Source organism: Telopea speciosissima, chromosome 9 (assembly GCF_018873765.1).
Source record: "Telopea speciosissima isolate NSW1024214 ecotype Mountain lineage chromosome 9, Tspe_v1, whole genome shotgun sequence".
Classification (NCBI taxonomy): domain Eukaryota; kingdom Viridiplantae; phylum Streptophyta; class Magnoliopsida; order Proteales; family Proteaceae; genus Telopea; species Telopea speciosissima.
This window is the reverse complement of record NC_057924.1, coordinates 59,452,612-59,596,790: the sequence shown is the minus strand read 5'-3', so window position 1 is coordinate 59,596,790 and position 144,179 is coordinate 59,452,612. Positions and strand designations below refer to the sequence as shown.

The window sequence follows — 144,179 nt, the reverse complement described above, 5'->3', positions numbered from 1 at the left end:
GCTAGATTTCTTGGAGGTCTTGTAACCTTCATGATTATGTAATTATTCTTTCAAAAGTTAATCATAGAAAGGAATAATTCTCTACAACATCTTTGAGGCCATTGAAATGTGTGGTTCTTCTCTTCTTTATAGTGGTGAGAATCCATTTCCTTGTCTTTGGTTGTTTGATGCTACTTAACAACTAACCTTATATCTGACAAGTTTGAGAGACCATCAATAAGTTCCCATTGAATCTAACTGCAACTTTATTCTTAATTTGTGGCCTTTCTACTGCCTTGCAGTTAGAAGTATAGTTAGAATTAGAAGCATAAAATTTTAAATTTGGAAATTTTCAATATTGGTCAAAAAAATGTTTTGTACAGAATACATTTTATAGTAACACCTACTGCATCTTTGTGCAACCAACACATTTTTAAACTCATTCTTTAAATAATAAAATAAATCTTATTTGCTCAATACTAAAAAAAATACATAAATTGCTTACTAATTTATGTTAGTCAAGATATAAACTATGAATAATAATTTTAGGGAAAAAGAACACTAACCGGTCGTGTGGTTAGCATGGTTTCTGTGCCTAGACATAAATCAATGACTTTGTGTGTAAAAAGACCATTTGATCCCCAGTGAAATCGAAAATCGCATACAAACCAATGCCTCTCTATGCACTTTCATTGATTGTCGCATTGATGCAAGGGCTATACAATTGGTTAACGTTCTCTTGCCCATAATTTTATTATACAATTAGTTATGGCACCTAACCCTAATCTAACCCGAGTTACTTGATTCTCTCTCCTCTCTCACTGTGGCACAAGCCGTGCAACTCGAGGGGGTGAATGTTCACGTACATAAGCGTACGTGAACGACTCACAGCCGTTCAGATGGAACATTCCTATAGAATAAATTCCATCTGAATGGCTATGAGTTGTTCACGTACGTGAGCGTACGTGAACATTCCCTACACTCGTTCATCTCTCTCTCTCTCTCTCTCTCTCTCTCTCCAACCATCCTCTGCAACATCCATCTTCAAACTACAACCCTACCTCCAACCGTATCTTTATCTGCTCCATTTTTCCAAGTCCCTTTAATAGGGGAATGACCACCCTACCCCCTATCCGAATATACTGCCCGGGTGGGGTCCACCCCCACTATTAGAGGGACTTGGAAAAATTGACTGGGCAGAAAATGGAGCAGATAATTTTCCCCTCCAACCTTGCAACACCCATCCTCAACAATCGATTATTTGAAACGGCAACTCTCTGGCGTGGCCGCGGCAACCTCTCTGCTGGCTGATAAAAATCCCTCCCGTTGAACCTCCTTTCTCATAATCGAAAGTGAGTCATGTTGCATCACCAGGGTAGTGAAACGAATCTTCTTCATAGCTCAAGCACCTGTGCTCCTTGGTTGTACATGGGACCCATAGCTTCTTAATCCTTCAAGAACTACAGCTACGTACCTCTTTCATGGCTGGCCTTCTCTTTCCATTCATTTTCAGACTTTTCTTTGCATTTCTACGAAGTTCAAATTTGAGAAACACAAACAATAAATGCAGTGTTTGTGAATAAAACAAAGGAGGATGGAGAAGAGAAGGAAAATTGAAGAGTCAATGATTGGAAATTATTGAGAAATTATCACATGGATTATTTTTTGGTTGTTCAAACCCCAGCCTCTATCGTAGGACCAACACCATTCTCAAGTTGCCTTCTACCGTTTTTTTTTAGGTGATTATTAAGCTTCCATCTTAAAATCAATTGGTTAAAAGTGGGGTGACCTATTGTAGCTCTTATTATTTGATAGTCGAAGCACCAACAACCGATGTGGGTTATTACCTCAATACTCCCCCTTACATGCATGCTTCTTTTGGGCTCTATTTTCGTGGGTGGAGCAGAGCCCATCATCAACAGAGGCCCAATGTACTCGCTCTGATATTATATAAAGTTTTCCATCTTAAAACCAATTGGTTTAAAGTGGGGTGGCCTCTTGTGGCTCTTATACTTGATAGTCGGAGCACCCACAACCGATGTGGGATTATTACCTCAATAGTGATGATGAAATAAAACTATAAATTCATCATCTTCAACAAGTTGATTTAGCTGATCTATCATGGCCCTAACTGTTAACTTACTTGCTACTGAAACTATATAGTTATCCTTATAGAAAATACAAATCTTAATATAGGTCATAAGAAAAGATATAACTTACAAAAGGTTAAACAAATCTATGGGCCAACCAGCATGAGTGCCTTGCATTAACCTTTTGTATATTTGGGGACTTTTTACCCACACCTCTACTACCTTAAATCCTTTTGTCATGACTTGTTGCAATCCTTGCAAGATCCCTCTGGCCTTTGTTGCCAACATCAATATCTGTTTATAATGCTAGAATTTGAAGTAGCATAGTGAAAGATGGACTACAAAAGTTCACCCACTACAACAAGTAACCTCCTCAAAAGAGCCATCACATATAAGAACTAACTGATCCTCTATCAACAAGGCTCTAAGTATCTTAAAAAACACATCTGTTACATTGTAACCAAATAGCATAAATAGTAATAGCAAAATTATATAGTAGACGATGTCAATCAAAGGTAGAACAAGTAGACGAATGAATCAGTAATTCAAATAAAGCAAAAATGGACAGTGCTTGGAAGAACTCCGTATGCCCTCCCAACGGCCCAGCCACCGAAATATTCTTGAAAAAAAAAAAGGGTCATGGTGATTCAGATGTAGATTTATATAGAGGGCATAAAGTATCAACAAGAAGAAACTTTGCAAGTTTGTTACGCATAGCAATAGAAATTCTTTAAATTTAAGATAGATACTCAATTTCCATAAGATGCACCATACGTGTTTTTTATAGGAATAGAAGTTATCCCTAACTCAATTTTAAGAAGTGTAAATTGGTATTGGGCTTGGGCCCAATAAGGACCGCCCACTAGGGGCAGGTCGCGATTCGCGTGATGGAGGGGGCGGTCACTTAAGTGACCAACCCCTTTCCCTGTTGATCTCTATGACTCCTAGTGGGAGTCGACATAGGGTGGGTCGTTGTTTGGCTATAAATAAGTCTTTATAGCGCAAACCCTAAGACATACGATATAACATCGTTCCGGATTTTCTCTCCTCCTCTTCAACTTCTGTGTTTCCTAAGGTTTCCATCGTTGCCTAGGGTTTTGTGGTGTGGAGTTCTCTCGTAGAGAGAAGCCTGCAGAGATCGTAAAGTGCTTGTAACTACAAGCCGTGTTCGATCATCCCTTCCGCTACGATTCCACTCCATTCAGGTAAGATCTAAACCTCTGTGTTTAATGGATTGGAATGCTAATTTGCTAACAGTGGTATCAGAGCCGATTAGGGCTTGTTGTTCGCATTTTTTTTTTGGAGAGAAATATGTATTTGGTTTTGTGGAAGAGGCATGGCCATTGCCTGTAGGCGCGTGCATGCCCCTCTCTCTCTCTCTCTCTCTCTCTCTCTCCCTTTTTTCTTTTCTTCTTCCTCTCCCCCTTGATAGCCCCCTTGGCCGCGTGGCCTTGGCGTATGGCGCTGCAGCAGCGAGCGCCTGCTGCTGTTGCCATGTGCAAGGTGCGCAGCAGCCAAGGGCCAGCCTCGTGCAGCAACTGCAACAGCCGGCCTCGGCCAGCAGCGGTCGCAACCGCGCACAGCCGGCCGTGGCCGTGGCCTTCGTGGGTTTTTTTTTTATACCTGGCAGCGGATGTGTTTTTTTTATAAAAAAAAAAAAAGGAGGAAAGGGACAGCAGCTATGCTCGGTAGTGGCCAAGCACGGCTGCTGCAGTTTCTTTTTATAGAAGAAAGAAGAAGAAAGGAAAAGAATGATTAAACAAAAAAAGGTTAATGGATGATGTGACAGTGAGAGGTGTGAATGTGTGATTATGATTTTTTTTTTTTAAAAGTAATTATGATATGATTTTATTTTAAAAAAAAAAAATCATTCTTGATTTTACCTCTTCTCACCCTTTGCCCTCCATGACCAGCCAGATTAAAAAAAAGGGTGGATAGATTTGTTTCTGTTTTTTGGGGTTTTGGGAAGGAGATGGGTGAAGTGTGAATCCCTTCACCCATCCCCTTTCTTTTTCCCTAATTGGGCTTATATTTATGGTTGTGGGCCAGTTTTATTTTTTTTGGGTTTTAATTGTTTCTTTTATATTTAATTTTTCTATTATGTGTTTGCAAATTTAAATTAGCAATTATAAACCCCCCCCATTACGGTCCAGACCGATTTGACGCTACCATTGGGGTAATGCTGTCAAACACTTCATCCCATGCACACCATGTGTTTTTTGATTATTTTTTTATTTTCATGGGATGGATTTGGTACCTGTTAAGATATATGTTTTTTGAGATGTATGTGCGTTAGAGTTGGTACTTGGAAGTAATGCAAAGTGCAGTGCTCGTCGATAGTTTGTAGTAGGATTCTTGAATCTAAAGAGTTGGTTGTAATTTTTAATATTTTATTTTGAGACGCCATGTAATGGGAGCTACTGCACTGCGTATCACAACCCCGTACCGACTCGACATATCACTTCAAGTACCAATTTGGGTCTCTTTTGTGAGTCCCTTACGCACCCAATGTATGGCGCATTAAATTGTGGTTAGGAGATGTTTTTTTCCTTCTATATTTGTTCGAAATCAATTAAAATTATACTTCTCAGACCCACACAACGTGAGATTTGATTACCAGCTTAGCGAAGTTTTTGGTCTCACCGTGTGGGAAAAAGAACCATTGATTTTAATTAGGGTTTCTTGAACAAATTTGGTTTATGGATGTATACTACATGTCCTCCCTTGCACATTGTAGTGATGGCCTCTAAAAGTGTAGTTACTGACCTTAATCAAGACAACAAGTTGGATGGCACCAACTATGACATGTGGCACCGAAAGACCAAGTTCTTGCTTAATGAGCAAGATTACCTTGAACTCCTGACCACTGAAATGGCCCCACCCGAAGTGGGTACTACCGCCCGTCTTCGTCAAGAAAAAGAGGCTTACGACAATTAGGGATGTAAATGGATAGCCGAATCCAATCCAAGTTCGAATCCGTTTAAGAGGTTCCGAATCCGAAAGTTTGGTTTTCGAAAAATATCCGAATCCGTCCAAAAGCTAATCGGATTCGGAGTCGGATAATAATCGCATAATTTAGTATCCGATTGTAAGTTATGGTTTTTTTATATTTTTTATAAAAATATATCAATATTACTGTATTACCCTTATTATTTGTATTTTATAAGGTTATTTTCATAATATCACTCTAACTCTTAAGTCTTAACCTAATACCAGGGCGTCCTATTCTCTTCAATCTCTTCATCCCTCTTTCACTCATTCTCAAGTCTGAGTTTCAACTTTCAAGCTCTCAACGGCGCCGGAGTCTGCACTCAACCCTCAAGCTTCAAGGTCACTGGTCACTCACTCTTGATTTTCGACTCTTAGCAGCAACAGCAACGGCAACGGCACTTGCACAACCTCCTCAACTCTCGCTTTGGACCAATTAGGTATACGATTCTTCTTCTTCTTTCGTATCTCTCTCTTGGTTCTGTCTCTCGCTCTCTTCTCTTTGCTCTTTTTTCTATTTTTTTCTTTACACTGGTCGAACTGTAGAATGGCCGAATGGGTTGATCGAAGTAGTTTTGATGGGTCTTCTTCCCCCCACCCGGGCGGTGGGAAACCCCCAAATTTACCCTTTCAAATCACTGATTATTGAGCTTGAGAAGCAGAGTGTGGTGTGTGTCTTTCTATTTTAGGGCTCTTCTCGCTTTTTTTGTTTGAAGGTTTTTCGTTGTACGTAATCCCTTCCGCCAAAGCCCTAGGCTCTTTTATTTTTCAAATTTACTCCCTTTTAGAGGGTTCTAGGGTTTATGTTGCAGTATTGGTTTTTGATCTTGTTTTCGTCCTTCAGATGTAAAAGGGTTTAGGTCTGTACTTACTACTTAGAGCTTGAGTTGCTGTATATTGAGAGGCAGGTTGATGATGGCATCATTTACTTATTTTCCTGGTTGAAATGCAATTTCCCTATCACGCGGCTGATTTCTTGGGGTTCTTGAGATGGACGGAAGGCGGATTTCAGTCAGCCCTCACCCTTGCTGTGGTCGCCGGATTTTGGCTAAGAAACGCCCACTAGTTGATGGATTTGTCAACAGTGTGAAGAAGTTGCAGAGATGAGAGATATGCTCAAAGAGAGACCGTGCTTTTAGTATGAGCAATGCCCAAGAATGTTTTAGGAATATACGTTTGCAGGTAAGACATTTTGTTTCCATTGTCTGGATACTTGTTCGACCTTGTTTCTGAAGCATAGAGTTGTTGTTATGCGTTATGCCTGATAATTATTTAGTCAAGTTTATAGTAATCTCAAATTTGCAGTTTTCTGTGAATAGGCAGCAGTTTAATAAAATAGGTAATAGGAGTCGGAAATTGGTAATCGGAGTCGAAAATCAGTAATCGGAGTCGAAAATCCATAAGTGTAATTGTTCATGAATCGGATAGTTTATCGGGTCAGATAGTATCCGGATATCCGATAAACTCTCGGATTTGGATACGGTAATACCATTTAAATATCCGTCGGATATTGGATCGAATTCGGATAGTACATTTGTTAAACGGATTCGGATTCGGATAGTAGTGAATCCGAGTTGAATCCAAGCCGTTTACAGCCCTAATGACAATTGGTTTAAGAGAGATCGTAGTGCACGTTTTTTTATGTTAAGCACGATGTACGATGATCTCATCGGCTAGTATGAGAAGTGCGAGACTGCCAAGTCCATGTGGGATCAGATAAAGCTCGACTGTGGCGGTACATCCACTACCAGGCTTAGGTCTATGACCTTGAAGTTTGAGATGTACTGTAAAGATCCCAAGCACACTATAGTTGAACACCTCAGGGACGTGAAAGACATGATCCAAAAATTGGATGATGCTGGGGTACTCCTTACCGATGAGCAGCAAGTACAAGCCGTCATCAGGACGTTGCCTGATTCCTGGGGGCAAATGAAGATAGTTCTAACACATAACGACACTGTCAAGACATTTAATGACATTGCCGCTCATGTGGAACTAGAGACGGAGCGCCCAAAGGTGATCCAATCACATGCCCTTGTCGCCCAAGCGGGGCAGCGCAAGAATGGGTCTAAGTGCAAGAGACAAAGGATCATTGGGAATTAGGACCAAGCTCAAAACGCTGCCCCAACTGGGCGTAAGACCACCAAGTGTCGACGTGGCAATTGAGGTAAAAAGAAAGATATCACCAAGGTCAAGTGCTATAACTGTCAGAAGATGGGGGACTTCACTCGTGACTGCACTGAAACGAAGCAGGTACCATTTTTGTCCCTCTCTCCTTGTACTTTTGTATGTACACACGTTTTGGTTGCCCAAATCCAATCTGATTAGACTGTGGATACAGGTGCAACAAAACACATAGCGCGAGATTGAGGACGGTACGTAGATTATAGAAAGATTCTGGATGGCGCCCAAAGTATCTATATGGGGAATAACACAAGTGAAATAACACAGTTATTTTTTGAGACAAATAACTTTCTAGATTTAGACTGAGAGAAATATCATTTGGTTAGTGTGAGATTGTTGAAAATAAATGTTTTACATATAGATCTAGCAACAGTGTTAGTGTTAGCTTTCTATTTTTTTAAACTTAGCTTTAATATTGTAAATAGAAAAGCAAAATTCAAATACTTTAATTACAAAAAGAAAACTATTTAGTTAATTTATTGAAATATGGGTGACCTTGACAACATTTTATGTACAGTGCCCAAGCAATTTGCAGAACTTTTTTTTTTTTTTTTAAAAATAGAAAACTTCCTCATCCCAAGTCCAGAGATAATTCAGGTAACTTTTTGACTGTAAGAAACTAATTGTAATGTATCAAGGTGTATCTCTGTATGCTAGTAATCATGCATGATAGGAAAAGAATTTACTAGTCATTAAAAGTATCACATATTGGTTATCATTGGGAAGAAAAAAGAAAATGAGTTTTCAAGAGGTTCTGCTTCTTTTGGAAATGCTATCCTCGTGAAACACATGGCTTATGGGCATCTCAATCACTATATAATTGTTAAAAATGCTTCTATTCTATGTGTTCCTTTTTCCGTAGTGTAAAGAAAAATTTCTTTTACAAATTCTTTATAATTGCGAGTAGAGAATATATACATAATAAATTATAATATCCCGTCCCCAAAGAAGTATTTAATATTGGTTTTGTCTGATGGTCAGACGTAGACAGGTTCGTTTAGATAGAATCCAATTTGAGCCAGCCCAACAAGGAGATTACGATAGGAAAAGTAAATATGAATTTTCATTATTTATGAGCATTAAGTAAGTTAGAATAAACTTATGTATAGTGTACGTGGACCCTACCGGTGTTCCACAATAAAGAGAAAAGAATGGAAATTGTATAGTTTTTTAGATGAAGTGTAGTATTGATTTCACATGAATTTTAGAGGACCTTAGAGTCAGAATTTGGGAAATTCCAAAACATAAAAACATAGGTAATCAAGTTAAATCATTGTGGAAAAAAAAAAATCAGATCAAACAGACTTACAACAAAGGAGATATGTTCGTTTGAAGGAGCGGAGGTCGGGTTGCAGAGCCACAGCCGGCTAACCGAGAAATTCATCCAGTGACTTGAATCAGCCAACCGTCGCCCTCCGGTTGTCACTGGAACTTTAGTCTTCACCTCCAGGGGCAACCAGAGGCCTCCAGAATTATAATTACATTTATAATTCTACAAATGGCGTTTGCTTAAAATCTAATAGAGTTGATTCAACAAAATTTCATGCGTCTATGCCATAGTTATTTCATACTTTTATTTTTGTCTGAAGTCTTCCTTCCTTGATTGTCAAACATGTAATTCCCAATGTATTTTGTTTCTCTATGTTTGCTTCAAGGGTATCTTTGTTCATCCAGAAAAAAAGTTACGTAGTAGTACTGAGTGTATTGTTTTTTCAGTAACAGTTACGCAAAGATACAAAGAACAATATCATCCACAAAGCTCATATCGTTGAGGTAAGAGAGAGAAAATAAATAAAAAAACTCATATAAGAGGGTGATAGAACCCTAGCATCTTGGGAAACTTCCCTTTGTTTTTTTAGGCAACTTAAACAAATTTTATGTTGTTTATATGAAATGGATTATAAGCTTTTTGAAGACTGAAAGATAATATAACACGGAACTAGTTACCATTACCCTAGTAATTAAATATGTCATAAATGCTAGCATCAAATCACCCCATCATGTTTCATTTATTAGATGAAATAATTAGGGTTTTACAAGCATGAACCTACATCATTTATATAAATCTCTCACTTATTGGAGATGGAAAGAAACAGAGACAGAGAGAGCAAGAAAAGGCCGCATTGAGATGTGGATCATAAATCTCAAGAGGAGTTATTTTATGGTATTATTATTATTATCACAAGGATATGTTATTTTCTAAAGGTCACAAGGCATCTATTTTGTCACGTGAACAAATGATGTATCCATTCTCATCATTGGATAGAAAGGACATGGTCTAGAATAGTCAAGTCTAAATTTTTTCAATCTAATTCAATCAAATACTTCATTGTATTGGCATACATCGAATTTATGTTCATGCATGTGTACCTGTACTCTAGATATTATTATGCATTCCCTCAACTTGAGCAAGAAGTGACGATTTAAATTAAAAGAAATGTAAAAAGAATGACTCAAATTTGTCTTTTAATTTCCAAAAACGTTACATCCCTTTGTTAAATGGTTAACTATCCCTTTATTTATTGAGAGTTCATGAAAATTTTACACAAAATAAGAGATTCACAATATCATTTTTCATAAATAAATCTATACTTAAGTCATAAATCATAGACTTTAGAGAGTAAGAATGGTGTTGCTAAAGCATCACTTTCAAAATTAAACTCCAAAACGAAAGGGGCCACAAGAAACATATGAGTGGGATTAAAATCCTTTGCAGTGCGGGCATTTGGTGGTGCACTGTAGTGCAGCCCTGAGAGCTTTTTGTTTTTTTTTTTTTTTTTCTTTTCTTTCTTGTCGAACTCGGCACCGTTGGATATCGCATCTTCCACGTGCCGAGCTCTCAAGCCCGCACTGTAGTGCACCACCAGATTAGGGCCCTGTAGAGGATTTTTTTTTTTTTTTTTTTGTCCATATGGGAGTACTCATTTGTGTCCAAATTAATGTGAATCATACATACAACCCCATGAGCCGACGTTTTAGATGGTTGTTAGCAAGATGATCAATACTTTTCTAGCTTTTGAGGTAAGATCTTCAATTGCACTACATAATGACGTATATGTTTCTTCAAATCTGTAACTCAATTGGTAAGCCATCTCATCAGTTCTTGATCAATCAATTCATGGGCTATTTCTTTGATTAATCGCATCAAATTTTTTTTTATTAGATGAACCTAACACAAAATTATCGCAATCTGTTGAAACTTAAAAGAAAAAATATGGAAGATACCCATCATACAAATAAGGTAGGGAAGTTTGATTATCCATGTGTAAATTGTCCATATTAGGTGGTGATGTGGGTTATTGTTAGGTTGAAAGTACTCCAATTCAGATCTTTGGAGATTTTAATTTCCTAGTGATGCCCTAAGCAACAGTGTAGCCTTGACAATCCAACATCAACATCATGCCACTTGTCCACCATGATCTATCAGTGTAGGTCCAAATTAGTCATTCTCAATTACATGATATTTCATTGTTGGGGTATGAACCTTTAGAAAGGAAAAGAAACAAGAAGGAAAAAGGAAAAAAAAAAAAAAAAAATAGAAGAAAGGCCATCAATTCCCTCCAAGCAAGTCTTGATAGGGATTATTGCCATTAAATTACAAAGATCTAATCTTAGAATAGGCTTAGTCCAAACAAGTTTCCACAATTTCTATTTTTATCATGTGTGTCCAATAAAGCCTTGTAATGAGTGGAAGGGAAGAAGGCTTTACATATAGGAGAGTTATGCTTTGTCTACTAGTGTACTATTACTTCCTTGTAGCCTAGAGATCACCATTGAAAAAGGTAACTAATAAAAACCATTCATGTTGGGTAGTTGAGTTATATGGTATTATGAGGGTTTTGAGGTTTTTAATTAACTCCAAATGCAAGACACAATCATAAAACCCAAAATGGAGGAGTTGGGTATGCAATCACTAGCTAGCTGTGATTTTGCTATCTCCAACAACCTAAAAATGAGAAATTAAAGGAGAGTTGAGTTTTCCATTCATGGGTTAGAACATGGAATTTGGAGAGTGATAGTGGGAGGAGGGGGGGGGGGGGGAGCTGATGTTTTACGCCACTCTGTCAAGAACCCTTATTTATGGGTAAATTACACATCATCCTTTGGTTTTCAAACGAAACTCAGATCACTCCCTGATTTTTTTAAAAACTCAAATCACCTCCTGGTTTAGACCCCAATATGACAAATTAGTCCTTACCGTTAGTTTTATGTTGTCAAGTGATGATGTCAGCCAATTAAATAAATTTAAATCTCTAAATTACCCTTGATCAATGTTGAAAATGAAACAAGGGTAGTATTATTTAATTCTAATGTTTTAGTATAAGGGTAAAATAGTCCTTTCACACCAATAACTAACACTAGACTAACACCGTTACTGTAGAGGGAGTGATTTGAGTTTTTTCAAGAACTAGGATTGATCTGAGTTTTGCTTGAAAACCAAGGGATGACATGTAATTTACCCCTTATTTATTGTATAGTTGAATCTAAACCAATAAAGATAAAGGATTGAAAGGAAGAGATAGACAGACAGACAGATAGATAGATAGATACTTGACAATAAACAAAAAGGAAAGTGAGATTAATGGGGAACCAGCCTAACTATTCTCAATATCTTTGCTTTAGCCCTAGTCTACCATCCCACCAAATCCATTCATGTAAAAAAGGTCATGGCAGGGTCATTGAAATTCCCACATAAAGAAATGCAGATATGATTTTCTAATGTGAATGGTTTATGCTTTCCCCACCCCCACCCCCTCCTTTTAGAGTTGGGGAGGTTGTGGATTCTTATCTTGACTCTCTGAACCATTCCAAAAGACAAATACCTTCACACATATAAGAGAGAGATGGATAAGTAAGTTGTCAAAAGAGTGTGGGTTAGGGTCCACTTGTAGCTGCATGCCCCCTCTTTCAAAAAGGTGAGTGAAGGAGATTTCATATTTATAGACCCATAATTCTTCATTTAATCCATATTCCATGATTTGCCTTGTCCATCACCTCCCCCCACCCCCCAAGTGCATGGAATATATTGATAATTTCCAAAGTGGACAATTTATGTGACACACCTTTCCAGTCCCTTTACAATGGTCCAGGCCCACCAGACAAATAAAAGCATAGGGTTGGGCTTAGATATATATTTGGCCTTCCCCTTTCGGACCCACACATGGGCCCCACAAAAAAGCCTTGTCAGGTCATTGGTTGTTGCCCACCTTGTCAATTTATGTGGCTTGTTTGTGCGCTCATGATATGAAGTTGTTGTCAGTGATTGCTACACTCTTATCTTACTTTGTTTTCTATTTATAGGAGAGGTTATAGTAATATAAAGTAGAGAGGAAGGACCCACATAATCTTTTTATTATTATTTTTTTATAGATAAGTCCCAAAGAGATTTGAACTCATGACCTCTCTTAATTATGAGGTGTTAGTTTTTGCCAACTGTATTACCCTTTTTTTTTATAGATAGGTCCCACATGACATTGATATGTGATTCTATTACGAAGAGAAAAAAAAGCTAAAGAACAAGTTATCTTTTATGCTAAAAAAAAAAATTATCTTTTAGGGAGAATGTTCTCTGGGCCGCAGCGCAGGCTGTGCCCAGGCACATAGGCCTGTGACTCAGGAGGACAGGGTGGTCATTGCGCCCAACCCCATGTGCCTGAACGCAGCCTGAGCTGCGGCACAGAGAACAACGCCCCTATCTTTTATGCCAAAAACTAAAGTTGGTGTTAGTTTTTTCACACTCCTATTCCTAGACATGAGTGGTGGGTGTTTGTTGAGTTTTCACTTTTAGTTTTCAAAAATTATGTTTTTTTTTTTTTGACGAAAAATTTTTACCCACCACACATGAGTGGACGGGATTTCTGCCTTTCATTGGGGTGGGGCAGTCATTTCGTCCCATCATGTGTCTAACGCAAGAGCCATGCTCCCAGAGAATCATTTTTCCCTTGTTTTTTATAAGGTAAAAAATCTATGCCAAACTATGTGTAGCCTGCACCTAGACACAAGACCACGTGAAATGATCAATCCATCCCAAATTGGTTCATTTTGAGCAATAAAAATGACTAATTAACCATCTTCTACCTAGTCAAGATGATTAATAACCGTAGGACCCACGAAAAAAATCAACTAATTGATTAGATTAGAGCCATTGAACCTATCTAATTAGATCAAATTTCAAGTAAAGGTGACTCATTTCATGTAGGTGCATGTGGTCCAATCAACACAACGTCCCCAAACGCACATTCACGTGTACAAAAGTGGCTTATTTATAAACCATTATTTTTTTTTTTTAAGTAAATTACTCCCCCCTCCCCTAGATTATACTCTAATGACAAACCCCTCCCTCGGTTTTGCGTATTGACTCTTCCCTCGCATTCCCAAGATTCTATAGTCGTATCCATTCCGTTGTTAAGTGATGACATCACCTTAATTATATTCGTTTAAATTCTAAATTGTCCTTATATTTGTAATATTCCAATAATATCTCCTAACCATATCAAAACCCTAAAAACTTAAGCCACCCCGTCACCACTTCTGTAGCCACGGTCACCACCATGGCTGTATCCACCACCGCCGCCCTCGCGAGGTCCAAAATGAGACTGACGCCATTGCTGGTGATGATGAGAAAGCAATGGGGATGCACAAAGGAAAGACTATAGAAGATCCACATTACACAGTTCAATATAGATGCAAGGAACGGATCAGGTTCGAAAGCCTCCACTGCCTTCATCTTCCATATCTTGTATATGTTAAAACACAGAGAGAGAGAGAGAGAGAGAGTGAAGAAGAGAGAGAGGAAATTCCAATTGAATGTAATAGTGGAAAATCGAAGCTTCGGCTTCGATCAGAGGTAAAATGCGACCCTAGAGTGACGGTAATGGCGGAGGCAAACAGGACGATCAAGTTACAATTTTAGAAGTAGAAGCTGCTTTTGCTGAGACAGCCAGAGAGTGAGATAGGGTTTCAAAAATTCTGTCTCTTTTGAGGTTTTGTTTGACGAAGAGGGAACAGATAGGACCTTTGTCTATATCTTCTTCAGATTAGGTGCGATTTCAGCATTAGAAACAAAATTGTCTTCCTATGTTGAGGGGTAAGCGATAACACATCGTCGATTTCAGACGAGATCTGTAACCTTTACTCAACATGGGATTCATCCAAAACCATACCGCTCTAGACAGCGAAGAAGCTGAAGCGTAGAGGCTAACATTCGGGTCGCTCAATGAAGAAGGCTCTCCCAATTGTTCATCTGTTTCCAACTCAGAAATTCGTTTCTCCTGTCATCGTAATCCCTGTTGATCCTCTAATGGCGACGAGGAGAAGAAAAACAGATACAGGGATATTAACAATAATCAAACTTCTGAATATTTCCTGTGTGTCTCCGTTATTCAATGAATAGAATATGTATATAGGTTACAGGGTTCAATCCTATTAATGTTGGGATGAGAATAAAGAAAGCTCCACTTACATAAAGGAGTGGAAAGAAACATAAAATAACAGATCCATTTACATAAGAAAGTGGAAAGAAAGATATAAAAACAGATCCACTTACATAAAGAATAGAAAGGAATATATGTGAGACGTGTGCTCCTTGTGTACCACGCGTTGAGAACGATAATAACAATGAAGAGCACATCGTCCGTTCTTAACTCTGGTTCCTGTTTCCATTGAACAGAGCTCAGGCGAATGATAGCTGAAACAGAGAACAAGCAAACAACGGCGAAATTCGTGACCCAGTAAACTCGAAGCATCATTGGTTGAGAAGCGGCCTGGAATCTCTTCTTGTGAAGGATTAAAATCGCAATAGCTAGATGCGTTGCAGTTTTCACTAGCGTATTCAATTCAATTCTATATGATTTGGAGTTGCAGGAGGAGGAGGAAGAATAAGAAGTGGGTAAGAGGGCAATATAGTCTTTTTCAACACTTAACAGCCCTTTTTAATGGATGGGTACGATTGATAATCTTGAGAATGCAAGGGAGGGGAGAATCATTACTCAAAATCTAGGGGAGGGGTTTGTCATTAGAGTATAATCGAGGGGAGGGGGGAGTAAGTTTTTTGGTAAGAGTTTATAAACCATTATTATAGACTATAATATGATAGATAAAAAGATGATTAACATCAAATCTCAAATAGAATGGAAAATAAAACATAATACATAAATTAAGGCAAGCGATCGTTGTCCGGTCGTGTGGCGCCTGTATCAGTACAAGGGCCAATGAGAGTGTATCTAGGAGGGGTATCATCGTAGATGCGTTTTTTATTTCAAGGAGAGGGGCGATATATACTTTTGCATGTTCTTGTATCTGGCACAGGAGCCATGCGATCAAATAGTGTTATTTTTCCTTATAAACTATTGGGAGCATGGTTTGGAAAATCAGTATCGGATCGTTCGAATTGACCACTTTATATTGGAATTGGTAGATGGCGATACCGACTCTAGGGTGATCCTATATCAGTAGATCTGTACAAGTCAAATGTAAAAAAAAAATTCAATTCTTTTTAAAAAAAAATAAGGGTAAATCCATCTAATCTGTCCAATTCAGATCAATCTGAATCCGTATCGGCCAAGACCGATACCAATTACTAAGAACGGATTAGAGAGAGAGAGAGAGATTGGGTTTGAAGGATCAAACGAAGGTGGGTTATCATGTTCAGAATGTACAGGTTTAATTAGATTAAACAGGTTCTCTTGGGGTTTAAACAATGAAAAACCCTATCTTGAATGTCCATATGATTTCTATAATACAAACATTTAATGGAAATAGAAGGAGAGGGGTTGTAGTGTACCTTGCACCTCGTTTAGTGATGAAGAGCAATTATAATGCAATCCTCTAACAATCTCCTTGCGCAATCTTGGACGAATCAAGTTTTGAAGGGATCTTCTGCAATCTCCCGTTCTTCATCCATATGATAATCTTTCTTCTGTCAAAAAAGAGAAAGTGAATGATCTTGACTACAGGGACCCTCTTTATTACTACTTATAGTATTATCCCAAAACCCAAACTCACTTTCACAATGATTTGGGTTAACCCATCTCTATAAACCGGGTGACACACTTGAACCAACCCATGTATTAAGATCCCCATCTAAAGACTGAGCCCAGTAATTAATTAAGCCCCTAAAATGACCTTGGAAATTTCTTACACAGAACCCTTTCCCTTTCTCCTTCATCTTTTCATTCTCATTCATTATTCCACTCCACCTCTGGAAGAACTCTACCTGAATCAGAGTTAAGGCATTAATGGAAAAAGCTTATCTTCATCAAGAAACTTGGGATTCTTCTCTAGCTATCACTTCCCATGAAGAAAAGCTAGATATTGTTGCTGCCCGCGATGGGAACTCAGATTTTAGTGGGTCTCAAAAGGAGCCAAGATATCTAGGGATGGTAATTTTTCTAGTCCTTCTGTTTTTCTGATTAATTTTCCTGCTGGTTTCAGACCCAATACAAAACATTTTGAAGTTTCCAGGTAATAGAGCAAGAAAAGATGAGCTTCAAAAGAAACTTCTATGAATAACTAATTAAGGTGTTGATTGCTTAATTCAGATTGCTTAATTCAGACCAGTGCAATAATTGGTTCTCTATACTTATAGTAATTGAAGTAGACATATTGCTCTAGAAAATAGAGGCCGGGCTGTTGTTGGTGAAGCCTGATTTGGCCCAGAAAGTGCGGTTGAGACCTTCGGAGGGCCGTTTTGGTCTCGAAACAATTTCGGAATGAAGAAAAATGGCGGGGCTCCACGCCGCGAGTTGTGTCAGGCTCGTCGAGATATTCGAAATGAGTACTTTTGAGCCATGTGTTTTGTTTTGGTCCGGCCCAGGTTTTTTTGGCGTTTTTTGGGCTAGGGACATTTGTGTACTTTTTGGGGTTAGGGTTTTCCTATATATTGTTCTTATCTCTTTGAGATAGGATTATGAGGGTTTTGTAACATTTCAGAGAAATAGTGAAACCTGTTCTACTGGTCGGCCATGGACGTAGCTTCCATTTTTTGAGGTGAACAACGTAAATCTCTATGTTGTGCGTTGTGTGCTCTCTCTCCATTTTCGTTTTTTTCTATAAATCGCCATTCTGAGCGTTGTTTTCGTAACAACTGAGATCAGAGTTTCGGTTTAGGAAGCAGATCGAAGGTTTTTCGTGTTTAGCTTGAGTAGGAGCGATGGCAGATGATGGAAAGACGAGGATTGAGAAGTTCAACGGTCAGAACTTTTAGTGGTGGAAGATGCAGATGGAAGATCTTCTTTTTCAGAAGGATTTGTATCAACCATTGGAAGGAATGAAACCAAAGGCAATGAAGGAAGATGAGTGGAAGATCCTTGATCGAAAGGCGTTGGCTACGGTAAGGTTGTCGCTCACGTCTCAGGTGGCCTTCAACATCACGAAGGAGACAACTACCGCTGGAGTGATGAGTGCCCTAGCTAAGTTATATGAAAAACCCTCTACTTCTAACAAAATATTTCTTATGAAGAAATTGTTTAATATGATTATGTCTGATTCTAGATTTGTTGTTGACCATTTAAATGAGTTTAATATGGTCACTAGTCAATTGCAATCTGTAGATATTACTTTTGATGATGAGCTTAGGGCTTTGCTATTCCTGTGTTCTCTGCTAGAGAGTTGGAACAATCTGGTTATGGCAGTGAGCAATACTATCACTGGAAAATTAGTTTTCAATGATTTTGTCAGTTGCATACTGAGTGATGAGATGTACAGAAAGAGCTCTAAGGCGACCTCATCTGCTACTGCCCTATTAGTAGAAACAAGAGAAAGACAGCAAGAAAAAGGAAGTGGCTCGAGTGGGAGAAAGTCCCAATCCAGAGGAAGATCACAGTTGAAAGGAAGAGAAAAAGGGAAAAATGATGGGAAGTTTGGAAAATGCTGGACCTGCGGCAAATCGGGTCATTTGAAGAGAGATTGCTGGAAAGGGAAGAACAAGGATGAAAAGGGCAAGCAGTCAAATGAAGAAGAAGCAAACTTGATGTCTACAAATGATCAGGTATACAATGATTTATGCTTATCTGCATCAGTAGATGTAAAATCTAAAGTTTGGTTTATTGACTCCGGAGCGTCATTTCATTGTACTTTACATAAGCAATATTTTTGTGATTATGTTCATGGTGATTATGGACATGTCACTGTGGGAAATGGACAAGTATGTAAGATTGCAAAAAAAGGGACAATTTTTCTAAAATTGTCAAATGGTGGACACTTGAAACTGAAAGAGGCACGACATGTCCCTGATTTGAAGAAGAACCTCATCTCGACAAGCAAGTTGGACAGTGAAGGGTAAAGTGTTGGCTTTGGCAGCCAATGAAAAATTACAAAGGGGTCTCTGATTGTGGCCAAGGGTAATTTGCATGGTACCTTGTATATGTTTACTGGTACTAATGATAATACTATTTCAGTAGCTTCTGCAGATGTGAATACCACACTCTGGCATCACAGACTTGGACACTTGAGTGAGACAGGCATGAAGAAGCTTCACTCAAGGAACCTATTACCTAACCTGAAGAATGTTGACTTTGAGTTCTGTGAGGACTGTGTGTATGGGAAACATAAGAGAGTCAGTTTCCACAGAGGAAGAGAAAGGAAACTGGAGAAGTTAGAACTAATTCATTCAAAAATTTGGGGAGCAGCTCAGGTAAAATCTTTTGGTGGTAAATCTTACTTTGTTTCGTTTATAGATGATGCAACCAGAAAAACATGGGTTTTTGCTGATTGACCCACTTCAGATCTGTTAATTTTGTTTGTTTCTGAGTATTTGCTTAACCAGTGGAATGATGAAACATGGATGAATATAGAATACTTATCTGTGTTATAAGCTTTTTCATCCATTTGAAGTTGAGGATCTTTAGATCCTAGTTATTAATGATTCCATGCCTTCTTGAAGAAGAGAGAGGGGAGGGGGGGGGGGAGAGAATAAAATTTCTTTCAAATCCTTGTTTCTTCCAGAGATTTTGCAACTTTTGGGCTAAGGAGGAAGGTCTTTTGATGTTGAACAAGCTTCTCAGAACAACAAATAAAGTTTAACCATTTGGTATTCTCATGTGCATCCTAAAAAATATATGTCAAAACCAATAAGACAAATCATGTGTTGATTTAAACTTCTACGGAGTTCAAATTCGAAGAACTCGAACAAAGAAATATTGTTTGTGAAAAAAAAAAAGGAGGATAGAGAAGAACATGATACACAAAGAACTTATTAGTACATATGGTAGTAATCATGATAGACAAAGAACTTATTAGTACATTCTCTTTCATACATACCCACAATTAGATAAAGATATTGTGGGGGACTCTAATAGGTCCTTGTTTACTGGAAGTAGAAGGTTAGAATGGGGAAATGAGGTGATCCAGACTTATTGTTGCTCCCCAAAAAAGGGCCCGATTTGTTTATTCCCTAATTCTTTTTTGTTTTTTTTCATCAGCGATTTTGAATCTGAATCATTTACCATCCATATGATTACTATTAATCTTAATGAAACTTACAAAGTCTTCTTTTTGAAGATCCAAGATATCTAGGGCCTGGGTAAGACTTTGTAATGTTTTTTTAGTCCTTTAATTGAAATTGAAAGGATCTAATTTGAACAAGTTTCAACAAATCCAAAAGGAAAATTTGTTAGAATTGATAAAAGCTTTTCGACCAAAAATGTAATAATAAACGGCTCAGTCTCGCCGTGACCTTTTCTTGGATTCTCAAAATTTCTTTCGCTCCATCCACGTAGGGGCAGAGAACCCATCGCTGTCTCGGCTTTGCTACCGGAGGCTGTAGGGAATTCGGAATAGGAAAGCACTCATCTTGGGGTGGGCTTACTACTTAGATGCTTTCAGCAGTTATCCGTTCCGCACTTGCCATCCGAACTGACTCCATTCGACTCTATCTTGGGGGTGTGACTGAGTAACTTGAACTGTCATATCCAATTGACCTTTGATGCTTTCCGCTTAGGCCCGTTCGTCCCTTCCACATACCAACGGGACAAGACAAGGTTGGTGATGATCATTTGGAAGGTAAAAAGGAAATGGGCTTTCAAAAGATTCCGTTTCTTTTGGAAATGCTATTCTTATGAGGCAGAAATGGCTTATGGGCTTCTCAATAACTGTACAATTGTTAAAAATACTTCTATCCCATGTGTGTGTGTGTGTTGTACTTGAAAATTTTCATTCTCTCTGGTTTTTGCTTGGGAAAAAAAAGACAGAGCATGAAGGAAAACATCTAGATTGGAATGGCCCTTGTTTCAGCCCTCCATTAGTAGTCAATGCTAATAAAAGCTTCATCTGTCGGGTTGCCACAATTCCGTTATAAATTTGAGAACACAATGTGTGAAAGTTTAGAGCAATGGCTACCTTTGGTGATTCATACTCAGCCAAGTACGTTCACTTTACATTCCTATGGAGCATGTGGGCATAAACCATTTGAGAAAGGGTATTTCCTTGGCTGGTCATGGGTTAGATTTGGTAGCTGAATTCAACCATATGAATGTTTTTGTCTCCATGAGTAGCCTTTAAACATCTTGCAAGTAATTAGTTTTTGCCAACGAGGGTATTCAAGCTTTCAGTCTGAGTTGCTTGACTATTCTCACGAGTCCATGCGAGCCCTACAGTCATAGGACTGGATCATTCAAGGATTTAAGAGGAAAGTCAATTAAATCCAAGGTGAGTGGCCCCAAGCAGATAAAAAGAATCGAACACAGGTTGCTTGTCGATTTAGATCAGTGTCCATGCTAACTCCGCTACCCCCTTGGGTTTTCTTGCATGTATCAGTTCGTAACAACTTTTTATTCTTTATTTAACCATGTGAATAAACTTTGTATAGGTTGAAATTCTGTTATGTGTGTTCCATGTAAACTTTGTATCCTTTATTATTTATTCTTAACATAGTCTTTGGTGTAGAAGAAAAAGATTGAGTCCCCATCCCCTAGAAGGTGTGTTCATGTATAATTTAGTGTCACAAAGTAAAGAAAAAACATTATGTAGCACGGTTTTAGTTAATCAATACCGATACTTGACCGATTCTGTATTGATGGTATCAGAACAAAAGAGAGCAAATAGTTCAAAGAACCCCGTATTTGTATTTTAAAGGGGGGGGGGGAGAAGGGGAAGTGGTCCGATCCGATCTGATATGACCGATCCGTATCGATATAGGTATTGGCGGATACCATGCACTGACCACGTTATAGAGGCGTTTTGGACATTTTTTTTTTCTATTTGTCACTCTCATCAAGTGATAGTGGTTGGTTTACTACGTTAAATTATCAATTCATTGAATTCCAATAGACTATACTGTCAAACAAGAACAAAAAATGATCTTGTCAAGCACTCTATTGTCCTCAATAGTGGTCCCTCCTGCAATAATGCATTTTGGGTGGAGTTTAATAGACAAGTATTGAAATTCTTCTGTTTTCACAGCGGTTCTCCAGGAAATAAAATCAGCTTTCTTTGATACTTGCAACAATTCAATGCATGTATGCCTTAGACTGCGTTTGGTTGTGTAAATCGACCGAACATCATTCTGTTGGACCATGATTCTGAATTTTTTAAGCCGTTTGGTATCCTAATTCCAACGGACGACAAGAATTATGTAATTCTACATTTTACACTATAGTAGATCATTCATCTGAGTTCACCTTTATAGGAGAACTCAGATTTGGATTACAAATTACAGCCTAGGTATAAATAGGATAATCCAAGAGGATCATACCTATGTGCCCTAAATCGAAAAACCTGGCTATCGCGACTTGCGTTCTCTGCGATCGAGAAGAGAAGGGTGAACAGGAGTGTCTCAAGGAAGGGAAGAAGAGAGCAAGATCAGATCTCACTCTCACTCTATACCTCCCTCTCTGCTACCATTCAAAGAATAGGAGTGTCTCGCGATTCTCTCGCTCCCTGGGTATGTCGTTCCTAAATCTCATTGTTCTTTTCATCTCTCTCTGTCGGATTCTGTCACTCCCTCTCTGCTATTTCATACCCATTTTGCATCTATGCTCTCTCTCTTCTCTCTGTTTCTCTGTCCTAGAACATGGAGTTTGCGCTTGTATTTTTGTTTTTTAGGGTTTTAGTTCTAATTTGGGTGTTCTTCTTTCAAGTGTAAACCGAAGATTTGTCTAGGGTTCCTGTTCGGTGAGTTTTTACACCTGGATTTTTGATTTAGTCTTTAATTCGTTTCTGCCTTTGTACATCCAATCTTAAGTGGCAGTCTACAACAGTTTGAACCAAAATTTGCTAGAAATTCAAAAAACAGGTGATTTTTTCACCTTCGGCTGTAATACCTGCCATTCAATGCTTTCACAACCAACAAACAACTCCTTCATGAGATGGATGTGCTCTCCTTCATTCAAACGTACATGTTCCCATTGACGAAAAATAGATTGTAGTTTATTAATCTGAACAAGAAAAATGCAGAACAGTTAGACACATTCAAAAAAATAATTAAAAAAACAAAACAAACAGTAAGACCACCTTCCCCTAAACACACACCAACAACACAAACAGAGAGAGGGAGAATGACCTCCATTGAGCCAAATGACCAAATGTTTGGATTCTGGAAGATGAACAGCTTCAGTGAGCCAATAGAAGAGAGCTCCGCGAGACTTTATTAACAGAGACATAGGCGAGTACCTGCTTTACACATACCCATGCCCATGGCCATAGAAGTCCAAGACTCCCAAGTAGTATTAGTAGAAAAAGACCAGCGAAGAAGCGAATGAGTGATGGGTATACACCACCAACCAGCCTAGATGCTAACTAGTAGTAGCCGAGTCTGTCTTAGTGTAAAATGCTCTATTTTCGATTAAATAAATAGCACATAGGGAGAGAGAGAGTTTGGGGTATTTTCAATTTTTTTTTTTAAATTATAAATAGAATTTCTCTTTATTTCTTTTAATGGTGAAAAGGGTGACATGGTCTGCCCACCCCCACGCCCTTGTTTCAGTCCTTGAATCCTCCATTAATTCCTCTTATATTTATTTGCTTGTGGATTTGACTACCTTGCCCCTAGCTAGCTTAGGAACTACTCTCTCTCTCTCTCTCTCTCTTTGTACTGCTTTTAGTTCACACGAGTTGTATTCTCAGTAATTGCATAGATTGATGCTTCGGTACCCATGCCCTCATGCTTCAGTAACTTCGACCAAGTGGTTATTGTAGGCATAAATCATGTCAAAACCAGGTCCAAATACTTGTCCATTTAGTGTTTATTCAGTATTTTTTCCTGAATTTTTTTAGGTACTTGGAATGCTTTTACCGGAGTTGCTAAAATTGCAAGCGAATTAGAAATTTATTAGATTTGAGTTTCAGGTCGAAAATTAGAAAGCAAGTCTTTTAGTAACTTTCTTGGATTCAGTTACTTTCTATATTCTTTTCTTCTACCTCATCTCCCCCCTCCCACACACACACAAAAAAAAAGTGTCATTGGGAGGAGGTTACTAAATCCAAAAACTTTGAAAGCCAATTCGAAGGGGAGTGAGGGGACAAAGGGATGATAGTGTATTGAGATAACTATTAATGAGTTGAAGTGGAGTTGATCCTTCTCTTTTGCTGCTTGTGGTTGATTCACCACTTTCTTGTGCCTACCTATTGCTTGTATGAAAATGTTCATTGAATTTTTGTTTTGAAGGGGGAAGGAGTTGCTTCACACAGATTAGTTTTTTCTTTTCCTTGTTTATTTTCTGTTTTTGTTTTCTTGGATAAGGTTCTCTCGAGCCGAAGGTGTACACCGTCCTCCTCACATGCATTATTATAGTAATTTTTTTATAGACAGAGGAAATATGCTAGTACATCATAACTATACCTGATAATGGGATTGTCTGGATGAAAATATGCTAGTACATCAAAAGTATAGCCTACCACATTCAATCTTGCCGCTTGATACACTGGTTCCAACTTCTTTACACCGTGAGGCCCGCATTGGGTTGTTGGATCAATAGTTGTAACTCATAACTTACTACCGTCATATTGCTAGTGTTTTTCGCTCTTTAAATGATTTCTATTCCATAGGTCTAAAGTTGTTGGAGACCCAAACATATTTGAGGAGAAACATAATTGCAGAATCACTTAATCCCCCACATAATATTGTCTATTTATTTTATTTTTTCAATTACTTATCTTTCAATGAAATTTCTCCATGAAAATTAGAAGAAACAAGTAAACAAAGGGAAAAAAAGTGCTTGAACTTGAGTAATCCAGGAAGGAATAGGAAAATATTCTTCATGTAGATTAATGGGCATTCTCATTTTCCTCTCTTAAACTTCTGTTTCCAGTGATATTTCTTGTATGGCTGTATTGCTCTGGATTTCAGAACCTCAAATGTACATTGATTGTCTAACAAAAAAAATGTACATCGATTGGGAAACAAGTAGCCATTTCATGATTGAATCGTGAATTGGAAATTGAAAGTAAATTCTAATGCAATGAAACAGTTTTCCTTGGGGATGGGCATTTGTAAAATTATTTGATTCTGGACAGTTTTCCCAAACTATTTAACCATTGTCTTAGATGTACTCCAGCTTGTTTTCTTTCAGCTATTACTTTTATGATTGAGATGTAGTATCGTTATTGGAAGTTCTAGAGATATCTATATTTGGTTTTATCTGCAATCAATGTAGTTTAGGCATGGATTCTTTTTATAAAAACCTTAGTTATTGGACCATTTAGAAAGAGAGGAATGCTAGACTTTTTCCAGTTTGTGGTAGATCCATCCATAATGTGATAAAGAAGATTTTCATCAAGTTACTTTGATGGCTACATTCCTCTAAAATTCTGAGTCCCAATTGATTCCACCTTGAGAGGCTTATAGGAAGCCATTATTATTATGTATAATAATAATGGGAGAATCTTAGGAGACTCTAGTTAATAGCATAAGGGATAGATCTCCAAGTATAGGATACCTCTTCTAAAACTCAGATTGAGAGTTCAACCAATCTAATTAGATAAATAGGGGAGGGGCCACAATCTTGACAAATTTTGTCAAAGAGGCAGGCTGGCCTGCTTTTATTAGATATAGCAATCAATTTTATGAAGATTGTTTTTTACTTATTTCTTCTTTTGTAGATTTTTCTTGTTACATCAAGTATGCACATTGCTTTGTATTAACGATTTTTTTTTTTTTTTTTTTTTTGTAATTCAAGAATATTTAAGAGATAGGTGAAAGAGAGTAATCATCTTAGCTTATAAATGGATTATGATCGAGATACTGATGATGACATGAAAATAGAGAGTGATAGTGACGGTGAGATTGACAAGAAAACCATCCAGACAGTAATCATCTTGGCGGCTACTGCTATTGCAATAGCAGTGGAGAAGTATTCAAAAATGTTCCTTCATAAAGAGCCTTACCGTATTCAGAGACTCCGTGGCATTACTGAGACACAACTAATTATTGATGGTTCAGAGAGGACGTGTCGAAACTTGATAAGATTGAGCAAGAGGGCTTTTTCTAGCTTATGTGACATGCTGCGACAAAGGGGTCTACTGTATGACAACAAATTAGTGCAAGTAGAGGAACAAGTGGTGATATTTTTACACACAGTTGGCCATAATGTTAAGAACCGAGTAGTTTCACATATGTTTGGCCATTCTGGGGAGACTATAAGTCGATACTTTAACAAGGTATTGGATGGAATAATGAAATTATACCCACTACTGCTCAAGCCTCCAAGTACAACAACGCATAAGCGAATCACAAGTAACGGTAGTAGATTCTATCCATACTTCAAGGATTGCGTTGGAGCCATAGATGGTTCACATATCCCAACATGGGTTCAAGTAGAACAACATCGTTCATTTCGTGATAGGCATGGATGTATATCCCAAAACATCCTAGTCAGTGCATGCGATTTTGACAAGAAGTTTACATATATACTTGCTGGTCAGGCAGATCGGCATACGATTCTCGAATATTGGATAATGCCATACACAGGTAGGAGAAGGAAGGTTAGCGGTACTCAAGACAAATTCTATCTTGTTGATGCTGGGTTTCCTAATCAGAAAGGATTCTTGAGACCATTCCGTAATGTTCGATATCACGTGAAAGAGTGGAAAAACTCTAATTTGGGGCCGCAAGATAAGAAGGAGTTGTTTAATTTACGACATGCCTCTTTGCGTAATTGCATTGAATGTGCGTTTGGTCTCTTGAAGAAAAGATTCAAGATATTGAAAAATCAGCCTGAATATCCTTTTAAGACACAAGTCAAGATTGTGAATGCTTGTGTTCTTCTTCATAATTTGTGTTTGACTGTAAATAGTTATGAGGAAGAGGAGTCATTTTTCAAGCCGAGGAAGAAGAAGAATCTACTTCCAACAATGCTAGCATAACAAAGAGAAACAGATGTGGAATCGAGGATGATGACAATGTTGTTCAAGGTACGGTAATGTGGAATGGGATCAATTCCGAGAAGGCATGGTGACAACATGTGGGGCAGCGGATGGGAGGCGGTGTAGATGATGATGATATGTATAATGATCTCAATGGTTTTGATGATGTGAATGATTCAGATTGAGTTATCTCAATTTCTTTGGAACTCAAATGTTTGAATATGTTTGTAATTTGCTTTTGTGTAGTCTACTTTGAACAAGTTTGAATATGGACATTTTGTATGATGTGGATGTGTTTAGATTGAGTTATCTCAATCTTTTTAGAAACAATATGTTTTGATGTACAATGCCCATTATTTTGTGCTTGTGCTACTCATATGCGTATTTTACATTAAACTAGTTTGAACAAGTTTTGTTTGGTTATTGTGATTACCATATTGTTTTGTATGTCAATATGGTATGTTGCACTTGTATGCATTGTTAATTTACATTGTTTAGTATTTCTCTTATATGTACAATAGTTTTTTCATTAGTCAAGCACAACAGATTTAATGGCTACAGAGGAAGGTTCCAAGAAGTCACGTGATATTGCAACATGGCCCAGTGAAGTCTCTTACTTCATGATGGAACTTCTCATAGAACAGCATAAAAGTGGAAAAACTGGAGACAATGGTTTGAGGAGGGAACAATGGCAGGAGATAGCAAATGCCATAAAAATTAAGCATGGCATGGTATATGACTGGGAACAAACTCGGAATCATTATAGAGTTTGGAAAGCAAGGGTGAAATCTTTGTGTGACTTACAAAAGAATAGTGGGATGGGCTGGAATCTAGTGGAGCTGAGGTTCGAAGCACCACAACACGTGTGGAATGAGTTCAAAGTAATAATCTTTCTCTTTCAAGAATGTATTTACAACTATTATATGACAATACATATATTACAATATATTTTAATTGATTGTGACAGAAAAAGGAACAGAAGTATTGACAGTCACGTAAAGTGCTTCCCATCCATATGGCCCTTGCGATTTGGTTAGGAAATGAGATAGCAACAGGAGAAGATGCTATGCACCCAGCTGACTATGTTCACAATGACCATATGGTTCAATCTTCAAGTATGGATGACAATGTGCTTGACACTTCCTTTCCATATGAAGATGTTCATTCCACTCCCATTGCCAGTGGCGGTGTGATCGTGGGAGTGGCGATGCATTCCGTGGGCGGCCGCATGCTGATGTCACAACCGGTAAAGAGAAGAAAAAGAAAGGGGGTGCTGAAAAAATTGCAAGTCCTTTGAAAAGAATAGCTGCTGCCATAGATAACCTAGTCAACAAAAACATCACACGGACCGAACTTGCACAAAGTGTAGCTGATGCAGTTGATAAGGTTGATGGCATTGATGGCTTACTGAAAGTCCAAGCAAAAATAGCTTTAATGAAAGACAAGGATGTGGCTAGTCTTTTCTTGACTGCAAGTGACGAAGACAAGCCGAAATTCATACAACATATTTGTCAAGTGAACCAGAACAGTTGAAGATGTGGTTAGATCCATAGTTTTAAGCATGAACTAATTGAATGGATGTTTTTATGTTTATATTTTGTTGGATAGATGTTTGGTTTAGCTTTGGAGCCATAGATGTTTGTTTGGTTTAGCTTTGTTTTGGATGGTTTAGCTTAGTTTTAAACAGTTGAAGATGTTTATATTTTGTTGGATAGATCCATTTCATCTTATACTTGCTGGCCTTTGCATTTAGACTAATTTCACCTCATACTTATGGATGCAATTTTGTTGTTTTAATTATATTTTCTGTGAATTTTGTTATAAGATATAGCTTCTGTGGTTTAATGGGCATTCCATTAAATTGTGGTAATTTACAGCCACTAAGTTTAGATGCATTGAAACTTGGTATATGTTCAGTTTTTGGTCCATGTTAGTTCGTCTACCCACACTTTTCTATATTAAGAAGGGTCATAGATAAGCCTAACCCACACTTTTCTGTATTAAAGATGTGTTTTAGAATATTTCTCTGCAGGTATGGATTTTCGGTGATCTATCTCTGGTGACATTGCTAGAATTGTTTTTCAAATACTTTGGAGTTTCTATGCATACTATATTAATTTTTAACTTTTTGGGATGAGTTTGAAGGTTCTATTTTCATGGATCCAATATCTTCAAAATAGAATCTAAACATTAATGGAGATTTCTTCAACAGATAGTAGGAATTAATGAGTCATTGAAACCTTGTCTCCTATTTCCCCATTTTACTTATTCTATGATTTTGAGGTGGAGCCCAACTGTATGGTCACTCTCTGTCCTTCTCTCTTTTCTCTCTCTTTTGGGTTTCTTGGGCAACTCATGCCGTGCTTTGTACATGTGGGCTGTTGTGTTTCAAAATGAATACTCATATGGAAGTAGACGACCAAATGTGAAGACTAGGGAAGACAGATACTCTTCTCTCCTCCCATGTACTTTCACTGTAATTTACCAAACTTTAACGGCACATCATTTTATAGTCATCTGTAATCCATTAACTCATTACATTTCCCAAAAAATGCCCATTTTTTTAATTGTTACAATCTCATGCACTGATTCTAGCGTCGAAGGCCATCAAGATCTAGTGGGATATTGATCAACTGGCTAGATGGACATTGTGGCTAGATGTGACATTTGTGGTGAGCAATGTATAATATTAATTTCCAAAATCAAAACTAATCCGGGCAGAAGTTTCTACAAGTGCCCTATCCACCAATCATTTTTTATGTGGGCCAACCACTTCCGAATGTGTGACTGTGGCAAAGGGCAGTGCAAGGTTAGAAGATGCACTAGAGGCCCTTCTGTAGGACGAGATTTCTGGTGTTGCCCACGTTCCACCTCGGTATGGTGTCTCATCATTTATTTTCTTAATTTTCATTTGTAACACAGTTGGTCTCCGTATATTTACAAATATCATTTTTTTTTGTATATAGGGCAAAAATAATGGTTGTGGGTGGTTTAAATTCATAGATGAGGGAGAATCTTCATCTTCAAATCAGGTACCAAGGAATAATGTCATGGATGCACCAACCATCTCACCAACACCATGTCAATCCAAGGACTATCTGATGGGATACCTCACAGCAAAAATTAAAGATGCCAAACAACATACTAAGACATGGGAGGAGCTACTTGATGCTGTCAAAACACTTAATCTTAACAAGTGAAATAGTATGGGAGGGGGTTGAGAGGGGGTGTATGCCCAAAACATGTGACTCATGTAATTAAATTAAAATTTGTGAAACAATGTATCTCTATATTTGTAACCCTAGATTGAATGGGTCTAACCGAATAGAGGATGGATGGGTGGTATTTTGATGGTCTTTTATGTTAATTGTTTTGTGTAATCGTGGTAGCTTAATGGGCATTTAATTGCGTGCATATTTATCTGGTACGTATTTGATTCAATTGCAAACTCAGAAATTTAACTCATCAACTATGGGAAGTTAGAAGAAATTATCTCATTTTTCTTTAGGACCTTAGCATGAAAGACCAAACCATTAGGCTGTAGTTGAAGTGGTGTAGGTGGAACAATGAAGCAAAAGTGCATCTCTCCCCTGTTAATATAGGAGCTTTTTTTCTTTTTTTTTTTTTATCTCCAAAGTATCAAGTGATTTTAGATTTCTCTTGGCCACTGGTTTTCCATCTATGCTCATTTCGTTTCTATTTTTCTTAGTCTAGGCATTTTAATTTTAAATTTAAAAAGGTAAGAAAAGAGGGCCATGTATTAAAATCAACAAAAACAAAAAAAACAAAAAAAAAAAACAAACATAATTCCAGCTGACATAGTGAGGGTAACCAAACAGTATTTCAGATAGATTTAAATTGATTCTAACTCACAGACTCAGGATAACCAAACAGTATTTCAGATAGATTCAGGGTGAATCCAAGTGACAGACTCATGGTAACCAAACAGTTTATCCAAAAGAATCATGTCACAGAATCATGGTAACCAAACAGTTTATTTTATGGAATTACGATTCATTTGATGGTAACTCAAATAGATGACAATCTCCAATCAGACAACATCCAAAGGATTTACGCAACCAAACGCACCCTTATATATTCTTCTTTGAATGGCTACCATACACTCAATTATGCAGAGACAAACTTAATCTTCCATCATGAAAGGACCATTAAATTGTTCAGACAAGAACAACTTTTTTTACGTCCAGACATAGTGGAGGACGAAATGATCACCCCGTCCCTTATAAAAGACGGAAATTCCACCTCAGAGATGCCAGCATGATCTAATTGGCTGCTGCACGTGTGGCCCCTACGCTCCCTCATAGAGCACATAGAAAGAGACTTTCTTTCAATTCAATGCCTCTCACCTATCAATTAGAGAACATGGCTATAACAGAGTTGACTTCATTATCATTTTCTGAAAAAGATAGAATTTATTTCTAGACAACAGAATAAATCCAGGAGCCCTTGAAAAAGGAATTACAATTTCTTGCTTGTGGTCCCTTTTTTAAAAGTTGGGTTCCCTATTTCACACACTACAGTCATACCTAGCTTGTTTGTCTCCATTGAAATTGACTATATTTAGTGAATGAAGCTCCATTTGAGCTTTCTAGATAGTGTGAAACCTGTGATTAGAACAAGAAAATGGAATCTAGATCTCTCTCTCTCTCTCTGTCTCTCTCTTGAGGCAACTTTATGGTTAAGAATTCACCACATATATCAAAATATGACAAGGTATACCTTCATGGATCATCGAGGCAAGCTTTCCTTGATTACCCAAATATTTGTGAGGTCGTAGTTTCACATCGATTTATTCTTTCGTGTGGAACCCTAACAATCTCTCTCTATGTGGGAGCACATGTGGAAACTGAGATCTTCCTAGACATTCAATGTGGGATTGTTGCTCTTGTGTCGAACCCCAACATCATTGGCACTCAAATTTAATGGACAAGTTCCATCTAAATCCATTTGGTTAATTCAACAATGGCATTTTCCTATTTCAAGAAAGAGTATGAAAGTTATTATTCTCAGCATGTGCAGGGAAAGTATGGAAGAATACCACTAAACCGACATTCTTATCTAAGAAGAAAGCTTTCACCATCTCATTATTCATTTGGACGGTTTTCTTTCTTCTTTATTTTCATTTCTTGGAAGGTTGAGGTTGGTTGTGAGTCACAAGTCACAACTTTCTTCTTTTTTTGCTTGGATGTTATTAGGCTGTCCTTCTCTTTTCTCCCTCATGTTTGAATCCTACTTTCCCACTTTACAATACTTCTTTGATTTGACCAAAGGGTTGAACTTGAACCTATTAATTTGCTTCTTTCTATTCTTTCTTTTTTCTGTTTTTCTTTTTCTTTTTCATCCATGAACTGTGATTTCTGTTTATCATGGAGTTTGGATCTGCTGGTGAAGCTTTTAATCAGCAATCAGGATGTCTACTTGCAAGGCACTGTACTTTGGTGGTCCCTAACCAATTGTTCATTACATTATGGGTTTGTTGTATACTGAAAGGTAAACCAGCATATCCCCATCCAAACACTGTCACTTGTGTTATGATCCCATGTTTCTTCCTCGACAAGGGACTAGAGAGAATTTTTTTTCCCCAGCTTTTTATGAGAGGGACTAGAGAGATTTAAATGAAAAATAAATGTGTTATGCAGACTAGACTTAGGGGTGTCAAAAGTTGGCCTGCATCGGTAGGTCCAACCGGACCCGACTAGTTAGTAAATGGTCTAGTGTTGAGCCTAGACTGATTATTATTTGGGTGTTCCAATGGGTGTCTATTCAGAACCCACTAATACTGGTAACCGATCGGGATAAACTATTTATATTTTGATTAACTTGTTTATGGCCTATTTACAGAAAGTTTGAAGGGTGGTTATAACCTGATTAGCACGATTAACTTAACCCTGATTACGGACTGAAAAACGACCGACTGAATATAAACATGTCCATGTCTAACCTATGAGACCGGATTAACTAAATGATGCGATAATGATTCGGAATCTTAAAACCATGGTTTGGGTCAAGGAAAGTTAAAAGCAAACCATATGGTATCCAAGCCATAACCATGTTTGATAAATGTGGACTATATGCATTAACATAAAGAGTCCCCTCCCAAAACTTCTTCCATTTAAGCAGTGTGAATTGTGAAGTGATACAACACTTTAATATTGGAGATCAAGAATGGGTTTAGTGAGGATAAGGGTACCAATTGTTGGTTCCTTTGATAAGCATCCAAGATCCGACCCATATTGAAACTCTACAAAAAGGGTCGGGTCAAACCCCACCCCATATTGAGGATGGGCCAGCCCCATAAACCAAACCTGGGAAGTTAAAAAGGACAGGCTTTGATTAGGTGGGGTAGGCAACCTGTTCAGCTATTTGTTAGTGGGGGTTGTTTTAGATTTATTCAGTACAGATTCTTATGATTGGGGTCATGCTTAGGTCCACACCCGTGTCCGGATTATATGAACTAAAGGACAAACCCTTATTTTGTGGGCCCTACAATACAAGGTGGTGGGTATGGACCCCACTGCTATATATTGCCCTTTGTAGTTGGCCTTTTAATAACGGCTAGAAGTTAAGAAAGAGCACATGCCATGGGAAATCAATGATGGGAAGCATCAAACATCCACTTTATACAGCTTTGTTTATTGGGCCTAAGATATGGGCCCATGATATGATGATGGATTGGGTTTGTCTTTCTCCCCACAATTCATTGAAAGCCTGGGCCCAACCCCTCATATGAAATTAAATGCATGTAAATTACGTAAGAAAAAAACATCCAACTAAATGAATGAAAGCCCAATTGTTTATAACATGGGCCATGAAACTTTAATTTGGAAGACAAACTAATTTGTAAGCACGTGCATAGCACTTGGTGTGGAACCCAATATTTGGCCCAATGTGACATGCTCTCTCTCTTTGAAATGATCTCTTTGCCCTCTATGTACGAAAAAGTTTAGTCAATCCTCATTGGTGTGCTCTCTATGTCGTTTGCTCAGAGAACCCTCTTCCATAAGAAAATTAATTTATCTCGCACCTTGTAGTCATAAAGTGAAGACAAACAAGTTCATCGCATGGGGAAAAGTAGGAAGAAAAGACAACATAACTACATGATCCATGTGGTTCATCAAATTATTAATTGTCTTTATCATCGGTAGAAGATAATTACATGATTATATGATTTATTGTTTATAAATTATATTGATATTTGTTTGAGGGATAAGTTCCCAATGACTAATGTGGGGGTAATTCTTTCATTCCACACTAATGGTGATACAAAGAACAATATCATCCACAAAGCTCACATGGTCAAGGTTAGAGAAAGAAAATAATAAAAAAAAAAAACTCACATGGGAAACTTCCCTTTGTTTTTTAAGGCAACTTCAACAAATTTTATGTTGTTTATATGAAATGGATTATAAGCTTTTTGAAGACTGAAAGATAATCTAACACAGAACTAGTTCCCATTACCCTAGTAATTAAATATGTCATAAATGCTAGCATCAAATCACCCCATTATGTTGCATTTATTAAATGAAATAATTAGGGTTTTACAAGCATGAACCTACATCATTTCCATAAATCTCTCACTTATTGGAGAGAGAGAGAGAGAAAAGGCTGCATTGATATGTGGATCATAAATCCTAAGAGGAGTTATTTTATGGTATTATTATTATTACAAGGGTATGTTATTTTCTAAAAGTCACAAGGCATCATCTATTTTATCATGTGAACAAACGATGTATCATTTCTCATCATTGGATAGAAAGGATATGGTCTAGATTAGTCAAGTCTAAATTTTTCATTCTAATTCAATCAAATTTTTCATTGTGTCCAAATTAATGTGAATCATACATACAACCCCCTGAGCCGACGTTTTAGATGATTATTAGCAAGATGATCAATACTTTTCTAGCTTTTGAGGTAAGATCTTCAATTGCACTACATGACCTATATGTTTCTTCAAATCTATAACTCAATTGGTAAGCCATCTCATCAGTTCTTGATCAATCAATTCATGGGCTATTTCTTTGATTAATTGCATCAAATTTTTTTTTATTAGATGAACCTAACACAAAAATTATCGCAATCTGTTGAAACTTAAAAGAAAAAATATGGAAGATACCCATCATACAAATAAGGTAGGGAAGTTTGATTTTGATTATATGATCAGTAAGTCTTATTTGTTCATAACCAGTTAGGTTAGAATTCTACATCTAATTAGATTATCCATGTGTAAATTGTCCATATTAGGTGGTGATGTGGGTTATTGTCAGGTTGAAATTACTCCAATTCAGGTCTTTGGAGATTTTAATTTCCTAGTAACAGTGTAGCCTTGACAATCCAACATCAACATCATGCCACTTGTCCATCAAGATCTATCAGTGTAGGTCCAAATTAGTCATTCTCAATTACATAATATTTCACTGTTAGGGTATGAACCTTTAGAAAGGAAAAGAAACGAGAAGGAAAAAGGAAAAAAAAAAAAAAAAAAATAGAAGAAAGGCCATCAATTCCCTCCAAGCAATTCTTGATAGGGATTATTGCCATTAAATTATAAAGATTTAATCTTAGAATAGGCTTAGTCCAAACAAGTTTCCACAATTTCTATCCCACCTAGAAAGCCTCTCTCTCTCTCTCTTTATTATTATTTCTTTTTTATCATGTGTGTCCAATAAAGCCTTGTAATGTGTGGAAGGGAAGAAGGCTTTAGATATAGGGGAGTTATGGTTTGTCTACTAGTGTACTATTACTTCCTTGTAGCTTAGAGAGCACCATTGAAAAAGGTAACTAATAAAAATCATTCATGTTGGGTAGTTGAGTTATATGGTATTATGAGGGTTTTAAGGTTTTTAATTAACTCCAAATGCAAGCCTCAATCATAAAACCCAAAATGGAGGAGTTGGGTATGCAATCACTAGCTAGCCTGATTTTGCTATCTCCAACATCCTCAAAATGAGAAATTAAAGGAGAGTTGAGTTTTCAATTCATGGGTTAGAACATGGAATTTGGAGAGTTTTACACAATTCTGTCAAGAACCCTTACTTATTTATGGGTGAATTACGCCCCACCCTTTGGTTTTCAAACGAAACAGATCACCCCCTGGTTTAGAACTTAATATGATAAATTAGTCCTTATTGTTAGTTTTATGTTGTTAAGTGATGATGTCAGCCAGTTAAATATATTTAAATTCCTAAATTACCCTTGATCAATATTGAAAATGAAGCAAAGGTAGTATTGTAAATTTAATTCTAATGTTTTAGTACAAGGGTAAAATAATCCTTTCACATCAATAACTGAAAATAGATTAACACCGTTACTGTAGAGGGGGTGATTTGTGTTTTTCCACAAACCAGGGAATGATCTGAGTTTCACTTGAAAACCAAGGATTGACGTGTAATTTACCCCTTATTTATTGTATAGTTGAATCTAAACTCAATAAAGATAAAGGATTGAAAGGAGGAGATAGACAGACAGATAGATACTTGACAATAAACAAAAAGGAAAGTGAGATTAATGGGGAACCACCCTAACTATTCTCAATGTCTTTACTTTAGCACTATTCTACCATCCCACCAAACCCATCCATGTAAAAAAGGAGACTCATGGCAGGGTCATTGAAATTCCCACATAAAGAAATGCAGATATGACTTTCTATGTGAATGGTTTATGCTTTCCCCACCCCACCCCCTCCTTTTAGGGTTGGGGAGATTGTGGATTCTTATCTTGACTCTCTGAACCATTCCAAAAGACAAATACCTTCACACATATAAGAGAGAGATGGATAAGTGAGTTGTCAAAAGCGTGTGGGTTAGGGTCCACTTGTACCTGCATGCCCCCTCTTTCAAAAAGGTAAGAGAGGGAGATCTCATATCTATGGACCCATAATTCTTCATTGAATCCATCTTCCATGCTTTGCTTTGTCCATCACCTCCCCCCACCCCCAAGTGCATGGAATATATGGACAATTTCCAAAGTGGACAATTTATGTGACACACCTTTCCATTCCCTTTACAATGGTCCAGGCCCACCAGACAAATAAAAGCATAGGGATGGGCCTAGATATATATTTGGCCTTCCCCTTCCGGACCCACACATGGGCCCCACAAAAAAGCCTTGTCAGGTCATTGGTTGTTGTCCACCTTGTCAATTTATGCTCTAATGATATGAAGTTGTTGTTAGTGATTGCTACACTCTTATCTTTGTTTTCTATTTATAGGAGAGGTTAAGTAATACAAAGTAAAGAGGAAGGGAAGGGACCCATATGATTTTTTTATTATTAATTTTTTTGATAAATAGGTCTCAAAGAGATTTGAACTCATGACCTCTTAATTATGAGGTATTAGTTTTTGCCAACTACCTTACCTTTTATTTTTTATATGTAGGTCCCACATGACATTGATATGTGATTCTACTATGGAAAAAAAAGAAGCTAAAGAACAAGTTATCTTTTATGTTTAAAAAAAAAAAAATTATCTTTAAGGGAGAATGTTCTTTGGCCGCAACACAGGCTGCACCCAAGCACATGGGCCTATCACTCAGGGGGACAGGGTGGTCACTTCGCCCAGCCCCATGTGCCTGAGCGTAGCCTGTGCTACGGCACAGAGAACAGTGCCCCTATCTTTTATGCTAAAAACTAAAGTTGTTAGTTTTTTCACACCTATTCCAAGACATGAGTGGTGGGTGTTTGTTGAGTTTTCATTTTCAGTTTTCAAAAATTATGTTTTTTTTTTCCGACTAAATTTTCACCCACCACACATGAGTGGACAAGATTTCTACCTCTCATGGGGGTAGGGCAGTCATTTTGTCCTATCATGTGTCTGATGCAAGAGCCATGCTCACAGAGAATCATTTTTCCCTGGATTTTTATAAGGTAAAAAATCCATGCCAAACTATGTGTAGCGTGCACTTAGACACAAGACCGCGTGAAATGATCGTTCCATCTCAAATTGGTTCATTTTGAGCAATAAAAATGACTAGAACCATCTTCTATCTTGTCAAAATGATTAATAACCGTAGGACCCACGAAAAAAATCAACTGATTGATTAGATTAGAGCCATTGAACCTATCTAATTAGATCAAATTTCGGGTAAAGGTGACTCATTTCATGTAGGTGCATGTGGTCCAAACGCACATTCACGTGTACAATAGTGGCTTGTTTATAAACCATTATTATTATTTTTTTGGTAAGAGTTTATAAACCATTATTATTATAGACTATAATAAGATAGATAAAGAGATGATTAACATCAAAGCTCAAGTAAAATGGAAAATAAAACATAATATATAAATTAGGGCAAGAGATCGTTGTCTGGTCGTTTAGTGCTTGTATCAGCATAGGAGCCAATAATGAGAGTGTGTATCCAAGAGGGGCATCATCATAGATGCGTTTTTTTTTTTTTTTTAATTTCAAGGAGAGGGGCGGTATTTTTGCATGTTCTTGTATCTGACACAGGAGTCATGCAATCAGATAGCTTGTATTATTTTTCCTTATAAACTATTAGGAGCATGGTTTGGAGAATTGGTATCAGATCGTTCAGATTGACCACTTTATATTGGAATTGGCAGATGGTGATACCGATTCCAGGGTGATCCTATATCGGTAGACCCGTACAAGTCAAATTAAAAAAAAAAAAAAAAAAAAAAAATTCAAAATTTTTTTAAAATTTTAAATAAGGGTAAATCCATCTGATCTATCCAATTCAGATCGATCTGGATCCATATCGGCCAAGATGGATACCAATTACTAAGAACAGGTTAGAGAGAGAGAGAGACAGAGGACTTGGGTTTGAGGGATCAAAGGAAGGTGGGTTATCATGTTCAGAATGTAAAGGTTTGATTAGCTTAAATAGGTTCTCTTGGGATTTAAACAATGAAAAACTCTAACTAGAACGCCCATATGATTTCTAGAATACAAACATTGGGTGGAAATAGAAGGAGAAGGGTTGTAGTGTACCTTGCACCTCATTTGCTGATGAAGAACAATTAGAATGCAATCCTCTAGCAATCTCCTTGCGCAGCCCTTGACGAATCAAATTTTGAAGGGATCTTCTACAATCTCCTGTTCTTCACCTATACAATAAACTTTTTTGTGGGAAAAAAGATAAAGTGAATGATCGTGATGGCATGGATCCTCTTTATTAGTACTTATAATACTGTCCCAAAACCCAAACCCACTTCCACAATGAGTTGAGTTGGCCTATTTCTATTAACCGGATAACACGCTTGAACCAGTCCATATATTACGATCACCATCTGAAGACTGACGCCAATAATTAATTAAGCCCATAAAATGACCTAGAAAATTTCTTACACGAAACCCTTTCCCTTTCTCCTTTATCTATTCATTCTCACTCATTATTCCACTCCACCTCTGGAAGAACTCTACCTGAATCAGAGTGAAGGCATTAATGGAAAAGCTTATCTTCATCAAGAAACTTGGGATTCTTCTCTAGCTATCACTTCCCATGAAGAAAAGTGAGATATTGTTGCTGCCCACGATGGGAACTTCGATTTTAGTGGGTCTCAAAAGGAGCCAACATATCTAGGGATGGTAATTTTTTTAGTCCTATTTTGCTGATTAATTTTCTTTCTGGTTTCAGATACAATACAAAACATTTTGAAGTTTCCAGGTAACAGAGCAAGAAAAGATGAGCTTCAAAAGAAATTTCTATGAATAACTAAGGTGTTGATAGCATAACTCAGACCAGTGCAATAATTGGTTCTCTATACATATAGTAATTGAAGTAGACATATTGCTCTAGAAAATAGAGGCCGGACCTCAGTGCAATAGTAAGGTTGTTCCATTGTGACCTAGTGTTCGTGGGGTTTTAATTGAAAAGCCCAAACCTCACAGTGGCGGGATCCTCATGCATTAGGTCAGTCATTTTTTTATTGTTCTAGGAAATAGGAGTATGCTAGATTTCTTGGAGGTCTTGTAACCTTCATGATTATGTAATTATTCTTTCAAATGTTAATCATAGACAGGAAAAATTCTCTGCAACATATTTGAGTCCATTGAAATGTGTGGTTCTTCTCTTCCTTATAGTGGTGAGAACCCATTTCCTGGTCTTTGATTGTTTGATGCTACTTAACAACTAACCTTAGATCTGACAAGTTTGAGAGGCCATCAATAAGTCCCCATTGAATCCAGCTTTAACTTTATTCTTAATTTGTGGATTTCTACTGTCTTGCAGTTAGAAGTTTGGTTAGAATTAGAAGCAAAAAATTTGAAATTTGGAAATTTTCAATATTGGTCAATCTTTTTTCTTGTACAGAATACATTTTGTTTGGAACTTAAAGTTTCTATTTAGACACTCCAGTTCTACTTCCAGACTTATCAAAGAATCATTACTTCCCCAGTTAGTAATAACACCTACTCCATCTCCTGTTTTGTGCAACCAACACATTTTTAAACTCATTCTTTAAATAATAAAATAAATCTTATTTGCTCAATACTAAAGAAATACTTAAATTGCTTAATAATTTATGATAGTCTAGATATAAATTATGAATAATACTTTTAGGGAAAAAGAACACTAATCGGTCCCGTGGTTAGTATGGTTCCTGTGCCTAGATATAAATCAATGATTTTGTGCATAAAAAGACCGTTTAACCCCCAGTGAAATAAAAAATCACATACAAACCAATACCTCTCTGTGCACTTTCATTGGTTGTCGCATTGGTGCAAGGGCTATAAAATCGGTTAACATTTTCTTGCCCATAATTTTATTATACAATTAGTTATGACACCTAACCCTAACCCTAATCCTAACCTAACCCAAGTTACTCTATTCACTCTCCTCTCTCACTGTGGCACAGGCCGTGCAACCCAAGGGGGTGAATGTTCACATACATGAGCATACGTGAACAACTCACAGCCGTTCAGATGAAACATTCCCACTAAATAAATTCCATCTAAATGGCTGTGAGTTGTTCACGTACGCTCACGTAAGTGAACATTCCCTGCACTCGTGCAATCCTCTCTCTCTCTTTCTCCTGTCCCAACCATCCTCTGCAACACCCATCTTCAAACTACAACCCCACCTTCAACCGGATCTTTATCTGCTCCATTTTCCCAAGTCCCTCTAATAGTGGGGAATAACCACCCTACCCCCTACCCGAACACACTACCCAGGTGGGGTCCATCCCCCCTATTAGAGTGACTTGGGAAAATTGACCGGACAGGAAATGAAGCAGATAATTCCCCTCCAACCTTGCAACACTCATCCTTAACAATCGATTATTTAAAACGACAACTCTCTGTGGCATGGCAGCGGCAACCTATCTGCTGGCTGATAAAAATCCCTCTTGTTGAACCTCCTTTCTCATAATCGAAAGTGAGTCATGTTGCATCACCAGGGTAGTGAAATGAATCTTCTTCATAGCTCAAGCACCTATGCTCCTTGGTTGTACATGGGACCAATGGATGATGTTCCCCATAGCTTCTTAATCCTTCAAGAACTGCAGCTACCTCTTTCATGGCTGGTCTTCTCTTTCCATTCACTATCAGACATTTCTTTGCATTTCTACGAAGTTCAAATTTGAAAAACGCAAACAATAAATGCAGTGCCTGTGAATAAAACAAAGGAGGATGGAGAAGTGAAGGAAAATTGAAGAGTCAATGATTGGAAAATATTGAGAAATTATCACATGGATTATTTATTGGTTGTTCAAACCCCAGCCTCTATCGTAGGATCCATTTTCAAGTTGCCTTCTATTTTTTTTTTTTTAGGTGATTATTAAGCTTCCATCTTAAAATCAATTGGTTGAAAGTGGGGTGGCCTATTGTGGCTCGTATATTTGATAATCGGAGCAATCGTAACCAATGTGGAGTTATTACCTTAACACTCCCCCTTACATGCAGGCCTCTTCTGGGCTCTATCTTCGTGGGTGGCGAAGGCCCATCATCAATGGAGGCCTAATGTACCCGCTCTGACACCATATTAAGCTTTCATCTTAAAACCAATTGGATTAAAGTGGGGTGGCCTCTTGTGACTCTTATATTCAATAGTCGAAGCACCCACAACCGATGTGGGATTATTACCTTAATAGTGATAAGAAATAAAACTATAAATTCATCATCTTCAACAAGTTGATTTAGCTGATCTATCATGGTCCTAACTGTTATACTTGCTACTGAAACTATATAGTTATCCTTAGAGAGAATACAAACCTTAATATAGGTCATAACAAAAGATATAGCTTACAGGTTAAACAAATCTATGGGCCAACCAGCATGAGTGTCTTGCATTAACCTTTTGTATATTTGGGGACTTTTTACCCACATCTCTTCTACCCTAGATCCTTTTGTCATGACTTGTTGCAATCCTTGCAAGATCCCTCTGGCCTTTAGTGTCAACATCGATATTTGTTTGTAATACTAGAATTCGAAGTAGCATAGTGAAAGATGGAATTATAGAGTACTACAAAAGTTCACCCACTACAAGAAGTAACCTCTTCAAAAGAGTCATCACATATAAGAACTAACTGATCCTCAATCAACTAGGCTTGATATTCAACAGGGGACATCAATAACAAGCAATACGGTGAATTAGATAAAGGAGGAGCACAGAAAAATGATATATCATATGCCAATTTATAAATAATTTTGACAGTATCATAGGGTGAAAGTTGAGTATCTTAAATAACACATTTATTACGTTGTAACCAAATAGCATAAATAGTAATAACAAAGATATATAGTAGATGGTGTAAATCAGAGTTAGAACAAGTAGAGGAATGAATCAGTGTTTCAAATAAAGCAAAAATGGATATTGCTTGGAAGAACTCCGTAAGCCCTCCCAATGGCCCAGCCACTTAAATATTCTTAGAAAAAAAACATAAGAAAAAAAGGTCAAGGTGATTCGGATGCAGATTTATATCGAAGGCAAAAAGTATAAACAAGAAGAAATTTCGCAAGTTTGTTACGCGTAGCAATAGAAATTCTTTAAATTTAGGATGGATACTCAATTTCCACAAGATGCAACATCCGTGTTTTTTATAGGAATAGAAGTTATCCCTAACTCAAGTTTAAGAAGCAACACATTTATTTTTTGAGACAAAAAACTTTTCAGATTTAGACTGTGAGATTGTTGAAAATAAACATTCTACATATAGATCTAGCAATAGTGTTAGTGTTAGCTTTCTATTTTGTTAAACTTAGCTTTAATATTGTAAATAGAAAAGCAAAATTCAAACACTTAAATTACAAAAAGAAAATTATTTAGTTAATTTATTGAAATATGGGTGACCTTTATAATAAGACAACATTTTATGTACAGTGCCCAAACATTTTTCAGAATTTTTTTTTTTTAAAAAAAATACAGAAAAATTTCTCATCCCAAGTCCAAGGATCATTCAGGTAACTTTTTTACCGTAATTAAGTAACTAATTGTAATGTATCAAGGTGTATCTCTATATGCTAGTAATCATATATGATAGGAACAGAACTTACTAGTCATTAAAAGTATCACATATTGGTTATCATTGGGAAGAAAAAATAAAATGAGTTTTCTAGAGATTCTGCTTCTTTTGGAAATGCTATCCTTGTGAAACATATGGCTTATGGGCATTTCAATCACTATATAATTGTTAAAAATGCTTCTATACCAAGTGTTCTTTTTTTTTATAGTGCAAAGAAAATTTTCTTTTATAAATTCTTTATAAGTGCGAGTAGAGAGTATATACGCAATAAATTATAATATCTGTCTCCAAAAAAGTATTTAATATTGGTTTTGTCTGATGGTTAAATGTAGATAGGTTCGTTTAGATAGAATCTGATTTGAGCCAGCCCAACAGGGAGACTATAATAGCAAAAGTAAATATGAATTTTCATTATTTACGAGCATTAAGTAACTTAGAATAAACCTATGTATAGTGTATGTGGACCCTACCAGTATTCCACAATAAAGAGAAAAGAATGGAAATTGTACAGTTTTTTAGATGAAGTGCATCGTTAATTTGAGAAACTCCAAAACATAAAAACATAGGCAATCAAGTTACATCATTATGGAAAAAAAATCAGATCAAACAGAGTTATAACAAAGGAATTGAAATATGTTCATTTGAAGGAGCAGAGATCAGGTTGCAGAGCCACAACCGGCTTGCCGGGAAATTCATCCAGTGAGCCGAATCAGCCAACCGTCACCCTCCGGTTGTCACTGGAACTTTAGTCTTCATCTCCAGGGGCAACCAGAGGCCTCCAGAATTATAATTACATTTTAATTCTACAAATGGTGTTTGCTTAAAATCTAATAGAGTTAATTCAACAAAATTTCATGTGTCTATGCCATAGTTATTTCATACTTTAATTTTTGTTTGAAGTCTTCCTCCCTTGATTGTCAGGCATGTAATTCTCAATGTATTTTGTTTTTCTATGTTTGCTTCAAGGGTATCTTTGTTCATCCACAAAAGAAGTTACGTAGTACTGAGTGTATTGTCTTTTCAGTAACAATTAGACAAATATGGTTCTCTTTGATCCTTAATCATATAAATGTCGTGGTTAGTTAAGAGTTTGTGTAATTGATGCTCCTTCTGGCGGGCTTCGCACCTTTGCATTTTTAATTTAAGTGGAATGCACAATCGGTACTCTCACTTTCTTTATTAAAAGCCTCGAATTGTCCATTCAACTCTGGCTACACGGAGATCGACCGATTGTTGTCTGAGGTTCGATGAATAAATAGGTTCACTTTGACTCAAAACGCAAGAATTTTGATTCATCATCTAGTTCTAGGTTCAGAGAGAAACTACTTTCCCTATTGACAAACCACTACAAGCCACTCATTTTTGGCTCAGAGTGGAAAATTGCAATGAGTTCTACACACTAAAAAAAATCTACTTTTGATTGATTGGAAGAGAGAAAAATTGCAATGACAAGCATACAAGAATCTAAGGTGGAATCGTCCATGATCAATGATGAGAAACATGAGTTTTGTGTGTCAAACACTATTCCTTATGTTTTGTCATTATAATGCTTCAATGCACACTTTAATCATGTCCATACAACTTTATATTTTCCTCTTTTTGTACCATTGTGGGGAACCTTCTGATATTTATTGTCCTTTTTTGGAAACCCTGTGGATTGGTAAAAAACTTTACTTAGCCTACATCTAATTGCGTAGAAAGACAAAATTTTACAATAAATTTAATCCTCATAAATAGCTTTCAATTTGTTTGTTTGGGCATAAAATTTTACATGTATAAAAGTTTTTCAATGCTTGTTTTTTTATGAAAACAATTAGTCACTTGCAAAACCAGTACTTTGGGGCGATACGATATCGATAAGTCAAACCATTGTTCTGCGTGTTACAAAATATTATAAAAGCATAAAGCATTATAGAGGTGTTATGGTTTGAAGTATCCTTTCATTCTTATTCGTTAAACCTGCAGATGACACGGCAAGAATTTTCCCTAGAATGCACATTTCAAAGGATCCTTATGACTCAGAATTTTTTTTTTTTTTGTTTCTTTCATTGTCACTCTCATCAAGTGGAGGTGCAGTTTTCTTTATTGTGCAAATAATTTAAGGTTCTCTGATAGTGGTGTAGAAAATGAAACCTAATACGATGCAGAAAAGAATGAAAATCGCAAACAACAATCACACAATAAACATAAGGATTTACGTGATTCGACAAGATTATCTACGTCCACGGTGAGATAAGATTTATTTCACTATCAATGGAGAATAGAGTTACAGCCATTCGTCCTCACACCTCTCTCAAATTGCATTACAAAGAAAGAACCTTCGCCACATATTTGTAGCGAAACCCTATACAAAAATTTTACCAAAATACCCATATAGTCCTTAAACATTGTACCGAAAACAATTGGTTGTTTTATTAGGTTAATTTATCAATTCAATGAGTTCCATCAGACTATACTATCAAACAAGAACAAAATAATCTTGTGAAGCACACTCTATTGTCCTCTCACGGTGGTGAGTGGTCCCTCCTGCAATAATTCATTCAGGATGAAGTTTAATAGACAAGAAATTGTTCTGTTTTCACAGTAACTCTCCAGGAAATAAAATCAGCTTTCTTTGATGCCTAAAACAATTCAATGCATGCATGTCTGCCTTAATACATTAATGTCTAAACAAAAACTGATAAGTTTTTTTGGTCCAAAGCGTTTGTGATACGCAACATCTTTTAATTTATTCTTCTTCTTTTGAATGGCTACCAAGCACTCAACTATATGCAGAGATGAATGAAAGAAAGGACCACCAAATTGACCAGACAACACCAACACTTTCCAACAAAGCAATCACCTCTTCCATGTTCTTCATTGTCACTTTGGAAAGAGACTTTCTTTCCAATTTAATGCCTCTCACCTATCAATTAGAGAGAACAAGGCTATATAACAGAGTTGACTTCATTATCATTTTCTGAAAAAGATTGGATTTATTTCCAGACAAAAGAATAAATCCAGGAGGAGCCCTTGAAAAGGGAATTGCAATTCTTGCTTGTGGTCCTTTTTTTCAAAAGTTTGGTTTCTTATTTCACACAATTCATTCATTCCTACCTTGTTTGTCTCCATTGAAATTGACTATATTTAGTGAATGAAGCTCCATTTGAGCTTCTAGATACTGTTAATTAAACCATTGATTAGAACAAGAAAATGGACTCTCTCTCTCTCTCTCTCAAATAATAGGGACAAGTTTTATCTTTTCATCTCAGCATCTATCTATTTGGTAAATTCAAGTTAATGGCATTTTTCTATTAAAGATGTAAAATTTTAGGACTTTAGTTCAAATCTTGAAAAATAAATTTATAAGTCAGAACATGGTGGATCATACGATGGAGATGAAATCTAAGATAGTATTTTTCTAAATCCTAAAATTGTAGGTTTTATATAAAAGGAAAATCTCTGTGTAACCAAGGTTGGTGACAATAAATATCACCATATAATGCAACAAAAATTGATCGTGCCCGGGTTGCAACTATGATCTTGCTGCCCCAATTGTAGGCGCTAATTTGGAATCTAAAAAGATATTTAGGAAAATACTAAAACCTAAGAGGGTATTTGTGAACCCAAAGGGGAAAGGAATTATTCCAAATTTGGACCTACAATTGGGAAAGCGGGAAGGTTGCAGGCAAATTTTTTCCCACATAATGTGGCACACAAGAGATAAAACCTATTCTTAGATAACGAGACCCATTAATAAGGAAATTTTTTTGGTATCCAAAATACCCATATTGTACGAGCATTTTGAACTGTTGTCTTGATGCCAAACTCGGTGTAATACACCAAGCAAGACCCTTGTACAAATCTTTAGTATCTACAACATTTTTAAATAATCTTTTTTTTTTTTTTTTTGATTAAGATTTTTAATCAATCTTCACTTGACTTACAAAAAAGTATCTACTCTTTAAATCTAAGTACTAGAAATTGTATAAAAGTTAATATTATCAGAATGTCCAAGGAAAGTTTGAAAAAATACCACTAAACCGACATTCTTATCTAAGAAAAAAAGCTTTCACCATCTCTTTATTCATTTGGGCGGTTTTCTTTCTTGTTTCTTTCTTTTTTTTGCATTTCTTGGAAGGCTGAGGTTGATTTTAAGTCACAAGTCACAACTTTTTCTTCTTTTCTTGGATCTTATTAGGCTGTCCTTCTCCCTCATGTTTGAATCCTACTTTCCGACTCTTTATAGTACTTCTTTGATTTAACCACAGGGTTGAACTTGAACCTTTCAAAATTTGCTTCTCTATATTATTTTCTTTTTCTTTTTCATCCATAAATTGTTCTTTCTGTTCATGATAGAGATCGACTGTTGAACTGTACCGCACACATCTCTAGGCGTGCGCCAAGATGTATGCGATACAGTTTAACCGTTAGATGCCCCCTGACAGTACCCTGGGCGCACGCCTCTCTGAAGACGATCCTGATCTGGTGAAGCTTTTAATAAGGCTGGTGAAGCAATGAGATGTGACAGTACTATCTACTTGCGAGGCAATGTACTATGGTGGTCCAATTGTTCATTACATTATGGACACTGTTGTATACTGAGAGGTGATCCAGCATTTCCCCATTCAAACACTGTCACCTCTCACCTGTGTCATGATCCCATGTTTCTTCCTTGTCAAGGAACTAGAGAGATTTAAATGACATTAAAATGGGATGGGATGAAAGAGACCTTATTCCAAAAATAAATTCAAAAAAAGGGATGGGAAAGAGACACAAGGCAAAAGTGTCACCCGGGCCAACCAACCCTCATGGGTTGGGTTTGATGAGGTTTCCTTGGAATCCGTTTTTTTAGGGGTGTCAAAAGTTGGCCTGCACCGGTAGGTCCAATTGTCGGAACCGACTAGTTAAAAAATGATCTGGTGCTAGGCTTAGACTGATTATCATTTGGGTGTTCACAGTGGTTAGTTATAGTCAGATGGGTTGTCCATCAAGGATCCGCTAACATCGGTAATCGAATGAGATAGACTGTTTGTAGCTTGATCATCTCGTTTATGGCTTCTTTACAGTCTGTTCAAAAGCCTATTATAACCCAATTATATATCGATAACTGACCGATCGGATATAAACATATCCATACCTAACCTATGAAACTTGATTAACTAAATGAAGTGTGGATGTGATAAAGGTGTGGAGTCTTAAAACCATGTTTTAATTGGGTTAAGGAAAGTTAAAAACAAACCATATTGCACCCAAGCCATAGCCATGTTTCTTGAATGCTTGATAAGTATCCAAGATCCGACCCATATTGAAATTCTACAAAAGCGGGTTGGGTCGGGTCAAATTCGGATCCATATTGAGAATTGGACCAGGCCCCTTAAACCAAGCCTGGAAAGTGAAAAAGGACAAGATTTGATTAGGTGGGGTAGGCCAACCTGATCAGCTTTTTGTTGGTTGAGTTGGGGGTGGTTTTAGATTTATTCAGTACAGATTCGTATGATTGGGGTCATGCTTAGGCCCCACACACGAGTCAGATTATATGAGCTAAAGGACACACCCTTATTTCATGGGCCCCACAATACTAAGGATGGTGAGTGTGGACCCCACTGCCAGAGATTGTCCTTTTGTAGTTAAGCCTTTTAATAACGGCTAGAAGTTAAGGAAGAGCACAGGCTAGAAGGAAAAGGGTTTATAGGCCATGGGAAATCAATGATGGAAACATCTACTTTATACAGCTATTTGTTGGGCCTCATATATAGGGCCCATGATATGGTGATGGATTTGGGTTTGTCTTTGTCCCCACAATTCATTGAAAGCCTGGGCCCAACCCCTTCATTTTTATGAAATAATATATAAATTTCCAAAAATAACATATAATTTACATAAGGAAAAAAAAATTCTGACTAAATGATGGTCATGAAAATGAAACTTTAATTTTGGTGCCTTTTTGAGTAAGAAGGGAGCATTTGAAGGTGTAAGCTCGTGAAGAGCATTTAATGTGGAACCCTGTCCGGTTCAACAATTAATTTTTGATTCACTTGGTTCACAATTTGCCAAATTTCTTGAAAAGTTTCCAAATTTTGGAAAAAAAAAATCTTAAATTAGCTGCATAATTAGGTAAATAAAAATGGGAAAAGATTTTCTAAGTCGACTACGAAGGGTATACTAACACCATCTCTCTCTTTCTCTATATATCTTCTCTTTGCGTCAAATGATCTCTATGCCATCTATGTACAAAATCGTTCAGTCTCTTCTCAATGTCTAATTTGTGCTCTTTATGTCGTTTGCTCAAAGAATCCTCTCCTATAAAAAATAATTTTATCTTACACCTTACCATCACAAAGTGAAGACGAACACGTCCATGTCATGGGTAGAAATAGGAAGAAACGACAATGTAACTACATGACCTTTGTGGTTCATCACATTAGCAAATATTATGTGGTTCATCACATTAGTATCTGTCTTTGTCATCGATAGAAGACAATTATGTGATTTATTTCTTTATAGAGTATATAGATATTTGTTTTAGGGTTTTACCAAAAATATATATGCTTTAGGGGAAAGGTTCCCCACGACACCTGTGTGGGGGGAATCTCCCACACCTTATTAATGAAGGTGCAGAGAATGATATCATCCGCAAAGCCCGCATGGTAGAGACAAGAAAGATTAAACAATAAAAAAAAACTCATATGGGAGGGCGATAGAACACTAGCGTCATGGGAAACTTTTCCCTTTATTTTATTCCCCATTGGTGTACATACTTTTTTATTTTAAAAAAATTAGGAAATTTAAACAACTTTTATGTTGTTTAAATGAAATGGATTATAAGCTTTTTGAAGATTGAATTATACTCTAACATGAAACTAGTTCCCATTACCCTACTAATTAAATATGTAATAAATATAAATATATTCATAAATGCTAGCATCATGTTGCTTTTTCTTAAATGAATAAGAGCTTTACAAGCATGGATTAACTAACTTACATCGTTTACATAAATCTCTCACTTACAGGAGAAACAAAAAATAAAGAAATTATAAAAAGCTGCATTGAGATGTGGATCATAAATCCCAAGTGTTACTTTATGGTGAATTATTAATATTACAAGGGTATGTTATTTTTCTAAAGGTCACAAGGCATCTAATTTGTTACGTGGATGAATGATGTGTCCATTCTGATCATTGGGTATAAAGGACATGGTGAGATTAATCATGTGTAAAATTTCAAAGTTTTATTTAATCAAATACCTCATTGTATTAGCATACATCCCGTGTATATTCATGCATGTGAACAAGAACTGATGGTTTAGATTAAAGAAAACGTAAAAATGAGTAACTCAAATGTGTCTTGTGATTTTCGAAAACGTGGCATTCGTTTCTTACATGGGTAACTATCCATTTATTTTATTGAGTTCATGAAAATTCTATACAAAATAATGGATTCATTATATTTTTCCTGAATAAGTCCAAACTCAAATCATAGACCTTAGAGAATAACAATGGTGTTGCTAAGGCATCACTTTCAAAAATTAAACTCCAAAATGAAAGGGGCCACAAGAAACATATGAAAGTATCCATTTGTGTCCAAATTAATGTGAATCATACAACCCCATTAACCGACTTTAGGCATCTATTTTGTTACGTGGATAAATGATGTGTTCATTCCGATTATTCGATAGAAAGGACATGGTCTAGATTAATCACATGTAAAAATTTAGAGTTTAATTTAATCAATAATTCATTGTTTTGGCATACATCCCATGTATATTCATGCATGTGAACTAGTACTCTATATATCACTGTGCACTCATTCAATTTGAACAAGAACTGATGGTTTAGATTAAAAAAAACGTAAAAATGAATAATTCAAATTTATCCTGTGATTTCCGAAAATATCGCATTCATTTCTTACATGGGTAATCACCCATTTATTTTATTGAGTTCATGAAAATTTCATACAAAATAATGAATTCACAATATTTTTCATGAATAAATCCAAACTTAGGGCACAAATCATAGACCTCAGAGAATAACAATGGTGTTGCTAAGGCATCACTTTCAAAAATTAAAATCCAAAATGAAAGGGGCCACAAGAAACATATGACAGTATCCATTTATGTCCAAATTAATGTGAATCATACAACCCCATTAGCCGACTTTTTAGATGGTTGTTAGCAAGATGACCAATGCTTTGCTAACATCTCAGGTCGGTGTCAAAGATCAGATTGTCCAGGTTGATCAATCAATAGATGTGATTTTTTAGCTATATCTGTAAATCTAATTAATGGATGGTCCCAATATTGAACATAGACATAGCTTTTGAAGGAAGAACTTCTATTGAACATAGACATAGTTTTTCTTCAAATTTGCAACTCAATTGGTAAGCCATCTCATCAGTTCTTGATCAATCAATTCATGGGCTATTTCTTTGATTAGTTGCATCAACATTTTTTTTTAATCAGATGAGCCTAACACAAATTATCATAATCGGTCAATCTACTGAAAATTAAAAATAAAAAATTGAAGATACCCTTCATACCAAAATTTGATTTGATTTTATGATTAGTAGGTTTTACTTGTCCATAATCAGTTAGGGTTTTCTATATTTGATTAGATTAGCCATGTGTAAATTGTCCATATTAGGTTTGCCAAATCAGCATCCACATAAGAAACTCATCTAATTTCATCTTTAAAAAACTTATATTGTTTTTGAACTTTAGAGTGCTGATGCATGTGGGTTATTCTTAGGTTGAAAATAGGGATGTAAACGGGTACCTAAAAATTCTAATTCAATTCGCCTTCGTATCCGTTTAAGAGTACCTGTATCCATTTAGGGGTATCCAAAATTTTATTCGAATGATCTGAAAAAAATTTATCCGATCCGAGTAGATATCCAACTAATGATATAGAGGGTTTTTGAAGATTCAATAGGTTCTAAAGAAGGAGGAAATGAGAATTATGACACTAAAACATGGATTGAGAGTAAATCATATCCATTGGGGGGAGGAAAGTTTGGGTTACACATGTCAGAGATGTAAACGGATCGGATTCGAATATTCCCTTCCCAAAAAATCCAAATTGGATTCACATCCGTTTTCGTTTAGTGATATCCGTATCTGGGCAGGGAATATCCGGATCTGATCCATTTACATCTCTAGTTGAAAGTACTCCAATTCAGATCTGTGGAGATGTAGGCTGCGTTTGGTATGCATTCTTGGAATTTTGGGTCGATAATGGATTCCAAGAAATCATATCAAATGCAACCTTATTATTGCACCCATGATCTTAAACATCTGGACCTACTATTTATTTAACGTATATTTATCATCTCATGTTCTCAACCTCAATATCTCGTAGGTCCCGGGCACCCCATCCCTTGAAGATCTCAACACTAAATCATGGTTAAAGAGAACTAATGATACAGTTATTCTTTGAAAGAATTTAGAATCATATAATGGAATTTTTTAAATTAATATTGTGTTTAGTCTAATTTCTTAGAATGCATTATCAACCTAGAGTACATCCCAAATGAAACATTAATTTCTTAGTGATGCCCCCAAGCAACAGTGTAGCCTTGACCGTCCTACATCAACATCATGCCACGTGTCCATCATGATCTATCACTATTGGTCCAAATTAGTCTTTTTTTTTTTTTTTTTTGTAGAACAAATTAGTCACTCTCAATTCTGTGATCTTTCACTATTGAGTATGAAGCTTTAAAAAGGAAAAAGAAACAAGAAAAAGGGAAAGGGAAAGAAAAGAAAAGGAGATGTAGAAGAAAGGTGATCCAATCCCCTTCAAGCAAGTCTTGATAGGGATTATTGCCATTAAATTACAAAGATATGATCTTAGACTAGGCTTAGTCCAATCAAGTTTCCCCAATTTCTATCCATCCACCTAGAAAACCTATCTCTCTTTTTTTAATATCATGTGTGTCCAATAAAGCCTTGTAATGAGTGGAAGGGAAGAAGGCTTTAGATATGGGGGAGTTATGCTTTGTCTACTAGTGTACTATTACTTCCTTTGTAGCCTAGAGAGCACCATTGAAAAAGGTAACTTAATTATAAAAATCATTCATGTTGGGTAGTTGAGTTATGTGGGATTATGAGGGTTTTAAGGTTTTTTTTTTTTATTTAATTCCAATTGCAAGACACAATCATACAACCCAAGATGGAGGAATTGGGTTTGCATTCACTAGCTATCTCTGATCTTGCTGTCTCCAACATCCTAAAAATGGGAAAAGAAAGTTGAGTTTTCAATTCATAGGGTAAGGAACATGGAATTTGGAGAGTGATAGTGGGGAGAAGCTGATGTTTACACTAATCTAGCAAGAACCCTAAAGAAGAGTTAGGGTGGTTCTCCATACTCACTTTCCCTTTTGTTTATTTTCAAGTATCTCTATCTATCTATCTCCTCCTTTCAATGCTTCTTTCATCTTTATTGGGTTTTGATTCAACTATACAATAAATAATGTCTTTGGCTTTAGCCCTACTCCACCATCCCACCAAATCCATCCATGTAAAGTAGATTCATGCCAGGGCCATTGAAATTCCCACATAAAGAAATGGAGATATGATTTTCTATGTGAATGGTTTATGCTCTCTCTCTCCTCCCTTTAGGGGTTGGGGAGGTTGTGGATTCTTATCTTGACTCTCTAACCCTTTCTAAAAGACAAGTACCTTCACACACATAAGAGAGAGATGGATAAGTGAGTTGTCAAAAGGGTGTAGGGTAGGGTCCACTTGTAAAGGGGAATGTGTTACAAGAGAACAAAGGAAGCAACAACATCAATTCTAAGATGATGGACTAGTACCTGCATGCCCCTTCTTTCAAAAAGGTGTGGGAGGGAGATTTCATATTTATATAGGCCCATAATTCTTCATTGAATCCATATTCCATGCTTTGCCTTGTCCATCACCTCCTCCACAACCCCACACCCACCCTCCAAGTGCATGGAATATATGGATAATTTTCAAAGTGGACAATTTATGTGACACACCTTTCCATCCCCTTTACAATGGTCCAGGCCCACAAGACAAATAAAAGTATAGGTATGGGCCTAGATATATGCTTGGCTTTCACCTTCTGGACCCACACGTGGGCCTCACACAAAAAAATGCCTCATCGGGTCATTGGTCGTCGTCGCCACCTTGTTGTCATTGGCAGTGTGTTGGCGAATTGCGTGGTGTCTACGTCTGATCGGTGACACTACCTGAACGAGGAAGCATCGTGTGCCGTGTGTCATGAGTTATGACTTGTGGGTGTGATGTGGACTAAAATGGTTGTCACTATACCTTCTTCCATGGCATGTTTATGCTCTCATGATATGAAACTGTTGTTAGTGATTGTTACACACTTAATCTTACTTTATTTTTCTATTAAATTCTATTTTAAGAGAGATTAGAGTAATACAAAGTGGAAAAGAGAGATGACCCACATGACATTGATATGTGATTCTATAATGAAGAGACCAAAGCTAGCTAGCTAGCTAATAAACAACAAGTTGGTGTTTGTTTTTTCACACATCTATTCCTAGACATGAGGGAGTGGGTGTTTGTTGGGTTTCCATTCTTTAGCTTTCAAATATTGTGTATTTGATTAGGTCATTTTCTTGGACAAATGCATTTAACATGGGAAAGGAAGGAAGGAAAGGAAAGGAAAGGAAAGGAGGAGGAAGAGTGGTTCCATACTTCATTGTTCCATTGTTCATAGCACGACAACAACCATAAAAAGACCCCACGAGAGAAGCGCATTTGTATAGTATATACCACTCTTCTTCTTTCTTTGTTTCTTTTCTCAATCCCAATTCTTTCCATTTCATGCTTCTTTCTTTTACCTTCTCCTTCTCCTTCCCCTAGCCCACTTTTTTTGACTTTAATTGAAAGAGATTTATAAAATAAAACATTATAACTGATCCGACGGTGCAGATGGCGACAATCGAATCAAATTGATGGTGGTTGTACATGGACCCCACCATGAAGATCATAGAGGAGATGATGATGATGATGATGATGATGATAATGATAATGCCCAAGTGGTGCAACCCACAACCCACACTCATAGTTGATGATTCCACTTATAGAAGTTTTTTTTTACAAAAAAAATGTTTTAATTCTCTCACTAAGATTGGGTTTGGTTGTGAATTGTCAAGCTCTCCACCATAATAATTAGGGAATGGGCCACTCCCATAATGTGATAGTGACTCTAAAATATGAAAACCTGAAAAGGTCATGAGTCTCACAAGTCACAACTACAATTCTCACACATTTTTACCCTTTTGACCATCATTACTATTATTTTCATAATCGAACCAGTTGAATCGGTTCACATCGAAGGCTTAGTGGATCAAGTTTGGGTTATACTTGATGAATCACGCCAGTTTGCTTAAAAATGCGAATACTTTTGGTTGGTTTAATCTAAAAATGAATCGAGTTGACTCAGATTGGTTCATTTTCAATGTTAAAATAACTAGAGTCATCTTTTACATAATCAATATTATGATTAAAAACCATAGGACCCACGAAATAAAAAATTAACCAAACCAACTAATTAATTAGATTAGAGACATTGAACCTATCCAATTGGATCAAAATTCAGCCAAAGGTCATTCATTTCTTGTAGGTGTGAGCGGTCCAATCAGCACGCCGCACTCCTAATGTACATTCTCCACGTGTACGATAGTGGAGTGTTAATAAATCATTATTATAGACTATAATAAAATAGATAAAAGAGATTATCAACATCAAAGCTCAAGTAGAATGGAAAAGAGAACATAAAATATAAACTAAGAAAGAGAGGAGTAAAGTAGGGAGCAATGAGGAGGGTTTCTTTTTAAGTAAGATTTGTTCGATCACTTCCTTTAGGTAAGATTCCTAGGCAAGAGAGAACAGCTTTGTGCCATTGTTATATAAATAATTTCTTGATTTCTTTATGGGAGCCAAACTTATCCCTAATGACCTCTCCTTAGATATGCATAAAACCAATGACTTTAATAAGAATATGACATAAGGGATACATCCACCACCTTTGGATAGTTTTTGGTTTTATTATTGATAATTGAGGGAAAGAAAGAGAGGATTGGAATCAGATTCACGTGTTAGGAAGGCCATGCCTGGTCAGAGAGGGACAAACGGTCCCGATTCAATGGGGCCCATTTGCCGAGATACTTTACTGTTAAACAAATCTCTATCATCTCTAATGTTGTCTTAGGGAAAAGTAAACTTTTCCTTTCCTTTTCTTTATTGTTGTTTGGCATCTACTTTGCTTTGTTTTGACTTCTATAATGCCACGTGCTTTTCACGTCACAGAGAGAAAACAAAGGATCATTGGAACCAAATACCCTTATATATGGGTCCATGTAAGGGTGCCAATGGGTTGGTTCGACCGGTTTTGGTCCGAATTAAATCAGTTTCGGTGTGGTAAAGGTGAATCCAAAAATAAACAAATGAGGAAAACTTCGATTTTGGTTTTTTCGGTTTCAAATTCTTATGGGTTTGTTATCGGGTTGATTCGGTTTTAGTCCAATTTTTGAACTGTATGTAAATTATGAAAAAATTACTGGTTTTAATGAGTTGGGCTGGTATCACGTTATATCGGTTTAGATCTGGTTTTTTTTTTATTTGATTTCAATTACGGGTCAGATTGGTTTTAGTTTGGTTTAGGCGTGCAATACCATTGCCCAAAAGGCCGATCGATCTAATAAGGATTGGTTCAGTTCGGACTATATCAATTCGATTTGGACTGTTTCATCAGTTTCGACTAGGTTTTGACACCCCCAGACCCACAGGTGGGATGTGAGTGGATGTGTGCAGGAATTTCCATATTATCGTTGCGACAATCTTTTTTCATTTTTTCTAAAAAAGGTTTTGTAGTTTGGCATGTCTAGAGGGTATGTATCTGTCACATAATAGTTTGGATAAAATTAAAATCTTGTGAATGATTTGAATTCAAAGTCCCTTGAATATATGCATGGTTTAAAACCTTTGAATTGACATCCATGTTGGTTCAAGTCGATTTCACTATGAAATGAATCAAAATAGGACAAAATCGATGAGGAATCAATAAGAGTCGACCCAAATATGCCCTAACCCTACTTTTTGAAAGGAGAATAGGTAAGTCGTTTAGCTAGAATAGTATCAATCATCTTATTGATTTAGTTGATGCGTTCCTGATTTTTGAAACTCTATTTATAGGTCAAGTTTCAACTAAAATGGACCTGATTAAAATTACCACATCACTCTTCCATGTGAGAAAACTTAATTTTGGTCTTAAAACTTGGGGATCCAAATGACTTGCCTTATCTTAATAAAGAACAAGAAATTCTAGAAATAGATTTGATTTGGTTCAATCCATTGAACCTATGAATGAAATGTTTAATATCATGGGAAAATTAAAATAAAAGGACATCGAAATTTATGGGTCAAGGTTTGACTTTTCAACTCCTTGTCAAGTCAAACAGTAATATCTACGTGATCCAACGGTCAAGATAAAACAACTTCAATCAGATTAATAAAATAATAAATTAAAAAAAAAAAGGCAACACCGAAATCGAGGCCAACAACTTCTCTACTCCCAACTCCGTATCCCCTCCACTTCCGAAGTTCGAGGCTTTCTCTCTTTCTTTCTTATTTTGAGTGTATGTGACGTGTATTATGAAACAGTTGTTCAAAAGATAAGCCATACACGTGGCAACATTAAAAAAAACCACGTACGTAAACAAAAGAGGGAACAATAGATAGACGCGTACGTGGACCCCACTTCGTGTTTTTAGTTCCTAATTTCACGTGGCGGTTGTGGTTTTGTCTTTATTCCTTTTAACTCTCTCGAGTGAAAGAAAGAGAAGAAAGAAGTGAAATCTGAAACGCTCTCTCTCCTTTCATCATTATCGTGACAAATTTGTCGGCACTTCATGCCACCAAATTTAGCAGAAACTCTGCTAAATTTAGTAGAGAATCATATTTATTTTTTTTCCAATTTTAAAATTAAAATTAGTAATAAATCGTGGAGGTACTCGTCACGACATGCGTGACAGGTGGGCCATAAACCACTAAAAACTTGTGCGGTTCCCAAACCTAACCAACCCCAAAAAGTAACGCTCTCGATATGAATGACTGTAACTAATATACGCCGTTCGAGATTACAATCTTATAAAATACGCAGGGAATGCGCAATATTCGATGTGGTGGACTATTTCGTATCGTACTTGGGTTCGTTTCACTTCTCTCTCCCAAAAACCCAAATCCTTGGCGTGACTCGGCCGGATTACCGATTCTCGTGTTAGTTTTTTTTTTTTTTTGGGTTTCTTTTTTTTACTTTCAAAGTCTTCGCCGTGCATAGCGGTACAAAGGAGGGGTGGGTTCCCACTCGACCCGACCACGATATTTGCGTGACTCTGACGTCTCGGATTAACTCTGACAAGTGGCTATGCCGCCTATGCGTCCCACGACCATTTAATTTTCCTTTTCCTTTTCCCTTTCCTTATCTTGTGCAAACAGATTCGCCCAAGCTCTTAAAATATTGAAATAAAATCTGATCTAAATATCATTTTATTTTTCAAAGAATAAATTATCTGAAATAATTATTGAAATTACTATAATATACAGCTTTTAACATATAATTGTATAAACATATATAGATGGATCTCACTATGCCGTATATCATACAGGTCCATCCAAAGAACAAATTCTATTCTTTCAAGGGTATTGAAAATTTTATGAAGAAATTTATCAAATCAAAATAAAAAAATGTTAACCTCTTTATAACTTTTAAAAGGCCAAATGTTCTTTGAATTAGGGGAGCAAGCTATGCCCAGACACATGGGGTAGGTAAAAGATCATCCCATCCCTCTAAATGACGGGCCCATGTGTTTAGGGATAGCCTATGCTACGACACAGAGAACAACCCATAAAAATATATCTATTTTGTGACAATGATAGATGATTATGTATTCAATTCAATAGCTAGATAGACAATATATAATTTAGATTAATCATGTGTCAAATTTTAGAGTCTAATTCAAAATATAATCCCTCTCTCAACTTGCCATGCCACCGAGTGTAAATTATATAGAATTTTGATCTTTGGAAGAGCGTATTTTGTTGGCAATTTTTTGCTAAGGTTAAACATAAATTTGATAAAATATACTCTAAACAAGAGATAGAGAAACTCACCTATGAGGTGCGGTAAAAGAACATCATACATTGAAGAAGAGAAAGAATGTAGACACAGACATGTTAGTGTACCCTACGACGGCTTCGAGAACCTTTACCTTTAAAAAATAAAATAATATTTTTCATTAAAAAAAGAAAAAAGGAAAAAGTAAAACCATAAAACTTTCAAGATAGATACAATTTGAGTTTTGGGGTTTCTAAATTTTGTTTTTTTTTTTTTTCTATTTTTGACAATTTCTTTGTATCTCATGAAGAGGACATGTTAACATGCACACTGGCGTTTTTGTTGGATTTACATATGGGGCAGGTGTGGAGGGTGGACCCACAGAAGGTGCAGAGACAAAGATGCCTACACGGTAGCAACAACACGCACGACTCCTCCTTCCCACAATTCCTACACCATCTGTTCCCACTCATCTCACCACCACCACCGTTTTTCTTACTCCGGCCACCACCACAATTGCTTCTCTCTCCTCCAGCGGTATCTACTAACGTGCGCAGGCTGCCAACTTCCTCGTCTTCCGCACCGTAACCACTGCTCCCACAGCACGATGCAGCGTCGTCAGCCACTGCTGCTGCTGCCTCGTCCTCTCGTGCGCCACGTTGGCAGTCGTCCTTAGCCTGCGCTATCACCTGTTCGAGGTGGCTGCGAAGCGCGTTGGCTGTGGCTTCGTTTGTTTGTGCCAAATCTCTCCATATCTGATTCTCTAAACACAGACTCTTCACTCTTTCTTCGAGAACCCAATTCAGTTTCCCAATGTTCTCGATCTCTTCTTCTTTGGCTTTCAATCTCTTCGAAATCCTTTCTTCAAGAGCCACCATTAATCTTCTCGAATGTCGTTTCCTTCGCTCTGCAAGTTCTATCCGAACCTTCTCTGTCTGCAAATCCAAATTCCAATACCGATTAAACCAGAAATTCAAAACAGATTAAGGAATCAAAAAATTGTGTAATTGGGTAATTGAGTAGAAAAGATTAGTAATTACATGTTGGGCAACGAAGCGGTCAATCTCTAATTGTTGCTGTTGGATCTGAAATGTAATGTCTTCACCGAGGAAAGACAGAGGAGCAACACTGTTGCAACTACTCCGATTGTTGTTGTTGTTGTTGTTGTTGTGGTGTCTTTTGGTGTACAGGGTAAGGCGATCATCGATGAATCTCTAGAACGTTTTCTAGAGACAGAGATGGGGAGATTGTTGTAAGTGAGACCACTATCTGCTTTCAGGGTGGTGGTTGTTGCAGGAACTGGATCAACCATAACAGAGGAGTTGTAGAAAGGAAGAAGCATTTCTGCTGTTGTTGTGGTTGTAGAGAACGGAAGAGCACCCAAACCCATCTGGGTATTGTAGATATTAGTGTTATTTCCAATGGCGTTCATCAGTTCTCTGTGAATTCAATTCAATGGAGAGATATTAAAACAAAGATCAAAAAAACCCAAAACAGAGAAAAGAGATCAAAGAGAGTGGGAGAAGTTGTAATACCTGTTCCCGATTAGTTGGGAAGGAAAGAGATTGAGATAGCGGGCTTCAACGGCCATGAAAATGGATTTCTTTCTCTCTTTGTATGCTCTGTATTATCAGTTTTGGTTGGAGAAGGAAACGGAAACAGAGACAGAAGATATAAAGAGAGGGCGAGAAGGAGAGAGGGAAAGATGAAACGAACATGCAATAGAGGTGGTGAGGGGCGAATGGGGTTTATTTAGGGTTTGGTGTTAAGAGAGAGAAAGAAGAGAGTTTGTTTTTTTTGGAGAGACAGAGAGGGAAAGTCTTTAAAAGGATGAGTAAAAGAAGGAGAGAGAGATGGAGAGATTTTGTGTGGGTGGGGTTTCAGTTTTTTTTCTCTAATTTAATGGAGATTTAGTTACTATCAAAATGCCCTTCTTTAGTTCTCTTACTTACTTGTTATAACGTAACTGAGCATTGAATGGTAATTCCGAAATTTCGCGAACTTGTAGGGGTTATTTTCGGAATCCAAGAACATTTCTTTGCTTTTTTTTATTTTCCTGAAAAAAAGGAAAAAATATGAGAAATTAATGGGCCTGGGAGTACGGTGGGCCAGATTTTCAATTCTAACTCATCTCTCTATAAATCTCATTTTGTGTTTAATAATAACGGACAGTTTACTGTCATGTGCCACGTTTCACATGCCTCTGGCGTCTGCCACGGGTGCCACGTAAGCAGGTACTACAGTCCAAATTACCTTTTATTCACTTGGTTCTTGCTATGAACGTGAATCTTGGAAGGTGTGGGGTAAGGTTGTGGGCTCCACTATCGCACGTGTGTCTGATGTGTGGGTTGCAAGGGAAGGCAGGTTGTGCTAATAAGTCGCTAAGACAACCTTGCCTCAACCTATTGTCACGTTCCTAGACCCACCTCAATTTTGGTGTGGGGCCCACCGTTCATCTAGAAAAAGGACAGAGAGGAAGGAGTTTCTGTTTATGGTTTAATGACTAATATTTAAGAGATTTTTTTAAGAAGAAAAAAAAAAGGCTTTGTTCTAGAAAAGGATGTGTGACCACGGGTGACCATGGTTTGAGGAATCGGTATCAGATTCATAGAAATTGTCGATTCATTTCGGTATCATTGGAGATTGATATTGATTTTGAAAATTTTGTATTAGTGGATCGGTACAGAATAAGGGTATTAATGCAAAAAAAATTTGATTTTTTTTGAAGAATATAAGGGTGAATCTGTTCCATATAGACCAAATTAGATCAGTATCAGATCAATATCGACCGAGTCTAATACCAATACCAATACCAATACCATGGTGTGAAGATATGGTCGTGATTGATCACCAGTGATTTGATTCATCAGATAATTTTTTTTTATACCAAACATGTTTTTTTTGGTTGAGATAAAATGGTTATTAGAAAGTCAAATAATTAGGGTGGTTGTTGATCGATTACAAATCAAATTAACATGAATGATCATTTACCAAAAAAAAGACATGAATGATCAGGGCTTTAAGAATTAGGATCAAATCGTCGGATCCGACAAATTCATATAAGAATTGACCAAGGTCGATCCTAATTCTGATCAATGTGGCTCATCCAATTCTTGTCTTGAAAATCTCTAAAGAACATTAAAACATTAATTCTAATGTCGATCTAGACCTATCTAGGCTGATTTTAATCAAGATAAGGATTTCGTATTTTAAGGATTTAGATTAGGGTATTGGATCCAATATCAATCATAGTCGATATTGATATTTATCGAACAGTATCAATCCTAAATCGGCCACAAATTTTAATGAAAAAACACTTTTTTTTTACTTGATACTAATACTAACAATACATATATGTCATATCACACTTTCGATGCCAATACCTAAACCATGTTTGTTTGACAATTATTGCCAACACTCTTAGTCTTTTTAATTGAAATTGAACAAATAGATTTGAGAAAGAAAATAAATTAACAAATGATAACTAATTTGACCAAATACAAATCTAATGAAATTTGTCAAATAAAATGGATGCCAACTTATGGCGCTCAGAACTGCGTTGATACATCGTGTTATTTCTCTTTTTTTGAAATTTTACTCCAAAATTTGACTTTAATATTTAAGAAAGAAATGTTCTCTCTTATTGTTGTTGTGCTTATTATTAGTGTTTATACACTAAGGTTTGAACCTTAAAATATGTGAATAACAACAATGTGATAAGAAGACTAGAAATTAATTAATGTATGACTTAGCATTTCTTTTAACGAGTGGTGACTTGACGATGATGCACGAATCTACCTTTATTTAATTAATATCTAAATATGTATTATTTTTTAATAATTTATGAGATTATATCGATTATTATAATAAAAAAAAATAAAGTTTTCCTTCACCCATTAAATTTATATATCTATGAAGCTAAAGCTAAACATTATAATGGGCGTAGGCTGTACGGTGATCGCGAGACAAAGCGGATCACAGGGCAATAAAAATGGAGCAGTAACCTCCACTTCATCTTGGATATGTCTCTCTTATGATCAATTTCGGAACCTTATTGACAGCAACTTTCAATTGTTTTCCCATTTCACAAACAAAGAAAAGGAAAAGGAAAAGGAAAAGAAAAGAAAAGAAGAAATGCTGTCAAAGAAAGGAAGGTTGGGTGGGTATATGGATGGATAATGGATTCCCCATTTACCACTCTTTCTCTCTTTCTCTTTCTCTTTCTCTATTATTGCTCCCATCAACCCAACCGTATCTTCCACACTATTGTTTAACCAGTCCAACAGAAAAGAACCTAAAAGCAAAGAAAGAGAGAAAAGGAAAAGGGGAGGAAAATGGGTCACAGCCCATATCACAATTAGACAATTCTAGTGTGAAATAGAAAAAAGATCAATATGGAAGGCTAAGGTCATTATGCTTATGTTGTCATATTCAATCAGAAGTGTTCAATAAGCTATAAAAGAAAGAAAGAAAGAAAGAAAGAGAGAAAGAGAGAAAGAGAGAAAGAGAGAGAGAGGGATCATGTGTGTTTGTGCTTCACCCCTTTTTTTTAGGTTAATTGAAGCACCTTGACTTGTGGGGCTTCTTTTATCTTTTCTTTTCTCCATTCAACTCAAAAGCTCTATAACTATAAATTGTATCCCACATGTGCCTTGTACCCTTTTTCCACTGTCATTTAGGGGAGAATCTCAATAACCATCCAAACAAACCCCTCCTTCCTTCAATTCCCCTTACCTTTTTCCTATATTCAAAGGTTGGTTTTATATGTTCTAGAGAAGAGAAAACTATAAAAGAAAAGGAGTTGATGTTGATGATGAATAAGATTCCCACAAAGCACACACACACATAGAGGAAAAGAGAGAGAGAGAGAGAGAGAGAGAGAGAGAGAGTGAGTTGAAAGTTGTTGTGACAAGTTCCTGCCATGGGTTCTTGGTCTGCTAAGTTATCATTATAATTTCGTGTATTGGAAACATACCTTACTTGTTTCTTAGGACCCTTTTTAAAAAGGAAGCTAACCTTTGAATGAGTCCCTACCCTACTACCTCACTCACTAGCTACCTCAAATTTGACCGTTGGGTCTCTCATAGAGATTATAAGGTGGGCCTTCCCTTCCTTTAAGGCTTCCCAAGAGGGTATATGTATCTCTATTTCTTGTGTTTAATATTAGTGATTAATTAAATATCAAAGTACATCTGATGCTTTACATTTATGGTATCGATCTTTTGGTGACGGGTTAATCACGTAATTAGTTATTAATTCATCGATATTCGTCTTATCATCTCTCTATAAACTCTTCATAATATATCCAATTATGATTGTGATCATTCTTTAATTCATTGTATTTCATGGACTCGACCACCTCCCAAGAGTTTGAATACCCAACCTACTGTGCCCCAATTATCTCTTAATTAAGACTCTAAATCTTACTAATGCCCTATAGGATTCACATTCTCTCTCTCTCTCTCTCTCTCTCTCTCTTTGCGTGTGTGTGTGAAAGGCTATGATTCATGTTCCACAAGCATGGAAACAAATTATATGTGAAAGTATAACTCATATTGTTATTGATGAAGCTTGATCTTAGTTCTAATCTATAAAGTATGTGGTGATTTTTTGGCAGATCGTTTTGCATTCGAAACATGGTAGAAGGGTAAAAAAGTGCATATGTCAGCGCCATAGGCTTAAACCCTTGTAGAGCTCGTCGAGACCTTCGATTTGATGTGTATTTTGCCCTATGTTGGTTTGTTGGTTCGAACCAGACCAGGTGAGTATCTGGGGGCAATTTTATACTTTATGAGGTTAGGGCTTTCTCATATATTGTTGTTAATTATCTCTTTGAGAGATGTGAGTCAGGACGTTTTGTATTTTTTTCACAGAAGTAATGGATTCGTACTATCGTTCGACCGTGGATATCGCTTCCTTCTTGGAGATGAACCACGTAAAATCTTGTCTTGTGTGTGCTTGTTTTCTCTTTCTCTTTGCTTTCTTCTGCAAAATCGCCATTCTACTGCATTGTTCTTTTAACACATATATGATCATAAATTGAAAGGAATAAAGTCTAGATCAGCCAAGATTGCATGGGAAAGATCCAAAATCATTTGTTAAAGATCACAAATTTGAGCCTGACCCACCCTTTTGTTATTATTGTTTGCAATGAATCATGGATCACACAATTTATTCTCAATAGTACTATTGTAAGAAGAATCATATTCTTAAAAATAAGCATTAGGTCTTATGGAAACAGTACTTCCTTTTATCATGAGAAAGCTTTTAAAAGTGGATGACCAAATCATTGTTGAATTGAAACTATCAGTGAAGTCCTCATGGTTTCTACTAAGCACACCTACATAATGGGTCCCTTCCTTAATTATACCCTAAATTGCATAATTTGCTTTATTGATGTGCTTACTAGCCTAATTATACCTAAGTTTAGTCCTTCATTGGCTTTTCACATACCTGCCACCACCATTCCGTGTTCAACGGATGATGGACAGAGGTTTAGTTCATGCGAAGAATGATGTTAATCAAATTAGTCACAAGTATGATCTGTGCTTACCTAACCAAGAAATGTGTATAGTGATGTTTAATGAAAACCTAATTTTAATCTAAAAAACTTGAATTAAGAGACAAAAAAGAAACCAAAACAATGAAGCTTACCTACCAAAATGACTGTTAATACCTTAATCACTTATGAAACTTATCTTTTATAAGATGTTTGATGGATCAATTACATTACTTCAAAGTCCCCAACTAAAGGTGGCAAGTCTTTTAGATGACCCAAGTTAATTTTCCTTTCTTTTTCAGGTTGGTATATATGTTGACCTGATTAGTAAATGTCAAGGTTGCAAGACTTAATATATATGGTGAGATTGAAATCAACCAATTCATCCTTTTTAAGGTTGAAAATATCATTGAAAGGTAGTTCTTGAGACCTATTTTTTCTCACTTGAAATATCAACTGCGGTATTTTAGGTTATTAGATGGGAAGAGAACGTCATGTATTTGTTATATGTATTGCACATTTTTCTTTATATTTTTGCCACAACAATTATAGATTGGAGACAAGGATCCATGTTGTCGAGCCTATTTAGTTGGGATAAGGCTATGTTGTTGTTATAGGATAATAGCGTCATTTTACATGCATACTCAAAAAATTAAAAGAAGGTGCCAAATTTTAAATAAACCTACAAAAGTGTCATTCAGACACTCAAACTTTTGAGTACAATAGGACTGCCAGGTGGGCCGTGTTCTCTGTATTGGATGCAAGGGCCACGCCGTGCGTGCCAGAGCGTGTGATGTGGCACATTGGACAGCGGAATTTCCACCATACATTGGGGCAGGATGGTCATTCTGCCCCCACTGTGCATGGGGGTGACCCCTACGTTCCATGCAGGGAATATTTCTCCATATTATAAGCCTGTGTTTGTCTCTCTCCCACCCCCTATGGAAATGACCCCTACCCTCCTTATTGGACACAACCACTAGCTTTCCTAGAGTTGGCGGTAGTAGCATGGATCAATCACAGGGCTGGACACAGGAGGGCAAAAGGGTCTTTTCCAAAAGGAAAGGAAAGAGGATGACACATGCTAAGCACCCTGGCGGCATGCCCAACCGTTTAGCTATATCCCCATGGCCGAAACTCACACCCCCAACCGAAATACTACAACACCTCCCTAGAAAAGTCTAAAATACCCCTATTTGATGAAGGTTCCTCTTTTACCCCCATCCTTTGCCTGAAACTACACACGGGCATCGAAGGGAACTAAGGGTGTCAATTTGGAACTGAAACTGACCATATAAAACCGTACCGGCACAAATTTGGTATGATTTCGATATGGGAAAATGATATCTCTCTCGATTCGGCACGGTTTCGGTTTCTAAGACAAAACTGTTCCGTATGTAGTAATACCATACCAAATCACTTATACTATACCGAGTGTATATCGAACCTATAACTGTATTTGTTTTGTACATTTAGTTTCATCATAGTATTTTAAAATTTTTTAAATTTCTTTATTTGTGTCTTCATAAGGGTACTATCCTACCTTCCCATTTTACTCTTTCAACTTTATTTGGTATCATATCCGTCAAAATTATGTTACCACGAATGTGAGGATTTGGGGATTCTTCGGAGAAATAACCGCTGGATGCATGCATGGTTTGATTGGAATTCAAATGTGTAACTACTCCAAGCGAGTCATGAGCATTTAGTGTCGTAACCGATTGATGAGATGAGCCATGTGGAAACAGTGAAACTAAAGAAGCACATGTTGGCCACCATCATTCTCGATCAGTACGATATGTATTGATACCGTACCAAGTGTATATCGAACCTATATCTGTATCTATTTTGTACATATAGTTTCATCATAGTATTTTAAAATTTTTAAAATTTCTTTATTTGTATCTTCATAAGGGTACTATCCTACCTTCCCGTTGTACTCTTAAACTTTATTTGGTACTATATCCGTTAAAATTATGTTACCACAAGTGTGAGAAGTTGGGGATTCTTCGGAGAAATAACTGTTGGCTGCATGCATGGTTTGATTGGAATTCAAACATGTAACTGCTCCAAGCAAGTCATGAGCATTTAGTGTCATAACCGGTTTATGGGATGAGCAATGTGTAAATAGTGAAACTGAAGAAGTAGATGTTGGCCACCATTGTTCTCAACATCGGTAACTGTAGGCAGTGGTGGCATAGTAGCTGCTTTTAAGGTTGAAACTCATGATTCCTCATACTATAGAGTAGAGCATTCTCCAAGTTGCGAGGATCATGAACAAATCCCTACAGAAACAAGTCATACCCGGTTGATGAAGGTAAGACTTGGGTAAAGTTGTGGCTGGCCCTTTTCTCAGTTTTTGATACCGAATAAAAACCGTTTTTAAATACCGAATACATACCATACCAAACCATATTGAGTCGGTATGATATTGGCATTGGAAATACATATTATATTCAGTACGATGTCAGTATTTGGTTTCTATCTGTACCATACCGAAACCATACCAGATTATATCATACCAACTGACACCCTTAGAAGGAACCCTCTCCCTCTCTCTCTCTCTATCTCCCTCTCTTTATATATATATATATATATATATATATATACACAAGGGTGTCAATTGGGTTGGTTCTAAGTTATTGGTCCGGTTTCTTAACGGTTCCAGTCCTATGGGTTAGGGCTAGAACCGGACCAATAAGCTAGCTAATCGGTTTCAAATATGAGATCCAAGACCATTAACTAATGGGTGGGTCGGTTCTGGTCCCCTATCGATTCCAAGCAGTCCAGAATTCAAAAAAAAAAAACATAACACTTGCTACATATATTCAATAATGTTGTAATAAGACATTAATTTCAATCACATGAGATATCTACTATCATTTTTTTTTCCTGAAATCACGGAACTAGTCCATAGTACCTCTTGTTGTATATTCAAGTAATAAATAGGAACACCCCACCACCCTTAGAAATTAGGATGATCTTAAGACATATTCTTAAGTTTGAATTCACAAATGAATAAGATGCTTGATGGATCAATTACGTTACTTCAAAGTCCCCAATTAAAGGTGGCAAGTCTTTAGATGACCCATGTTAATTTCTCTTTCCTTTTCAGGTTGGTATACATGCTGATCTCTGATTAGTAAATTTCAAGGTTACAAGACTTAATATATATGGAGAGACTAAAACCAAACAATTCATCCTTTTAAAGGTTGAAAAGATCAATGAAAGGCAGTTCTTGAGACTTGTTTTTCCTCACCTAACATATCAACTGTGGCATAGGTTACAAGATGGGAAAAGAACACCATGTAATTGTCATGTGTATTGCACATTTTTCTTTATATTTTCATCAATCCAAAATGATTTAAAATTTTGTGTTTTTAACAATTTGTCTTTACTTTTATCTTGATCAGATGATATAGTCTATTTGAACTTAAACTTGGTCTATGAAAAGGAGAGATTAGGTCGCACCTATTAGAGAATTATGATCCCACCTGACATGCCACCCAGAAGATGTGCCACCCATGTTGAGATGGAATCCACTCCCATTGTAAAATTTTCTTACTTCTAAGTTCAGCTAGTAGGAAAAACTAAACTCTAGTACCCAAAAATTCTAAGCTAAAGAAGGATTCTAGTGTTTGAGGTTTTATATAATTTAATAAAAGAATTCAGATAGCTTTCCATAAGGGAAGCACAGAAAAATTAATAGTTTTCATACATCAATCATATATAGACCTCAATTTTGAATTTATAAAGGTTTTGAAATTCAAAAATAGTTTAGAGGTCATGGGCCAGCTAATTTAATTACCTAAATTAATCAATTTAGGTGATAAAATATAGATCAAGGAAAAGAAATATGTGTCTTACTCTTTCTAAGAAAAGCATAGAACGAAAAATTTAAAATTTTCCATACATCAATCATATGTATACCTCAATTTTGCATTTAGAAAGGTTTTGAAATTCAATTTGGTATAGATGTCATGGTCCTACTAATTTAATTAAGTAAACTAATCAATTACAAGATTAAATATGGATTAAGAAAATAAAACGAGGGTTTATCTTTTCAAAGAAAGAGAATAAGGTATGGGTTAAAAATATAATATGGATTTGAGGTCGTGAGCTAGATGTTGATAATCTTTTTCAGGTAAAAGTATCATTAGACAAAGTTTCTAAAGTCTTGGGATCTTTTACTCTCTCAACTAATTTTTTTTTTTTAATTCAAAATTTGCAAGGGATTTTATGGGGGGTGGAGGGAAGATGAGAATCAAGAGGCTTGAGCGCAAGATCTCCTGGTTGGGTAGGCTTTTACACTCCACACTACTACCAACTGCGTTTGACAGTTGTTCTCGGAAAAGGACTTTTTTATTGAACTCAAGGTGTCAAATAACTTGTAACTTTATTTTTCTAATGAAGATAATAGTGTCATTTCAACGGATGTCTTGAAATGTTTCATTTCAGTAGAGTGATTTGATTTAAATTGAATGAACAAAAGAGCTAGGGGAAGTCTAAATTAACTTTAAGTGAAGTCATGAGGTAAGACATGCAAAGCTTAAGTCTCGTTATTCTGTAGGACTATGTTGTAGTCATAAGGTAATAGCATCATTTCACATGTATACTCGAAAAATATAGATGGCAATGACATATTTTGATAATGATATAATGATATATTGTTTTCAAATTATTTTTGAAAACCCTTTTATACCTTTATTTTAAACAACATTTGAGACTAAAACAGGGTGCAGCTAAAATAAGATAATACTCTAAATACTTACAAAAATATCATTCAAACACTAACTTTTGAGTACAATAGGACTGCCATCTTTAATGACAATTTGATAGGAATGAGAAAGTGGTGTCCACCAAAGTTTTCGAGTTGGATCAACATTAGTTCCAAATTACCAACCCTAAATCATCACAAAAAATAAAATAACGGGTGATGGTCATTGGTCGGCGGTGCAGTCACTGTTTGGAGAATTAAATAGGACCGATTTCATAAGTTTTTTTTTATAAATAAATTATATTAAAAAATTAAAAAAAAATTTTTTAAATGTATAAAAAAAAAAAAGAAAAGCAATTACTAAAACCCCTTTAAAATAGGTTTAAAGAGGAAAATAATGAGTTTGTTGGCGGCATTTCAGACACTTCGTATATAGGGGGAGTAATGATTCCACTTACATATTTATTATTCTAGTCCAAAAGAATTTTTATTTTGCATCATTGACCAACCTTTCTCCACCTAAATAATAGAGAATTTTAGATTTGAAGATCCAAAGCAAGTTGGAAAAGGATAATTGGATTGGAAGAGATTTTTGACCATTCATTTCATATCCTACTTATGATCCAAACAAACCAATTTATTCAACAACCTTATTGGATCTAAATCTAAATTCAAAAACACAAAATCAAAACATGATGCTGAAGTCAAAACACTTATTTTAAAGAGATAGAGACTGTCAAACAGATTGAATCAAAATCAAACATGGGAAGACAAAGACTAGAAAAAAAAAAAAAAATTTCCATAAATCTTCTCAGAGAGTCTGGAACTGTATGTGAACCACGTTTATGTTTCTTTTTAGATTTGTGATTAAAACCAAGTCAAAGTCAAATTTGGCAATGAAGACTTTAGTTTAATTTGACTTAACCATTAGTTGATGTATTTTCTTCTTTGTAACTTTCTTCAGTCTCAATGTGGAAGCTCCTGAGTAATCCTAGTGACTTCATATCACCTATGGCTTACGTTTCATGAACATCTAATCTTTAGGTATATTATGACTTTTACTGGTTTAAGGGTCAAGTTTGTATTCCAAAAATCCACCCAGTGATGCTGTAATTATGTTTCTAATAGGGTATTTTAAGAGGAGGGTTGGGTATGGTATTTGGTGATAATCATCTCAAACTCACAATATTCCTCTACTCTCCCTTTTCCATGGAAATCTAACCAGGAAAAATGAGTGGAAAATTCACACCAAATCTATTTATGACGTAAATTTAGCATCATTTTCTTCTGCTATACAGACTAATTCATCTGACATAAGTTGTTCCAATAGAACAAACCAAAGGTGGTTTACCAAAAAAAATTAGAACAAACCAAAGGTTATAAAAAAAAATTGGCGTGAATTGATCAGCCCGCACCCCTTGAATGACCGAAATCCCACCCCATGTGTGTGCTCCTGGGCAGAGAACTTCGACCCAAAAAAATTATAGGATTAAGTTTTCCTTCTTCATAGGTGAAATGAAAATTTCTCATCAATGGTGATTTTACCTTGTGATTGGACTCCTAGACTAGTGAATGCCATCAATTACTCCCATCCCCTATTGTATGAGGTCGAAATAACTCTTCCCTAGTCTGATCAGAGGGCCAGATCCCATGGGTGAAAAGAATTTGTGTCCGAAATCTTATTCCAAACACAACCGTTTTTGTTACTATGGATAGTTTGTCTCTCTAGGCTGTGCATGTGTGGTGATCCATAGGGGCATGCTCCCGTTAAATCCCCATTTGGCTGTATCTGTATCATATCAGTATCGGTCAAGACTGATATGAACACTGATACCTATACTTATAACTTGTCAAACAGAGAAAGTACTCAGGATCAAATTTTCCTTAAGCCTCGGTGAACCCATTCACTGCAGGGCTTCAGATGTGTGGGAGGGTATTTTTGAGAAATATACTAAATTCCTATAGGGGTTTGTGAACCCTAGGATGGTGAGGTTAACCTCTACCGCATAGTGAAAGAAAACTTTCTCCAGGGACTTATGTTCCAGATGCCAGCAGATATGGCACACATTTGTTTCTATTTTTTTTTTTTTTTTTTTGTGTGTGTGTGTGTGTGTGTAGAAGCATACATTTGCTTCTATACATACCAGATTGAGTATGCTAGTAAAAAGTCCCTAGAGAGCAGTCAGAAATACATTTCTCTTGGTATTGACAAGGAATCAAGAAAAAATTTGACCAAATCTGTATAGATTCAGTTCTTATGTACTCTATTTTAATTCCCAGTGAAGAAGCAAACCACCATCTTAAAGAAGGGACAAGAATATAAAACTCAATTTAGATGAGGGGAAAACAACCTACATTAGAGGTAAATTCCAACTTCTGTTGGGTAGAATTAATTCACTGACCTTCTGCAGAGCCTGTCTTCTAAAAATAGATGATGGGATCCTAAATTTGATAATAGAAAGGGATACATGGATACTTACAAATATCTATGTTTCTCCTTTTCCAACTCTCCAACATACCCAGTTTTTCAGGATTAGTCTAATTTTGGTGAGACTTCTCCAGACCCAAGATGCAGTATTTGCTTTTTTTTTTGGCCTCAAGGAACCTCTAATTTTGATTTCAAAGACTTCTACCTAAAAGAGATTTTGGATCGATTGATAACTCCCAATCCAACATCTGTTCTAGTCTGAACTGGTCTGAAACCTAACCCTTCCTCAGGTTATACTTAGGACTACTTCCAGACAAAGATAACCAACCCTGAGAACAGGTTCTTAGGTTTTACTGTATAACTGTAAACATAGAGTCCTAAACAGTTTGACCTGGATTGGATGAATGTCCAACATCAATCCAAACAGGAGAAAGCTTAACCAAACAAAGCCAGAGAAAAAAAAAAAAAAAAAAAAACACAATCCCATCATTTCACACTTCCACAACTTGAAGGGGCAGAATATTCAAGATTTATCGCTTCCGTAAAGTCAGAAAGAGGTTATTGCAAATCACACTGAAAGGAAAGCAATTCTCCAATAAAGTTCCTATAATTCGATACCACTGTACAATATCAGGCTCTTTTGTTTCTTTTCCTTTTCCTTTGTTATCTGCTCCAGCCGTACAATTTCATGTTTCAAACTAAAGGACCACAACTCTGATGAATAACAAGGAAAGAGATTGTAGAATTTCATCAAATTCAACTTCCAACTGAGTTCTGTACAGGTGTACAACAATGTATACAAACGCTTAATGTGAAATTTGAGAAAATAATCACAAGATGTGACATTGGATCACTTTGTCATTACCATTGTCATGGTAACCAACCACTGGAGACAATATATGTACAAGGACAGGGAAAAGGTGAATGGAACATTAAGGGGTCTAGAGTCTAGAAGAGCCAATGCTTTTTTTTAGGTACTCTTGTTGGAACATCTGCAAAAACAGAACACAATGGTTCACTGCCATTCATATATGCGAGGTAAAGGGAAGAAAAAGGGGCCACAGAAGGGATAAAAAACACAACGAAAGACAAACAGACGAAGCAACAACCATTGTGTGATAGTCACTTAAGAACATGTCATTACCTCCAGTTGTATACAAAGAGTTGTAGTGAACTTCACTCCAAAAGCTAAGCCAAAGCTCTGCAACAACAAAAAAAAAAAACTTAATCCAAAGCAACCATCCAAGAAAATGATCAAACCAAAACAAGTGTTATCCTAACATTTGCAAGGGCATAGCTTTTGGAGCTCAGAGCTTAACCATAGGGATTTCGATAATTGCTGGGTCTCTATTGGGTGAAAGATACTATAACAAATTTTAAAATAAAACATTTGAGCTCCTGAAACAACACCTTAAGTCCCCGTTTGTTTGACAGGGAAAATGGGATGGGAAAGTTGTGGGACTGGGTCCCACACTGTAGTAGTGGGTTGGGGAACAGGGGTGGGATTTTTACTTTTCCCATGAACAGTAACCAAAGTCCTTTGTTTTTTGTGGGATTTTGGATAGCACAGGGGTGGAATTTTCAAGTTCCACATCAGCAGACAAAACATTCACCACCCTAGGTTAAACAAACAATGTTGGGGTGGGATTTTGAAGTACCACATCAGCACTTTCCCACTCCAATTCTCCCACCCCACCTAAGTCCCCGTCAAACAAACGGGGCATAAGGTATGGGAAGTACATATCAGGAGCAGAAGGTAAGATTTCTTCATTACTATATAAAGAGATTATAACACAACAATGCCTTCTCCCAACAAATTGGTGTCAGCTAAATGAAGACCTTTTTGCAATACCAGCACCCAAGAATTTGCATGGTGAGCACCACCATTGGTTTTAAACTGCCAATCTAAAACACAGATAAAAGAGGAAGTCTAAATATGTCAGGCTGCCAGCTGGAATTTAGCCAAAAATTTCAGGAAAAAGGTTTCATAGGAGTCTAAGTCACTCTGACAAGATGGTATCGCTGACTCTGGATCTAATTGTGCCATGTAGAAGGCGTTCATGCTGCAATTCGGACCATTGGGTCTTATAGGAAACAGTATGGATTGGCCACACGCCAAATTTCAGACTCAAATTCAATCATGCCCTCCCATGCATTGGCATGCAACCTCCTCCTAGTCCTAGTTTTTCAATGCTTTGTTTTGCCACTTCACCATCTATATTTGGGATGAACCCTGACATGTAAGTAGAGGAACCTGGGGTCTACCAAGCCACGGAAGTTCAGCCCCACCTGACCTGCGACGTGACAGTATTTTGCACGAAGTCTAGAGATATTCCCTAGTCAGTGCATCCTAGAGAACATATTCCCTTCTTCCTTCTTACATGCTGGATAAAACTCCATGGCAGAAGAAAACCCTTGCGTGCAACTCAATTTTCATATTGAGTTAAACACACACGGCATCAAAATAGTGTATATTGCATTCGAAAAAATATTAGTAAATAATCCTGTCCATTTCCAACTACTTTTCAGTCGTACTTGTCATACACAGCAGCAGTGCTATTTGAATCCACCAGCAGAAGCACTTGGTCCAGAACAGGTTCAGCACAGAGGGATTACAGTTAAATACTAAGCACCAAACCCAGATCTGAAACATAGGTTTATCATGCTGAAAGTCCAGAACTTACAAAAGATATTCACATGACGAGTGAAGGCTAATGTCCGTTCACTGTGCTAGCAAAACAGGATACCAAAACTTTAAATAAATAAAGAATTTGCTCCCAGTTGCTTCACCAACTAGGGCATGGTTGCCAGGTTGAAGGTGGCACATTCAGGTCTGGTTGGGGATTCTTTATAATAATGCCAGGATGAGTTGAACAACAAAAGTAAGAACTACTTCAACCCATGACTGATCCGATTATTTAAGTGGTCAACGCAGAACCCTTATTACCAAATCAGGTAAGGAATTACTCATGTATTACAGTCAAATATAACACTCCTAACCTCAATAGTCAAGTAATCTACCATAGTAATCCTACAGTTCACTTTATTTGTTTAATTGTTTTTTATCACTTCCTAGAGGAGAACTAGAATAACCAAGGTTTCAAGTACTGGGAGAGGGGATCCAGTCAATCACAATCTGGATTGGCATCGGATTGTCCAACCCACAAGCAGAACTCGATGATCCACTCTGGATCAATGTCATCCTGATTGTGGATAGGACCATCACTTTATATATGTTTGGATTGGTCCCAGCTCATCCTGAAGATAAAAAACTGTCATATCCTCACAACCATATGACGATATCATAGCAGGTACAAAATCCAAAAGAGAAACGACAACAATTAGAAAACAAGATATATACACTGTACCTCTTGTAGGAGCTTTGTCCTTGGGAACAATTTCAATGAAACAAGAGTCTCTAAAAGAAGTAAGCAAACAGATTTTGGCCTCAAACTGCATAAAAGTTAACTTAGTCAGGCAAAAAATAATTACTTTTAAGGGTAATCAAATTCTGAACATTTAAACAGAAAATCAACAAAAGGAAATATGCAATGCATGACAAAGATGAGAAACTAGTACTTTTTGGTAAAAATACTAGAGAATCATAATAAATTGTAACCGAAGAACAAAAAGGGTTACACATGGAGCTCGCACAGCATTTCCTTCGCACGGCACCGAGGGAGAAGAAATGTCGGAAAAACTCTTCCGATGCACTTTCCAGGAGTCGAACACTTGACCTCCCTGCTTGGATACCATATTCGCTACCATTTCACCTAAAAGCTCGAACTGTTAAAGAAGGGCAGTGTAAATGTATACATTAACTGTTTGCTACCATTTCACCTAAAAGCTCGAACTATTAGGGAAGGGCAGCATAAATGTATACTACATCAACACTCCCCCGCACATGCAGGCCAAAATCCCATGGTCCTTGCACACGGAGCTCACACAACATTTCCTTCACACTGAGAGAGAAGAAATGTCAGGAAAATTTTTCCGATGCACTTCCCAGGAGTCAAACACTTGACCTCCTTGCTCCAATACCATGTTCACTACCATTTCACCTAAAAGCTCAAACTATTAGGGAAGGGCAGCGTGAATGTATTGTTAGCAAAACAGAAAAATAAGAATGGCTAGAGTGAGTAATGTGGTCACTCAGCCCCTTTACTTATAGCTTACAATAAGAGGGCAGAATTACAAATATGTCCCTACATAGCCGACTATGTTGGCTATGGGGAAAATAGAGAAAATACCCAAAGTACCTTTATCGGGTTACATAACTCAACACTCCCCCTCAAGTTAGTGCATAGATATTGTACATGCCCAACTTGACTAAACTAGGATGAAACAACTTTTCACTTAGCCCTTTGGTGAAGACATCAACAAGTTGATCACCAGACTTCAGAAATGGTATACAAATCTGCCCACTCTCTAACTTCTCCTTGATGAAGTGTTTGTCAATCTCCACATGCTTGGTACGATCATGCTGCACTGGATTATGGGCAATGTTGATTGCTGCTTTGATGTCACAGTACAACATCATTGGAAGATGAACAAAACCACTAATATCTTAGAGTAAACTCTGAAGCCACAAAAGTTCACATATGCCTTGGGCCATAGCACGAAACTTAGCTTCAGCACTGGATCTTGGCACAAAATTTTGTTTTACTTCGCCTCATGACAATGTTGCCTCTACAAAAGTACAATAACCTGAACTAGATTTCCTATCAGGATTACTACCCTAGTCAGCATCTGTATGAGCCTCAATATGAAGACGATCATGCGAAGAAGGGAATCCCTTTTCCTGGGGCTAACTTCAAGTAATGGAGAATACGAAAAACAACAACCATATGAGTGAAGTAGGGATCATGCATGAACTGACTAACCAAGCTTACTGCAAATGCAATGTCTAGTCTAGTGTGGGAGAGATAAATTAATTTTCCCACCAATTGTTAATGTCAACCTTTATCAACCGCATCACCATCTTTCTCTTGCAGATGAGTAGTAGCTTCCAAAGGGGTTTCACATGGATGACATCCTAACCATAGTTAGTAAGTTCGCGTATTAATTGCCATACCCGACAATATAAATCAATATCCTAACTCTTACCCTATTTTATGAGGAGTTTAATTCCGTACGCGACTCTTAAGAACAGGCGTATTAAGTGTCATATTAATTGCCATATTAATACATATTTATGTGTTTTAATTTAATTAACCAAAATAAAAAACTAAAACCTAAAACCTAAAATCCCAAAAACCGGTGAGAAAACGCCTAACACCCAAAGCACTCTTATATTAGGCTTCTAGCAAAACCATCTACTCTCAAGCACTTTAGTTCTAGTTCATATCCATCAAATCCAGGTATCTTTAACCTCTCTCTCTCTTTGTTTGTGTTGAAAAGATTTATATAGATTTGCAATTCTTCACAAACTAGGGTTTTTTTTTTGTTTGTGTTAATTGTTTTCGATTCATGGTGCAGGGTAATTCCTTCTTCTTCTTTTTTTCCTTCTGCTTCGTTGCTTGTGAGTTGTGACCTTCAATATAACTTTAATCGACCTAAAATTTTGCCTAAAGGTTCTTTACTAAGGTGCGATTCAAGCTCTAGAGTCTACATCTAATATTTTGATTTGTTAAATGGTTGTCTACTTATTATTATTTTTTTGATTGATACATGCTATAATTTGCAATGATAGATTGTGTGTTGGAACTGCTTCTTCTAAAAGGCCGACCTTGTAGGAAAGGGAGGAAACAATATGTATATCATACAGGAGCTCTAACATGGCGGACTGTCCAAAGGGGGACACGGGTGTATAAATAATTTTTTAACACCTGCCCGCTCCTAGGGGGATTCGACACCGTGACCCATGCCTGCTCTGATACCATGTTAGAACTGCTTCCTCTAAAAGGCCGACCTTGTAGGAAAAAGAGGAAACAATATGCATATCATACAGGAGCTCTAACACGGCAGACTATCCAAAGGGGGACACGGGTGGATAAATAATTTTTTAACATTATGGTTGATGGATTACCTATCAACATTTGTTTTGATAGACATGGTTAAACTTAATTAATATTAGACGTAGAGATCCAAAAGAATGGGAAATGATTTCAAATGGGAAAGCCATATTGGTTTTAAGTGTTTATGAATGCATGAGAACATTAGAATTTAGTTGCAAAAAAATCAGTTTGCTCCTTGATTTTTACTAGGATAAACCCATATTTTTGCTCTCGTACTATTTCAGAGCACCAGTATTAAAACACGTATTAAACACATACTGTATCATTGCTGTACGCGTTTTATTGCGCCAGATTTTTGAAAACGAACTATTGTTGTGTTTGTCAATTAATTGTCGTACGTATCCGTTCCCGTATTATTGTTGTACCCAAACTTACTAACTATGATCCTAACAAACCAGTCTCTGAGAGTTGGTCTAGAACATACTTCCTTTGGGAGAGAAAAATGCCTTTGGGAGAATGGGCAACTTCAATCCCAAAAAGTACCTGAGCTGTCTTAGATCTTGTATTTCAAATTCTCGTCCCAAGAAAGTCTTCAGGTGAGAAACTTCATCTGCATCATTACTAGTCACAACTATGTCATCGACATAGACTATAAAAAGAGTAACCTTATCTCCATTTCACTTGATGAACAAGGTGTGATCAGCATTACTTTGTTTGTATCCTACAAAGGTCATTGTTTCATGGAACCTGCCAAACCAAGCCCGAGGAGATTGCTTCAGCCCATATAATGCTCACTTCAGCCTACAAACCTTCCTATAAGTCTTGTCACAAGAAAAGCCTAGAGGAACTTCCATATAAACCTCCTCTTCCAGCTCTCCATGAAGGAATGCATTTTTTACATCCAATTGCTGCAAGTCCGAGCCTAGATTGACAGCATATGACAGCAAAACCCGAATAGTATTCAACTTTGCAACTGGGGCAAATGTCTCCCGATAGTCGATCCCATAAGTTTGGGTAAAGCCCTTGGCCACAAGTTTGGCCTTGTATCTATCTACTGTCCCATCCATCTTTTGCTTGATAACAAATACCCACTTACAGCCGACTGGTTTCTTGACCGGAGAAAGAACCACTAGCTCCCAAGTCTCATTTTTTGGATAAGGCATTCATCTCTTCCATCATGGCTGCCTCCACTTTGGATCTACAATCGCCTCTTGCCATTTCTGAGGAATAGAAACAGAGGAAAGAGAGGACACAAATGCACGATAAGAAGAAGACAAAGAATTTTAGGAAACAACATTGGAGATGGGATGTTGGGTACAAGACCTAACGCCTTTACGAAAAGCAATAGGTAAGTCAAGAGAAGGATCCTTACCAAAGTCTGGATCAGGATCAAGATCTGACGATTGGAGAAGAGGTACAGTAGTTGTAGTCTTAACTTTCTCTTTGTGCTTCCGGTATAGATTTTATCAATAGGAATCTGACTCACAGGTCTACGCTCCCCCTGAATAGGAGCCGGAAGGATAGCAGACACATCTTCAAAACCTGGATCATGCTACCCCTAAAGAGGTAGCTAAGAATAATACGTCAGGGATTCATGGAAGACAATATCCACGATTAACAAAGGTACGCCGAGTGGGCAGGTGATAACACTAGTATTCTTTCTGGGTGGCGGAGTAACCTAAAAAGATACACTGGATGCTCCTAGGATCCAGCTTGCCATGAGGATGATGGTTGCGAGCATAACAGACACAACCAAATATTTTGGGAGGCACCACAAAATAGGAAGAACCCTGGAGAAGGTCAATAGGTGCACACCATCAAGTACACGAGTAGGCATTCTGTTGATGAGGTAGGCAGCGGTGAGGATAGCATCGCTCCAATATTGGGGAGGAACTAGCTGTGCAAACATAATATCCTGAGCCACTTCAAGAAGATGTCGGTTTTTTCTCTCAGCCATGCCATTCTAGGCGAGTATAGTCGATGAATGATTCCATTTGAGCAAATAATTCTGACCTCATTATTCTGCCATTATCATCCTCTTTTAATGTGCCGAGATGAAAGTAAAAACCTCACTTTAGCTCATCATACGTAGTCTAGAGCACATTTATGTGAAATTAGCATAAAGCATATATTTTACCCATGAATCTTCTTATGCTTTGGTTTAGGTGTTCGGAAATGGGGTCGATGAATGATTCCATTTTGAGCCAAATAATTCTAGAACGCCCCTCCATGTATTCTCTGCCATTATCACTCCTCAGAATTTTTAATGTGGCACCGAACTGGGTCTGAACCATATGATGAAAGTGCTAAAAATAGCGAAAAACCTCACTTTTATGCTACATCATGTACACCCAAGTAGTCTAATGAGCACATTTATGTGTGAAATCTTAGGGCATAAAGCATATATTTTACCACATTGGACAGAATTACTCAGTGCTTTCTTATGCTTTTCAGGGTTTAGGTGAATTACTGTGAAAATGGAGGAGATGATGCTACGGAGATGTTTTTAAGCTTTTTAGAGGTGTTAATAGTATGGATGCATAGCCCATCGAGTCAGCTTCGCAACAGTTCAAACGGCACTTGATTCCGAGTTGAAACGAAGAAGTTATGGCCGTTTCCGTAATGACGCACGAAAATGGTCTGTAGGGGTTTATTTATAATTATTGACAGTCGGATGGGGACAAAGTGAAGCAGAAGTTCGGATTCCAAGGGCCTTAACGCAATTATCAGAAGTTACTTTACTGTACCCAAAAGATTCCATTTGGAAGGCTCTGGACAGTCCAACTTCAACTTGAGATATCTTGGGCTCCCCAACTCCGAATTGGATGAAATTTGGGTCTATTTTGGGTGATTTTTCGCAAGGAACACAATGGTGAGGCCTATATAAGCACCCCATGCTCCACGTTTTCTGAAGGACAAAATGGGTATTTTATTTATTCTTGAAGGAATCCTAGTCATCACCCTTACTCTCTCTCTCCTCCAACTTCTCAAGGGCACTTCTGAAATTCTATTTGGGATAGATTTATATTTTCTCATCTATGGAAGGTTGAAAAATCAAAGATGCTTTGATTTTATTGCTTGGAGAAGATATCTACAAAGAAAAGGAAGCACTTGTTAGAATTGAAAGTTTACTTTTCTAGAAATAGAAGGTCTATATAAACAATCTTCTCTTCTTCTTCTTTCTATTTTTTTTCTTTTTTCTTAGGATTCCAGGCATTGTAAAAAAAGAAAGAGGAGAATATTCTCTTTTCTTAGGGAATATTTCTCCTACACTTCCATCTTCTCTCTTCTCCTCTCTTCCCCCCTATAAATACCCCCTACCTCTCTTGTAAAAATTGTTCATTCACTTAGTGAAATTTTCTCTTCTTCTCCTATTTTTGGCTTTAGTTCTTAGTTTGATTTCATAAGATTAGCTCTTTCAAGTTCTTAATTTTGCTTTCATAAGATTAGTTAATGGTTGTAATAGGATTAGTTTATGCTTTAATGTCTTCAATATGGTTGTAATAGTTTTAGTTTAAAGCTTCCTAGTCTAAGCTTCTATGTTGATGACAAGACTTGGAGATTTAGAAGAGGAGGCCATGGTAAGTTCATGCAAGTATTCATTCAAGCTTCTTCAATTAATCCGGTTCAAGCACACCTAGGTTTGCATTCTTTAAACTCTCAATCTCATTCTCTTCTTCTCCCTCTATTTCTTTTATTTTTCTTATGGGTTACTTTGTTTATGTGGTTATTTTGTTTATATGGATGTGGATGTGTGGCTGCATTTTTATTACTTCCAACTTGGTAGTATAGGATTTTATTTTTAATTACTCCTAATTTGGGTTAGTTTGATAGGTTAGATGTTCATGTGTTAGGACGCCAACTTAATCCCGTAGATACTTAATTTGTTAGATGCTTGTGAGTTAGGATCCGTTAGTTTAATTACCATTAATTTAGTAATTTAAGTAATTTGGTTCACTTTGCATTACTTTTAAGATTAGTTAAATAGAGTGGCGTATATCTTCTCGTGTTTGACCCGTAGCTACGATTGACCCGTACGCTTGCGGTTTTATTTTAACTCAAACAAGTTTTTGACGCCGTTGCCGGGGAGATTATAGTCCATTTTATTTTTCTGATTTTTAAGTAGTTCGAAGTGTTTTAGTTTATTATTTTCTCTTCTTTTTCTGCAAAAAAAAAACCAGTTTTTGAAAACCTCTTCTTGTTTCTCTTCTGTTTCAAATAGTGTGCGCCCAATCTAAAGTCCTTCATATGCCCAAACCCAGCCAATCTTGGTGCCCCTTGATTCATTGGGTGGTTTGGATTGGCATGTGACTTATCTTTGGAGGTGACCACTCTTGATAACAAGAAAGCGACATAGTGAGAGCATTGGAAACATAAACGTATAGTAGTCCTCCACCCTACATCAGAATCCATTTGGAGTCGCCCGTAGGTGGCTCGTGAAGACTATACAGGTTCCCTTACTGTCAACCTATATGGCAACCTTACAGCTTTGGAATCATTGTTTCGATTTTTTAGGGATAGATGCACTATCTACCTTGGGCTCCCTCTTGTTTTTAGTACTTCTTTTTCCTTAAGTCTTTTATTTTTTATTATTATTATTATTTTTTTTTCTTTTAATTTTTCAAAGGAGACCGACCTCATATCTGTTTAGGTGGCTAAGGTGTGGACTCATGATTCAAGTAATCGTCTTATTAGAATACCACCTTCTCCACTACCCTTAACCCCACCTTTGACCATGGGTAACCAACAACCCAAGACTCTTAAGGATAGATTGTACCCCACCAGGGTTGCACAGCCCTCATGCATTAGTCTGCCTATTGTTACAGGGAATAACTATGAACTCAAGACCAACTTCATCAGCATGCTACCCCATTTCCAATGGATGGCTAATGAGGATGCATATCTCTTCCTTAGGGAATTTGAGGAGGTCTGTGTTCTAATTAAAGTCCAAAATTTGACTGATGATGCAGTTAGGCTTAGATTTATACCCTTTGCCCTGAAAGACCAGGCCAAGAAGTGGCTCTATGAACTACCAACAAACTCCATTAATACCTGAGATGCGTTCACCATTGTCTTTTTGAGAAAATTCTTCCCTCTTCACAAGACCAATAAGCTTAAAAGTGACATCCTCCAGTTCAGGCAGAAATCACATGAGTCCTTTGCTAAATTCATGGAAAGATTCAAGGACCTCCTCTTAGAATGCCCTCACCATGGTTTTGACTTGTGGCAGCTATGCCAAATTATTTATGAGGGTATTGATTATCAGACCAAGCAACTTGTAGAGTCCATAGGTCCAGCAGGCTTTACTTCTTTTTCTGAGGAGAATGATGCAAGGACATTCTTCACCAACTTGGCTGATAAGACTAGGGAATGGGAATCTTCCCAAGAGGCTGAAAGGACCACTAAGGGGTATCTCATTGAGGGTATGCCAGCCAAGGAGGCCAAACTTGACAGCCTCATAAAACGGTTGGAGTCCATAGTTCTTAAAGAGTCTATACCAGTTAATCCGGTTAACCAGGTCAAACATGTGTCGGTATGCAGTTGGTGCCAAACCCCTGAACACATTTTTTAGGAATGCCCCAACACCTTGGTGGGCAATTCCAGCACTGAGAATGTAAGTGCTCTCTACCAAAATAACCCATATAGCAATACTTACAATCCAGGATGGAGAAATCACTCCAACTTCTCCTGGAATCAAGGGAACCAAGCAGGCCCATCCAACTTTAACCATCAAGGCCAGCTTAGTGCCCAAAGGCCCACCTATGCACCACAAAGCCAAGGAATGTCTCCTAATCCCTTTCCCCCCTCATCCTCATCTAGGACCTTCTATTAATTCTGCTAGGCCTCCTCTCTTTGCACCTTATCAGCAACCCCCAGGGTTTACCAATACAGGAGAGGCAACAAGACTGAATGAGATGGACAACAAGATAGCTCTTCTTATGACAAGCCACAATAACATGGAGAAACAACTCACTCAGCTTGTCACAATCCAGCATGAGAGGGAAACAGGAAAGTTACCTAGCCAACCTGAGCCAAATCCTAGGCATCAGGTTCATATTCAGCAAGGTACCCAAGCTCCTCCAACCAATGTTGCACAAGGCCAACAGCACCACGGGCCCTCCAGACAGGTAAATGTTGTATATGCTTTAAGGAGTGGTTGTGAGTATCAAGAGGCTAGTGCACCTCAGTCTTTACCATCTTATACTCCTGTTGACTCTCCCCCTTCTGAAGAGGCCATTGAAGTGCCTACTGTTCCAGGTTCGTTTGATGAACCTGAAGATATTCCAGATGATTTGGTTGAGGAAACCAAAGAGGATTCTGTTGAGGAAGTTAAAAAGACCAACCCTGAAAGAATTTATACCCCACCTGCCCCTTTCCCAAATAGGTTGGTTAGCAAGAAGTCTCCTTCTGTGGAGAAGATATTGGATGTGTTCAAATAGGTTCAGGTGAATATCCCCTTGTTGGACGCCATTGCCCAGATCCCCGCTTATGCTAAAGTCCTCAAAGACTTATGCACCCTAAAGTGGACCACCAATGTGCCCAAAAAGGCATTCTTGGCTGCTAACATTAGTTCTCTAATCTCACAACCAGTAGTAGCCAAGCATAAGGATCTTGGAAGCCCCACCATCTCTTGCACTATAGGTCATACCACTATTGATCATGCCTTATTGGACCTTGGTGCAAGTGTGAACCTCTTACCCTTTCATGTCTACCAACAACTGGGATTGGGAGAACTAAAACCGACCAAAATTACTCTTCAACTTGCAGATTGGTCGGTTAAAGTTCCTAAGGGAATGATTGAGGATGTTCTGTTGAAGGTTGGAGAATTTATTTTTCCTGTGGATTTTATTGTTTTAGATACCCAACCCACTGCCAACTTCAAGGACCAAATCCCAATCATATTGGGTAGACCATTCCTAGCTACCAGTAATGCTTTAATCAATTGCAGGAATGGTCTCATGAAATTATCTTTCGGCAATACTTCTGTTGACTTCAATGTGTTTAGGTTGGGCAAGCAGCCTGATATGGATGAAGAGGTGCTCCTGATGATATTGATACGTTCTTTGAAATTGATTTTGATTCGGGATTTCAAGAATGTATGCAGGAATTGGAGGGTGTTGATGATACCCCCTTATCTGAGGTCTGGAGTGTCCAACCACCTTTGGAGCCTCTTAGACCCCTATCCACCTCCATTCCCAAACCCTCTATTGTTGAGTCCCCCACATTAGAGTTGAAGGCATTGCCCTCCAACCTCAAGTATGCCTTCCTAAGACATGATCATACCCTTCCTGTTATTATTGCTTCTGATTTAACTTCTATTCAGGAAGAAGAGTTGATTAAGCTTCTAAAGGACCATAAGGAAGCCATAGGTTGGACCATGTCTGACATCAAAGGTATTAGCCCCTCCATTATTCAACATCATATACATCTGATGGAGAGTTCCACACCTTCTAGGGAACCCCAAAGGAGGGCTAATCCTGTGATGAAAGTGGCAATCAACAAAGAGATCCTAAAATGCTTGGATCATGGCATCATTTATCCTATTTCTGATAGCCAATGGGTGAGTCCTGTGCAGGTTGTGCCTAAGAAAGGAGGAGTCACTGTAGTTGAGAATGCCAATAATGAGTTGATTCCAACCCGTATCCAAACGGGGTGGAGAGTGTGCATTGATTACAGGAAATTGAATGCGGCAACATGGAAGGACCATTTCCCCTTGCCTTTTATTGATCAGATGTTAGAGAAACTAGCTAGCCATGAATATTATTGTTTTCTTGATGGATATACAGGCTACAACCAAATCCCCATTGCTTTAGAGGGCCAACACAAGACCACTTTCACATGCCCTTATGGAACTTTTGCTTACCGGCGTATGCCTTTTGGGCTTTGCAATGCCCCTGCTACATTTCAAAGGTGCATGATGAGTATCTTTTCTGATATGGTAGAGCACTTCCTAGAGGTGTTTATAGATGATTTTTCTATTCACGGCTCTACCTTTTCTCATTGCTTGCATCATCTCTCTTTGGTTCTTAAAAGATGCATAGAAAAGAACTTGGTTCTGAATTGGGAGAAGTGCCACTTCATGATGAAGCAAGGCATAGTTCTTGGTCACATTGTGTCCAAAGAGGGGATCAAGGTTGATAGATCTAAGGTGGACCTTATTGTCAATTTACCACCACCCAAGAGTGTGAAGGACATTAGATCTTTTCTTGGCCATGCAAGTTTTTACAGAAGGTTTATCAAGGACTTTAGCCATATAGCTAGACCTCTCACTTCCCTTTTGGCAAAGGACTGCCCATTTGATTTCTCTTCTGAGTGTCATGATAGTTTTGAGCAATTGAAAAGAACATTGACTTCAGCCCCTATTATTCAAGTTTCAAATTGGATAGTTCCATTTGAGCTTATGTGTGATGCCTCTGATTTTGCTATAGGGGTTGTTCTTGGGCAAAGAATCAACAAATTGCCCCATGTGATTTATTATGCAAGTAGGACTCTTAATGCTGCACAGCTTAATTATACCACTACTGAGAAAGAGTTTTTAGCTATTGTGTTTGCTTTGGAGAAGTTTAGGCCCTACTTGGTTGGATCACATGTGATTGTTTATACTGACCATATAGCTATCAAATATCTTGTGCAGAAGAAAGATGCCAAGGCTCGCCTCATTAGGTGGGTCCTTTTGTTGCAAGAAATTGATCTTGAAATTAGGGATAAGAAAGGTTGTGAAAATTTGGTTGCAGACCATCTATCCCGGCTGCCTAATTTTTTGACTGTCGATTCGCCAGTCAACGAGAATTTTCCTGATGAGTATCTGATGGCAGTATCTAGTGAACCATGGTTTGCTGACATTGTTAATTATCTGGTTACGGGTGTGACACCTGCACATTGGTCCACCCAAGATAAGAATCGTTTCTTTTCACAAGTTAAATATTTCTTTTGGGATGATCCTTATCTTTTTAAAACTTGCCCGGATCAAGTACTCCGGAAATGTGTTCCTGATCATAAGCAACAATCTGTCTTATCTTTTTGCCATGATCAGGCTTGTGGAGGCCACTTTGGGCCTAATAAGACTGCGGCCAAGGGTTTACACTGTGGATTTTATTGGCCTAGTCTGTTTAAAGACGCTTTTACTTATTACAAGGCGTGTCCTTCATGCCAATCTTTAGGGCGTCTTACGAGGAGGAATATGATGCCCCTCAACCAATTCTGGTGGTTGAGGTATTTGATGTATGGGGTATTGATTTCATGGGGCCTTTCCCTAACTCTTTTGGTAACCTGTACAAATTACTTGCTGTGGACTATGTGTCCAAATGGATTGAGGCTATTGCTTGTAAGACCAATAATCACAAGGTGGTTGTGAAATTTCTAAAGGAGAACATCTTCTCCCGTTTTGGTACTCCTCGTGCTATCATTAGTGATCGGGGCAAGCATTTTTGTAACCGGCCCTTTGAAGCCCTTATGAGAAAGTATGGTGTCATCCATAAGTTGGCCACACCCTACCATCCCCAGACTAATGGTCAGGTTGAGGTTTCAAATCGACAGAAAGCAAATTCTTGAGAAAACCATCAACCCGAACAGCAAGGATTGGTCTAACCGGTTGGTAGATGCGTTGTGAGCCCATAGGACAGCCTTCAAGACCGATCTAGGTCAATCTCCGTACTGTCTGGTGTATGGAAAGGCATGTCCCTTACCTGTAGAGATTGAGCATAAGGCCTTTTGGGCTATCAAGAAGCTTAACTTTGACCTACCCACTGCAGGTGCCCATAGGAAACTCCAACTATTTGAGTTGGAAGAGATTAGGAATGAGGCATATGAGAATGCCCGGATTTACAAGGCAGAAACCAAGGCTTTCCATGATAGGCACATTTTGAGAAAATCTTTTGAGGTAGGCCAAAAAGTTTTGTTGTGCCATTCTCGGTTGCACATTTTTCCAGGTAAGCTGCGCTCTAGATGGGTGGCCCCTATATTGTTCTAAAAGTCTATCCTCATGGGGTTGTTGAAGTCCTCAATCCAAGTACTGGAGCTACTTTCAAGGTCAATAGCCAAAGATTGAAGCCGTACATAGTGATGCCTACTCCAGTTGATGAAGAGGTCATGGATCTCCATGAGCCTCTTTACCTTGACCCCTGATATCCCGGTATGTATCCCCTCCCTTATCCTTATTCTTTCTTTTCTTCATGCATTGAGGACATTGTATGACTTAAGTGTGGGGGGGGGGGTGTTGGCCTTTAATTGATAATTTTGATTGTGGCGAGAGTTTTTGGTTATGTGCATAAGTCTCTTCGATTTGCAAAGCGAGAGTGAGAGGGAAATAGGTGCCCTAGCATGCGAAATAATAAAAAATCCCTTTTCAAGGCCTGTAGTTGGTTTGTATCCGGTGATGGGGATTGAGTTGGAAAATATGAGTGCTACTTCATTTTATGGTTAGATTCCTCTATGTGTTTATGGACCCCTTTGATCTTTTGGCTAGTAGTTGAGACTAATTTGTTTGTGGCAAGGCATGAAAGTGAAAGTGAATGAAAAAAAAAAAAGAAGAGAGAAACAGAAAGAAAAAGTGGAATTCCTTGGGACTAGACAGGGCACTGTGCCTCATGAAGCAGGGTGACTTGATCGAAATTCCTTGGAAGGAAACTCAAAAAAAAAAAAAAAAAAACTCTTGCATCAATGTCTCAATGTCTTATGGATACATGCAAAAAGCGAAGCTACCAAGTATTTGGGTGTCTGTGTATGCTCCACCATGTCATTCAGAGAACAGTAGTGGAGTAGAAAAAGAGTTTGTTGTTGAGAAAAAGAAAAAAAAAAAAAAAAACTTTTGCCTTAATGCCTGGAAAAGAAAGTATGGTAAAAAATACTCAATGCCTAAGTCTTTGGTTTCATCGGTGCTATGAGTGGTTTACTTGAAGGTGAGTAGTGTTCAGAAAATATGAGGAGATCCCTTGACCTTGATGCATGCTTGTTACTTGAATTGATGTGGGGTGATAAAATTCAAGTGTGGGGGAACCTTTGGCTCCTTAATCTTTAGTTGAGTATTTCTTTGAGATTGTGTGCACTATCTTACTTATGCCATGAGAAAAATTTACATCATTCTTTTTGATTTATTGAATTTTGGGTGTATATTCACTGCAAACACCCACGAGACAACTCATCCACTAGGGGTAACCTAGGGGTTGAAAGGCTTGTTGCACATGCTAAGTGCAACCGTGATTCCTACGAAAGTGAGTTAGGATTTTTTGCATTCTAGGTTAGTTTATCTTTTGCTTTACTTGAGGACAAGTAACGTTCAAGTGTGGGGGAATCTGATGAGCACATTTATGTGTGAAATCTTAGGGCATAAAGCATACATTTTACCACATTGGACAGAGCAACTCGGTGCTTTATTGTGCTTTTCAGGGTTTAGGTGAATTATTGTGAAAATGGAGGAGATGATGCTAAGGAGATGTATTTAAGCTTTTTAGAGGTGTTAATATTATGGATGCATAGCCCATCGAGTCAACTTCGCAACGGTTCAAACAGCACTTGATTCCAAGTTGAAACGAAGAAGTTATGGCCGTTTCCGTAACGATGCGCGAAAATGGTCTGTAGGGGTTTATTTATAATTATTGACAGTCGGACGGAGACAAAATTATGCGGAAGTTCAGATTCCAGGGGCCTTAACGCAATTATCAGAAGTTACTTTACTATACCCGAAAGATTCCATTTGGAAGGCTCTGGACAGTCCAACTTCAACTTGAGATATCTTGGGCTCCCCAACTCCGAATTGGACGAAATTTGGATCTATTTTGGGTGATTTTTCGTAAAGAACAAAATGGTGAGGCCTATATAAGCACCCCATGCTCCACGTTTTCTGAAGAACAGAATGGGTATTTTATTTATTCTTGAAGGAATCCTAGTCATCACCCTTACTCTCTCTCTCCTCCAACTTCTCAAGGGCACTTCTGAAATTCTATTTGGGATAGATTTATATTTTTTCATCTATGGAAGGTTGAAAAATCAAAGATGCTTTGATTTTATTGCTTGGAGAAGATATCTACAAAGAAAAAGAAGCACTTGTTAGAATTGAAAGTTTACTTTTCTAGAAATAGAAGGTCTATGTAAACAATCTTCTCTTCTTCTTCTTTCTATTTTTTTTCTTTTTTCTTAGGATTCAAGGCATTGTAAAAAAAGAAAGAGAAGAGAATATTCTCTTTTCTTAGGGAATATTTCTCCTACACTTCCATCTTCTCTTTTCTCCTCTCTTCCCCCTATAAATATCCCCTACTCTCTTGTAAAAATTGTTCATTCACTTGGTGAAATTTTCTCTTCTTCTCCTATTTTTGGCTTTAGTTCTTAGTTTGATTTCATAAGATTAGCTCTTTCAAGTTCTTAATTTTGCTTTCATAAGATTAGTTAATGGTTGTAATAGGATTAGTTTATGCTTTAATGTCTTCAATATGGTTGTAATAGTTTTAGTTTAAAGCTTCCTAGTCTAAGCTTCTATGTTGATGACAAGACTTGGAGATTTAGAAGAGGAGGCCATGGTAAGTTCATGCAAGTATTCATTCAAGCTTCTTCAATTAATCCGGTTCAAGCACACCTAGGTTTGCATTCTCTAAACTCTCAATCTCATTCTCTTCTTCTTCTCCCTCTATTTCTTTTATTTTTCTTATGGGTTACTTTGTTTATGTGGTTATTTTGTTTATGTGGATGTGGATGTGTGGCTGCATTTTTATTACTTCCAACTTGGTAGTATAGGATTTTATTTTTAATTACTCCCAATTTGCGTTAGTTTGATAGGTTAGATGTTCATGTGTTAGGATGCCAACTTAATCCCGTAGATGCGTAATTTGTTAGATGCTTGTGAGTTAGGATCTGTTAGTTTAATTACCATTAATTTAGTAATTTAAGTAATTTGGTTCACTTTGCATTACTTTTAAGATTAGTTAAATAGAGTGGCGTATATCTCCTCGTGTTCGACCCGTAGCTACGATTGACCCGTACGCTTGCGGTTTTATTTAACTCAAACATAGTCCTAGTAAAGCAGTCAATAAAGGAAACAAACCATTTGTGGTCAGAAATTGAAACACGACGGGTAAGGCTCCACACATCAATATGAACTAAAGCAAATGGAGAAACACTTCTTTTATTTAATGGAGAATAAGTTGAACAAGCCTGCTTGACCAAAACACAGGCCTCACATAATAACTCGTCCGGTTTACAATCCTTGACAAGATGAGGGAACAAAAAAGCTAAAGTTCGAAGCGGAGGGTGACTAAGTCGACAATGCCATAGCTAGAGATCTGGGGAAGTGACTGAATGTAACTGATGAACCAGAGGTGAAGTGGACAAAAGAGAAGTCGAACCGCGTTAAGTAGGTAGAGACCACCATGTACCTTACCACCCCCAATCGTGTTGCCTGTCACTAGATCCTGTCTGACACAATGAGAGGGAAAGAAGGTTATTTTGCAATTTAAATCTTTGGTCAGACTACTAATAAAAAGAAGATTAGTAGAAAAATAGGGAACATGCAAAACAGAATTTAATGTAAGGGTAGGAGAGCAACGAATGGAACCCTTTCCATGAATAGGAGAAAGGGAACCATTAGCCACTCGAACAAGATCTTTTCCAGAAGGAGAATAATGGTGAAATACATGGGAGGAACCAGTCATGTGGTCAGTAGCACCGGAGTCTATTATCCAAGGACTGGAGACAGCCGATGCACAATGACTACTGACCGAATACCTGAGGCAAAGTAAGAACCAGAAGGAGCAGCAGGTGCAGATGCCGTAGAAGGTGTAGCGGAAGATGTCTGAAGCATGCAACGGAAAGCTAGTAGTTCATCCTGAGTAAGACCAGTGTTAGTAGAAGGGGCTGCAACAGCAGGAACAGCAAATTCAGTAAAATTAGCCTTCGGTTTGGGCTTCCCCAGACCTCGTTTCGCCTCAAAATCAGCAGACTTCCCATGTAATTTCTAGTTTGTTGGGCCTTGGTGTGATAGGGTTTGTGGCAAGTGTCACACTTGGCACAGGCTCTTTGGAGGCAGCATGTGGGCCTTCTTGCGAATCCCTTACACCTGAGCATCATTCCCAACGCATCCATAAGTCTCCTTGGCAGCACTCCAGATTTGATGTTCTGTTTCCAGAAGTAAAAAATTGTTGGATAGGTCTGGTTGCATAGAGTGGATCAAATAGGATATCACCATAGCATCATAAGACATCCAATTCTCTTGCAGAGAACCAGGATCAGCAGGCATGGGGTTAGTCCCAAGGATATGGCCAGTAAGCCCACGACCAGCAATGGTCTATAGGTGGTCTGAGACCACTTTCGGTAGTTGGTACCATTGAGCTTGATAGTAGCAGCAATGATAAGGAAATCTGTCCGTGGTTGTCCATAACTCCCAGAAGTTGCAGAAGAAGTGTCGGAGCCACTCATACTTGCAGCCTACTAAACTTGAAGAAGTAATGAAAGGTGCAGCTAGCCAAGAAGAACAAATATGGAATCGATAAGAAACTCCAAACGCTGAAATCAATCCAAATAGAGAAGGAAACCTGTTGGGGCCAAAAAAACTCAACCTGAGGCTGAGAGCAAGGTCGAGTGGCCTCCTTGAAGGTTGAAAACAGTTCTGAAAATATCAGCAGCAGCAAGCAGCCCTAATCTCAGAAATCGATGTAGGTTAGGGTTTTTGAAAAATACCTGAAGGGGAAAATCGATTTGGTGTTAGGGTTCTTCAAAGAAAGGCTGAGAGATGGATAGATGCTGATGATGGTTGCAGATGAAGTTCCAACAGAGGGAAGATCAATCCAGAAAGTAGTAGAGGCTGAATCTTCAAAAGCTTGGAGAACTTTAATGGAAGGAGGCAGCATCTATCGGGTAGTAGAAGGGTTTATAACATGGGAAAAAGGAGGTAGGTTTGAGGGCAGCAACTAGATCATAAGATCAGCTCATTAGTGCTGCCTTAAGGTGAAGGAGAAGAAACAAGAGGAAGAGGAGAGAAGAGATCGAAGGAAAGAGAAGGGAAGGGAAAAACGATGGAAGGAAGGTGGGTTTTGGAAACTTAGATCAGAGTAGGGTTTGGCTCTGATACCATGTTAGCGAAACAGAAAAATAAGAATGGCTTGAGTGAGTAATGTGGTCACTCAGCCCCTTTACTTATAGCTTTCAATAAGAGGGCAGAATTACAAACATGTCCCCACATTGCCGACTATGCTGGCTATGGAGAAAACAGAGAAAATACCCAAAGTACCCTTATCGGGTTACATAACTCAACATGTATACATCAACAAAGACCAATTCTAAGTACACCCACTCTCATCACTAAGTAAACACGAGCTCCTCTTTTATTAACATGGAATTTGAAATTTATGAAGAAAAAAAATTTGTACAAAATTATTCATATCAGATAAAGATTGGAAAATGAAAAATCTGCTCAAGGTATTCCACATACTGAAGAAACTGAAATAGTCATTCACAAAACACAATTGATAACTTCTACATGTTGGCTGAAAAAAAAACACACGAAAAAGGACTCACGCGTTCATGGAAAAAAACTCATAGTTCACGGTGAAAACTTAAGCTGATCCGGAATAGACTCTCGGAACTCTCGCCAAGATTCATGCCTTGGTGAGGAGATAGCTGAGATGATGCAGGACCATCTACACCAGCTCTTCAGTCTGGTACTCTATTGTTAGAGTTTGTGTTAGGGGTATATTAGTCACTGTTTCTCTTATAAGTCATAGAGTTGTAATTTTTCCCTTTATTTATTTTTTTTATCTTTTACCGCCTTAGGGAGGCCTTTGTAATTCCTAAAGAATTATTAGTGAAGTAAATAGGTGTTAAGAGAAGTATAATTATTAGAAAGACATGCTCAAGATTGTTTCGGCTTACAAGCCTACACCCAGATCTGAAGAAAGGAAAATTGAGCCTCACAAGGTTGAAGGAAAAAAGCTAGAAATCTCCAGAGGCAATGAGTGGCTAAAAAACATTATATGTTACAATTGTGGCAAGAAAGGTCACTTCGGCAACAAATGTTCCCACAAGACCCGTTTTGTGACCATGGTTGAGAGATTGTGTTATGGTCTTGATTTCCTGAGCATGTAAATGAGGATGAACTTAAACCGTTTACTTTTCTGGGACAAGTACCTTAGCTCTCTGCTTCCTTTGTTCTTGTTTCTCTTACCTATTTTGGAGAATAGTGCTGGAAACAATGAAGTTGTTGAAGTATACATTGATGCTGCCCTTCCCTAACAGTTTGAGCTTTTACGTGAATCGGTAATGAACATGGCATCAAAGCAGGGAGGTCAAGTGTTCGACTCCTAAGAAGTGCATGAGAAGAGTTTTCCCGACATTTCTTCTCCCTCGGTGCCACACGAAGAAACTGCCGCGTGAGCTCTAAGTGCAAGGACCATGGGATCTTGGCCTGCACGTGTGGGAGAGTGTTGATGTGAAACCCGGTCAAATTTCATAATAAATTTGAACTTTTGGAATCTGTGTGATTTCAAGTTCTGGTTCAACTTTGCCCATACTAGCCTCTAATTTGTGGGCCGTCTTGATTAAGAAATTCAGACCTATCTCATGACTCGTCTGTAAAGGCATTCCGATCAGCCAATTATCGTGGCCTTAAATGAGTCTGAGGTGTCTAGCGGAAGACAACACATAAGCTTGGCATGCTAGATTGATGGCCTGCGAAGCCTCTCTCTGTCTTAAGCCGAATCTCAGGTAAGAATCCCATTTTATATGTATATATGTTGTATTTTTAATTAATTAGTGTATTAGGGGCAGAATAGTAATTTTTACCTTGTGGGACCCCGCACCAGAGCTACCTGTGTCGGGTCTGCTGGCTGGACAAGCTGTAGGACCTCCCCCTTAATTAAACTCAATGTAAGTATAATTTAAAATATATTTATATAATGTTTTGTACGACCAAATAGGGTTAGAAGGGTATTTTAGTAAAATTGACTATGTGGGACCCAGTTCCCCAGTGGAGACTGTAATTCCGAACAGTTACCCGTATCTGGATCATCCCTGATGTCGCATGACATCATTCTGTAGCTGGAATAAGGTAATAAATACAAAAGAATCAATTTTAGAAATAATTTATAACCAAATGACCATTCTGCCCCTTAGTGCTTAAGTTTCTATAAATATAACCCTCTTTACACTATTCATTATTCACCAACAAAGAGAAGAGGAACCAGAATCGTTCCAGCTTGGAGAAGGAAGAAAGAAAAGGGAAAAGAGAAGAGAAGAAGAGGGATTAGAGGCTGTTCTTGAAGGCTTATCTCTTGCACCTAATTTCGTGCTTAAAGCTTCCATTAGAAGGCTGCAATTACAGTTTCAGGTAAGCCTTGGTGAATCCCTGCTGTTTCCATCTCCTCCTCCTCTAAATTTGATCTAATTTATGCCTAGACTATGCCTAAATAGATTTCTGCCATTAAAGCTTTTAATCCAAGCTTAAACAGTGGAAGTTCCACCTAATTTCTTACTGTTTAGTGCTGTTTAGGTTCAGGTATGCCTGAATCTTCATGGTTGTACTTCTAATCAGCCCAGTTGCTATTTCTAATGGGAAACCATAAACCCTAAGTCAACTAATTTAGGTTTAAATTATGAAATCCCTACATTAGGAAGCCAAATATGAAATTGGAGCCCCAAATAGACTGACCCACCTTGAATTGGTGCTAAATCATCAAATTAGGGCCTTGCATGCAAGGATCCATGCAATTGGAGCAAAACCCCCAAATTCGGACACTGACCCGGATGCTGTTGCAGGCCCAGGGGCGGTTGACCGGCTCCCTGGAAGTCTGCATCCGGCTCTCCTATTTTTGTGCCCTTATGACCTATACCCCTTGGGACTTGACCTTAGACCATCCCAGAACCTATTGCATGGTGTTTGGTATGTTGTTTAGGGCTGTTTCTACTGTTTTCTAGTCGGTTTGTTGGATTGTTGTGGGTAACGACCTAGGATTCCTTCATAACTAATCTATAATATTCTTGTCTCATATTTAGGGTATCTGATCTGTTCTTTCCTATTGGAATTTATTCACCTAGGCTAGCTACAATTACAGGTAAGGGATTCGACCTTAATTTCTGTGTGTTTATCACATTAATTTCAATTTTATGCTGAATGCCATGCTCATGCATCATTACCTCTATACCTGAAGCATGTAGTTTTCTAGCTTTTATTTAATGCATTAGATCGTATGTAAAATAGGTTGCCAAAGACATCCGCATTGCATTTGCATTGATTATTTATATGATGTGAATTTATGATGATGGAATTCGGTAAATTATAACTCGGATCATGCTTGTCTCATCATGTTTAGATCGCGAGGCTAGGAGGATATTCATTACCCAAGATCTGCGCCCTTTACCAACGGGGAAAGGTGTTGGACAACCCGTGGCGAGACCGATGTGTTAGTTTTGGGATGCCATCTTCTCGTCCCATGTTAGCGGGTCCCTAATTCCGCTGTGGGAATAAACAGAGTGGGTTGATCATTTGGGGTCTGTCGGGTCCGATGTGTTAGTTCGAACGCGGGTCCTCACCGTGGTAGAATGGTTTCGCTCGGGTGACCGAAGGGTTAGTTCGGACCGAGGTTAGCATCTACCACTAGTAGTAGTACTTATACCCCATGAGACTTAGTATCTGTCTTAGGAACATGTTAGTTTAGCACATGCATCATGGATTTATTGTGTTTGTATGCTTGTACCCCCCCTTACTGGGCTCAGTTGAGAGCTCACCCCTGTGGATATCCTTATTTTTCAGGTGATTTAGTTACTTCTAATGTTGGATTTGCGACGCTGGAGTTTGAAGTGCACGATACTTCGTGCGCACGTGATGATTGGGCAACCTCCTGATCTTGGCCTGATAGTCCAGGCTACCTCCCCACTCTTTTATGCTTTATAAATGCTTTACATAGTTATGGAATAGTTTCTTGTGTACTTTTACTCTGTGCTACCTTTGAGAACTGTATAGTTGTATCACAAGCCTTATCATTTATATAAATGAAATATCATTTAGACTTCTCTTACTAATGATGTTATCTCTATTAATTAAATTGTTTCCGCTGCCTCTGATTACTGTATCTGTGAGCAATGATTGTGAATAGGGTACTGCACTTGTGATCCTTGGGTATTGGTTGGATGTCAGAGACATCCCGCCACACTTGGCCCTTAATAACCGGGCCGGGGTGTGACAGTTGAAGTATACATTGATGCTGCCCTTCCCTAACAGTTCGAGCTTTTAGGTGAATCGGTAGTGAACAGAAGTTGAATTAAAAAAAAAAATGTTTACATCGAGGGTAAACAACCTCCCAAGCCAAAGCTTGTATTCCAAATATTCAATTCCCATTACATTATCCAATAGCTAATTTATAGACTCCTACCTCCCTTCAATAACTAATTCCAAAAGAATAACTCCCCATGTAAACGTAACTGCTATATAGTGGCTCTTCACACCCCACTCTCCTAAGGACTTGATAACTACTTCCTAAGACTTGGTCAACTAACCGTTGCAAAGAGTCCCACAACCATAAGCAACTCTTGCACGTCTCCACCCAACCCAATACAAGGAAATAATTAGAGAAAAAATAGGAAAATACCTACACTTAACTACCCTCCCCCCTTAACAATGGCATTGTCCTCAATGCCACACTCATCCATGATCCATGGCACCATCTTCGTCTTCTTCACAGCAAGCTTCAATTAAAAAGAGTTTCTTGCATTGATGTCATGGAGCAAATTTCTCGCAGCAAGCCTCAATTAAAAAGAGTTTCTTGCATTGATGTGTTGGAGCAAATTTCTCATTGCAATTAAAACATAGACCCTTAGAACGCCTCTCTTGCAATTCAGCTTGTGACATCTTTTTAACCGGAATCGTGGATTGGCCAATGGAAAATACGTTGTTAATTGAGGCATTTTCCTTGGAGTCCGAAGGTACTACTTTGTTCAAGGACAAATCACAAGCCTCATACAGCCGAGCCAACCCAATTGACGCCGATAGTGTAACAGGCTTGCAAGCTTGGACGTCAACTTTCAAACTCTCCTTCAAGCCATTGATAAAACACCCAACTTGTTGTTGTGGGGATAATCGACCTGCACATATTAGCAACTTTTCAAATTGGGTTTGGTACTCCTTGATGGTCCCTGTTTGATGCAACTTGGTTAAATCTCCAAAGAAATCCTGAAATTGAGTTGGACCATACCTCAAATGAAGTTCTTCTTTGAAAGTTGTCCATGAAACAATTTCTTGTTCATCCTTCATCAATTGGAACCATAGCCGCACGTCACCCTCCAAGTTGAAAGAAGCAAGCGGTACATGCTCTTCTTCTGGAGTTTGGTGGAATTCAAAAAATTAATATGCTCAACAAACCCAGCTGGTAAGGTCTTCAGAACCATTGAATTTTGGGAAATCCAACTTCGCCATCTTTGGCAAATATGTTCCAGCAGTCCTAGTGGTATTCGAGTTGTTTAGACGACCATTGGGTCCCCATTATGCCTTTGCTGGTTGTTGGAGGATTCAGCATGATCGTGGTAGCCAACAACGTGATCGTGTTGATGGCTGTAAACAGGTTTTGCATTGAATCCATCATCTCCTTGAATTTGCACTCTTGTTCCTCCTTCAAACTTTCCACATCCAACTTCAAACTACCCATTTTAGACTCAAGTCGTACGAACCGCTGGTCAACCATGCCTGGCTCTGATACCATTCTGTTATGGTCTTGATTTCCTAAGCATGTAAGTGAGGAGGACGAACTCAAACCGTTAAGGATACTTGGCCTGGGACACTGATACCATTCTGTTATGGTCTCGATTTCCTGAGCATGTAAATGAGGACGATGAACTCAAACCGTTAAGGATACTTTCCTGGGACAAGGCTTCCCTTGTTCCTGTTTCTCTTACCTATTTTGGAGAAGGGTGCTGGAAACAATGAAGTTGAATAAAAAAGAACAAATGTTTACTTTGAGGGTAAACGATCTCCTAAGCCAAAGCCTGTATTTCAAATATTCAATGCCCATTACATTATCCAATAGGTAATTTATAGACTCCTACCTCCCTTCAATAACTAATTCCTAAGGAATAACTCCCCTTGTAAATGTAACTCTGACATAGTGGCTCTTCACACCCCACTCTCCTAAGGACTTGATAACTACTTCGTAACACTTGGTCTACACTCGTTGCAAGGAGTCCCACAACCATAAGCAACTCTTGCACATCTCCACTCAACCCATTACAAGGAAATAAATAGAGAAAAAACCCACATGTAACAGATAGTTGCAAGGATGGGGTTGAGATTTGTCAGCCTGTTCCTGTTGATCCAAATAATGACCCCATTATGGTCTTGATGATGAGGTTAAAGTCCCCTCAACTAGTCTTACTTCCTTTTCCTTCTCCAATGCATTAACAGAGAAAGCTTCCCTTTTCAAATAGAAGGGTATTCCGGTATTCTGTTGCATGATGAGGATTTTACAGCAGTCCATATTGTTGTTAACATATGAGCAGAAGCCAATCTCATCTCAACTGACCTAGTTCGAGCACTTAATCTTCCCACGGAAGAAGCTCTTTTAAAACAATTTACGTGCGAGGTTTTTGCTTACTGCAAGAGAGGATTCCAATATTGCTGTTCAAATTCACCTATGGGTCAGGCCACTTCACTACCAAGTTCCTTGCTTAGTCAACCCCTTAGCGAATTATGACGTTATTGAAGAGTATGGCAGTGAAAAGCTAGTATTCTCTACGATGGTGCACAGAATACTGTCAAGGTGAAACAAGGAGAGAAAACGTAATTGATGTTGCCTCACATGTGGATATGCCTCCACAGTGACAGTTTCCTCCTCTTCTAGCTATTCTCCCCACTCGTACAGAGGGAGTTGCATTCCAACTATCTTCCCAAGATACATGCTCCGTGTCAAGAGCACTACAATAGCATTTTCGGTTCGCAATGTAACTCAACAAAGTAGAGTTCTTTAAAAAGTGGGAGAGTTGATGCAGTATCACTCTCATGGTGGACCGATTTGAACCAGTTTGGAAACTCAGACCAAGGAGGACCAACCAACCTGGCTGTCAGGAATTTACTTTCTTTCTTCTTCTTTTTTTTTTGGGGGGGGGGGGGGGGTGGGGGAGGGGGTTATTTTTGTCATTTGATGTTTATTTATTTTGTATTCCTGTTTAGCTGTCAATAGGTATAGATTGGAGTTTGGCAAAGTTTGTTTACGGGTATTTTTTTTTTTTCCTGTTTTAACAATAGTATAAATGCAAGTTTCCCATCAATTGAAGAGTTAGAGTTGATTGAATGAAATTTATTTTGAGTTACATATGCTACTGTGAGTTGCAGTTGCTTGACTGGATTCATCCTTTCCTTTTCTGTTTGATTCCAGATATGCTCCCTCCAGGACTGATCCTCTTCTTTCAGATACTGTTTATGCTAATAGCTTCTTGTACTTATATCCTCCTTGTTTCTCTTCTTCTGTCCCTTCTTTTCTTATTTATTCATTACTGTTCTTCCTCCGCTACTACTTTCATTACCCTAGGTAGGAAAGGGCTCAATACAACTCCCTGCTTACAAGCCTATTGACCTGAGATTTGGGAATTTGTTTGCTTCCGCAAGGCGACTTCAACTCGAGTTCCTAGCACTTAATATCACCTCTTCTGTGAGATCGAAATCCACAACCAGGTCTGGTTGCTACAGTTCCACCCAAGGATTAAGAAACATATCATAGCGGTGGGGTGATTTTAAGAAATGTATCGTATCGTATCGTATTGTATCGTATCGTATCGTATCGTATCGTATCAGAGATAAACAATATACGCATGAAAATGGTCCAGATACACATGGAGATACGCTTTTGTAGCCAAAAATAGTATAAATATGCAATATATAACATGTATCATGCATAAGCACTAAAATGGAGAACAAAGTATAATGAAACAAGTTCTATTCAATAGAAATTTTTATGAAGGATGAGGTTTCTTACATGTAGTAATAGTCTATTGTATAATGAGACAAGTTCTCATAGTGATTTAACCAAAAAAATAAACTTCTCCTTCAATCTCTGATTTCAGCCACTCGAATGATCGAAAGAAAGGTTTGCTGGTTGAATCTGATTCATTTTTTATGCGTCAATGTAAACCCCAAGTTGGAAAAGTGGAAAAAAAGAGGTCGAGAGCAAGGAATGAGACTCTTGGATGGTCATTTCCGCCTTCAGAACTCGTTTGAGTTCTGGAATGTGAACACTAACTTTTAATGGCCTGTTTCTCATCATATCGCGCTGTATCGGCTGATACGTTAGCGATAACGTACCGATATTTTAATTTTTTTTTTCAGCCCCTTAACTTGACATATCGATGAATATCAGTATGTATCAGTAGTACCGTATCGTATCGTATCGTATCGTATCGCACTGTATCAGCCGATACAATGTGATACATATCAATACATGATAAATAAATAAAAAGGTCGTACCCAGTGCACAAGGCTCCCGCGTTTAGCAGGGGAGGGTCAAATGTACGCAGCCTTACCCCTGTGTTTCCAGGACTTGAACCCGTGACCAAGCGTTCAGCAAGTGAGCACTTAACCAATGCGCCAAGCACGACCTTCAAAAATGGAGGACTATGCAAAGAAGCTTCTCTAAATGGGGCCTTCTAAACATGTCTCCCATTAACCAACACAAATCACCACGGGTACTGAAATGCATTCACTAAAACAAAAAAACTGAATTGCACAATTAACATGATCAAGGCCTGCACCATTTGCACCTCGCATGGACACTACTAGTTTAGTATTATGATAGTCTATAAATTGTTATCCATAAGGAAACCACTTCCTTTTTAACATTGAGTGCCTACCACATAACGAGACATTACCCAGTGTACAACAACAACAACTCAGCCTTATCCCAACTAAATGGGGTGGGCGACATGGATCCTTACAAACAAAGTAGGGAAAACAGAGGTCCTCACAAAGTATAAGTGAAGTAAGAGGAATGAAGAATAAAAAATGAAGAAATGAGATAAGAAAAGTGATAAATGGAAAAATGAAAAATTAGAGTAAGAGGAAAGAGGCAAGCCCAGGAAATTAGGAAAATCTCAGCTACCTGGTGTCGACAACGTGGATCTTTGCCCTCCAATAGACTCCATCTGAGGTCATACTTGGCATAAGACCCAGACTTTGCATGTCATTCTTCACAACCTCATCTATGGTCATTTTAGGCTTGCCCCTAGTTCTTTTAGCTCCCTCAATCGAAATCAGGTCACTCCTCCTTACTGGAGCGTCCCCAGGCCTCCTTTGGAAATGGCCAAACCACCTCAAACGACATTCCCAGAGCTTGTCACTGATCGGGGCAACTCCCACATCGGCTCTAATACTTTTGTTCTTCACTTTATCCTTCCTAGTTTCACCGCACATCCATCTTAACATCCTCATCTCTACAACACATTGCTTCGCTATATGGCACTTCTTAACTGTCCAACATTCTGCCCCATACATCATAGCAGGTCGAACCACAGTCCTGTAAACTTTCCTTTAAGCTTTAAAGGAATGTGTCAGTCACACAGTACTCCGGTCGCCCCTCTCCACTTCATCCATCCCACTTAAAGGACATAGCCACTTGGTGGTAACTCTCTCCCCTCAATTTTCACCATGTCATCATCCACCATAGTGTGACTAAAGTTACACATCATATACTTCGTCTTTGATCCACTAATCTTAAAGCCACTTGCTTCCAAGGTCGATATCCACATCTCTAACTTAGCGTTAATCCTTGCTTTTGTCTCATCCACCAAAACGATATCATCCGCGAATCGCATACACCACGGTACCTCGTCTTGGATGTTCTTGGTTAATTCATCCATGATAAGCACAAACATATAAGGGCTTAGGGCTGATCCTTGATGTAACCCAAATGTAATTGGGAATTCCTCGCCCTGACCTCCCACAGATCTCACACTAGTCACCAAATTCCCATACATATCTTTAATTACATCGATATATTTACTCGACAACCCTCTCTTCATAAGAACATGCCGGACTAGATCTCTAGGGACTCTGTCATAGGTTTTCTCCAGGTCAATAAAGACCATATGGAGGTTCATCTTGCTAGCTCTACACTACCCAGTGCACAATTTTTAAAAATTCTAAAAATATATAGAGGTAAAATTCCAGATAGAAACAGATACCCCATACCTGTAACCCTATAATTTCCTACCTAACATGTGTACATAGGGAAAAATAAAAGATCTAGGTAATCATAGAAAGGGGCATGTATGTTAAAGAATAATCAAGACCATGAATACGACTCTGAGTATAAACACAATTAGAAGATCCACATAGGCTAAAGCAGGGAAACATCATGTAAGGCATGGTAGAATTCACGCTCCACAACTATTTCTGGGAGGTACTAAATATAATTTACCAACATAAAGACAAAACATCGTCTTACCCGATCTGCAGCTGCTTGTAGGGTAACATGATCTCCCCATTCACCAGATCTAGAATAAAAAAACAATTTTTGCAAGAAATTATCAGTAAGATATAAAGAAAATTATTTATACACCTGAATAGATGAGAATGGAAAACATTCTTCGCAATTTTACAGGAGGAAAAACAATACAAAGAACCCAGGATGTCAAACCTTTTCATCTTCTTCAGGTATTGTTTGTACTTCATTGGCACATATCCTTCATACAGCTTTTTAAAATGTTTTAGCTGGAATTGGGAAATTTAATTGTCAGGAAATAACATAATAAAATGAAACTATTGTGAAGTATGAGCTTAGAGATATTAAAAAAAAACTATATATCTGGCCCAGGTATGGGAACTAATTAAGTGTCACCACCTCCCACATTGCAGACATAGCAATGGAGAGAAGAACCTGAGGGAATCTAACAGTGTAGATTACCAAGAAAATAAACCAGAATTCAACTCCAAACAACAGAAAAACAGAGGCAAGAACCTGCTGCAGAAATAGCTCATATGCTCATGTGGAATAAGAAGAATAGAGATCAGATCTGTCCTGTTTGTACAAAGCAGTTTAAAGCTAAAACCCTACTGGACTGAAACTGAAATTGCCTCTCTAATCACCTATTAGTGGGAAGTAAAAAAAACTTTTAGCTAATAAAACCAAACTGAAAAAAATTAAGACACTGGTGGAAAATAGGCAAGACAAGCACATGCAAGCCCATGCGGGACTCGCTTGTGTGTGCTTACCTGATTAGTTGTAAATAATACAGTTCATTTTTTTTTCCAGAGGGGGGGGGGGGGCCTAATTTGGGAGGGTTAGTTTAGTTAATAGCAAGATGAAGTTAGGTTGACTGATCCATTGTTTACGTAATACTGGCTGTCACTATCTTATATCTCAAGGGTTAGAAATGGAAATTTACCCTGGCATTGCAGGTTTGGAAAGTAAGAGAAGTGTCGGAGTTCATTGGAAAGTCAGGAAGACAACTAACAAGAACCAATCGATCGTCATGTAAGCAGAACGAACATTATAACACAGTTCAAACAAAATTACAGAGCAGACATAGGAACAAGGACTAACAAATAACAGCCAAAGCAGCCCAAATGAAAAACCCCAACATGCAAAAAAGAAAACAAAAAAACTGCCTTCACTACGCCTCACCGCAGCGACCTCTCCATCGCTGTACAGCCGCAGCTGCCTCCTACCATAACCTCCTCTGGTCGCTGCACCCCTACCGCACCCTTCCCATTATCGTTGTGCCTCCCGCCGCGACTACTTTGTCGTTGCTCTCCCACCTTGCCACCGTCGCAACCTCGTCTTGTCGTTGCTCCAACTGACCCCAAGGTCACTGCACCTCATCGTCACAACTCTCGTCACCTAAGCTGCCACCATTGCCCTTCGTTGTGACCCACTCCTTATCGCCGGATCTTTATCCCTTGAAATTCCCTGCCCGGTCCAGTTCCCCTAGTGCCCCTAACAAGGGGGGCGCAATGACCATTCCACCCTTGCCCGAACACTCTGCCTGGTTGGGGTCCACCCGCCTCTTATTACAGGCACTTGGACCAGGCAGGAAATTGCAAGAGATAATTTTCCCCCTGTCGCCACAACCTCCTGATTGCAACGCCGTTTCACCAGCCTGCCTTCCTTGTCGCTGGCATTGCCGCCATTGCAGTTCGCAGTGACCCCCTCTAATGTAGCTTTGCTGCCATTAATAGCTCTGAGGCAAATTAATGTAACTCTAGATAGGTAAAGTTCCTACTAGAGGCCAATTATCCAGGATCCAATGACAAAGGACCAAAGGGGCTGCTGGTTAGTATAATCCACTGGCCGCAAGCTTAGACAACAGAGAAGGATACAACCACCATCAATCTTAGGGATCCTCCCGGCCATCACAGCACAAGGAGTCGTAGGAGATCCACCTACCCTTTCCACCTTGATAGAACCACAAGGATGCAAAATCTCTGCACAGCAGAACAACAGCAACAATGGCAGCAAAACACATTCACGATTTTGGGAGGCTAATCCTCTTCTGAAATTTTATTAACTTATATAATAAGGCCAAGGGCCAATGTCAATTCAGCTTTGGAATAGGATTCCTCAGCTGAAAGACTTACAAACTATTTCCCCTTCTAAAAATCGTGGAAAGGGAGGAATTCAATTCAAAACAGCTAATTAAAAGAAGATTCCTTATCAGCCAATAGGATTTAAGACCCTATTAGCCAATAGGAGCACTTAAATTGAACCAATTGGATGCAACCAATTTGAACCGGTTCAATTAAAAACAGAAAAAATAAACTAAGTATAGGAATTTAAACAAACTACTAAGCTATTAACTAAGTATGGGGGGGCCAAGAAAAGGATCCCATTACTGACCAACCCTATACCTCTGTGGCACCTACATCAGATTCGTTGCCTCCACCACCAAGTAATATCTCTCCTATACCTGATAATGTTCCTATTGCTCCTTCGGGTGACAACCTTCCTATTGCTAATCGAAAAGTACACTCTTGTACTCAATACCCTATTTCCATTTTGTTTCTTATGGATCTTTATCCCCTTTCTATCGTGTGTTTGTTTCCTCGTTATCTTCAGTGTCCATTTCAAAGGATTGGAAAGAGGCCATTACAAATCCGAAGTGGAAGGCTGCCATGCTAGAGGAAATGCAAGCGTTGAAAATGAATGGTACCTGGGAACTTGTCCCTTATCCTGAAGGGAAGAAATTAGTAGGCTGCAAATGGGCGTTTACTATTAAGCAAAGAGCAGATGGGACCATTGAGAGATACAAGGCACGCTTAGTAGCCAAGGGCTTCACCCAAACTTGTGGGATCGACTGCCAAGAACCTTTTCTCCTAGTGCCAAGATGAACTATGTCAGGGCTTACTATCTTGTGCCGCTAACCTTGGGTGGAATCTCTAACAGTTAGACGTTAAGAATGCATTCCTTAACGGGACCTGAAGAAGAAATTTTTTTGGGTGAATAAGAAATTCATTACCAAAGAGAAGAAAGAAATACATGGCCCCTAGCGGGGAGCAACAAAACAAAAAATCTGAGACCAGCCCTTAAAGAATAGGGCCCGGTTTAGTAAGAGTGACAGAAGTGAGACCCCAGGAAACAACAATGTGCCTGTTCCTTGGGGAGCCAATATAAGAAGAGGGAGGAGCTGAGGCTAATTTGGCCTTAATTTCAAAAGAAATGGAGTCCCAAATCTACTGATAGGAGCAAGAGTTGGAGGTCCATTTCCTGATATTACGCTCCATCCAAATGTGATTAAGCGTAGCACAAAAAGCAAGCTTCCCAACAGTGTCGCATATAGAAGAGCCTGCATAAGTCATATCTATCCAAATCCATTCGCGGGAAAACGGCAAGATTCTGCGGCGGGCAGGCCAGCATTTGAGCAGGACTCCATTCCAGATTGCTTTGGCAGTAGGGCACTCAAAGAATAGATGGTCGATGTCTTCCACATTGTTCCAGCAGAGGCAGCAAGACGGAGGGACTTGGATGTGGCGATGCCGAAGGAAGGCTTGGGTTGGAAGGCAGTTGGAAAAAATCCTCCAAGCTGGGAAGCAATGAATAGGGATGTGCTGCTTGAACCAGACAAGCTTCCTCCAAGGAACAAGCGGACCCTTGAGGCGAATAGTATCCCAAGCTGAATTAGAGGAGAAGGAGCTGGAGCTGCTGGTGTTCCATAAAACATAGTCACCCATGCTTGTGGGCCTACGGGGAATGGAGGCAAGATCATTCCAAATGTGAGCACGGCACTGGGATACAGTAGGGGAAGGAGACCAGCCAGTTGGGCCTAAGATATCAGCAACCAAGGAGAGCCTGTGGAGGCCAGTAGCATAAATGGTACGAGGAGATATCATGCTGATGAGGATCCCCTTAGGGTACCAGTGGTCTAGCCAGAGATAAGTGGAGAGACCATCTCCAATCTGATTTCTGATGCTGTGGAGAACCAAATGTCGGGAGTCCAAGATCTTACGCCAAACCCAAGAACAATCTGAGGAAGCAGAAGCAGACCAAATAGAGTCCTGACAGAGAATGTTCGAGTAGATCCAATCTACCCAAATGCTCTTCTGATTAGACATAATTTTCCATATGAGCTTGATGATCCCTGCTGAATTTACCTCTTTGATTCTTCTAATGCCCAGACCTCCTTCCTTTTTGGGAAGACAGACAACTGCCCAGCTAAGGGGGTGGAGGAATCTAGAGGACTCCTTACCCTTCCAAAGGAAGGAGGCGAAGACGGATTCCAAGGACTTGATTGTAGCTTGGGGAAGACTATAGATGCCTGACCAGTAGATATAAGAGGACTCCAAGACTGAACGAATAAGAACCAACTTGCCTGCATAGGAAAGAAGCTTGCCTTTCCATAACTGAAGTCTTTTGCGGATAAGATCAAGCATCGGGGTGCAATGATGAGCTCTAAGCCTAGCAGGAATAAGAGGGAGGCCCAGGTACTTGACTGGGAGGTGACCCTCAAGGAAGCCAGATCGCTGGAGGAAAGCCTGCTTGAGAGAGTCAGAGACTCCTGCTAAAAAAAGCTGAGACTTAGCAGGATTGAGGCGAAGGCTGGACATCTCATAAAAGTGCTGGAGACAAAGTAAGGAGGCATCAAGGGAAGACATAGACGCCTTGGAGAAATTCATCAAGTCATCAGCGAAGGCCAGGTGAGTAAGCATGAGACCTTTACACTTAGGCAGAGGAGGAATGAGCCTCTGATTCGTGGTAAATTGGATTTTCCTGGAGAGGACTTCCAAAGCCAAGGTGAACAAGTAGGGGGATAAAGGACAGCCCTGCCGAATGCCTACACTAGCTTCGAAGAACCTCGTCGGACTGCCATTGATTAGGACAGAGAACCTGGGAGTGGAGATACAAGCATGGATCCAGTTGACAAAGATTGCAGGAAAACCCATCTTGGTCATCACTTGAGAAATGAAATCCCACCTAAGAGAGTCAAAAGCCTTATGGAGATCAATCTTCAAGAGAATAGAGGGGGCATGGTTTTTCCTTTCAAACCCTCTGAAAATCTTCAAGAGAATATGGAGATCAAACCCTCTGACCTTTACATGGGCATGCCTCACGTTTCGCTACACCATCTACTGCTGGTTGTGTCTGCAAGTTACAAAAATCCTTATATGATCTTAAGCACTCCCAGGGCATGGTTTGGCCGCTTCTTGAAGGCCATGCAGAAATTCAGGTACCAACAAAACCAAGCTGATCACACCTTGTTTGTCAAACACAAGGATAGTCGGATTACTGTCCTCATCATTTATTTAGGTCTTTATTTTTTCTTTTGCCTCCTCTGAAGGAAAGTAAACTATACCATATTCATTCTCTTTACTGTGGTCAACACTTCTCCCTTGATATTGCTACTATAATGCAGCTGTTCATTTTTCTCCTTCATCTGATATGATCCTTAGAGAGTTGATTTGTATTCCTGATTTTTTCTCGACATGAGACCAGATCCTTACCTTTGGTACAATAAAAAACTCTTCCAGGATTAATATCAGTCACAGTATGTCAATATTGTGTTTCTGAAGAGTGTTCATATCTTCCCCTCTTCAGTAGGCAGCAGGTCAAAGCAGCACCACCCATAAAACCCCCAACCAGTTTTTCAACCAGGTAGTACTTTCCAAGGAGTGAGGTGTGAGGACCCATCTAGTGGATTTTTTTTTTTTTTTAAATTATGTTTTTCGCTTTTTTGGGAACTCCTCAAATTACCGAATGAGGAGAGATGCATTGACAAGAGTGTTTCTCAGATTGTGTGCGAGTACAAAACAGAGTTGACAACAGTGTTTCCCAATTGAGGGTGGACCTCGGTGCAACGGGGTGCAACGGGGTTGCTCCATTGCAACCTAGTGATCGCAGGTTCAAGTCGGGACACGGGAAACAGCCTATCCATGAAGCGGGGGTAAGGCTGCGTACATTATGACCCTCCCTAGACCCTGCAGTGGTGGGAGCCTTGCACACTGGGTATGACTTTAGTGGGCGGACCTCGGCGAAATGGTAAGGTTGCTCCATTGCAACCTCGTGGTGGGTCGAGTCAGGAAACAGCCTCTCCACGAAGGGTAAGGCTGCATACATTATGACCCTCCCCATAACACGCAGTGGCTCCCTCATGCTCTGGGTAAGCCCATTTTTTTCACAAAACAGAACTTTGGAGATTTAAAGTGTTTCAGTAATAACCAATCAAATGTCCAAGGACTAATCAACCAATATTTCCACGAAGCATTTGGTATGATCTTGGTTTACTAGAGTCAAATCAACTAGTCCTTATAGTGGGGGGGGTAGGTAGAATGAACCCTGGGTTCAGGCTAAACACCTCCCTTGCAAGATCCCAAGCAAACCCAAATCCAAAAAGTCAACCTTCTCAGATGAAGGTTAAACTCTGATTATCAATCACAAATAAATAGAATAGATATCCTTCAGAAAACGTCAATGATCTAACAGTTGGATTAAGAGTAATTAGAAGAGATTCAAATCTAAACTGAAATTGAACAAAATTAGAGATTCCTAATTAATCATGATTAAAAGGTCAGATCGGTATGAAACTCAAATTGAGTCCCCTTCTTGGAAAGGTCAACAAAACCCAATGTATGAATCAAGCGTAATGGTTAGATTAAAAGTAATTAGAAAAGTTCAGGTCTGAAATATAAAATAAGTGAAAACAAGAGAATTCTAATATCAGCAAAACCAAAACTCAGATCAGGAAGATACCCTGGTCGAAGGTCAGGCCTAAGGTGGCCTTGAATGCCCCAAATCTCACCCCAACTGAGGAGTAAATCTGTTTCAGGTGGCAAAATAATTCTGACTGGAAGTAAGGCCAAAACAGGGTAACCGCAAGTTGATATTAAATCCTCTTCAGAGAAGAATCAGCAAGAACAAAATATTATGAAGAACAATAGACTGGTGAGGATTAATCTAACACAACTCAGACAGAAAACACAGCCCAGTAAAACCGATGGATAATAGGATTCATACAGTACCTAATCGACAGAGCATAAAATAAAGAAAGACTAAGAACAATGGCTTCCCACCAATGGATCAGAATCCCCCTGTCGAAGCTTCACACCATGACTGAGTCGCACAGCAGAGTTGCAGAGCTTCCAACTTTAAATTTCTTAAATTGTATGGAGCTCTTGGCTCTTACAAGCTTATATAGAAAAGCTAGAACACAATCCTAATCTGACTATGAAATCAAATCCTAATATAACTATGAATTCAAATCCTATTGCTAATTACAAAACATAATTGAAAAAAGAAACATAGTACTAATAGGAAAACTTAAATAGCTAACTAAACTAAGCCCACATCTGGTCTGGGCTGGGCTGGACTAAGCCCAAACATAGGCTGGAATCAATCCCAATCGAGCTAGGCGTTCAGCTGGACCTGGGCCTGGCCCTTCTTCTTCTTGCAGGAGTATGTTATATACTCCTGCCCTGATTCATTTTGACCATGCAATGCTTTCAACTACCTAGTTTCAGGATACACAAAATAGCATGCTACAATGAGGACATTCACACCAACAACGAGGATCAAGCCCAGAGTGCTTCAAAAGCTGGAGGGGATTTTTGCTACTAGCAAAAGCTCAAGGGAGGTAATGAAAATCCTTTTGTCGAGAAATTATGAAAATTATGAAGAAAATGAACAACAACAACAACAACATATAAAAAGAATTTCTTAACAAATAAATTTCCACAACTCTTTCTTGAAATCCCCACCCACAACTTAAGACATCAAACATCAAATATCCTTAAGGATGCATGATTCAAAAAAGAAGACAACCGACATCCATATCCTCTCCTATCAAAGAAAGACCATGAATACTTGATATGTACTGTCCATCATGACAAAAGCTTATAACCCCTCTTTTTTCCACTGTTATGTAAAGTTGAAATGAACATGAATAATTGAAAGTTAGAAAATGATCATTAATAGTACAAATGGTATGGTACTGAGGATCTCAACAACGACAGCCATGAACAAACCTTCAAGTCAAATCTACAACTACAACCAACTGATCAAGTAATTCAATAACCAATCTAGTTGAAGAAATACATTATCTTTCTCTTCTCCTTCGTTTTTATTTGTAAGTTTTAAATGCAATTGGTGCTGGCAAAGACACCAAATCTGATTAATCAGCCTTAGATTCAATTTAAGTCCCCAATGGATTATTTGGATCATGGATTAAGCCATTTACTAATGTAATGGGCCAATACAATAAGCCCACATATTAGGGGTTAAAGTCATATACGGGATTAGGCGCTAGTTTTTACTTTGTATTTTGGATTATTTAGAGATTTCCAGCAGCATTAGATTGAGTTAGTGTGACCCTTTTTTAGTGTAAATCAAACCTAGTTTATTTAACTTTAGAAAGTCTGTTATCAAGTTAGTTTCTATTTGTTTCTAGTCTCAGGTTGGAATGTTTTACACTGGTTAGTTGTTACACAAGGAGGCTGTTTGCTACATTACATATAGTAATCGACCCCTCAGTTGTGGACAAATCAGAATTCTCATATAATGAAATTTTCCTTTTCTAAGTTACCTGTGTGGATTCACAGTATAAGGAGCAGATTCTTGTTGGACCAATTGGGTGGATCCCCTAGACCTTGAGGTGGGTCTGAGCTGCACGGTTACTGTTATATGTACATTTCGTGTTCTGCCAATCTTTAATCCTGTCTCTCTACTTTTAATCATTGATCGGCCAGTTTTGCTTATCTTTTCAAGTCCTGAGGATGCTCCATTTTTAGTACAAGTTTCAGGCTTACAGCAACCTGCAACTTCATATTTGTTTCTTGATTCTATTCTGTTTGTCCTGAGATTTCATCCACATCTCACCTATATCATTCTCTGCTAGACCATACCCACAGACCTAGATTCAAAGCTCCAAACATTGACATCCTGCCTACATACTCTGCTCTGGCCAAAACCCATCCCCTACCCAATCGCACCTGTTTTGCTTAACAGCTTTTCTCTCAGACATTAACTACTGTTAGACCAACCAATACCTTCACTAGACCAGAGTTTCAACCTTTACAGAGCCCTAATTGACCTTAGCTCTGCCCTGCTTCAGATTACTTTGATTTCCTGCAAACAGTTCTGTTTCAGCCTTTACACTTTGTTTCTCTTTTGCCAACCTCTATTCCAGATTGAAAAACCCTAGACCTACACCCTAATCTGCCATGCTGCCCTCTTTTTCTATTAGCACTTTGAGCCTACAATTCTGGTTAGGGGTAGGTTTCCTGGGTGCCACCAGCAATGATAAGCCAAACCATAACAAGTTAAGAATTAAGAATGTCCAGAGAGAGAGACTCACCTGCCTCACCACCTCTTTTCTAACATGTTTGTGGTAATCAGGATTCCGAAACAATTGATCTGCTAAAGCTCTAAACTGTTCAAAATGGCAAAGGAATATAATTTAAGATGATAAGAAAATAGCAAACAAACAAGTACCAAAAGTTTAACAGGAAACAGAAAGGGGACTACTCATATGTCAAACCTGACAATTTCCATCTCCTTCGATTTGAAGCTCTTGCAAGCCATAGGTAGTCAACCTGTGAGATAGCCAAAATATTACAAAGAATTATACTATGATTCCATTAACATCAGCATCAATACATAGAAATCTGAATTACCAAATTAACATCACTGACAAAAAACACACAAGAACAATTATGGGCTAGGGCTACAGTTCTTGCTGGAGCAGGCCATTAGCTGTAGTTGTTTGCTGACCGAAGTGATCTTAAAGAAGGCCACTTAAACAAGTTGGATTATCACGATCCAACATTTACCAATTATCAATGTTAGTGTTTGATCATTATGTCTGTTGATACTCTGGATTGGTCCCAGAAGTATATTTAGTATCAAATATCATTATACAGAAATTCAATAGAAAGTTTGACACATAACATCCTTCATTTGTTGGAAACCAATACTAGAACGGAAGGAAAACAGAGAAACCTGTGTTCATGCTAGACAGGCAACAAATGAACATCACAAAAACGTAAGGGCAAAACCAGTGAGCAATGAATATAGGAAAGCCTGATAAAGTCCTCTCACAAATTGCATCAAAAGAACTTAGAAGAATTTTTCATACACAATTCTATTATAAAAAAGCACTACCTCTGTGACAGTCTTTCATGATCCAAAGTTGCATCGTTGACATCAGGAATTTCCTTGTTAACACGAGGAGTGTGCTGCCAACAGAAAGAGCCAATTAATTAGGTTTCAATGGTAGCAGTTGAGACAGTTATCTTAGTAATGGAAATATTAAACAAATCAAATAATTGCCTTCTCTCCAATATCCATACAATTATCATAATTATTAATATTGTCATTGAAAGGTCAAACTGAAATGTAACAAGAAACTATACATCTAAAGGATAATACATTAAAACTTAACAGAAAGTAAACCAATTGTATATTGAATTTTATCCATCAACTGCAACCAATTGTATGTTAGATTTTATCCATCAACTGCTTAATTTGCAGGGTCAAGATTCCCTTGCTGCACAGTGGCCACTGACTAACTATGTGTAAGCACCAGATCTATATTCTACCTGTACATTTTATGCCGGCTTCTCAATAAAGCTCTATCATTATGAATTAAAAATCTAAACACGTGGAGATTAACTATTTCTTTCAAAAGGGGAAATACTCCTTACTATGCTTCTTTTCTTGCTGAATAACTGTTGGCTGGTAAAGAAAGCTTTGATATGATTAAATGTTTTGATACATACCTAAGGCTATTGAAAATTGACTATACATAAACTTGAATGGCAAAACAGGATTCATTTAGCCAACCCCACTTTAGGGGAATACGGCATAGTTAACTTAAGTATTTAATAATATTTCTATATATATATATATATATATGTCAAACAGCCTCCTCTTCATTACAAGAAGATAATTCTTACATAAGCAGCCCAGATGAATGGGGCATATGATCTAAGCTACGTGTGAACCCATAAGAACTAAAGTCAATCTCCATAAATAATTCTCATGACACTATTAATTTCTAATAATTGTACTTATCACGCCATCAAAGAATCTCAAAACATGCTGCAACTTAAGTCCCAAATTTGCTCAACCTCAACAATAAAGAGGCCAAGCAAGCATACGAACTAATGTTGGTAAGCGTTCAGCCAGGAGATAGTGCCACCAACATGGCAACAAGAGAAGTGAACACCTGATTACTTGAAATAAAAAGAGAGGTCTTAATCTTGAAGACTAAAAACCATTTGCCAAATTCTTATCAGATGGCTGATCGAAGGTTTTAAAGATGTAATCAAGAACGAACCATACATGCAATTAGTTTTCAGTTAGAACTAAAATCCTGTAGGACCTTTACCTTTGACAGAGCAATGGAAGAGACATTCATCCCTTGTTGAAACAAATAAAAGAACGACCAGCTCAATCCTTGCCAAAACATGAGGAATGGCTGTATTAACATCACTATGCTGTAACTTGGGCCTTTTTGAGGATTATTTAAGGTTTTGAGGTAATTTTTTATTTTCAGTTAAATTTTCATTTTTTTCAGGTACTGTGATAATGCAGCTCTTCAAGAGAAGTTTCTATTTCAAAGATTCCTAGAGTTACTCGAGGGGCCTCACGGGATCTATTTTTGACAGAGTCTGATGAAGGACCGGTTAGGGACGAAGAGGAAACCTGAGAGGGATCTCAGTGTTGGAGGGGAGGAGAGGAAATCGCATAAGAAAGAGGGGGGGGAGAAGAAGAAACTCGCACACACTCACAGCCACACAGGCTCTCAAACACAATCAACTCAAATCATCTTTTCAATCTATTCAACGATGGGGAATTACATCATATATAAAGAGAAATAAAAGACCCCTAATAATAAAGACTAACTCTCTAACCAGGAAACTTATTCAAATAAGGAAACTAAGAACAATTGAGAAACCAAATACCCTGCATAGCTAACTTCTAAAATACACAGAATAAAATAAACTAAAAGGCATTATTTCACAAATAACATAAAAGGCGTACCCAGTGCACGAGGCTCCCGCCACTGCAGGGTCTAGGGAGGGTCTGGGGAGGGTCATCATTTATGTTATGTTCACAAATAACATAAATTCCTAAAATCTTACTAGATCCAAAAACCCAAACTGGACCCAGTCATCTCCATTTGGACACCTGAATGGGTAGGGGTCAGTCCAAGGTAGTGCACTTGCATCAATGCCCCCGGTGTTGAGAAAAACTCGCTTACGAGTTTTGTAAAATAAAAGAATCAGCACCTTTCGACTGGAATCCACAAATATAGACTTCGATGGGACGATGATCCAGCACATCTCATGATCAAGCATCACAATCTTCTAATGGTCGTTAGCAACCGACACCTCTTCGATAGGAATCTCATTGTGGGGTTTCACAACTAAAATCAGACCGTCAATCAATTCTTCAACTGCAATCTTGATTGGACCGTGTACGTCAGTTTGATCGTCGCTTTCGTTGTCCATATTTTCTACCACATCTGATGTGCCTTCTGAAGGTTGTATCATGCTTGACACCCTATCATAGAAGCAATTATTATTGTTGGCAAGCTCCCAACAACCTGTCTTGAAATCAAGAAGCCCTATATGAAAAGCATAAAGTTTTGCTTGTAGAGTATGGAGATCAACCCTAATTGAAAGAAGTAAATCGTATCGATCAACCCCCATGATGTAATGGGTTTATGATAACAATGGCAGATTTATTGAACTGCAAACTAAAGAAAAGAATTCTAGTGTAACGTATTGGTGGGGAGGGGTAAACATGGAAGAATGGGATCTAAAAAGCACAAATTATAAAAAGACTAAAGATAGGGGTAATTCTGGAAAACAAATTAAGAGCTAAACAGATTATCAAATAAGTGGAGGAGCAATTTAGGAACAAAGTGGAAAAAAATAAAGTAAAGAGTCAAAAGGGGAAATCGTGAGGGGTTACCATCTCCTATTTGGGGTTTTTATTCCATAGTCCAGAGAAAACACCAAAGGAAGGCGACAAAGGCGAGACACGACGCGAGGAAGGAGGTCACGGAGGAGATCGAGATGGAGTCTTCAACTTGAACAAGGACGAAACTAGCGAGGAATCCGGCGGGAGAAGCACTGCAAAATCAGGTATGATTGCGCATTTTTTTTTCCTGGTTCTCTGTTTCACGTTCTCTTCTCGTCGTCGTCTTCTTTTTTTGTGTGTGGAAATCAAGGGAGGAGTTGGGATGGTGATATCACAGGATTTCTATTGGAGTCAGAAGTGAGGGGAAGGGTGATGGGCCGGCAGGATTTTTTTTTTTTTTTTTAATGTGGGAATGAAGGGAAGGGTTGGAGAGGTTACCGGAGTTGCTGGAAGGAGTTAGGGGGTATTGGGCTTGGTGGTACGGTTGGGATAACGGGTAGAATGGGATGATGATGACGATGATGGGTGATACGCGGATGGTTTGGGGCTATGCGGGAAACAAAGGGAAGGTGGAAGATGGGATCCTTCGGCTCTGATTCCAAATTGGGAGGGCCAGTTAGGGAAGAAGAGGAAACCTGAGAGGAATCTCAGTGTTGGAGGGGAGGAGAGGAAATCGCATAAGAAAGAGGGGGGAGAAGAAGAAACCCGCACACGCTCACAGCCACGCAGGCTCTCAAACACAATCAACTCAAATCAACAGAATAATAAAGACTAACTCTCTAACTAGGAAATTTATTCAAATAAGGAAACTAAGAACAATTGAGAAACCAAATACCCTGCATAGCTAACTTCTAAAATAAACTAAAAGACATTATTTCACAAATAACATAAATTCCTAAATCCTACTAGATCCTAAAACTCAAACTGGATCTGGTTCATCTCCATCTGGATACCCAAATAGGTTTGAGTCGGTCCAATGTAGTGCACCTGCATCACAATCGATCTCAATGGCCTTTTTGGGGGGTGGGGAGGGGGGAGGGGGGCTTATTATTTTGCATTCACTCTCATCATGAACTTAGATTTTGGGTTCAAATCGAGGAGAGATTTTATTCTTGGTTGTATAAATTGTAAGGGTCTTTTGCTTTAAAAATTTCTATGTTCGGAGTCTAAGTTAGTCAAGATTTACTAAGCAGATTCTGATTATCACTTCTCAAAGACAAACATAAACAGAGTCACATCAAACATCATTTTTTAAAGCAGTAATGATTATAGTTTTCTATAGCAGAGAAAGGGTCTTTTCCAATGGTTTGATGGGCAAACCTAATGCTATTTGAGGTGAATAGGTTTCTTCTACTGCTGTTCTTTTGCTGCAGTCTTACATTCCTTGGTCCTAAATTAGTATTTAATTTTATTCAATGGGGAAATTTCATGTGGTCAGCGAATGTGTCTTCCTTCAATACTTATCAGATCAAATTGGCATGCTTTGTAATATATTAGTAGGTAGTTTATATCTGTCTATGGAACTGTTTGAAATTTCCCTCTTCTTCAATTGGATCAACAAGTGGCAGTTTATTTTTTATAAGAAAAAATAGCACGTTTTACAGTTTGGCTTCAGAGAGTCAAACTTCAGTTTCAGACTTGTTTATCTGTTCTCTTAGATATACATAAGAGTTCTCTGGTCTTCTTTGTGATTTTTCATTATTTATTTCCTAAATTGGAGGATCTGCTAGCGGGAAAGAAATTGTTATTTTTGGTGTTGTGTTATTCTATAAGTCAGTACACTTTCCAACTCTCTTGTAATTTCAAGTAGTTTTAATCTGTTTTAGGAAGTTACAGTAACTACTCAATACCCTGTAGTATCAAGATGTGTTTGTAGGAAACTATTTATCAAATTATAGCACTTTGCATTTTTTTCTAAACATTTAGAAAAATAGTTGGTACTGACCTATACTGTAGAGAATAGTTTTGGAATTGTTCAAACATATTATCTTTTGGGTGGGTCCTCTTAGCAAACTAATTGGGCTTCACTTAACCTGCACAAATGTTCCTCACTTGAGAGGATTCCAACCTATGCTGGCCTTTAGGCTAAATAGTAGCCAACTAAAGAATAGTTGGAAGCAACTCAATTTGCCACATTGACTACTCATTTGTTCATTCTGACTGTTGGATAGGTGAAGAAATAACCTAGAAAGACCACCTGTCAAATTTGAGAGCCTCTCCAACCAGACGGCCCCCATGTACAAGCCTTCCCCCTTATTTCTTTGAGGTATATAATAACCATATGGCTCGCATGTACAAGGCTTCCCCCTCAAATTTAAGAGTGGAATAATAATAACCTAGATAAATATTTCTTTGAGACATATAATAAGATCTAATGAGTTTGGAGGTATGCTCAACACCAATGCATATATATCATGAACGAATATATTGTCTTTGAGAGTGAGAGTTTTACCGGGATGGAATCCAAATGAGACAGCCTCTTTCCAAGCCTGCCATCTTCTTTTGAGTTTTCTTCTGACAAGATACTAGCAATGATTCGGTCATCCTCCGTGTCTGGCAGGCTGCTACTTACACTGGAACTAGAACTCCCACGTGCAAAGGCATGGTTATCGTTCATACTAACTTAATGGGAGCATCTAGCTAATATTACTGGCAAATGGAGAATGCAAGAAAATCGTCACAAAAAGAAAATACCCAATCTACACATAATAAGAAGTACACAATTCCAAAATGAATTAATCAACTAAAAACTACATGCTAGCAATAGGGAAAAATTGCTACAAATTTGAGAATGGGAGGTACTAGACAAGGAATCTTAAATGTGGCAAAGTGTAACACAAAAAGTCTACATATGATCACCACGTCATGACAATTTACAGCAGATGTCCCACCCACTACAGAGTTAATAGAAAGTCATCTTCTCTCTCCGAACCTTCTGAATTAAACTTTCAAAACTTCAACTGTTGATGTTAAAATGGGAAAGTGTCCAAGAACGGGATACACAGAGCTGAGCTGATGTGTACTGGGTACTGACAAGTGGCGAATCCTGAGGGTTGCCTATCTGGAGGGCAGCTTGGATTAGCCATTTGATTTCTCTCAATGACTAAAAAGGGTTTCCTATGGTAAGAGAATCTGGATAACCCTTTGGATCCTCCCTTACAATATATTAATGCTGACAAGGATCTTCAAAAACTGTTAACATAAATACATAATTCAGAAGTATACCTTACTCTCCTAATAATTAGAAGTACAACATGGGGGAAATTTTCAAAGATGAAACCTTCAGAAGTTTATCTTTCTATCCTAATAATTAGAAGTATATCAAAGGAAAAAATAATTGCTACTGGATTCAGACTAGGTTCACAAGTTAATAACGAACAAAAAGATTTTCAAAAATTTAAACAAAGAACACTAATTTCTTTATTGCAGCACAGAGAACCTCCCCACAACTATCTCCTAGTAAATTAACATATATGTGCCATCAAAATGCCAGTTATAACATTTAAAATCAACTACGGAAACATATACAGACAAATTAAGAAGCGTTAAAATCCCAACCTAGTTCTTCCATTCAACAAAACAAAGATACCCACCAATCAAACACCATCCAAACTAAATAGAAAATGAATTTTCTAAACACCCAATACCTTGAAAAACAGAAACAATTCCCAATCGACGTATCCCTATTAAAAATCGGAACAGATCGCATGAAGTGGAGAAAGCACAGAAAAAGAAATTATCCAATCAGTAATAGAACAGTTTCAGAGCCAAGATATTCTTTACCTAATGAATTGCAAGAAGAGATGTACAAGCAGAAGAGCACACGTTTTCTTTAGGACGATTGCTTGGGGATGCTTGCACTGATGGTCGTTCTCCGTAACAAGAAACGACCCCTCTCTCTTACTCTCTCACAGACACAAAAGTTGACCGTTGTCGTGTCTACCCATAATCTTACGCCAGGTGCGAAGTACGCACAGCTGTTTCTAGTTACGCCACGTCTTCGCTTCTTACTTCATTGGCATCTTTCAGGTTCTTTAGTTTCAGACTTTCAGGTTCATAGGGCTATATTCGTAAATTCGAAACAAATTAGGGACCGTATTAGTAAATTTCAGAAGAGTACAAAGACATTTATAATACTTTCGATTAGAAACCGCTATTTTAAGATCTTTTCCATTTAAATATTCTGATCCAAGGACTATTACACAGAGATAAGGAAATTATGAAGATTCTAAATTAATGGCTTTGAGTCGTGTGGACCCTCTCTTAAAATTTTTTATCGAAAACCTTATATAGACTTTAAGATCATCTGAGAGTTCCAAGTTAGGGTTTATGGAGTAATTATTTAGTCTTCCTCAATGAAATCTCTGCAAATCTTCTTCTCCATTACAGGTTACCGCCATGAGCAGAAACGATGAAGGAGAAACCAGAGCTCCCTCTCTCTTCAGGGTGGCCATATCGAAGGTTGCAGTTGCTCAGATTTGCCAATCTGTAGGATTCACCGGCTCTCAACACTCAGCCCTCGAAGCTCTCTCAGATATAGCAACCAAGTACCTGGAAGCCCTAGCGAAATCCGCTTCATCAAATGCTAACTCCAGTGGTAGAACCGAATGCAATCTCTTCGATGTGATTCACGCGATTGAGGATATGAACTCAGGGCAAGGCTTTCGTGGCGCTTCGGATGTTAAGAAATCCCTATTAGATTCTGCAATTATAAGGGATGTCATGAGTTTCGTGAGTTGGGTCGATGAGATCCCCTTCGCGAAGCCAATCCCTCGCTCCAATGCTGGGAAAAGATCACATATTTCGCGATGTTTGAGTGAACCCAGAAAAAGTTATTATCAAAACAGTGAGTTCTCTCACATTCCGCCATGGTTACCGGCGTTTCCCGATCCGAGTACGTACAAGAACGGTGAAGTTCGGGTTCGAAGAGAAGAGGAAAGAGGTGGCAATGAAGAAGAGAACGATTGTGAAACTAATCGAGTTGTTGATGTTGAGCGGTGTGGTTTAGAGAAGGGGAATGATGGGGAGGAGAAGGAGAAGAGGATTTTGCCGGCTGAGAGGCCGAAGGTGAGATTCAAAATGGAATTAGCGATCGGGCATGATATTTGCAGAAGAAGACGGCATTGAGGTTAAAGGGTGTCATGGCATGGTCCGAGAGAATTAGGCATTCCCTTATAAGGGAGAAATACCGAAATATAAGTAGGTGGTGAGAATCGAACTCACGTCTTGACTTTGTGATGAAAAGATGCTAACCAGGTAACCTGGTTGCATTTGTTCTTGATGAAGCTGAATTTGTATGATATAGATATTAAATATATTGTCATTTAATCTTAGAGAGAATGTTCGTTCTATTATATTTTTAAGGAAATTAACAATGGTTGACTCTTTGGTTTGGAGAGCCTTGACTTGTGCATGTGAGATCATGGTTTGAGGAATCAGCATTGGATCAACCAATTCGTATCGATATCGATTTCTGATCAATTCGGTATGAATAGGGGTAAAAATGTAAAAAAATAATATTTTTTTTTAAGAAAACATGGATGATCTAGACCTACACAGTTGATCCGAATCGATATCAGCAGAGACCAATATTGATACCGCTTACTAAAACCCTGTGTGAGATAATTTGGCCTCTTTCATTCATTGGCTCTGATTTATAGGTACCTTACAATGGACATGTTTAGTAAATAATCTTATTTCCTACAAAAAAAAAAAAAAAAATCATTCTTCATTGTGACTCCCAGCTTAGACGGTCTAGTCTTGTGCGTAACCGTGACTAACTCCTTGACTCGAAGGGTCCTATCTTGTGCAAGTGAAATAAGTTGGTCGCTTTCCACTCATTGGATGTCTGTGATACTATGTTGGAAACACTTTAATAAAGGGAAAATTACGCGAACACCCCATGTACTTTGCCTAAAGTAGTAATAAACCCAAAGTTTCAAAAAACGCACTTGTACACCCCTTCTATTTTTCAAAAAAATATAAAATTAATAATTTGTTAATATATTATATATGAAGATAATAAGTGATATAATATATTTTATTATAGTGTTATTTTTTGCCCATTCCAGCCCATGCATTTCCTTCCCCCTCCCCATGATCAGGACCAATCAAGGTTAGCCCGGCCCGACCCTGAGGGCAGGGTTGGATTTTTCAGGTCCTGAGTCATGATCGGGTCGGGCATGGGCCCAGCTAAGGGGACTCAGGGTTGGGCTAGGGTTTTATAAAGCCCAACCCAACCCGACCATGTTGGGGAAAGTAAGGATAGGTATGCATAAGCAATCCTTATTCCTTATAGGTACATGTTTACAAATTTACGCATCTAACGAAGGGTAAAATGGTAAAACCAAATTTGTATACTAATTTTGAAGTATTTTTATCCATGATTTAGTGGTGTACCTAGTACATGAGATTCTCGTGGTCACAATGTAAGCAACCTTGGTCTCTTATTTTAATGTGTCAATTTATTTGTATTTCTAGGGCTGCAAATCAATTAGCAGATACCCTAGCCAGGAGGGCTCAATCAATTACGTGTAGGACTATTTGACCCAATTCCGATCCCTATTTCTCTGTAACTCCTGTTATGGGTGACAGTTTATAATTCGTCTTCCTTATTTTAATACATGACTCTTTTCACCCAAAAAAAAACGAAGTAAGCAACCTTACTCCTGCTTCGTGGAGATTGCCGACATCTTTATCCATGGTCAATAAACCAAATTTGTATATTAATTTTTAAGTATCTTTATCGAGTGCAGGGAATGTTCACGTACGTGAGCATACGTGAACAACTCACAGCTGTTCAAATGAAATCTATTCAGTGGAAATGTTCCATCTGAACGGTTGTCAGTTGTTCACGTACGAACATTCACCCCCTCTTTTTATCCATGGTGTAGTGGTGTACCTAGTGCATGAGATTCTCGTGGTCATAATGTAAGCAACCTTACTCCAACTTCGTGGAGACTGATGTCTTTATCCATGGTCAATAAGTCAAATCCAAAGGCCCAAATAGAGAATGAATCATCTACACGTACCAACATGTGAACATACATTTCAGAACCAATCACATTTTAATTTTGTTTCCATAAAAACCCCTCCTCCCTTTATAAATGGCAAAATAGGACAGATGGTTGACTCTCACATGTACGTTCACCTGTTGTTACGTGTAGAGGTACTAAACTCGCCCAAATATAACTACCCAAGTAATGAATGGCAAGAATCTTGCCAATCTATGATTTTCATCACCATACTGCAGTAGGACAAAAGACTGCACCGTAGCTACACCAACACGCTCCGCACTTGAAATTTGCTCGTCTCTGTTAGAATCTCAACCCTGAGACAGATCTTTATCCCCTCCAATTCCCTGCCTGGCCCAATTCCACTCACCCTACCCCTATCTGAACACTCTGCCCGAGTGGGGTCCACCCCCATCTCTCCCCCCCCTATTAGAGGAACTAGGGAACTGGACTGGACAGGGAATTGGAGGCCAAAGAAACACCCACACTTTGTTGTTTTCTCAATTAAAATAATAAAAACTATTTTATGGGAAAATGAAGACTGCAGGTTGTGTGATGCTTGAGCCTAGAAACAAGAAGGGCAAAATCACTACCTTGCCTCCATGAAATGCAAAATCACACCCTTATTGGATCCACATTGGTGCAGGGTACTACACAGCCCGTCAGTGATCATTATTGGCATTTGCTAAGGCTATTCTTCCTCAGCATGAGTCATTACTTCATTTAAAAAAAGCCAAAAATTTCATACACGGTCGTGCAAGCATGCCCCTATACTGTGTCTAACGCCGACATTACTTGACCCTACCCTACCCTAACCTACTTGTTGAGGGCCCTACCCCAAACTGAATGGAAGCAAGATGAATCAATTCAAGCTCCTGGCTGGGTGATGTATAATTGTCTGACCTTGACACCCATTAGATCTATAACAATTTCTCCTCTTTCATTATAGCCAAAAAATAAGTAATCCGTATCCAACTATTGACAGAATGAAAGTAAGTATAAGCCACATGAAATTAAAGCTTCACCAAATTTCAATATACAGACCACGTTTGCTCCCTTGAGAGCTTCCCCATATTCTTTCCAATCTTTGCATTAAGAATGTTTGGAACAAATAATTCCCTTTGGCAGCAAACACGTCCCAGTTTCGGAGCACAAAAATCTGCCACAAAAACCTTTTAGTCCCCTGTTAAAACAAACACCAATCAAATCACAAAGAAAAACAAAAACAGAGCAAGATGACATGGAGATTTAACGTGGTTAACACACCAGTATGGTGTGCTACGTCCACAGGCAAAGGCTAAGATGTTTCACTATGTAAATTGGAGAAAGTTATAATGGCGATCTCACAATAACACCCAAAACGGCGCTGCTTCACTCTCCCAGAAACCCTAAATCGAAAACCCCAAAATTCTCACACATATACAACAAAACGGATAAAGAATATAAATACTCCTCCATCGGATCGCCACTTAAAATATCGGAGCGGGTCATTCTTCGAAACAGGTCCAAGAATTTGAGACATACATAACATCCCCAAATCTGGTGTGGTCTTTCCTCATCAGAAACAGTACCTTCTCTTGAAGCTTCCAGTGGACCCTTTTATAATGGGGAGACCTGTATTTTCTTCAAGTGATGTTGATGAGAGAATCACAGAAAAAAAAAAAAAATCTGAGTGCAGTCTTCACTTCGACTAGGGTTGGCCCCTAAGTTTCTTCAGCTCATCCCCATGCTGCTATCAAAGAATAACCATTTTAACAACAAAAATAAGTACCGAAGCAAAATCACACTGCAAAAGACTGACATGAATCCAGAAGTAGATGTGTTAACAAGGAACCTTATATACAAACCCTTCCACCAGCTTTCAGATCTTGCTTGTAGCAATCTCCATTTCATAGCCATATCATATTCAATAAGAATAAGATCTAGACACTACTTAACGTTGTTGATATAACAACCAAAAGATTGGTGACATCAAAAGCAAAACAACATTACCACTTGAGAATACACATATCAATTAAACAAACAACATATTACCCTCTACACCTCTAAAAACCCCACCAACACCAGCTAACGATCAAAGATTACCCAAAGAACTACCATCAAAATTAATACAGGGAGGGGGAGGGTCACATGGCAAGCACCTGAGGGAGAATAAATAATTAAAATAGAACCTTTAAAAGAGAAATAAGACCAACCATGCTATTAGCAGTATTAAGCAACAGGGTAAGGATACAATCGTATACCAAATTAAGCTGATGTTGTTGAGCTAGCACAGGAACAAATAACGCAATTCAAACTGAAATTATAAAACAGAATTTAGGGGCCAGTGAATGCCATGGCAATACAAAACTAGAGGCATGCAATGAAGGCTGGTGGTCTTTCAAAGAACTTGGAATGCTTTTGGGAACCAAGATGGGAAGAAAAACTTTCAAGGCTCTGCCTAAAATTTCAAGGAACTGGACAACTGTAGAAATTACAACTGGAAGGAAACTTACTCCCATAAACAGCTAGCTTTTGTTCTACTAGAACACTTCCAAGTTTCAAGGTCCTGCCTAAACTTTGCAAGGAATTGGACAAGCTACAGCAGGATTTTCTATGGGAAGCTGGAAACAATAAGAACATCTTTGAGAATGGATATATGTTTTGTCAACTCCCAAAGCATAAGGAATGAGTGTCCGGAAGTGAGAGATATCAGGCTCTCTGGGCAAAATGGCTTTGAGATTACCTAATGAGCCAAATGACCCCTGCCATTGAGCGATTAATTTTCAAAATACAGCTTAGATGCAAATGGATCGGATTCATGGCATCTTTAGATGCCATCTAGCCTATGGACAGGCACAAACAGAAACTCCCCTATTTCTCCCATAGTATCCACTTGGGCAATGGTTGAATTAAATTATGTGAAGAAATGTGATGGGTGAAAGAACCAACAAGACATGATCACTACTAAACCCCATTTCTCCAAAGGCTTTCTAAAGCATATCAGATCAATATCTATTTTCCACCTTCAGGTATGTATTTTAAACCAGACGCCAACTTACTCTTCCGTATATAATGGAATAACAGAACCTGATTGCAACTGAAACCCAATTGGTTGAGTAAGGTTTGAAGTAGACAATTATGATCATGATGATTATGATGAATATATTAATAGATATTCTACAAATCCCAAAATAAAAAAACTTTTCCCTAAGAATTAATTACAATATAAAACAGAAAGGAACAATAGAATACAGCAAAATTCACACCAAGATCAACGAAAAATTGATCATTATACAACAATCTTTCATATTATAAAAAAAGGCATACCCAGTGCACGAGGCTCCACCACTGCAAAGTCTGGTGAGGGTGATACTATACACAACCTTACCCCCACTTCACGGAGAGGCTGTTTCCCGACTCGAACCCGCAACCACTTGGTTACAAGGGAGCAATCTTACCGTTGCGCCGAGATCCACCCTCTACAATAGTCTTCCATTCACACCATAGTTCGAAACTCAGGTTTTGGTCTTGTTTCGGCCTGTCGGAAATGACAAAATTTACTGAAATGACCAACATTTCGCTGAAATAGTGCATTTTTTCTGTGAGTTTCGGTTGGCCATTTCGGGCTGAAACAACTAAAATTTTCGCTGAAACACTGCATTTTTTTTCTACAATATAGAGATGACCAAAATTTCAGCCGAAATGACCAAAATTACGACCAAAACAGTATTGAATCCCTGATTCGTGTGGCATTTCTCTGCAGCCATGTCGAAATCACCAACATTTTCAAAATTTTGGCGAGATTTCACAAAGGTTTGAACCATGATTCATACATTTTTTAACAGAACTTCTAATTTGACAAGAGCTAAGACCTAAAGAAAATTGTAGATTGCCTGATTGGGAACTTGATCTGATAACACACAATATTCTGTATATTCAGGAGATGCTTTCAGTAAGCACCAGCAGATAAGAAAAACTAACAGGTGGCTCAAGATGTTGACTTTCCAACATAGTTGTCAAGGCGACCCAAGGCACTGGAGGGGTGTCTAAGTGCTTGGACAACAAGGCGCCCACCTAGGCTACCAAGGCGCCCCCAAGTGTTATTTTTTATTTCCCCCTTTTCTAACATTATTTAGTATGCTACAATATTTTAGTATACTACAATATATACCATATATCATAAAAAATCAACATTAAGCCTCCTCAAGTCATCAAAAATCAACATAGAACTAGAAAACAACAAAACTGAAGAAGCAAGCTATTGGAAGTTTGAAATAATCAAACATACACTTGATTTATACTAGTCTCACATTCGGTTTATATCGTTCTTTGAAAATATGATCTTATCTATAACTAATTAAATTGTTCTCGATTTAGAGAAATGTTCTTGTTCTCTAAGAAGTTTGACAAGTCAGATGATTTTATTTTTACATGAAACTTTTAGTATTAGGTAGAGCACAAAACCAACTTTCCAACAAATCCAAAATTGCTTAAATCTGATTTATATTGAAAAAGTTATGTTCCGGTCAAACCTTATTTGGTATGCACAAATGCTGTCAAAATCGCTCTGAATAAAAATATTTTTTAGATATCAAAACAAATGAATATTTTACCGCACTTTTGGTTTTGAGCAATGTTTTACCATATTAAGATTTATAGAATTTTTAGATTTGAGAAGAGCCCCAGAATTATAAAGTTGAAAATTTTAACTATCATCGAAAATCCAGAATTTTTGTTCTTGAACTGGGGGTTGACTTTTTATCCTTTTCGAATTTGATTTTTTAACTATCTTTATTGGCTAATGGGGGATATTTCCTTATTTATGAATAATATCTTAAATGATATTTGGCATAAATAAGGGCCAATACCAATAAAAAGCAGTACAAGGCGCCTTGCGATAAGGCGGAGGTCACCTATGCCCCAACAAAACCGCCTAGATGCCTAGGCGACGCCTTGACAACTATGCTTTCCAAATGAAAGCATTGAGTTCTATGCATGCATGGTTCCAACTAACTATCAGGGATTTTAAATGTCATAACAAATAAATAATACAAATGAGACCAGATACAAAGTGCAGCCCGACAATGGATCAGAAGACGATATACCATTCTAACATCCAAGTTACACATGCAACCAATGTGACCCATGCTAGGAAATCATAGTTGCCATGGTGCCAAGGCAATGATCGGCAACCATTGCATGGTTTGAAATGACTATTGAATTGCAGTGTCGAAATGAACCGGAATTTGTGAAATGGCTTGAAATTTCACAAAAATATTAGGCTTCAACAGGAATCGAAATGGGGTCAAAATCCAAAATTTCAAACCTTGCACCATGGTGCCTCGTGATGTCAAGGTGGAGTCGAGGAAAGTGCCATAATTTACATTCCAGGTATGTGTATTCTTATGTGTTGTGAGTAGGCCCAAGAATGGGTTTTCTAAGGTCTGGGTGCTTAAAGTGTTCACTGGTTTCCTTGGGCAGTTGGGCCTTAAGGCCCTCCTTGTCAACTTTAACCCAATCATAGAGACAGGAGGCGGAGGACTTCAATGTTTTAACTTATTGGGAACCACTCGTCTAGACTACCAATAAGAGTTCAAAAGAAAAGGCGCATAAAAATGTCCTGGAGATCCTGTCGAAAGCAGGAGTAGGAAATTGAACGAGATACCTGTGTGAGTGTGATTGATTCCTCCTTAATTTTTTCCTCATTCCCACAGCTTCTTTTATGTTTAGTCTTGTCTATCTAATGTTTCTTCACTCTCACAGTTTCACTCCCTCTTCTATGGCGCCTCTAATCAAGCATGTAAATAAGTTATATCTTTTCCTTCCTTACGTAAAAGTTTCCTCACTCTCACTGCTTTTATGTTTGCCTTAAATATCCTCTACTTCAGTTTTCCGTTTCTGTCAACCATATAACACGATTACACAGTGTGTGTGTGTGTGTGTGTATTAACCATATTGCATGTTACATAACTTTGTATGTGGTGGAAGCGTTCTACGCCTCAACTGTATTGTACTAGAATAATGTCGTTGATGAAACTATGCCACAGCCTAATAATTTATAGACTAGAAAGAGGGACATAAAAAAAGTATTACACAAATTCAAAGTAATCCATGAATAGAGAAGTCTACAGAGTTACCTAATTAACAATTACAATTAGTCAAATATATATAATTTTTAGCATAGGTATACCTCCCACTTGGTAGCAAAAGACATCCTTCATCTAATTTACTCATAGCCATCTCTGATGCTTCCCTTGTCTTGAATATAACAAAAGCTTGACCTACGACACACAAGTTCATCATACTTTCAGTTAATTAATTGAACTTGAGTAGAAGAATTCACTTTGACAACTAAAACCACATTACTGAAAGAGACTCAAAATCACCATGATTTCTTAAGGAACAAAAGGGACCCCATCAGTAAATTAACAATAGATTCATGGCTAATCTCCTATTGAAGCCATACCAGAATGGGGGCTAGACGTTGCAGTGCGCTGTAACATCTTTGCCGTGCACTTTTCCCCAAAACCTTGCCAAATTATTTCCTGAAGTCTCATATGCCAGTATGAAGTTAGATTCTGGACCAAAGGCCATCCATGAAAGCTGCCATTAGTTGATTCAAGACATTCAAAAAATCAACCATAGTCTACAGTAAATTCAGGTAAATAAAAAGCAAAGAAATAGAAACAAATAAAAAACTAAAGAAGAATATGGAATCTACCAATGACTGCCTCATTAGATGTGTTGATGCCACGCTGTTTTTAAGTTCTGAAACAAGTTGGCATTGCCTCATTTATGTTTTCAAGAGAGTTCTTTTAAATCCGGCTACTTTGACAAGCAACTAAGGAAATAGAGTACAAATGTCATTTCCAGAATTTGAGGCAACATGGTGTCAACACCAGGACGCAGCCAGTGCTAATTTTACATAGAAAAATTTCCTGCAAGTCCTATGTGTAGAAAAACATGAATTCCAAACCAATAAATCATTTTTCATGATGTGAGATTGTGTTCTGGGTATCATAAAGCCATAGTAGGAATTCCGCTATTAGCTGGATTATAGGTTCCACATGAGACTCCATTATTATTAAATGGGTAAAGGCCCAAAAGCTTATAACTAGGCATTACCATTCAGTTTTTGATGATATCCTTGTTACATGATTGACAGCTAGAGCGAAGAGCTTTACCAAGATGTTTTGTGTACTTAACAGGGATAGTGTAAAAGATCCTAGGTTCTCGAGTGGGTCTGAACCTAAGAAGGCTAAATCCACTGAATGCTGATTTTCTCTCTTACAGTAAGAAGGCATTGTGAACCCATGGACAGAGTGGTTGATCCCATAGTACTAAATCTCGTTTCGTTTCGGTGCTTCGGTCTGACCGAAATTTCCAAGATACTGAAATTTTGACGAAATTTCGTCAAAATATGGTATTTTTTGTGGGTGTAAAATGCCAAAAATGACCGAGATTTCCGAAATTTCCGAAACGAGATGACCGAAATTACCGAGATTTCCAAAATTTCCGAAAATTCATCAAAATATTCGAAATATTGCATTTTTCAATTCGATGTTGCATTTCGTTTCAACTCGACCGAGACGAAACAAGTTTTAGTACTATGGTTGATCCACCTAAAAAAAGGTAAAAGATGGGCATAACCTACCTAGTCAAAAAACATTTATCTCGTCTTGTTATATCATTGTAAATTTTTTCTTTATATTTAACCAGACAGAAGAGAACTTTTGAAAGGGTTCTGTAAAACACTCAGCCTTATCCCAACTAAATAGGGTGAGCTACATGGATCCTTGTAAAGACGGAGACTAAAAAAATAATAATAATAATAAAGGGAAAGAGCACAACAACATCTACCGAAAACACAAATGAAGCCACTAAAATGGGTCGGCAACATGTATCGAGGTCCCTCCATACATCTATCTCTATCCGAATCCACGCTAGAGAGAAGGCCCAAACTATGCATGTCTTTCCTCACTACTCCTAGGGTCATCTTAGACCTGCCCCTAGCTCTTTTAATTTCTTCAATTTGAATCAAGTCACTCCTCTAAATTGGAACATCCAAAGGCCTCCGTAGAACATGACCATGCCACCTCAAACGAGTCTCATAATATGTATAAGGGCTACTCTCAACTCCACTCTAATATGGTCGTTCCTAACTTAATCCTTCCTAGTCTTTCCACACATCCATCTCAACATCCTCATCTCCGCCACACTTATTTATCAACGTGCCGCTTCTTCACTGCCCAACATTCCGCAGCATACATCATGGCAGGTCGAATGGAAGTTCTATAAATTTTCCTTTGAGTTTTACTGGAATACGCCGATCACACAAAACGCCGCTTGCATCTCTATGCTTCAACCATCCTATTTTAATTCTCTAGGAAACATCATCCTCTATATTGTCTTCTTTACTTACAATAGAGCCCATGTATCTGAAAAAAACACTTTGAGGTATCTCTTTATCCTTGATATTGACCACCTCATTCGTAGTCCTCGTGTTGCTAAAGATGCACACCATGTACTTTATCTTTGATCTACTTAACTTAAGCCCTTTCGATTCCAAGGTAGATCTCCACAGCTCCAAGTTGGTGTTAATCCTTGTTTTTGTCTTGTCCATCAATACAATATCATCAGCGACAAGCATACACCTTGTAAGTCTCAAGTTAAGTCATCCATGATAAGCGCAAGTAAGGACTTAAGGATGATCCTTGATGTAGCCCAAGCGTAATTAAGAACTCACCACCATGACCCTCCGCAGATCTTATGCTAGTCGAAGCATGAAAAAGAGAATGACCAAAATAGAAGTCAGAAAAAGTTACTGATCACGGAACGGTATCCGAGTTACTGTTCACATGGTACCATTCATGTGAGCAGAATTGTGGGCCCAGCTTAGATTATATGTGCTTCTATTTTCCAATATTCTAGAAGCCTTGGATAGCAAGACACTCAAGGATTGATGGGACAGCTTCTAGAAGATTTTGTTCTTTTTTGTTATTTCAATACTAATTAATCTTGGCTAAATTAGAGTTTCTATTTTATTTGCTTCGCTGAGTTAGAGTTTCTATTTTAGTTACGTTCTTTGTTTCTTAGCAAAGTTCAATTACTTGCAACTCAAGACTCAGCTCTTCTAGAGAAGTTCTATTTTGGACTCAACCTTTGAGTCTATATAATGTAATGGCCCTTAGAGGCCTCCCACATGATTTAATGAATGAAATTATGTTTCTGTTTTTGCAACGCATTGTCCTGAGAGAGGCTGAGATGAGTGAGACGCCCAGGCTGAGATAGCCAACCCCTCCTATCCCTATCTCTCATCTCCCTACCTTCTCTTTTACTTTCTATTTTTCCCTGCCCGCAACACTGCTACCGTGGATTCTTGTGGAGAACAGAGACTTGTTTGAAGCCCTTCATTAAGCCATACAAATGTTCGAAGCTTGCCTGCTGGCTGAGTGATCAACCAACACCTGCGGCTGGGTAGTTCAACCAACTTTTCCTGCTGCAACTTAAAGCCAGTGGAACTTGAGATCCTGCCATTGTTTTCCAGTATTATTTGGAGGACAAACTTCTATCATCATTCCCTCCATTCGATCCCAATTTGGGTTAGACTTGCTGGCTGGGTTGGCTTATGTTCACTAAACTTTTATTTTCATATTCTAGTTTCTAATTCTGAGACCCTGAGTTAGGTCAGCCAATCCTCATAGTTTGGATCTGAAATTTTCAGGAGTTATTCACCCAATGGAGGTGCCATCTGAGTTTTCTAGCTGCTATTTCCTGTTGAGTCTATTTTCTGATTGTTATTGTCCATTACAGACCTATGGCAGTGCTGATTAGACTGCTGGTTGTTGAACTATCGTGTTTGAAATATAAGGCCTTATTGTGGACTATTGCTGAGAGTGAGGAAACCTATTTATTCTACTGTTTCAGACTTGAGTTCCAGAATTGCATCATTGTTTCAAATCTGAAACCAGTACCTATATTGGTGTTATTTGTGATCCTGACTGGGGTTTGATAGTTCCTATCTAGCCTTACATTAAAGAGGCTTGCCCACAAGCCATGAGTTCTGTAACTTGGAGAAGATACAAGTAGAAATTACTAGAACAAGAAATCTTTATAGTGGCCGAAAGAAGTCAAGGCAGGGATTCTTGTGGATCTTACTTGTCGCAACAGCATAAATCTCACAGTTGTACTGTGGATTCTGCATAAGAATATTATTAGGGTTCAATGTCGTGAACGAGTTCAGGAGGGCTCTTTCACGGAGTTAGTGAGGCAACTGAACGAACAGAAAGCGGGGAGGCGGCTACAGTACTTAAGACCCTAAAACACATATACCGACTGAACGAATCGGAGCTCCAAATCATAATCAAAATTAGGGTCAGAAACTTGTAGCAGCCTTTACCATAGAATTGTTATTTCACTTGCAGTTCTGCGAGAAAACTTCCCTTCACAGGTGATGCAGATGCAAGAGTCAGGCTGGATAAACAAGATCATTTTGGAACCCAGGCTGCGAACCAGACCTAAATTGGCCATTGTTCCAGCAAGGGTAGTTTGGGTAGCTATCAAAGGTTGGGGGTATTATTGTAATCTGGAAATTAATATTAATTAAAAGTATTATTGTTGACGCCGGTCCCAAGCCCGGATAAAGGAGGTTCTTTCTGACACCGGAAAACCCTAGCCAAACCCTTTTTACATGTATTTGAAAACTTAATATTTTCAACGTTATGCTAGGGCCCCTGTACGCAACACAAAACACTTTGACTCGGGGTAGTGAATAGTGAGCAAGTAGCTAGGGTAATGTAGTCCTAGATAGACAAAGGATCTACTAGGAGCCAAGTAACCATGAACTTCCAAACAGCTGGCCGATTGGGTCAGAATTGAGGAATTAGGTCAAAACTAGGGTTAGGCTTAGGGTCATGGGGTTGGATCTTATTTAGTAAACCTACACAGGTTTTTAGAAGTCTAATGAATTATGTTTGAAGATGTTTGAGTGAGATTTTTAAAATTAGAAAATTAGGGTTTCGGGTTTTGGGTTTTGGGTTTTGGGAAAGAAGGGGGTGATGAGATTTAGGGTTTAGGATTGGAATTTGGATTAGGGCTTAAGGTCGAGTGATAAGGATGGTGAGGGGGAGGTTCGATTATAATATGGGAAAGTTTTCATAGGGTTTAGGGCTTTAATGGAGGTTGAGAGGGATTAGGGTTTAGTTGATGGCTTGGGCTAGAGACTAGGATCGAGTGTAGGGAAGGCTGTGAAGGTACTGTGGTTACAATATGAATGAAAACTGATGATGGAATTGAGCTGGACAGGTCAATGAATACCTAGGGTTGATATGGATCGATGGGGATTATTGGGGAGATGATAATGAGGGTTTATAGGCTTAGGTTAAAGGATTAGAAAAAGAAGGGTGAATGCAGAACTAATAAATTACTTACTTGAAAACTGAATCTTCAAAGGCAGCAGCTTGAAGAAGAAAAGGTTCCCCGATCTACTCGATGCAAGGAATTGAGAAGAAGATCCTCCCGGTCTACAAGACGTAAGGAGTCAATTGGAGATCCACCAGTCCCTTCACCTTGATATTACTCACAAGGCATACTCTCAAAGGAGCTGTTAAGTGGATCTGAATTAGAACTCTATGCTTGGATGATTAATCCATCCCAAGCACCTTCTTATTTATAAGAATAATTGAATAGTAAAATATGTACATGAGCAATGTGGGACTAAACCACATAATACAAAAACTAACAAAATAACAAAGAAAGGTCCGAATACCCCCACGGTATTCTGGCCATATATCTAACACTCCCCTCAAGTTGGAGCATATATATCATGCATGCCCAACTTGACTAAGATAGGATGAAACAGCTTGCTACTCGGTCCCTTGGTGAACACATCAGCCGAGTTGATCGATAGACTTCACAAAAGGAACACAAATGAGGCCGGCCTCAAGCTTCTCCTTGATGAAATGTCGGTCAACCTCCACGTGTTTAGTACGATCATGTTTGAGACGGTTATGGCAATGCTAATGGCTGCTTTATTGTCACAATAAAGCATCATGGGAAGATGAATAGCAACACCGATATCCTCCTCAAGCCCGCGGTTCACAAATTCCTTGGGCCATCGTACGAAAACTCGGCTTCACTTTGGACCTGGCCACAACATTACCTTCTTGCTACGCCATGTGACAAAGGTTCCCGCCCATGAAAAGGAGGGATGGCCTGAGATAGATTTCACAGTCGGGAGAACCAGCCCAATCGGCATCGCTTCAATATTAAGGTGACGTGGGGATAAAGATTCCCTTTCCTGGGCGAGACTTGGCAATATCTCAAAACTCTGATAATTGATTGCGCCTTGCCCTGGTCCGTCATCCTATCGAGAGAAGCTGGAATGTCCATATATACCTCCCCCTCAAGCTCCCCACGGAGGAAGGCATTCTTGACATCTAACTATTGAAGATCCCACCCAAGATTTATAGCACAAGATAATAGCACCCGGACAAATTTGAGCCTCGCCATCGCGTGCAAAGGTCTCCGATAGTCAACTCCATAAGTTTGAGTGAACCCCTTTGCAACCAGACGTGCCTTATATCGATCCACAGAACCACGCCTTTTTTCACCACGAAGACCCATCTACATCCAACTCGGTTTCTTTCCCGGAGGAAGAGTCACAAGCTCCCATGTATTATTTTTATGTAGTGCTCTCATTTCTTCCAACATTGTTGCCTTCCACTTTCCATCTGTAGATGCTTCCCGCCAAGTTTTAGGAATCAAATTGTAAGAAAGAGAGGATACAAAAGCACGAAAAAGATGGAGAAAGAGAGCTATAAGAAACAACACGAGATATGGGATGTAAAGTACAAGTCCTAGTACCTTTGCGGTGAAGCAATAGGTAGGTCGGATGAAGAGGATTACCGAGGAGATGGAGGATCCGGATCTGGGCCGCAATTGGATGGGTATTGGTGCTAAAGGGGATTGCAAGCGCCTCTCTGTTGGTTCCCCCTCGTGTAGGTGAGTATGTTGGAATTGTCAATTCTCTTCAAATGCACCAATAGTTCTACGGGTGATCGAGCTCCCCTGAAGAGGAACATTAACAACACTATTTTCTATGGTCTCCCCACGTAAAGGATTCCCATTAGGTGAGGGAGGAACAGCGGAGGAGTTTGGACATCATCCAAAGGAGGTTGGGCTTGGGCATCGTCAAAGGAGGTCAAGGCGTGACGGAGGAACCTCTAGTGGAGGAATCTCAAAGGGCACATCTTCACTAGAACTCTCCCCTTGAAGAGGTGGTGAAGAATAATAAGAAAGGGTCTCATGGAAAACAACATCCATACTCACCAAGGTACGACGGAAGGGGGATGGTAACACTTATAACCTTCTGGGTTGGAGAATAACCCAAAAATACAACGGAGCCCACGAGGCTCGAAGCTTGCTGGAGATCCGGTATCCCTAGCATAACACACACACCCAAATACTTTGGGAGGGACAATAAAGGAGGAATGACCCAAAAAATATCGGGGGGTACGGGAATTAAGAACCCGAGAAGGGAGCCTATTGATGAGATAGGCGGCAGGTGAGAACCGCATCCCCCCAATATTGAGAAGGAACATTCCGCCCAACATCAAAGCCCGGGCCATTTCCAACAAATGACGGTTTTTCCTTTCTGCCACACCATTCAGGCGGGGTATCAACACAACTAGTTTGGTGAATGATGCCATGATCAGCGAAATATTTTTGAAATTGTGATTGAAAGAAACTCGGTTCCATTATCACTTCTCAATATTTGGAGAGTAGCCTGGAACGAGTTTGAATCAACTTATGAAAATGCAAAACATGAGAAAACCTGATTTTAGTGTGCAAAAGATATACCCAAGTGTTCCGAGAATGACAATCGATAAAAGAGACAAACCAATGGCATGACCGAGAAATAGAGGGCTCATGACTAGGGCCCCAAACATCGAATGTACCAAATTAAAGCAAGAAGAACTCCTTTTATTTGAAATAGGATAATTTGACGTGTCTGTTTGGCGTAACACAAGCCTCACAAAAAAGTCATCCTTAGTATGTAGGGTGACCAAACGAGGAAATAAATGAGCTAAAATTCCTAAAGGGGGGACCAACCGAGAGCGCCATCGTAAAGTTCGAAGAGACCAAGACGAGTTACGATGCAGGAGAAGGCAAAGGGGAGAGAAGCGGCCTGCATCAAGCGGTGTACAAGCCACCATGCACTTTACCCAATCCAATCGTCTTCCCGGAGGCAGATCTGTTGAAACACACAATGAGAGGGAAAAAAAGTGACTTTCATAGGTTAAGATCACGAGTAATACTACTAATGGAAAGAAGGTTAGTAGTAAAATTAGGAATATGTAAAGCAGTAAGACAAAGGAAGAGAGGAAGTGCGATTGATGAGTCCTTTTCCGGATATTGAAGAAAGGGACCCATCGGCCACTTCTGACCTTATCTTTCCCGGAAGTGGGAGAATATCTCAGCGAAATGCGATGTAGAGGAACCGCGTATATGATGCGTAGCTCCAATCATGATCCAAGGATGGGAAGCCACGCTGCACACAATGACCTACAAATGGAATACCTGACCGGGCAAAGTGTGAACTCGAAGGAGGCGAGGATTGGCGATGGCGATGTAGTAGAGGCGGCAGCAGTAATGAAGTCCTGAGCATACGAAGGAGGGCCTGTAGATCATCCTCGGGTGGGGGGGATAGACCGATGTCGATGGCTTGGAGTTGCGATGCGGAATCTCGATCTGATGGGCCTTGGTCTTTGTCTTTATCTTTGTCTTGCAGCCACTTTTTAGCTTCAAAATCGGCGGGTTTCCATGAAGTTTCCAACCTTCTCCTTGGTGTGGTAAGGTTTGTGGCAGACTCACAAACAACGAGACCTGTAATAGAATCACCAAGAGAAGCAATGCCACTAGGTGTAGGAGTGGCGGGGGCAGCGACTGGAGAGCGTCTGTCATTAATAGGAGGGTGCAACATGGCAGCCCTACGGTTTTCTTGAGGAGACGAGGGCATAGGGTACTGTTGAAGTGTGGGAAAAGGCTTGTGACCCAACACTTGAACCGAATCGATCATACTCCACATTTAATCCTTCGCCAAGAAATCATAAACCCCGATCTTGTCCACGTGTTGCTTATAAGAAGTAATATCTCACTGGCATTTCCGTTGGGTGGTGAAAATCGAAAATGGTCCAATTGTTTGCCAAAGGCTTCGGGGTGAAGGTAGCATAAAGATTCGAGACCATCAATTTCTCCCTGAGAGTGCGAAGGACCTTCTTCCCGATTTCTATACCTGGCATCATTGCCAAGCTGTCCATAAGTCTCCTCAAGTGCGTACCAAATTTCGAGGTCGTGCAAGGAGAAGAAAATTGTGTTGTAGATCTCAGACCATAGAACCAATCATAGTAGGACATAAGAACTCCATTGTTGGCAAGCCACTTGTCCTCCTGAGCAGCCCCAACCTCAAAGCAGTGGCTGGAGTGGATCCCCTAATATGACCGGTAAAGAAGGGCCACGCCAAAGAATGGCAAAGGGAGGGGAGGGGGTAATTTGCACTAGTGGCCAAAGTAGGTAATTGGTGCCATCCAACTTGATTGGATTTGGAGAGAAAGTATGATACTCGGTTTCTTGTTTCCATCACCAACATAAGTAGCGATCGAATCCATAGAGTCACCCATGGAGACAGGTGAAGAATCCCAAATCGGAGAAGAGGGCATTGTGAAGAGAAAGCCAAGAATACCTCCAAGTTAAGGGCTGAAACAAGGATGAAAGCCCTCTAATAATAAAGGAATAAGTGTCTCCAAGAATCAGAACAACGAGAGAGAAAACCTTGAGATCGATATTTTCAAGGTTTTGAAAAAACCCCTGAAATTGCTGAAATCGATAAGATGATATGAGGCCTGAAAAATGACCGTATGAGGCTGAAATTGCAATCGAAGTACACTTGAACAGATGTGAAGCACTCCTCAAAAAATCAGAATTAACGATAAGTGGAACCCCAAGATCGACAATTGTCGTGGTTTTGAAAAAACCCGAAAGTGTGAAGAGATATCGATCTTGAGGGCTGGAACTGATGTAGCTTGATGTAGGTGCTGAATACTGATCGCGCAGTGTCCGAAGCTCCAATATAGTGAACAAAATCCTTGTAATATAGTGTGAATCTGTCCAATGAAGGGAAAGTTTTCAATATTCGCAGCAAAGGAGCGCAGCACTTATCGATCAATTCTTCATATCATGAAGTGAGGTAACAAGGAGGGCAGCATGGATCAATAGATCACCTCATCGGTGCTGCCCTATGGGACAAAGAAGAACAATGCAAAACAGAGGAAAGAAGAGGAGAGAAGAGAACAAGAGAGAGATCGAGAATTAGAGAAGGGGAGGGAATCGTGAATGGTTCTAATTCATAACCACTACGATACCATGTTAAGTGGATCTGAATTAGAACTCTATGCTTGGATGATTAATCCATCCCAAGCACCTTCTTATTTATAAGAATAATTGAATAGTAAAATATGTACATGAGCAATGTGGGACTAAACCACATAATACAAAAACTAACAAAATAACAAAGAAAAGGTCCAGAATACCCCCACGGTATTCTGGCCATATATCTAACAGGAGCAAAGCAGCAACAACCATGGCAGCAAGCAAACAAGTTTAATTTTCTGAAATCTGAATTGTGTGGGAGCTTCCCACGATTTTATTAATATATAATATGGCCTAAGGCCCAATCCTATTCCAAATATGAATTATTCCCCTTCTAAAATCGTGGAAGGGGTAAGATACTCTAATTAAAAGCTAAACTTAAAAGATTCCCTATCTACCAATAGGAAATAAAAACCTAATAGCTAGTAGGATTAATTCACTTAAATCGAACCATGGTCTGAACCAGTTCACTTTAAGTTTACAATTAAACTGGAAAAAAAAAAAAAAAAAAAACACTAAGTATAGGAAATAACAAAAGCTGAAAAAACTAAGTATGAAAATATACTAAGGCTCCAAACACTGGGCCCTAATCTTAGGCTGCTTCTAATTGCGGATGCTTGGATCTGCATCATAGGGTGTACCCTGTAAGCAACACGATGCATTGACGCCCGGATGTGGCGACAAGTAGGCAAGGCCACAAGGGTACTCGCACTGTATACAAGTGTGGGTAAAGAAGCTACTCCAAAAACGTAGGTTTAGATTACCATCTTGGAACATAGGATATCTAATGGGTAAGAGAGTAGAATTGACAGATGTTATGAATTATGATGAGAAGAAGGATTAACATAAATTGTACAACAGGGACTAGATGGAAGGGCAAAAGTGCTAAGGAGTTGGATGACTTTAAACTTTGGTATATGAGAGGATAAAAGTAATAGAAATGGAGTAGTATAACAGTGGATAAAGATTTAAACAATGATGTGTTGGATGTTAAAAGATTTGGTGATAGGTTTATACCATTCAAGCTTGTGTTGGAGAAAAAGGTTGTCAATATAATTAGTACTTATACACCCCAAGTAGGATTGGATGAAAGTAGTAAGTTACAATTTTAGGAACACATGGATGAAAAGTAAGTTTTAGTCAAGGAAAAAAGATTTTAATAAGAGGTGATCTGAATGGACATGTTGAGAGAGATCATAGAGGCCATGAAGGTCTACATGGATGATATGGTTTTGGAAAGAGGAATTGATGTAGATCAAAATATGAAGGAAAAAATACCAAAATAATGTTAACATTACTGTTCAAATGAACAATGTCACAACCCACATTTAGCCTTGTGTAGGGATGCATTTTAGAAGATCTTGTGAGTACATCAAGTGGAGAAAGATCCTATTCTAATGTTGCCAAAGTTTAGTTTCTATTTTTAGTTTTGGAAAGTTTATTTTATTTCATTTAGGTAGCTTCTAATTTTAGTTAGTTTCTATTTTTGTTCCTTGTTTGAGGTGGCATGGCCATGTTCAACGGAGGCCTTTAGATGCTCTAGTACGGATGAGTGGTTTGATTCAGATTGAAGGAACTAAATGAGCCAGGAGTAGACCTAAAATGACCATAGGAGAAGTGGTGAGGAAAGTAACGTAGTTGGACCTGCATCAGAAAGTCATTCATAACTTAGGCCTTGTATCAAGTTTGACCTTGATTAGAGCTGATTGGAGGGCAAGGATCCATGTAGCCGACCCCATTTAGTTGGGATGAGGTTGAGTTGTTGCTGTATAAATAAAAATATTTAAAACAAAATCCCATAACCAAATACTATCAAAATAAGACCTATTGTTGCATTGTAACTACATTAAGTTGCTAATATACCATACAGCCAATCAAAATATTGCTTCATCCACTATGAAACATGAAGGATATAGCAACAACTTGTAGTACAATGAAGTCCCTCTCTAGTTACCATCATGTTGGCTGTCTAAATCTCAATCCAAGATGCAAAGATTTAATGGACAATTCTGCCTTTCAGTGCATATAGAAACAAAAAACAACATAGGAATCTTTGATGGGACACCTCCAAACCTCCCTAGACCATCAACAGTCACTGGATCCTTAATGATGGACTGGTCACTAGTTTGAAGGAATTAAGTGAGCTGTTCAGAATTTCTTTCAGAAGTAATTTGAAATCTCATATGTAAAATGCAGATAGTAACAAAATATTGTGTTTTCTGTCTTTTATATTCTTTCCTAAGATAGGGAAATCTCTTATCCTCTTGCTCATATGCAGTTCACACCATTACTAATAATTTTTTTCCTCGTTATTAAAAGAAGAAAATAAAAGACAATAAGAACACGACGGGTCGATCAAAAGAACAAAAAGAAAAAACTGGAGAGAAAAAAACATAATAGGTTTGGAAGGAGGACAAGAGTTTCTTTGCTACAATAGCATAATTGCCATACAATCAAAAATATCTTTCTAGGCCACCAATCTTAAACAGTAAGTCTGGTGTAAATACATCAACTGAAGTATAACCTAGATACAGATTTGTAAGGAGGACAAGAGTTTCTTTGCCCATGTGCAGTCTACATTCTTCCAAGACTATCAATAAAATCTTTAATTCGGTTTAGATGCTTTTTTTTCAAACTCTGGTGCATTCTTGTTATTTATCCAAGTTTCAAGAAATGCACTTTCAAAAAAACCAACTAAGTTTTTACTGTTCCAGGTATGTATGCAAACATTGGCAGATGTTGATTACTAATCCCACATTCATCGAGATACATCTTAATCAATCACATGCTAACACATCTAAAATTGTTATTACAAGTGATAAAAGTCATAAAGTTAATTGGTTCTCCTTAACGTATAATAGACATAATGATAAAGACACCACTTTAAAATTAGATCACTCATTTATCTAAGATGCGCATTCTATAATTAAGGTAATGAGGTCTTGTAATGGGATAGTCTTGGTTCATCAAGTAATAAACCCTAATTTAAAGATCACGTTTTTATGGAATCCATCAATTAAGAGGCACTGGAGATTGTCAGACTTATCATTTCAATTTTATGGGTTATGTTCGAACATTGCATTGGTTCATGATCCAATAACGCAACAGTACAAGGTTATTCAATTTTTCTATATAATTATGACCATGTTCGTAAAAATTTCACCTCCCAATCGGTAGGTGAAGTTTTCATGATCATGGTCATACTCATATAGAAAAAATTGAACAACCTTGTACTGTTGCGTTCTTGGATCATGAACCAATGCAATGTTCGAACATAGCTCACAGAATTGAAATGGCAAGTCAGGCAATCTCCAATGCCTCCTAATTGATGTATTCCATAAAAACGTGATCTTTAAATTAGGGTTTATTACTTGATGAACCAAGATTATCCTATTACAAGACCTCATTGGCCTAATTATAGAATGCGCATCTTGGAGAAATGAGTTAACTAGTTTTAAAATAGTCTATTTATCATCATGTCTATTATATGTTAAGGAGAACCAATTAGTTTCATGACTTTCATCACTTGCAATAACAACGTTAGATGTGTTAGAAAGTGATTGATTAAAATGTATCTCGATAAATGTGAGATCAGTAATCAACATCAACCAGTATTTACACACAGACCTGAAACATTAAAAACTTAGTCGGTCATCTTGAAAGTACATTTCCTGAAACTTGAATAAATAACAAGAATGCACTAGGGTTTGAAAAACACACTTAAACCAAATTAGACACTTTGTCGACAGTCTTGAAAGAAAATTAATGACGATATCTTAAGGT

At 38.2% G+C, this 144,179-nt stretch overlaps 4 protein-coding genes and 2 long non-coding RNA genes across 9 annotated transcripts in view; 2 read left to right on the top strand and 4 right to left on the bottom strand.

Annotated features, from left to right (window-relative positions):
* Window positions 1-12,408, bottom strand: part of LOC122640856 — a 16,561-nt gene extending 4,153 nt beyond the window's left edge. The window contains exons 1-2 of the long non-coding RNA XR_006329766.1: window positions 12,237-12,408; window positions 6,115-6,119 (exon numbers count right to left, since the gene is read on the bottom strand). This is a non-coding gene — a long non-coding RNA (uncharacterized LOC122640856). The remainder of the gene's footprint in view (window positions 1-6,114; window positions 6,120-12,236) is intronic.
* Window positions 12,409-25,397: 12,989 nt separating this feature from the next.
* On the top strand, window positions 25,398-26,537 carry LOC122639205. Its single transcript, XM_043832027.1, has one exon. It carries the CDS (start codon window positions 25,398-25,400, stop codon window positions 26,535-26,537), a length of 1,140 nt encoding a protein of 379 aa, XP_043687962.1.
* A 32,768-nt stretch (window positions 26,538-59,305) lies between these two features.
* On the bottom strand, window positions 59,306-60,928 carry LOC122639325 (probable BOI-related E3 ubiquitin-protein ligase 3). The gene is given in 4 exon segments (XM_043832149.1): window positions 59,306-59,998; window positions 60,104-60,267; window positions 60,270-60,502; window positions 60,599-60,928. Coding segments are annotated over 4 exon segments (1,086 nt in total). The 5' UTR covers window positions 60,655-60,928; the 3' UTR covers window positions 59,306-59,365.
* Window positions 60,929-73,370: 12,442 nt separating this feature from the next.
* On the bottom strand, window positions 73,371-120,952 carry LOC122641098 (OVARIAN TUMOR DOMAIN-containing deubiquitinating enzyme 11). Of its 3 annotated transcripts, none has more exons than XM_043834415.1 (10): window positions 120,799-120,952; window positions 119,426-119,613; window positions 114,205-114,278; window positions 113,582-113,636; window positions 113,399-113,473; window positions 104,257-104,330; window positions 104,065-104,113; window positions 76,076-76,160; window positions 73,852-73,908; window positions 73,371-73,699 (listed from the first exon to the last, which is right to left on the bottom strand). In XM_043834415.1, the coding sequence occupies exons 2-10, from the start codon at window positions 119,588-119,590 to the stop codon at window positions 73,656-73,658; spliced, it is 678 nt and encodes a 225-aa protein (XP_043690350.1). In that variant the 5' UTR covers window positions 119,591-119,613; window positions 120,799-120,952; the 3' UTR covers window positions 73,371-73,655. The 3 variants fall into 3 exon arrangements, with proteins under 3 accessions (XP_043690350.1, XP_043690351.1, XP_043690352.1); XM_043834416.1 differs by having other exon boundaries at window positions 119,426-119,622; window positions 120,799-120,842; XM_043834417.1 differs by lacking the exons at window positions 73,371-73,699; window positions 73,852-73,908 and adding an exon at window positions 75,654-75,965.
* A 419-nt stretch (window positions 120,953-121,371) lies between these two features.
* LOC122639204 (transcription initiation factor TFIID subunit 8-like) lies at window positions 121,372-122,100 on the top strand. Its single transcript, XM_043832026.1, has one exon. It carries the CDS (start codon window positions 121,372-121,374, stop codon window positions 122,098-122,100), a length of 729 nt encoding a protein of 242 aa, XP_043687961.1.
* Window positions 122,101-130,197: 8,097 nt separating this feature from the next.
* On the bottom strand, window positions 130,198-142,914 carry LOC122640824. 2 transcript variants are annotated; one of them, XR_006329760.1, is made up of 4 exons: window positions 142,904-142,914; window positions 131,889-131,894; window positions 130,435-130,513; window positions 130,198-130,249 (listed from the first exon to the last, which is right to left on the bottom strand). It is a non-coding gene; the product is annotated as an uncharacterized LOC122640824 (long non-coding RNA). The 2 variants fall into 2 exon arrangements; XR_006329761.1 differs by lacking the exons at window positions 131,889-131,894; window positions 142,904-142,914 and adding an exon at window positions 130,690-130,721.
* Window positions 142,915-144,179: the final 1,265 nt, after the last annotated feature.

What these genes read in the sequence shown, in the direction of transcription:
- LOC122639204 (XM_043832026.1), top strand. Translation starts at nt 121,372, where the DNA reads ATGAGCAGAAACGATGAAGGAGAAACCAGAGCTCCCTCTCTCTTCAGG.
- LOC122639205 (XM_043832027.1), top strand. Translation starts at nt 25,398, where the DNA reads ATGGATTATGATCGAGATACTGATGATGACATGAAAATAGAGAGTGAT.
- LOC122641098 (XM_043834415.1), bottom strand. Translation starts at nt 119,590, where the DNA reads ATGAACGATAACCATGCCTTTGCACGTGGGAGTTCTAGTTCCAGTGTA. An exon ending in TACAAGCAGCTGCAGATCGG is followed by an intron (nt 76,161 to 104,064) that starts GTAAGACGATGT and finishes ACTTTTATGCAG; the next exon opens with TTTGAGGCCAAAATCTGTTT. An exon ending in GGACAAAGCTCCTACAAGAG is followed by an intron (nt 73,909 to 76,075) that starts GTACAGTGTATA and finishes TTGTTGTTGCAG; the next exon opens with AGCTTTGGCTTAGCTTTTGG.